Source organism: Hydra viridissima, unplaced genomic scaffold, assembly GCF_058129835.1.
Source record: "Hydra viridissima isolate aposymbiotic clone 2 unplaced genomic scaffold, HvirCarnegie_v1 scaffold_9, whole genome shotgun sequence".
NCBI classification, from domain to species: Eukaryota; Metazoa; Cnidaria; class Hydrozoa; order Anthoathecata; family Hydridae; genus Hydra; species Hydra viridissima.
The window spans coordinates 5,121,850-5,237,675 of NW_028324308.1; the positions used below are offsets into that span (position 1 = coordinate 5,121,850).

General features: G+C 28.7%; 11 protein-coding genes and 1 non-coding gene across 26 annotated transcripts; 8 read left to right on the forward strand and 4 right to left on the reverse strand.

The window, feature by feature from the left end:
* Positions 1–3,728: 3,728 nt before the first annotated feature.
* LOC149883692 (uncharacterized) lies at positions 3,729–6,696 on the forward strand. The gene is made up of 4 exons (XM_090099154.1): positions 3,729–5,018; positions 5,185–5,429; positions 5,604–5,763; positions 6,461–6,696. Exons 1-4 carry the CDS (start codon positions 4,703–4,705, stop codon positions 6,616–6,618), a joined length of 879 nt encoding a protein of 292 aa, XP_089955280.1. The 5' UTR covers positions 3,729–4,702; the 3' UTR covers positions 6,619–6,696.
* A 2,814-nt stretch (positions 6,697–9,510) lies between these two features.
* Positions 9,511–14,321, forward strand: LOC145186333 (uncharacterized). Its single transcript, XM_090098569.1, has 2 exons — positions 9,511–10,133; positions 12,826–14,321. Exons 1-2 carry the CDS (start codon positions 9,877–9,879, stop codon positions 14,306–14,308), a joined length of 1,740 nt encoding a protein of 579 aa, XP_089954695.1. The 5' UTR covers positions 9,511–9,876; the 3' UTR covers positions 14,309–14,321.
* An 8,087-nt stretch (positions 14,322–22,408) lies between these two features.
* On the reverse strand, positions 22,409–48,450 carry LOC145185436 (malignant fibrous histiocytoma-amplified sequence 1 homolog). 3 transcript variants are annotated; one of them, XR_016455903.1, is made up of 12 exons: positions 48,223–48,450; positions 46,741–48,021; positions 46,138–46,329; positions 38,032–38,327; positions 37,885–37,927; positions 37,540–37,613; positions 36,684–37,219; positions 36,177–36,357; positions 35,770–36,027; positions 31,463–31,652; positions 31,284–31,346; positions 22,409–22,977 (listed from the first exon to the last, which is right to left on the reverse strand). XR_016455903.1 is itself a non-coding variant. In XM_090098563.1 (10 exons), exons 2-10 carry the CDS (start codon positions 47,651–47,653, stop codon positions 22,700–22,702), a joined length of 2,907 nt encoding a protein of 968 aa, XP_089954689.1. In that variant the 5' UTR covers positions 47,654–48,021; positions 48,223–48,450; the 3' UTR covers positions 22,409–22,699. The 3 variants fall into 3 exon arrangements, 1 of the variants encoding a protein (XP_089954689.1); XR_016455902.1 differs by lacking the exons at positions 37,540–37,613; positions 37,885–37,927 and having other exon boundaries at positions 35,774–36,027; XM_090098563.1 differs by lacking the exons at positions 37,540–37,613; positions 37,885–37,927.
* A 3,343-nt stretch (positions 48,451–51,793) lies between these two features.
* On the forward strand, positions 51,794–52,922 carry LOC145185812 (E3 ubiquitin-protein ligase NRDP1-like). The gene has a single exon (XM_080061828.2). It carries the CDS (start codon positions 51,928–51,930, stop codon positions 52,882–52,884), a length of 957 nt encoding a protein of 318 aa, XP_079917954.2. The 5' UTR covers positions 51,794–51,927; the 3' UTR covers positions 52,885–52,922.
* A 472-nt stretch (positions 52,923–53,394) lies between these two features.
* Positions 53,395–59,232, forward strand: LOC145185782 (DNA excision repair protein ERCC-8-like). Of its 4 annotated transcripts, XM_090098568.1 has the most exons (13): positions 53,628–53,748; positions 54,161–54,388; positions 54,580–54,675; positions 54,759–54,840; positions 55,102–55,225; positions 55,727–55,805; positions 56,208–56,276; positions 56,629–56,695; positions 56,872–56,948; positions 57,484–57,602; positions 57,834–58,031; positions 58,609–58,659; positions 58,814–59,232. In XM_090098568.1, the coding sequence occupies exons 4-13, from the start codon at positions 54,818–54,820 to the stop codon at positions 58,856–58,858; spliced, it is 852 nt and encodes a 283-aa protein (XP_089954694.1). In that variant the 5' UTR covers positions 53,628–53,748; positions 54,161–54,388; positions 54,580–54,675; positions 54,759–54,817; the 3' UTR covers positions 58,859–59,232. The 4 variants fall into 4 exon arrangements, with proteins under 4 accessions (XP_089954690.1, XP_089954694.1, XP_089954692.1 ...); XM_090098566.1 differs by lacking the exon at positions 54,759–54,840; XM_090098565.1 differs by lacking the exons at positions 53,628–53,748; positions 54,759–54,840 and adding an exon at positions 53,910–54,030.
* An 878-nt stretch (positions 59,233–60,110) lies between these two features.
* On the reverse strand, positions 60,111–64,950 carry LOC145185779 (frizzled-5-like). 3 transcript variants are annotated; one of them, XM_090097928.1, is made up of 2 exons: positions 64,272–64,950; positions 60,111–61,887 (listed from the first exon to the last, which is right to left on the reverse strand). In XM_090097928.1, exon 2 carries the CDS (start codon positions 61,852–61,854, stop codon positions 60,145–60,147), a length of 1,710 nt encoding a protein of 569 aa, XP_089954054.1. In that variant the 5' UTR covers positions 61,855–61,887; positions 64,272–64,950; the 3' UTR covers positions 60,111–60,144. The 3 variants fall into 3 exon arrangements, with proteins under 3 accessions (XP_089954054.1, XP_079917915.2, XP_089954055.1); XM_080061789.2 differs by lacking the exon at positions 64,272–64,950 and adding an exon at positions 63,602–63,700; XM_090097929.1 differs by lacking the exon at positions 64,272–64,950 and adding an exon at positions 63,465–63,659.
* A 2,279-nt stretch (positions 64,951–67,229) lies between these two features.
* Positions 67,230–86,874, forward strand: LOC145185780 (shaker-related potassium channel tsha2-like). Of its 4 annotated transcripts, XM_090097820.1 has the most exons (5): positions 67,230–67,351; positions 71,118–71,236; positions 78,487–79,676; positions 85,336–85,525; positions 86,164–86,874. In XM_090097820.1, the coding sequence occupies exons 2-5, from the start codon at positions 71,221–71,223 to the stop codon at positions 86,526–86,528; spliced, it is 1,761 nt and encodes a 586-aa protein (XP_089953946.1). In that variant the 5' UTR covers positions 67,230–67,351; positions 71,118–71,220; the 3' UTR covers positions 86,529–86,874. The 4 variants fall into 4 exon arrangements, with proteins under 4 accessions (XP_089953946.1, XP_079917917.2, XP_089953948.1 ...); XM_080061791.2 differs by lacking the exons at positions 67,230–67,351; positions 71,118–71,236 and adding an exon at positions 72,251–72,463; XM_090097822.1 differs by lacking the exons at positions 67,230–67,351; positions 71,118–71,236 and adding an exon at positions 73,165–73,197.
* A 2,997-nt stretch (positions 86,875–89,871) lies between these two features.
* LOC145185281 (proteasome subunit beta type-6-like) lies at positions 89,872–94,835 on the forward strand. The gene is made up of 7 exons (XM_090098880.1): positions 89,872–90,048; positions 91,785–91,852; positions 93,191–93,322; positions 93,839–93,968; positions 94,076–94,130; positions 94,285–94,374; positions 94,578–94,835. Exons 1-7 carry the CDS (start codon positions 89,944–89,946, stop codon positions 94,703–94,705), a joined length of 708 nt encoding a protein of 235 aa, XP_089955006.1. The 5' UTR covers positions 89,872–89,943; the 3' UTR covers positions 94,706–94,835.
* A 1,653-nt stretch (positions 94,836–96,488) lies between these two features.
* LOC145185530 (elongator complex protein 5-like) lies at positions 96,489–99,710 on the forward strand. 5 transcript variants are annotated; one of them, XR_016455709.1, is made up of 9 exons: positions 96,508–96,660; positions 96,856–96,913; positions 97,210–97,275; positions 97,359–97,415; positions 97,496–97,659; positions 98,539–98,699; positions 98,791–98,871; positions 99,005–99,164; positions 99,251–99,710. XR_016455709.1 is itself a non-coding variant. In XM_090097994.1 (9 exons), exons 1-8 carry the CDS (start codon positions 96,609–96,611, stop codon positions 99,160–99,162), a joined length of 846 nt encoding a protein of 281 aa, XP_089954120.1. In that variant the 5' UTR covers positions 96,525–96,608; the 3' UTR covers positions 99,163–99,164; positions 99,251–99,710. The 5 variants fall into 5 exon arrangements, 4 of the variants coding, with proteins under 4 accessions (XP_089954122.1, XP_089954120.1, XP_089954121.1 ...); XM_090097994.1 differs by having other exon boundaries at positions 96,525–96,660; positions 98,956–99,164; XM_090097995.1 differs by having other exon boundaries at positions 96,540–96,656; positions 98,956–99,164.
* A 1,723-nt stretch (positions 99,711–101,433) lies between these two features.
* On the reverse strand, positions 101,434–101,515 carry Trnal-uag (transfer RNA leucine (anticodon UAG)). Its single transcript has one exon. It is a non-coding gene; the product is annotated as a tRNA-Leu (tRNA).
* Positions 101,516–105,744: 4,229 nt separating this feature from the next.
* On the forward strand, positions 105,745–111,103 carry LOC145185529 (calmodulin-like). The gene is made up of 5 exons (XM_090099140.1): positions 105,745–105,882; positions 106,887–107,159; positions 107,305–107,571; positions 107,761–107,917; positions 110,975–111,103. Exons 1-5 carry the CDS (start codon positions 105,880–105,882, stop codon positions 111,004–111,006), a joined length of 732 nt encoding a protein of 243 aa, XP_089955266.1. The 5' UTR covers positions 105,745–105,879; the 3' UTR covers positions 111,007–111,103.
* A 2,219-nt stretch (positions 111,104–113,322) lies between these two features.
* On the reverse strand, positions 113,323–115,455 carry LOC145185953 (salivary peroxidase/catechol oxidase-like). The gene is made up of 4 exons (XM_090098619.1): positions 115,206–115,455; positions 114,892–115,117; positions 114,572–114,807; positions 113,323–114,437 (listed from the first exon to the last, which is right to left on the reverse strand). Exons 1-4 carry the CDS (start codon positions 115,453–115,455, stop codon positions 113,323–113,325), a joined length of 1,827 nt encoding a protein of 608 aa, XP_089954745.1.
* Between the last annotated feature and the right edge of the window lie 371 nt (positions 115,456–115,826).

The following is a 115,826-nucleotide window of genomic DNA, read 5'->3' on the forward strand; positions in this document are numbered from 1 at the left end:
ATGCTCATCACTCGTTTTTTGTAAAATCTAGAAAAAGTCAAACGCGAGATAAGAAAATGCAGACTGGAAGGCTGAGGAGGCTTTAGCCTCAGGTCTTCTACAAAAATAGGTTCACTAAGGTTTAGATTTTGTAATTAAAAAATTTGCTAACAAAAAAATCCCGAAAAATTAACGTATTGCATTCTAAAATTTCATAAAATGAACGATATTTCGAATTTAAAAACTACAGCTTTATTTAAAATTATTTGTAACTCATCGCAAAGATTCTTTTGTTTATTCTTTAAATTCTAATCTTATATTTTTGTTTAAAATTTCATCTAAAAATTATTTATTGCAAGAGATATTTAAAAGCAATATTAACTGCATAATGTAAAACTCTTTTTTATCTTTATTGTCACATTAATAATAACAATTGTTTTAGTCTCACTCTAAATTCCCAGCCTCAGGCTAACTTGGCCTTTAATCCGGTCCTGAAAATGTGCTGTTTTGGTTGCTAAATCATCTTAATCTACCTGCAGCTACATTACATCCGGACTCATATTAATACTTAGATTTCCATCGCTTGCTGTTTCAAATTGATGTCCTCGCCCTGACACTGTTGAGTAGCAATTTTTATGAGTTTTTTCAATCCGATATTTATTTTTTCAACTCAATTTTTGTTATTTAGTTTATGTCAGTCGCGTCCAATTATTCTTTCTGACAAACTTGGCCGGTTGTTGACATTTGTTACAAAAATATTGATATTAGCATAACATTATTATTTAACATTATCTCAGTATTAGACAACGAAAGTTAATATTTCAGCAGAAACAAAACAAATTGGTACGTGTTTCTGTTATTATCAATCTCTGGAACCAGTCATATCTATCAAACAATCAAAATGAATGACTTAAAAAAAATGAATGGTTGAATGAATATTTCACTCAGTCTTTTCGGGGGGTACATAATTATGTCTTTTCGGGGGGTACATAGTTATGTTTTAATACATTTAAGAACGCCAAATATTTTGACCTTTTTAACAAAAATTATAATATTTCTAAGCCGTTTGACAACTTCGATAATTCATCAAACTTGATATTCTTTGTAATCTAATTATAATTCAATCAATATGCAACTTTCAAACCTTAAATGACATGAAAAAGGCTTCAGAATGTCTTGCTTGTGATGGGTTATTGTACGTAAAGAATGGAGAAATATTTCCAGATTTATTTTTATTTCACATTTATAATGTACCGTTATATTATGGTACATTACAAATCGTCGCCTTAGAGGGCAGAGGTTCTATCTCCATTTTGGGTAGTTTTGCAGGAGAACAAAAACAAAGTTTGAGCATTAAGCATAAATCAGCAATTTCATTTTTTGTTAGTGTTAATGTTTTTTGATCAATTAGAACTATCAAACATGATAGGAATAATTCAACTTTTTTGAAATCATTAACATTGAAGAGAGTATGGCACAAATTATAAAAGTCATCATGGAGATAGAACCTTTGCCTAAATTAATTGCGAGTTGAATGGATTTTTTGAAATTTATAAAAATAATGAATCCAATTAAAATTCTTTTTTAATTAATACAAAATGCTTTTTATGATTGTGTAAACTATCAGATAATGACAATCATGGTTCAAAATTTTTAAAATTAGTAACATTTTGGGACAAATTTTACAATTACCATGGAGATAGAACCTTTACTCAAATTAACTGTGAACAGAAATGTTTTTGTAATCAATATTATTAAATTCTAAGTGAAATCTTAATCTTAATTAGCAGAAAAATCAGAAAATTGTTATAATAGCAAAATTATATAACAGAATAATTATTATAGTAATACTAAAAAAAATGACTGACAAAAAACAAAGTCTTAGTTCTAGTTATCTTCATAGTCCGAGTTAAGAACAAAAATTGTTTTAACAGCAAAATTATATAACAGAATAATAATAGTAACACTGAAAAAAATGACTGACAGAAAACTAAGTCTTAGTTCTAGTTGTCTTCATAGTCCGATTCATCAATTTCTGACTCATCAGCAGTTGGTTCTGGTAAACTGTCTCTCATGGCTACTGCAGACGGTAGGTTGTTATACCATTGGGCATAATCTGGTGGAATAACACGCGATTTCACCATGCGCATGAGATCTTTTTTTTTCGCATCCGAAATAGGCAGGCGAGTAGGATACAATGGCTGAGGCTCTAATCCTTCGATGTTGGATCGTCGTCCTCTTCCAGACTGTACATTTATTTCCATAAAGGTAGGCGACGTAATGCTATATTTGTACTGCATAATGAACGGTCTTGACTTTTCAAACCTTGCCCACTTAATATTCAACCAGTTGACGGTTTCACCTTTAATATTTTTTGTACGATTTTTCACAATTTTACCGCAAAGTTGTTTTGAGTCAAAAAAATCGGTGTGTTGCAGTGGTTTAACAAGATATGGACACGGATTCTTGTACGCTGCAGCAATCAGAACTTTGTATTCTCGTGTAGTGTAAATTTTTTGATGGCTCTTACTGCGTTCAATAGTACTGTGCATAGAGTCAACTTCTAAATAAGAATGACCCGACTCCATATACTTCATATCGATGCATTCCAGGTGAGTTGTTTGAACAATGTACATCATTGTCGCAACAATAAATTGGTTTCTATTTTGTCCAGAGCACGTATCACTAAAAGAAGTCACCCTCTTCACAGAAACTGGAAGAGACTTCATATAATCTAACAGAGCTGTATTTATTTCATTGGCTCCTCGTTTACCTTCACTTTTGTCCCATAGGTAACAAATTCCTTTTTTGGTTGACGTTTCATAAATAGTAAAATTATAAACGGCAAGTTTCCGCATATAGAAAATTTGTGCATCACCTGCAAATGGAAGTGGTAACACTGCTTCAAGGTCAAAAGTTATAGAACGAATGGACTTGTCAGCAGCAGATGCAATCTTATCAGAATTTTTTTCGTCCATAGCTTCCTTTTCATGAAATTTATGACTGTCATAATTTGGTCGTAGTGTTTCTTTATCATCACCACTGGCATTTCAAAAAGCATTGCAAATCGAGCATTGGTCTTTTTTGGGAATAAAAAATTTTATATTAAAATTAGTAACAAATATTCTTCGATATACACCAATAGAAACTGGATCTGTGATATTTTTCGTTGTGCAATAATCATCTTTGTATAGTCTATAAAGTTCCTCAATACTTAGTTCAGGACTAAGGTATTTTGCCTTTGATGAAGCCCGACAGTACCCTAGTAGCAAGCAATATTGGCGCTATATTGCTCCGATATAGTTTAGATTGGCTAATAATGGCCAAGATTTGCAATATTGTGCCAATATTGGTAATATATTAGTTACATTGGCCAACTTAGGCAATATAAAGCCAATATTGCCTCGTTATTAAAAAACCGATATTGCAAAATGCGAATTCGCACATTTCAATACTTTAAAGTATTGAAATGTGCGAATTCGCATTACCCGACCTAATTAGGTCGGGTAAATAAAAAAAAAGCAATTTAACTCAGTAATTGCTCAATGCTTTTACTCAGTAATTGGTCAGTTTTACGTGAACAAAAACTTTAGCAGTTAAGCACAAATTTTCATTCACGTAAAGTTAAGCAATTGACACAGAAATTGCTCAGCTTAACGTGAATAAAAACTTAACCAAAATTGCTAAAATTATTATTTACGTAAAGCTGACCAATTACTGAGTAAAAGCAATAATTTTTTTTATTCACTTCGCCTTTTGAAGACATCACAATATTTCACATTTTTCTCAATTAGATTTATTTAAAAGAGTTTATTATTTTAATTTAGTGTTACAATTTTCTTAATGGCATGGGTTTATTAGCGACATGTATAAATAAACCTATGACATTGTAAAATTAAAATAATTCCTGCTAACGTTAGACCAACGTTTAGCGACAAGGCCTTGTCTCTAATTAACACTTGTTATTAGTAAAAAAGATTCGTAAGAAAATTCGAAAGAAAATATAAAGTGTTTTCCAAATATTTTTATTACTTTTAAAAAACCTATTATATTGTATATAAAAAACCTATTATATGTTTTAGTTTATTTTAAGTTTTACATCCTTTTGTGGTTTGGATGGTTTTCCATAATGTCATTTAAATGACATTATGGAGAAGTTAAGTCCTGATGTTAATTTGGTATGCAGATCAGGTCTGCGTACTTTCATTGCAATACTACCACTAGGATGAATATCATCTAGGAGATTACTGTGAAATGCAGAGAAACAAATTTGCTCCATTTGTTTGTTTCCATTTTGTTTGTCAAGGTTTGTGCTTGTAGCTATAGAATTTATAGAGGTGTATAAAAACAATAAGGGCTCATAAGAACCCTACTGACTATACTCATGAGGTGAATATATTAAAAATAAATAAAAGCATGACAATGCTTTTAGCATGACATTAGCATGACAATGAAAAATATAAAATATAAGTGGTAGTACTGTATTAGATTAGTAATTTATTTAAGCAATTATTATCTATTTAAGCAGGTATTATTTACATATTTTTATATAACTTTTTTTGTAGATACATTATTAGGAGCAAATGAAAAAGCAGAACAGCTTCTTTATACTTCAAATATAGAAAGTGACGAAAGCAATGAATTTGATATTGCTCCTCTAAAAAAGCGACAAAGAAAATCTTCAAAAAATTTTAATGAGTTTCATGACTGTGAAAACATCAATATGTCGCCTTCATTTAAAGAAGCGATTCCCATGAGTAAAATCTTTCGAAAACCAAAGAATCTAAAATCAGGTAGTTCGAAAAGTTTTCAGACAAGCCAGGAAGAACGCAGCATTTCTTCGATTGCGGCAAGTGAAAACTACAAACCAACATTTATTGCAAGCAGCTCTACTAATGCATGCATTAAGAAGTCAGATTCAATAATTAAAAATACATCTCCTCAATTGAACAATTTCGAAGAGCCTGAAAGTAGTGAAGACTACATCCCTCTCCCATTACCCATAAATACAATAGATGACCTTTGCAAGTCAGTTTTTGGTAATAATTTGTGTATTTTTTTTACTATTTTATTATAGTTTTATTGTATATTGTTTATATATATTTTTATGGCATAATGTTAAAAAAGCAATTAAGAAATCAATCAATATGAAATTAGAATTATAGTTACCATATTATATTCATGATATCAATTTTACATTTGCAGCTTTTCAAGGAAAGTGTCTGCGCTTGATTTCCAGCATGCAATATGAAATCAAGCAGGTTAACCAAAGATTGAACTCTATGGAGCAACGAATGATAACTATTGCGTTATCATCTTCAAGTACTACTAGATCATCAGCAGCTGGTCAAACAATGCCAATTATAAGATGGGAAATTCCTATTGAAACAAATGATGATTTGCTGGCCACAGAGCAGCTATTGTCTGATAAAGACAAAATGAATTCTCTTGTAAGTTATATATTCTCATATATTCACATATAATATACATTAACGTGAACACAGTTTGTAATCATACAACTAGTATTTGCTTTGAGGTCAGCTAAATTTATTGTGGAATATAATTTAGTAAAATTTAGTAAAATGTTTTATATAATAAATCTATTCGTGCATATTGGCTATTAGATTCTCAGATTGGTATTAGTCGGTGGGGAAGATTATAAAAAGATGACTTCGAATGTGATGGCTTCTTTATTGTCAAAAGAGGTTAGCCTGCAATACTCTATGCAAGGCCGAAAGAACAAAAAGTCTTTTATAAGCTTAGTGCTATATAAGTGTGTGATAGGTAAAATGTTGTGTTTATTAAATTAACCACCTATTTTTTTATTATTTTTATGGTACTTAAATTTAAAAAGTTATGATTGCATTTAAAGTTTTAATATCTACTATTTATTGTATAATAATTATTTATTGTATTATTGCATATTGTTTATTTTATATTATTTGTATGGGAAGGGAGGCAATTTTTACACTTTTCCAAAACTTCAGATTTTTGAGATTAATCACAAATCTCTGATTTATTTTGAAAATTTATCTTTACTGATCTAAAACTTGTTTCTAGAAATATAAATTGCAACTTTTAAACCTCTTTTTTAGTTGAAGAGAGAAAAAAAAAAGAGTAGCCTCTTCGACTGAAGCGGCCCCCTCGGCCTTGGGCAAGTGAAGAATAGAAAAATAATCTAATTAGCTAAAATCTAAATTTTGAAAAAGATTTGTAAAAACAATAGTTTGATCTAATTTATAATTTATTGTACTGTAGAATTTTTATCGAATTTTGTAATATTTAATAAATAGATTATAGATATAGTCATTAATCTCAGAGAATATTAAAGCTGAAGATTTGAGACATTATGTTTCTTTAGCTGTAAAGAGTAACTAAAGTTATTGTTTATATTTTAGTTAATTGAGATATTGAATAGCTAAAGAAAAATACTATATATAGTATGTTAAATAATAACCAATAAAATATTTTTGCCTTACAGCTGCTGTACAACAGAAATTTAATAAATGTACAGATAAAGAAATCAGAGATCGGATGAGCTGTTTTCTTGCACAAGCTGGAGATAGGAATGGAGGTCGAAAAAATCGTTTCTCAAAGGTGCCAACGATTAATCCAGATAGACAATGTATCGACAATTAACATATAGACATTGATTTTAATAATTGATTAATTGTGCTTGTGATTCTTGTTTTGTCTAATAATTGATATATATTTAAATGTTTATTTTTCTCGCTTGTCAATAATTAAAAGAACATTGTGAAATTGTAATAATAAAAAAAAGTGTTAATAAAGTGTCAACGTAATAATGCACCAATTGATGCATTATTATTCATGAATGTTTGCGCGAATGTTTTTACTACAAGCAACAACATTAGACCCATATATGGGTCTAATGTGCCAATATTGATCTAAATATACTTAGATCAATATTGGCGCATGTTTGAGAACACTAATAAATTAAGCTATTTAGGCAATATTGTACCAATATTTAGCCAATATTGGTACAATATTATAAATCAATATTGGCGCAATATCGCACAATGTAGCCCTTTTCAATATTGTGCCAATATTGTACTCAATAATGCGCCAATGTTGATGCCAGTAATGGGCCAATATAGCTCCAATATTGCTTGCTACTAGGGTAGTGAGATTCGACCTGAGGAAAGCTTAGGATGTGCTCTTGAACTGCATTGGTTCGCATTTCTGAAGTCTTATTGGCTGGAGTTTTTCCTTTTTTTGAATTTGGTGGTATGAAAAGACCAATCTCATTTTTATTTTTTACAACAAACTGAACAGTTTTCTTGCTTATGTCCAAAGTCGTGCAAAAAAATTTTTAGGCACACTCTAATGACATTGTTTTCATTCGCTTCCACTGGCAGATGATATGCACAGGATATTGTTTTCGGTCTTATTCCTGAATTGTCACGACGATGTGAAACATTGCTACTTTTCACTAAATGGCATATGAAATCTTTTTTTCTATTTTCACCCTCTAGTTGGTAGTAGTGTTTATTTATTTCTAGTCGTTTGGTTTCCTCAAAATGTTCTCCACACTTGAATTTGCACTTTAAACAGTTCACCGTTCTAGGTGTTTTGGGCGGTACTGCTTTACCTTTTCGTGTCTTGTATGCCATTCCTTTCTCTCTTTTGTCTTTTTCAACAAATCGTTTCCAAAGATTTGGTCTTTTACCTTGTTTGCGTCCAATTTTTGGTTTAGTGAAAGTTCGCTTTTTTGAACCATTGTTTAATTCCATGGTGAATTCTTAGAATTACGAAAAAAACTATTTAAAATTACCTCTGTTTTAATAAAAGGTTATTTATTCATTAGGGCAAAGTGACCTAATAATGGCCGGGTCTTATTAAGAGCCAAATTTGGGTCAACTTTTGTTACATTTATTTACTTGGCGGGACATTTACCTAGTTGATTAATATTATTTCGTGTTTCTTTGATATATCTATGTTTTATTTGAGCTTTTGTAAATTTTTCTATTAGTCTTGATTTTGTAGAAATCTTATTTTTGTCAAGGTTAGTAGAAGTAAATATTTTATACCGGCGGTACTCATTTTTGTTTTTTTCAAGCAACTTTGAGACGCATTTAACGAAGTATTCCTTCGTGTACGGCTTTATGATATATTTTGATCTGTTTTGTTAGTTTATTATGTTTATGTAAACTGTTTTATTTGTCAACACACGAAAGGAAGAAGCATAAATGTAGCCCAAGCTCAAAGATCTCAAATAGTCTCATTAATAGCCACTCGTTTGACCAAATAAGAGCCGTGGCGGCGCTACTCCACTTTCTCCCCCCCCCCCTAATTTTATGATTGATTCTGATAGAGAATTTTATGCTGATTAAGAATCGTATAAAAACATGGGTCTCAAAATCAACGGAAAGTGCTCTAATCTGATGTTGAAAGTACAAAAATATACCACAAATCGCTAATATTCGCCATCTTGAATTCACTAACTTTACGGTTGATATTGTTTTTAACCGCAAAACATTGCCAGCCTGGTTTTTACTATAAGGAATTTTTTCTGGTTTAATATAGATAGCGATTCTATATTAAACCTGAAGCACTCCTTTTTATATGACAAACATAATGAAAATGAATTCACGGGGGGTTAACTTGAAGTTTTAAAAGAAAGTCAATAGTTTTAAAGAATTATTTTTATAATTAAAAAATTTTTATCTTGTTTTAAAGTGAATTGTAAAATATAATCAATGAAAGAATTTTTCAACTTATTTGACAAAAGTTTTAAAAGACACTCAAGCTAACAAACTAAGAATCCAGTTGAAGCAAATTGACGCGATAAGAGTAAATGCCATTGAATTTCATTACCTGGTAAGAGAAAAAAAATGCGGTCAATACACCTGATTATGAAACTTAACGCACCGGTTCTTTGTTCTTTTATTCGAAATCTTTTATATAAAAAATAAAAACCAGGCTGTTGATACTTTGAAAGGATAACTTTTAAACAAAAAAAAATCACTTTTCAAGATGGCGAATATTAGCGATTTGTGGTATATTTTTGTACTTTCGACATCAGATTAGAGCACTTTCCGTTGATTTTGAGACCCATGTTTTTATACGATTCTTAATCAGCATAAAATTCTCTATCAGAATCAATCATAAAATTAGGGGGGGGGAGAAAGTGGAGTAGCGCCAGCCGTGGCTCTTGTATGGTACTAACGTGGCTAATATTAGGATCTTAGTGTAATTTATACTGTATAAACACTATAAAGTAAAATTGATTTCCAATTTATTTCAAATGCATCAGCTATTTATATAAACATAAGATATAGGCAAGTGCTGATGTAACATTAATTTAGTATATAGCTAGTAAATATATAAAATAGTAACTTATCTATACAATACATGTATATACTTTATATATATATATATATATATATATATATATATATATATATATATATATATATATATATATATATATATATATATATATATATATATATAATCATTTTTAAGTCTTATACTATATTTTAAAGCTTGTATGTTATTTCTTTAAGTTGATTTTAATCATGGAAAGCACAAAAAGGAACAAGAAAATAAAAAATAAAACTGCCTCAAGTTTTAACTCAAAGTTTACCCAGAAAGTGACAAAGATTAAGAGATTTCAGTGGTCTAGTGTTGATATGAAAAATGCAATTACAGCTGTTGAAAATAGTTTAATGTCACAACGAGAAGCTGCATTACAATTCAAACTTCCCCGGTAAATATTTTAGAGGAGATTCAGTTCTTGGTGTTAGACCTGGACCTAGTCCAATATTATCTAGCAATTTAGAGAACAAGTTAGTTGAATATGCAGCAACAAGGGCTACACTTGGATTTGGATTTGGAAAAAGACAATTTAAAAAATATGCTTCTGATTTAGCCATGAAACACAATTTAAAGTTTAAACATTCAACTCCTTCAGAAAAATGGTGGCGCTCATTCAATAAGCGACATAAAAATTTAGTTTTGCGAAAGCCTGAAGGTACTTCATCAGTTCGCCATCAATGCATGTCTGTTCCAAAAGTAGCAAAATATTTCTATTCACTTCATGAAGTTTTGCAGGAGACTCATGCACTTTTAAAGCCATCTTTGATTTGGAATATGGATGAGTCCGGGTTACAGATGGACTTTAACCCTTTGTGGTCCAAGGTGTGACAATGATTTTTTTTTTTAAATTGTTTTATTTTTTTTTTAATTTGTGATAAATCTACATACAAAAAAAAAAAAAGATTTAATTTTTTTATTTTAGCTGTCTTAAAAATTACTATGGGACAAATAAGTCCCGACAGGCATTATCTAAACCAACAAAAAGTGTATATTATTTACAATGTACAGATAAAGTTGTTCATTCATGAAACTCTTTAAAGCAGTTTCTTTTATCATTTATACATAAGAAAATTTTACAAGTGCTACACTTGAAAAATGGCCTTGCTTCAATCTTCTTTTTTGAACAAACTTCGCACCGTCCTCGTTTTCCATCATGATGTGGCCAATGAATTCCAAGATGTTCTTTACGAATTGATGGCACTACTGAATAATTTGACTTTCTTCTTTTGTTAGTAGTAAGTCTGTTGGAAGGAGATGATGTTATTGGTCTGCCAAGATTTGGTGGCTTCCCTTTCATAACCATGGATTGTGCAACTGATCTTCGAAAGTCAAGAAGATTTATATTTTCATTGGACATTTTTTTATAAACAACATAAGCATTGCAGATTGTTCGCTCAACAAGACCAAAAAAAATGCGATGCCACCACTTTTTGGATTTTCTAGAAGTGCCATATAGCGAACAAAGCATGTCAGCTTTATCAACCCCTCCCATAAAGGCGTTATAATCTTTTACTGCTTTTGGACCGCAAATCATTGATATGGTTCCATCCTTGTTCTTTCTCTTTATTTCTGATGTATCCGTTCCATGATAGTTTGAAATGACATGAACAGGTTTGTTATCCTTCCATTTAAAAACTACAATTCCATCTTTGGATATTCGATAATCAAAGTCGCCTCGCTTTAGGCACCTATCTTTTATAAAGTCTTGTGGCAGGTACTTTCTTTTTGTACGCAAAGTTCCACAACTTAGAACCTGATTAGAGAGTAAGTATTCCATGAGCGGAACAGATGTGAAGTAATTGTCAATAAAAACTTCATGAAACTTTCCTTGCAATGATTTTGTCATTTCATAAATGACTTTTTCTCCTAAACCAAAATATTTAGGCATAGCAGGATCAATTCTACAATTATCTTTTCCTTGATAAACCTCAAATTTGTAAAGGTAGCCATCCATATCTGCTAAGGACCAAAGTTTATAACCTCTTTTTGTTGGTTTCACAGGATTGTATTGCTTTAATGAGCTGCACCCTTTGAAAAGAATCATGCTTTCATCAATACTAACGGAACGTAATACACTGTACAGTTCAGTAAACTTTTTATTCAAGCTGTCAATTAGTGGTCGCATTTTATAAAGTTTATCAGTATTGGTATCTGGAACTGCGTTATTGTCATTGACATGGATATTAGATAGTATCTGCAAAAATCTATTTCTAGATAATGCATTTGAAATAAACGGTACAGACAAATCTTGCTCGCCATTCCAATAATGTTTCCATGATGGTAACTCGTGATACCCCATCACCATGTTAATCCCCATAAATGCGAATAATTCAGCTTTTGACAATGCAGAAACTCTTTTTTGTGTCTGATTGATATACAAATTACTTTGGAACAAGATGGAATCCATTATTTCATTATCAAAATATTTTAAAAAGTAATCAACTGGTTTTTGGCAGTCAGCAAAATGCACTTTGACAGGTCCTAAAATATTAATGTAAAATAAAGTGAAATCATGTGCTTAACTATTACAAAGAATAATAAGAAACAAATTATAAATGTTATTTGATTAGTGAATGTATGTGTACATTCACATTCAGAAAAAACTCATAGAGAATATATGTATATATTCTCAATGAGCTTTTTCTGGATGAAAAATAAGCAAAACAAAAAAGCATTTTGAATTAATAAATAGAAAGGTACCTTCCGGTTGATTGAAGCTTGAAACAAATTCATTCTTTTCAATCTTGCTCCACTTTCTATCTTGCTCTACATTATAGTCATTTTTACCTGAAAAACTATTATAAGTATCACAGATATTGCCATCATATGAATACTCAGATGACTCATATTCAGAAACATCTACTTCAACTTGATTGGATAAGTCATCATTACACTGTTGTTCAGCTTGCAGTTTATCTAGTTCAAAATTCTCATCATCATCTGAATAGTCAGATAAATCACTGCTGTCTCCTAGGGGAATATCTTCTAAGATTATTTTTGTAGCTTCGGCAGCAGTATAATACTTTTTATGTTTCATTATTATTATCTCTTGAAGTAAATAAAATCAAATTAATAATACCAAATTAAATAAAATACATCCAAAACAGAGTTCCATAAAACCTGAAGGGACATATATGTCCCACAACAAAGTAGTGAAAATAAACAACCTAGAACAAACTTTCACCTATAAAATTTAATATATATTGATCATATTACTATTAAAGAACACAACAAAAAAGTTTGGGAATTCTGTAATAATTTGATAATGAATAATAAAGTTTTTTCTTCGTACTAAAATCAAAAACATGCGCATATCAGTTTACCTTTTTAAAAACTAGTATTTATGCCATAAAAGTACTATATATGCCGCAAAAAGTTGGTTTGAGATATAGCCAAACAATTATAGAAATGACATAATCAAAATATTTGACTTTCTTAACTTCAAGTGAATCGCCATAGAGCCTTAAGTAAACTGGGACATTTATGTCCCGTCGGACCACAAAGGGTTAAACCTCCAAAAATAGTTGCAAAAAGAGGTACAAAACACCTTCAATCTCGTACTACAGGAAAACGTGAAACCATAACCATTATTGCTGCTATAAATGCTGCAGGTGATTTAGTGCCTCCACATTTAATAGCAAAAGGTAAAACGATTAGGTCTCTTCAATCTTTTAATACTACAGATGCACCTTCAGGCTCAAATTGGAGTTTTAGTGAGACAGGTTGGACAAAGCAAGGGATTGCTTATCTTTGGTTCACCAATACTTTCTTGCCTAACATAGGCAGAGATAGGCCACAAGTTCTCATAGTTGATGGTCACGATTCTCATAACTCAGTTGAATTATTGTCTGTTGCAATTGAAAATAATATTCATATTGTGGAAATGCCAGCACATTGTTCGCATTGGCTCCAGCCTCTAGATCGAACAGTATTTGGTCCTCTTAAAACATATTACAATCAAATCTGTCATGAATTGATAAATGAATATCCTGGAGTTACTGTTGACAAGCCAAATTTTTGTGGTCTTTTCAAGAAAGCCTGGGATCAAGCCCTCACAGCTGATAACATTATTTCAGGGTTTCAATCGTGTGGCATATATCCATACAATCCATCTGCTATTTCAAGCACAGCTTACTTGCCTAATTCTGTCTATTCCATACAACAACTGCTTGATGAAAATGATCTGCTTGAATCAAGTTTGCAACCTATCAAAACTGACACTAGAATAACAACATCAGAAAGTTTAATAGAAGTGGGAGTTGATTTTGAAATAGAATCAAGCGCAAACAAATCTGAAAATACGTCTGAATATAAAAAAACATATAACACTGATTTGGTAAACCTTTACAATAATACTGCTTCTTTGGTTTGGGATACTTATTTAACACATGAGCAGTTTACAACTTTCAACTTCTGTATCCAGAATTGTTATGACATTCCAGATCCTTTGTATAAAGTATATAAAGAATTCAAACTGAAAAAGAGTTCATGCATAAAGGATGTTTTTGACATAGATATTCCAGTGTCAAATGAAAACACAGATCTTCCTATTCCAATTCTAAACGAAACCATTGTTCAGTCAAATTCTATGCCAAATGAAATCACAGGCCAGCCTTGTTATTTGACCAATGAAACCCCCTCTCATTATAATCAGATGCCAAATGAAGCTATTGTTCAGCCTATTCTGACACCAATTCAGTCTTGTACAAAGGGTTCTGCTAATGATAGTGACAATGATATTTTGCCTTATCCAAAGATATATACTATCAAGTCAAAAGAAAATCGAAGAAAGGTTCAAAAATATTTTGTATTAACTTCACAAGAAGCTATGCAATCGAAATTGAATAATGAGGAAAAGAAAAAAAATAAAGTCAAAGCAACTGAAGAAAAAAGATTAAAAAAGAAAAAAGAAAAAGAACAACAGAAGAAAGAGACACAAAAATTATCTAAAAAAGCTAATTTAGTTCAAGAGATTAATAGCAATTAAAAAATTTCTCAACTGATTTTTTTTATTTCCTATTTGATACACTAGCTAAATTTGAATAACAAATAAACACTTTGTTAAAGTACTGCTATAAACCAAGAAAAAAATATTTTTTAGCAAAACAGAGTATATTTTACTATACTCTTTTTACTAAAAAATTTTTTTCTTAGTATCTAGTAGTTCCTAGTTCATTATTAGGTTATAATCATCTGATAAAATAATACTTTTTGATATATAAGCATTCTTAGATATGTCAGTTATAGGTTATGTAGGTGGCTCATAATAGGTACCATTTCTCAATTTGCTGGCTACTATTTGGTCTACCCGGCCATTAATTGGTACGAAATTGAAATCTCTGTTTAAATACATTTTTCTCTGAATGAAGCATATTTTAGTACTAACTAGGACTTTTTTTAGGTAAAGCCGTTTGTCACCAATGTAACAGTGAAAAAATAAAAGCTCCGTTAGATTAAGGCATTCTTCACGGCTATCAATAAGAAATTTATGGCCATTAATTGGGCACTTTGCCCTATATTTCGTTTGTTATCGTCTGCCTTTTTCAAGAATTACGTCATAGGGCAAAGAAGATATCTCCGGTATAGTCAGATGGCAAAGGAGATAACACCTTTGCCCTTTTGGGATTCCGCACAAATGTAGATAGCTCAAAACTCGCACAAATTTATTGCTCTTCTCCTACTATGTGGAGATAGACCCGCTGCCTAATCTGATTCTAACACTTAAAATAGATGTCCCTAAAGTCATAGTTGAATTTGAGCACAACATGGAGATAGAACCTCTGCCCTCTAAGGCGACGAAATGTGAAAAACTTCGTGACCCCTATAGATGTTCCGGTTATGGTCACCATCAGCAGCATTTTCTTTAACATTATCTCAAATAAAGCGTAGACAAAATTGAAATGCTAAAATCAAAGAAAGCATTTTAAAATGTCAGCAACAGCAACGATACTGTACGAGAACTGCTTGACAGTGCTTGCAACGGTAGTGGCTTTGGACAGCTTCTCGGGAACGAACTGTGAGGAATATATGTCGACGTAGTGAGCCCAGAAATACTAATGAACTTGGAAAAGTTACTATGAAACAGTCATCGGCGAAGTCTTTTTTTAAAAAGTTTTGGAAAAATTAAAAGTCAATTTTTTTAGTCGTATATAAATATATACATTCCTCCAAACATCTATAAGAATAGAAAATGTTCGGAGACACAGGAAAATCTCTCCACTCCAGAATTGGATATAACTTTCTGGTACTAATAGTACTGGTTTAATCAATATCATCCAACATGGTTCTCAAAAATCACAAGCGCCGCACTTTCTAAGTGAAAATGACGAAAACGACGACGAAGAAAACTCAGAATTTGGAAATACAGATTTGGGTTATTATGTATTAAATAACATTAAATTTAAAAGATAAACTCAGTCGGTCTTTAGTGAGCGTATACAATAAAAAATACCCTTAGAACCATTTTCCATAAGCTCCTACGCAGAATAATCGTTGCCTCTGTGTAAAAATTTTCACGTGCGTTTCTAGATATGATTCAGTTCCTTAATCTTGGTCACACAGTTCGAAAATTCTGGCTGCAGATTACTGTAACCCATATTGGTTATTTGCCGTCTGAAAAAATCAATGGTGTAATGATATAGCAAGAAATAGAACTTCATATGTTCAACTAAATATGACTCTGTTTTAAAACAAGTAATTGAAATGCCAAAATGGATCAGTTAGATACTTAAGTCCCAAAATTCAAAAAGAACTAATTTAATGTGCGGGGCAAAATCTTAGAGAAATTTAGTAAGTGAAATTAACAATACCTTATATCAGACGCTTTTATTCCATATTACCCAAGATGTAATGAAAAAGGACCAATTCAGTTTAATGATTAGAAATTAGCATAATCTAAGAAATGATCGATTTAGAATCTCAAGGATTTGGAACTAAAGAAACGTTTTTTGGGATTATTAAACAGATTTTATTGCAGAGGCAATAAAAAATAAAATTATATCGATATTAGACGAAATAAAGACATTAACTGAAAAATGTGTTGGTCAAGGATACGACAGAGCAAGTGTAATTAGCGGTTTTTAAAATGTCCTTCAATAAAGAGTAAAGAACACTCAGTAAAATGCAAAGTAAGTTCATTGTGCCATCTTGTTGTAAAAGATGCGACAGAGAATGTTAAAGACATGAGCGCATTTTTCGTTATACTTCAAAAATTTTATTCATTTTTTAAAAATTCTATTATTAGATGGAATTTGCTTTTTAAATTCACTGGCCAATCAAATGTAATATTAAAAAAACTACATCCGGAGGTTTGACATCTCTACAGGCTGTTAAACTACGTTATTTATAAATTCTTTGACTTGATTTTGACAGAGGGAAATTCTCATTGAAGCTCAAAACGTAAACGATAAAATGTAAAAAGTTGAGTTTATTTTTATGTGCGTCTTTTTGCATAAAATTCTAACAGAAATTAATTTAGCTTCAAAAATTCTACAAAAGAAAAATTGAACCAGACTCAAAATACAGTCAATTATAATTTTTAAATTTATAATTATGAAATTTATATTTATTCAAATAAAAGTTGATGCTTCAGATATTGAAAAAACTTGGAATGTTATCCTTGAGTTTTAACAAAAACAACAACAGCCACCATTTTGATGAATTGGTGAGGAGTATCCACTTTTTATGAAGAGAAAAAAATATGTTTAGAATTGGAATATTCAAGTCTGTCATTGATACTATTTGATATCAAAAGTATGGAAAAATTAAAAAAATTATCTTGGATTTTCTGGATCCACAAATATTATCAACATTAAAAAACAAAGACGTTTTTTAAAAAATGTGAAAAGTTATAAAAGAAGTATTCTACTTTTTTTTTTTTTTAAAGTGAACAGTTTCCAATACAACTTATTTGTGCTCATTTACTTTTAAAAGACGAATTAAAAGAATTGCAAATTGTAAAGGATTTTGCTAACTTAGTATATAATTGCTTAGAATATATTGGATGTAATTTCTGTTTTGATTTTGTTTTTCACGCTCCCTTTGAAATTTGCTTCTGCAGAAAGATCATTTAGCAAGTAATTATTAAGTAATTATTAAGTAATTATTAAGTAATTGTTAAGAAATTATTAAGAAATTATTAAGTTATTATTAAGTAATTATTAAAAAGGATATAAAAAAAAGTAGTTCGGGACAACCGCGGCTGAATGATCTTTGTATATTAGCAATTTGAAAGCACTGAAGCTAAGAAAATGGGTTTAAAAGTTTGTTCATAATAAAATAAAATTTCATTTAATCTAAAGATCTAGATGAAGATAACTCAGAATACTTTAATATTTATATTACTGAGTCTCCCAAGTTTCAAGCATCCAGGAGCTCATCATAATACTAGTTTCAAATGTACAATTCTTCTGATTATGAGACAATAAAAAAAAAAATGTTTTGAAGCAGCTGAATTTTTCGAAAACTAAATTGTATTTTTCCATGCCATTTCTTTCTAAAATTGCTATAGACTACTTTCCAACTAAAAATAGTAGATGAGTTTAGGGAACTGAAAATTGAAATCAAAACCAAAATGTGAAATAGGACCTTCTGCTCTTGAATGAGTAGAGGCTTGGGAAACTGCATGAAGGCTTGTGAAGAAGTGGGAACTTCCTATTTTTTTTACCTACTTCTAAAATGTGTGTCAGCCAGCTAGCAGTTGTTAATGACCGCACTGAGCGTCATATCATGCTTCTCCAAGATTTCATAATTTTTTATTTCAATAGTTTACAAATATCGTTATTTAATAATTTATAAATCAATATTCTGTACGTGATCCAGTGGAGCAGACAAAAAGCCTCAAAGGATGCCATTTTTTAGTTGTTTTAAGTTTGTTAAAAGTAAAATAAAGAGTTGCTTGAACGAACTTTCATTATTATTATCATTATTATCATTATTATTATTATAATTATTATTAGTATTATTATTAGTATTATTATTATTATTATTATTATTTTTATTATTATTATTATTATTATTATTATTATTATTATTATTATTATTATTATTATTATTACTATTATTATTATTACTATTATTATTATTTTTATTATTATTATTATTATTATTATTATTATTATTATTATTATTATTATTATTATTATTATTATTATTACTATTATTATTCTGTTAAAATGAAACATAAGTGTTCAATTACAACAAAAATGAAAACTTATTTCGTCTTTTGTCAACTCCAGTTGCAAAAATCGTGTGCTCATGATTTTATTATTCAACTCTTTTATAATTCAAAGCATTAAATCGCGTTTTCATACTGATCTTCTTCACAAATAAAACAAACCAATCGTTTTTCTTCTTCTCACTTCTCAATCGGAATTCCTTTTTATTGATCACTGCGTTTCTTTAATCGGCCGCATTTTTTATGTTTTCTTTATATGCCTTGACGTTATATCTGCTTTGCACGCTTTTCTTTGATTTATTATTGGAACAGAAGACAAAACATTTAATTGCTATTTTATTTGGTTTATCGGTGCGCCCGCTTCTTCTTCATGGATTTCTTTACTTTCTTGTGTAACCACTACAGGAAGCTCTTCTTGATATTTGTAAAAAACAAAAGTTACAACAAGCTCCTGTATTGACGTTGTCCTGTGTAAATAAAAGAGAGACTTTTCCAAGTATTGAAATCTTTTGATACGTTTGATGATTTTTGCAAATGTTCCGTGATTCAAAATTTATTGTGTTAATCTCGACTTAAATAGGAAGTAGGAACTGATTGGGAGTTAACTTTAGCAATTAGTTACTTTCGTAATGGTATTTTGATTCTACTTCAGATTGTGCATTTAATAGCTCTTTCACAGTTTCCACAATCAAAACCATATTTAATATTTTTGGATAATACCAATAGCAGCATATCTGTGCTATTGGTAATTGAGTGTAAGCAAATACACTCCCGAGATTTGAACCCAGATACTAGGATAGTTTAGTATCAGCTACCAAATTAGCAAGTAGTAAAAAACAATTTATGCTGAAAATGTTTCTTCGAATATTACAATTTTTACATCATTTGAAGTTATCAAAAAGGGAAAGGTGGTTGGGCATTCATCAACTATTTCATCAAATTTTATATTAAATATTTCTTTCATTCACAAGTCTTAATCAACGTCCCAATCGACATCCTATATAAAACAATTATTCGCTGCGACCGTGAAAGCTCTCAGTTTACAAGGATTATTGCTGAGAATAACATTGCTTGTGGTGTTAAGCAAAGAGCGAATATTAGTGTGTTTTTACTTGGATTTTTTTCAAGTTCAAACTGCAGTACTTTGCGTTAATCAAAAAGTTTGGAAACAAAGACCACCTTTAACTTATTGATCAACGCAATCATTTACAATCCATTACAAAATTTTTTTAAAGGATTTACCTTTTACAAATTATATTAATAAATATAGTATAACTATTTAGTAAATAAAGTTATTTAATTTTTTTTAAAACATACTAAAAAAAACCTTGTTTGAGAATTTTAGTCTCCACTATAAAAGCATTTTTAAGACTGTAAGACGAACCTTCCAAATCAATCTACGCTAAATCATTAAAATCCCGTCAAAAATTTGAAATTATTTTAATTTTATTTGTGAGGATGGAAAGAAAATGGATATTGTACTATTTCGACACACTTAAAGCAATAAGATTTAGACAATTTGCAGTAGATTGAAAGTACAAAAAAATAATTTGTTGAGTGATCTTTGTATTTTATTGGAAAGTTTTTCTGCAACTTGCATTTTTCTTAAAAAAAAAAACAATTTATTTTTGGAATCGGGTATTGCAGTAGATCTTCATTAAAAGTCGGTTTAAAGAATTGAATATGAATGGTACGAGTTTACCTTTTTTTGATTCACTAAAATTTCTACATGAAATTAGTGATTCTCATCAGATTCATCTACAATCGCGGTTGTTGATCCGCGTAACATTGCTTGTGGTGTTAAGCAAAGGGCGAATAGTAGAAAAAAGAATATATTTCCGAAAAAAAGAATGATAATTTTACCAATTTTTTTTTTTGAAGCAATAATCCCTAAAAAAATTGTTCGATATTCAGAAGCAGAGATCCTGGAAATAGATTATCATGATTAGCAGTGATCAGCAGTGATCAGCAGTGATAGTTCAGGGATTTCTTTTAAGAATAACTTACATCAGAAAAAAGTCAGAAAAAATAATCTAGAGATTCCACGAGTTATCCAGATGAATTACGAATACTTGAGAGAAATTGCGTTCGAACCTAAAGAATAACTGACTTTTATAAAGCTTTACTGACAATTCAAGCAAAATCATGTGAATTTGGACGATGACTTTTATTTTCAGTAAAAAATTGTACGACATTTAGATGTTTTAGATCTGATTTCCATATTTTTACAAATATTTTTTCCATTAATTTTCAAGGAGAAATGTTATCCTATTATCAAAATTCTTGTGATTTTTTTTATACTGTTATCCTTGTACTTGTGTTTCTCATCCTGAATTTGTATCTTCTCATCCTGAATTTATATCTTCTCATTCTGAATTTATATCTTTAATTTTAATCATAAAGCATCAGTAGATTATCTTGCTGCAAATAAAAATCTGCTTTTTTTTTTTTACATAAATAAACAAATATGTTTTTCTGGTGATCAGTTTTATTTTTCATGAACTCATGATCACAAATAGAACTTTTAATTTTAAGAAATAAATTATCTTTGGGTTAGACTTTTTGCCTTTTTACCAGTTATTTACCGTTTTTACGGCTTTTACCGTTTGAAGGTATCCGTAACATTTGCCGATATGCAGGCTGATCTGCATCATCTACGTCAATTGACCCTGAACCATCTAGAATATTTGGAAATGAAATCGTCGTCAACCGAAGTAACCTCTACAAGTAAGAAGTTTTGCTGGAGTCAAAGATGTTTTATATTTGTCTAAATGCATTTTTTGAAATTATTTTAGATATCAGAGAGTTGGTTTAAGGTGGCTATGGCAATTCTATATTATAAAGCAACTCTAGCTGGAATAATTGATGAGTATTACCGCAATAAATTTGATTTGTACAGAGCATTTTTGTTGTTGGTTCAGTCAAATAGAAGAAAGATATTATTTTATTTGTAATGACATATAGTTGATAATAGATTACAATGATGAATAGATAGGATATAATCCGGAAAGAAACGAAAAAACACTTAGCTTTTGCTCCCAAAAGTAAAAATTGCATACGTCGCATAAAAGATTAATTTTATCTTTTTTTGAAATTAATTCTTCAAATGAATGATAGACCTTAAAGCATTTACTATATTACTGCTTTATGACTCAATCAACATTCCCAGACTTAATTATATTGAGTCTAGGAAAATGTTCGTGGCGTCTTTTTAGTAGAATTAAACTGGTTTTCTTATGTGAAAATGAATTTGTTTAAACCAAATGCATTCTATTATAATCGACAACGTTTCGCATCGCAGATGCATATTCAGTCTTTCATGTTTTTTTACGATCAACTCGTAAAAAACATTGAAATGTCTAGCTTGTTGGACTTTTTCAAGATTTTCAAGTCTTTTATCTGATCGGACGACTTGAGCGTGAATTATCTTTCATATCAAAATTACCAGAACGAGAGCAAGCGAACCATTTCTGCGCAGCAGATTTTCTTTACCGTACACAACACAAACCTTTTTACAAGTCTGCATGGTTCTTCCCTTTCTCGTAATAATATTGCGAAGTGTAGCGAATTTTTTTTTTTTTTTAATTTTCTCCATTTTCAAACGCAAACAGTTTTCTAAACACCTAAAGTAATGCTCGAACGCCTGCGGTCTTTCATGAGTTATTTGCAATTGGCGTTATCTATCAGCAAAAACACCACGAACTTTTCCCCAGAACCAATAAAGGTATAAACTAAGTATTCAAATCTCCTTCCACAGAAGCATTCTACGATTGATGAGAAGATTCCACGAAATGGAGAGGATAAAGAAATACAAGAAAGGGAAGTTTGAAGTATCAATGAAAGTAACAAAAATGCTTGATATAAGATAAACGAAGGTTAAAGAGAGAACCATTAATAAATGTTGACAAAACGTAAGTATTAAAATTTTATTAAAAGTTAGTTAAATCAATAACAGATTTAAAATCTTTATATTTGTAAGAAAAGACGATTTAAAAAAAAAAATTATTCTAGATTACAAATATATACAAAACACACAAATCTCTCTCTCTCTACATACATACAAACATACATACATACATACATACATACATACATACATACATACATACATACATACATACATACATACATACATACATACATACATATATACATACATACATAAAAACACATATAGATGAGTGTGTCAGAGAGAGAGAGATACTAATAACATACTACACAGTTTCTAGATATAACTATGTCAACAGCTTTACCGGGATACGGTCGCATGTTATGCATCGCGTCGACAAAATGTTTTCTTGTGGGATCTTTTCTTCGTTGCCAAATTTCAATAATTCGCCTCGATCGTTCAGAAGAGTTAGAAATGGTTTCTGCATAAACGTCGAGTTCAGATAAACTAACATTAAGTGCACGACGCAGCTCCTCCGGGCGATCGGAAAGACACTCGGCGAGTAAATTCATCTCGTCTTTGGATAAGAATTCTAATATAATAAATAAAAAACTATACAAATAAAATTAAAAATTAGAGATCGAACGATGAACTTTATTAAGTTCCTTTATCTGTAACAAAAATACAATTAAAACCATGTTTGAAAAAAAAAAAAAAAAAAAAAAAAAAAAAAAAAAAAAAAAAACAAAGAATAAAACCCTGTTTTTTTTTCAAACTCATAAGAAATTCTAAACGATGAAACTTCGAGTATTAAAGAATATTTCTTGGTTTCGAAATAACAATCAAAAAATATTATTGTAAAAACATCGTGACCTACTTTAAAAATAGGGTGAAAATTTTAAGACCAGTTTTTTTTACGTTTCTATGTTTTTAGCTTTAAAAACTTTTAATAAAGATCAACGTTTCCTAAAGTTTTCAAATTTAAAGTTTATTAACTAGTTTATATAATACTATATAATAAAGTTTATTAAAGTTTCCTTATTTTTTCATAATTCTTAGGTTAATTTAACTGTGTCTTAAAATTTTTTATCAATTATCATTAAATAAGTAAAACCGATTTCACAGTACATTTCAAATAGATAATTTTTAACAGTTAAAATATAACAGATGTATTTACAAAATATTATTAGGAGTTAGAATAATAACTATATTAAAAATAAAGACAAACTTGTAGTTAATGCAAAATTTAAAAAATACAGGCAAATTTGTAGTTAATGCAAAAATTAATATGAGCTAGATGAAGATGGTTGCGTAGTTACTATTTTTATTGCTAGATACACATATGCAGAAAGTCACTTAAAAAAATAAAATGTGAATGATGTACTTTGTTATTAAAAAGTGATGTCAATGACATAATATAAAATAGATCGACCTACTATCCAGAGGAAGTCTCTGAACAGTTGTCTCTGAACGTTGGACATTCTTAACATTATAAAAGTTAGCGAATATGTTTTATATGTTCATATTTTGAACCAAAACTTTATTTGTGATGATCATTTCAGACAAATCAAGTATATATATATATATATATATATATATATATATATATATATATATATATATATATATATATATATATATATATATATATATATATATATATATATATATATATATATATATATATATATATATACTTGATTTATCTGAAATGATTATCACAGATAAAGTTTTGTTAGACGAGATCTTGGTAAAAAAGTGAAAGATGCCATAGACAGAAAACCGGAGATTTCTGTTTGAACTTAAGCGAATAAATTTAAGACAAGTGCTTCCACTATACAAAAAGTAAAGAGAAATTGTGGCTATAAATCTTATAAAAAGAAAAAAGTTCCTCGTCGCACAGTGACCCAGATAAAAACGGCAAAAAGTCCGAAAAAAAAAGTGAAAGCTTAATCGTTTTTAGACTTAAAATGTAAAAGTAAACTACTTTTTGATCTAAAATAAACTTTAAATAATTCCATAGGTATTATTAATGTTAAAGGGATATATGTGTAAAAAGTTAAATTTATCACCATAAAATTATGAAAATTTAAGGTATGTTTATCTTGTAATAAACCTTATTTTCCACCTCCTTACAAAACTTTTTTATCTTTTTTGTTAAGGTACTGAGTGCTTAGATATTAAAAATTTATTAATTTTTTTTTTTTTAGATTTAAAAAACAATTTTTTTAAAATTTTTCTTTTGAAAGTTAAAATTTTAATGCACAATTTTAAACATAAGTGCCAGCCAAAAAAAAGTTCCACATTGTTCCACATTCAATTTTTGTGAAACAAAACCACTAAACTATAGCCAAATAAACCCTGAAGTATTTGCTGCAACCTCCTGCTCCTTTAGGAGATATTTCAAATAGATTCATGCATAGTTTTGTTTCTCACAATGTAAAAATATATCCTAGTCTTAATAAGCTTGGAGAAGAAATGTTGAAATGTTATCCTGAAGGTGTTCAATTAACTAAAATGTCAGCAAAATGCTCATTACAAAGTATGCTAAATCACACAGTTACTAGGTTATAAATATGATTGATTTAAGTGAAAGTTATAAAATTGAGATGAACGGAATTTTATATGTGAAAATTGGGTTTGATGGAGCTTCAAGTCAAAGTATTTACAAGCAAAAATTTGATAGTCATAAGTTTACTGAAGAGTTGTTGCAAGAAGATAGCCTGTTTAGCACAGCAATTGTACCTCTTCTGTTTAAAATTGAAAACATTGCCTTTTGGAAAAATTCTAAATGTTCTAGTTGCCACTTTTGTAGACCTCTTCACCTGCAATATAAAAAAGAGACGTCAGCATTGTGTAAAGAAGAAGAAACTGATCTTCAAACTCAAATTAGTCAGTTAAAAACCTTCTCAACAGATTTGAATATTGCTGGTACAGTAATATCTATTAAGGTTACTTTTAAAATTGATATGACCATGTTTAATGGGAAAGTAATAAATTCATTAACTAACACAAAGTCAACTCAGTCTTGTAATGTGTGTGGTTCTAAGCCCAAAGAGATGAATGATATAGATTTAGTTAAAAAAAAGCCTGTAAATGAGAAAACCCTTAAACTAGGTATGTCAAACTTGCACTGTTGGATAAAATGATTTGAGTTCATCTTACATTTAGGTTATAAAATGGAAAACCAGAAGTTTCAAGTTAGAACTGAAAAAGAGAAGCTTTCTGTAAGTTTAAGGAAGAATTTAATTAAATCAAAGTTCAGAGAAAAGTTGAGTCTCATTGTTGACCAGCCCAAAGTAGGTTTTGGTAATAGCAACAATGGAAACACTTCAAGAAGGGCATTTGAGAACTCTGAGATTTTCTCTGAAATAACAGGGGTTGATTTAGAAGTTATAAAAAGAATGCACATTATCCTTATTACAATATCATGTGGGTACCATATTGATACTGATCAATTTGAAGTTTACTGTACAGATACAGCTAAAATTATAGTTAACAAATATGGTTGGTATATAATACCACCCAGTGTTCACAAAATTCTGATACATGGTTGCTCCATTTCAAAGCAATTTGATTTGCCAATTGCTCAATACTCTGAGGAAGCTCAGGAAAGCCTAAACAAGCAAATCCGAAATGCAAGGTTGCACCACACAGCAAAAGTATCAAGAATTAACACTATGAAAGATCAGATGCACTACCTTTTGATTAGATCAGATCCAATAATCTCTAGAATTTCATTTGTAAAACACAGGAGTTATGAAGGAAGAAGTTTGCCTCCAGAAGTACTGAACTTGTTAGTAATTTAAATTGTGAAAAGATTTTAATATTCAAATTTGTTTATTTTTGTATCAAAAAATGTTTTTTTTGTGTGTGTGTGTTAAACACTCATAACGCGTTTTGTAACGCATTCACGCGCGTTTAACGCGTACGCGAACACGAGCGTTTGTGTATTGATAAAATAATGTTATATTTTGGGTCAAGGAAGCTAAATTTTTTACTAAAATTAAAATTTACAAATTTTAAAGTCCATTAATGCGCGTTTTAACGCGTACATGTGCGTGATACGGGTAATTGGTGCATATGAAAATAATTTTAGGTTCCTAATTTGAATTCCTTGACTCCAAAAACCCCTATTTGATGTATAGTTTATGTTTAATGTACATGTATTTAATAGGTAATTTTTGCCGCTTTTTAACCTTTTTAACTCACTGTGCGTCGTGAAGAAAAACAAGAAAATGTCGCAAACCGATGTTCAAAGCTGCTCTATAAAAAATTATGTGCTAAAAAATCTTGTTTGATTATTGACATGAAACTTATCATGCTGCATATTTCCGATCTCTTTCAGGGCACCAATATTATTCAGCAATTAATTGCAAGAAACTGAATTCCAACTATAAATGAATTGGAATGCAAAAATTCGCTAAAAAAATTCTTAGTTTGGCAAGCATTTTGTGAATGTGGTGAAAGAAGCTTTTGTTTTGTGACTACGGGAACAATTAACACCAAAATATACGTTTTACACTCGACATCAGCTTTTGCATCTAAAAAACTTCACAAACTTTCTTAAGTGAAATTTAATAATATTAATAAATGTACTTTCAAACTATATATAACATTCAATATTGAAATACAATAGTTAAGTAAATATCCTTTATAATGTCCGCGCAGATTTTTTCTAGCACATGTCTTAATAGAAATTTCTCTTTAATAAGGTCGTGCAAAGAAAACACTAAATAATTTCAAATAAACTTGCAAGATGGCAATTGTTGTTCTAAACCAATTAGAAGTGGAAGTTCCAATGAGAAGTGAAAGTCAACAACTTTTTGCAGTTTTACATGTTTTAAAATTGTTTTACATGCAAACTGTTAACACTTATTGCGATTCGATAGAAATGGAAGAATGGAGTCTACAAAGAACAAATGATTATGTAAAACAAAACTTTCAAACACATCTTTGAAAACTAAATTCATTTGGAGAGTTAGATTCATGAAGCATATCAATGTTTTTTCATCTCATCCATACTTTGAAATAAAAGAATCTCATCTGAGATGGTAGAATCTCGCTTGTTGGTGGTTTATTGAAGTTAAAAATCCGGAAATTTTTTTTTATAGAAGATAGAATGGGTATTGACTTATACGCTTGGCGAAAACCTAAAATGTAATCTATTGGTCCAAATTAAATTAAAAAAATAAAAGAAAGCTGGACGTAATTTAACAATTAACCCTAAAGAATCTGCCTATCAGCGGCGCGTTACATTTATGTTAATGTTAGCTATACAAATAAAGCAAAAGATTTTTTTTAGCTTTTTAAAAAAGTAGTGTATTTCTTTACTCTTATTTCCGGCTGGGAGAACAAAATATTTTAAACAAGTTTTAAATTACAATTGTGAAAATGTAGTAGATACTTTAAGATATTTTTTTAAAATACGTTTATTTTTAAAGTCATACAGCTTGAAATATAAAAGAAACATGATAAAAAAAGACAACATTAAATATGAGAACCACATATAAGAAATATATATAACAATTACATTATAATTTAAAATACACACACACACATGTATATATCACAGTTTAATTCTGACAGTTGCTATAGATTAATTGACTGTGGCTTCAACATATTTTTTATTCACAAGCATAATATTTTAAAATAAAAATAAAAAATTAAATGATAAACATAAAAAATTAACAAGTCATCAAAAATTAAATTTATTCTGTTAGTTTTTAACATTATTTTTTAAAAATACCAAACTAGCAAGGTACAGGAAGCAAGGTTTCTGCTGGAATTATAACCAGATCAAGGAATAAAACAGCAATAAAAGACTTGCAGACTGAAGATAGAAATATTAGATACAATCTGGTATAGAAATATTAGATACAAAAAATAAAGATAGAAATATTACATAAAATCAAAAGTAAAGTTCAGAGATTCTGTTTTTACACCTGAAAACATAGAAAAAAATATGAAACACACAGAAATGAGAGGCTGGAGGCAAACTTAGGAAGTTGAACTAGCTTGTTTGTGCTCTCTATACTTCCCCTGTGATCTCTGATAGCAGATCTTGATAGCAAGAGTAACGACAGGTGGAGTGGGCATTATAGACAATATGCTAGATACAACTACTCTAAGAAATTAATTCATCCTTCAAGAATATTGATATTAGAAAGCTACTTATTACTCTAAAGGGTGAAGTAATAAAAGAACTATCCACTCATCAGTTTTATGGATACAAGTCTGCCACTAGAAAGAAATATACCCAAATTTTTATCTTTTCTTGAACTGGACCTGTAAACCATTTTAAATGATTAACAACTGCTAATGGACTTCAAAAAAGGTCTCAAGACATAAATTGGAAAGCAAACCATTAAGAAGTCTTGAGCTAACTGTGGAATTATTGTTGAGGTATATATACCGAAGTGGTTTAATATTAAGGTGGCACACAGGTTTACTGAAGGTCCTAAACATATTCTTTATCAGCTTAATTTTCTGAAATATCAGCAAGTGAAGCGGTAAATTGCCAACAGTACAACTTTCAGGATAGTATGCTTTCTCCATACAGACCATGTTTACTCAAAAAAATTGACAAAAGATAATACATCATATTATAAATTCTGAAAACCAGAGGCCCTGGCAATAAAAAGTTACAAACTGGTGAAAAGCCTGTGAAAGGAACAAACTCTAACACAAAAATCGTTGATGAATTTACAGATTGGACTTATTCTTATGGACCATTTCTCACCTGTGATATGAACAAAGAAGAAGTAAAGCAGATAATAGTTGAACCTATAAAAGTCTCTGTCAATTTCATAGAACAAAAAATCTCTTCAGCAGTCTTTAGAACAAAGAACTAAATAAGTTACAGAAGCAGCAAGGTTTCTCACATGAAAAAAACTATAGTTTTTTCAAAGACCAGGACTTCTCAAGAAAGTTAATGACAACTTACAAGTCAAAACAAGATTTGATTAAGATAACAAAAATGAAAAATAAACTAAGCTTATGTTATAGAAAAAAAAACTCCTTTCTTTGGCTTTTTACTATTTTTCCAAAATTTGATTATTATTATTATTAAGATTTGGTCATTAAAGCTTTTTCTAGTTACTTTACATAGAGTATTGGAATTTTAAATCAGGAAAAAATGACCGACCCTGTTATATGGCGCAGCAAATTTTTGAAAGTTAATGAAAGTAACCTTGAAGATATTTTCTCTAAAATGTTTGTTCTTTCAAATTCGTATTAACATACCATTGACATCAGCTGAAGCAGAGAGAAATGTTTTAAATCTAGATTTATTTTAAGGAAGTTTCTTAACCCAAGAAATTTCTACTACATTAGCAATATTATCTGTAGGAGAAGATCTTTTCAGAAAGTTGTAAGAGCTTAGTAAATTAGTCATCAAAAAGTACACTGTTCAAAAAGAACGAAAAAGAGACATTCTTTTTAAAAGCTGAAATTAAAGTGCAGGTAATGTGTATACTACTACCTACTATAAAACAGTTACAAATTTTTAAAAACCAAAATTTTTAGCCATACTAAGTTTAATTTATAAACTCTGTTTCAGGTTTATTTATCTAGGACTCTTTAAAATGTAAAATAAAGTGCCAAAGCATGTATATTACAGTACTGAAGATTTTTTTATTTCAATACAATGTCAATACAATGTCAGTAAAATATGTAAATATTAGCGTGTTTGAAAAAAATGAACTTCAATAAATTAGATCTCCATAACCCTTATTGCTGTTTTAAAACGGAATAGAATTATTTTTACTTTTTTTTCTGGTAACACAGAGACACGTAAACAAGCAATAGATTTTCAGTGTGGCAGTACAAAGAGCCTGGCTACCATTTAACATATCGTCTGAAAAAATTTATGAAGTTTGGAAGGATTTTTCATTAGAAAATAAAAACAAATCAATATTCAAATGCAAACATTGTTCAGTTGAACTATAGTTCCATTCATCAACTTCAAATTGCATTATTTAGAGCACAAACATTTGAACCATTTATAATTTTTTAAAATAGTTGTTGGCAAATAACATTTTGCCAACAACTATTTTAAAAAATTATAAATGGTTCAAAGCCTCCAGAAAGAGCAGTTAATAAACAATGTAATGCAATTTTTGTCCTTGAATTCAAAGTGATATAATTTCAACTGCTTATGTCTAAAAACTGTGGAAAAACAACTACATTGAGCAAAAATTTTGATTTTATGATGATACTATGAACAACTCATATTTTTTAAAAAACATATCTGACAAAAAGGGAAATAAAACCTTAATGTATAGAAATCTACTTTTTGTAAATTGTAAAGATTTAATTTTTAAAAACTAATCACACAGTAATCTAAAATTAATTGATTAATCAATTAATTTAGCAAAAGTTAATTGTTAATTTTTATATATATATATATATATATATATATATATATATATATGTATATATATATATATACACATACATATACATATACATATATACATATACATATACATATATACATATATACATATATACATATACATATATACATATACATATATACATATACATATATACATATACATATATACATATACATATATACATATACATATATACATATACATATATACATATACATATATACATATACATATATACATATACATATATACATATACATATATACATATATACATATACATATATACATATACATATATACATATACATATATACATATACATATATACATATACATATATACATATACATATATACATATATACACATATATGTAAGATTCTCCACAAACAAAGTATATAAAAATTACATTATAGAATTGTGACCTAAAATAACTAAAAGTGATTACACAAAAAAGATGATAGGTTAAATAACACAAATAAAATATCAACAGACCATTCATATTTTTGGTACAACATTCATCAAGCTGTTCAGATGGAATAAACACCAATAACAACCCTATTAAGAACAAAAAAAAAACAAAAAAATAACATCATTTTAGGTCAACATCAATAAAATTGTCTTAAAAATAAGTTTCATAATTTTTTGAAAATGATTGGAAAAATAGAGAAAACCTCTTGGTGGGAAGATAAGCCATGTCTCAATGAGATTTCCATCTACATTACAACAAACGGTTTCTTCTAAATTTAAACGCAACTTTGAAATATCTAATGGCCAGGTTGCAGAGGGTTTATGCTGATTTGGGCATAAAGATCTCAAACGATATGAAATTCCTCTCCATTCCTTTACAAAATTTTCTAAAATCTAAATTAACAAAATTTTTACTGATAATTTAATGTAAACTAACACCTTTCCAAATAGTAATTTTTATACAACTATATAAAAATTTTATCCCAGTAACCTGCTTATCTTGTAACCAATTAAGTTTTAGTGGTCACGTAAATTTTATCTATACTTTGACTGATAGATATGAAAAATTGAACAAGTTAACAGCTTCTTCTGAAGGGGAAGCAAAGAAAGAGAAATTTAATGTTTATGAAACAACTCCATTTGAGAGTTTTTAAATCTCAATGTTACACTTAACATCTAATGGAACAAAAATTAGTGACATTCTTTTTCTGCATAATGAACTTAATAATAACTGTTTCATAACTTTTACAAAATCACCCTTGGATTCTAAAAACTGTAGATATGGACACATTAAGCTGAGATACTAATTTTCTAAAAAAATATAGTTTTACAAAAAATAGTCTAAACAATTAAACTTTACATAAGAAAAGTCAGCTCCTTTTTTAACCCAATTTTTACCAATGTACTTAGAGTTCTTTGTTTTATTTAGGAATTTTTTTATTTAGGAATTTTTTCTTTATTTTGGGATTTTATTTAGGAATTCATCTTTTAACTATTTTCATAATCATTAATTTAAATAATAGTCATTTCAAACAAATTTAACAGGAACTTTTTATAAATAAGAAGATTGTTATTATTCTAATACTTCCCAAAGCAAAATAAAATATAAATATAATATATATAAACTGACTTTTGTTCAAAAATAAATTATGTATTTTTGTTATGCATTTTGTGAAAAAATGTTACAGAAAGACATTGATACATTTTCTCTGAAAGTTATTTTTTCACCTTAATAAAATATTACACTATATTAATATCAAAGGTGGGAAAGAGCATTGATTTTATGTTATATTTTCAATCAGGTTTTGTTTGGTTCAGCTCAACTCCTTTTAATTATTTGTTATCAAAACTTTTGAACTTTTGATTGAAAAGAATTAGTGTTTGGTTACTTTATCTAACAAATAAAGCCATAGCCAGCGCAATGTTCTGTGCAAGTTTATTGCAGAGACTTTTTACAGAAATTACCAATCCCTTTGTTCATAGACCAAAAACTGATTAAATTAAAGATAAAGAAATCATTAAAAGTTTCACCATGCAACACTTTTAAAAATGCAAAAGCTTAACTTGTCTACTGCAATGTTCAACATTGAACTCTAAATTCTTAATAAATTTTTGTGGGAACGAATTTAAGTTTTACAAATTTACTTTGAGGTGTAGTTTCTCAAGAATTTAAACTTACAGCTTTAGTATTTCATCTTGGATTGTTCTTGATGGGTTTGGGTTCTTTTCCAACTGTAATTATTAGTTTTTAGAGTTTTAGGCAGGTTTCAGAGATTGAGGTTAGGATATTTTATTTACATAGCTGCATTTAACATTTTTAAAATTTTTTCAGCTGCACATATTAGGCTTAAACTTGAACAGCACATTTGATAAGGATTCACACTTTCCTTGACAATCAATCAGATTTTATACACTTCACATCAGAATTCTAAGACAATTTTATAAAAATTTCTTTATTAAAACAATAATTTAAATTCTTATTTTAAGTATATTATTCTAATAAATAACAGTTTACATATATGAGTATCTAATGATATCCATGATAATAATAATATCTAATATACAATGAATATCTAAAAAATTTGGCTTAGAAAAAAATGTTTTTAAAATTGAAACTACGAATTTTTTTCAAAACAAAAAAATTTTAAAACTACTTTATTTCTTGAAACATTGAAATTGAATTTTCTCTATTTTTTATTTAATTTTTATTTTTATATAAATTAATATAAGGAATTTTTAAAAATACTCTTGTTTTAGATTATATTGCTTAATTTAAAAAATGGGCAAATCAAGACATCACTGATTTGAGTGAGATAAAATTGATGCTATTTATTCAAAGAACCAAAGTGAAAGAGAAATAGCAAAAAAAATAATAATAAAAACAGATAAAAAACTAATGTTCATAATTATCTTAAAGGAAAAATAGTTTTAAATAAATGAAATAGAAAATAGAAATCCCTTTGTTTTTAAGAAAACAAGAGGACGTAAAAAGATAATTAATAAAAGGGCTCAACAAGCAAATTTTAAGTTAGTAAGTAATTCAACAATTTCTGCTGAGAAGATAAAAAGTGATTTACTATTAGTTGCAAGTGTTCAAATCATTTAGTCAGTATTCAAAACAGATTCATTGACTACTTATAAGAAAAATTAAAAAGATAACCAGCAATTACTCAAAGACAAAAAGAAGCTAGATTAGATTGGAGTGATGTTGTATGGTCTGATGAAAATAAGTTCAATCTAGATAGGAATGATGGTTATCAGTATTATTGATATGATATCGTCAGTTGACAAGTAAAACTCATTAAGTACAGTTTTATGGGAAATTGACTTTTATACACTATGATGCCCAAATGTTAACAACATATTGCAAGAAAAAGTCACTAAGTGTGAAATCAATCCGAAATAGTAGTATTTTATCTAGAGATATCACATTGATATCTCGATAAATGGGATTTTAACAAAGTAAACTAAAACTTGATTATCTCAAATTAGCTGCAGTGTCATTTAATGAGTTTTACTTGTCATTAGACGATATAAACAAATTTTTATTAAGACATAATTTTGGAGGTGGTAGTTTAATGGTTTGGGCAGCTTTTGGAAGTAGAGCAAAATCAAGCATTGTATTTGTTAAAGTTACTCTAAATTTAGAAGATTATACAGAACTACTTAAAAAAAATTTGTTACCTTGCTTTAAAAAAATGAATAGAAAAAATCCAATTCTTTAGCAGAATGGACCTAGCATCCATGGCTCAAATCATACAAAAAAATAGTTTCAAAGAAAGAAAATATTTTACAATGGCCTCCAACCAACCCAGATTTAAATCCTATTGAAAACATATGGAGTGATTTGGTTCATTTAGTTTATGCAAATTGAAAGCAATTTTATAATACCAATGTTAAAAGATGAATCAAACAATTTAAAAAATTTTATTCATTCAATACCAAAAAAATGGTGAATCAATTCACTATTTACTTAGACAAAAACTAAAATGGTCTTAAAATTTTCTTGTTTAAAAATAAAAAAATTTCAAACAAAATATTTTATTTTTTTAAATGCTAAAAGCTTTTAGTATTTAATTCATTTTATGTGCATTTTAATTAAGCACATTCTAATTATGTTATTATTTTTATAAGTTGTTGTTGTTAATAGTCGAAACTAATGTGGTCTTAGAATTTTGTTGGGAAGTGTATAATATCATATCAATCCATACTTAAAGTTTAGATTAAACCAATGGCTGAGTCTTCTAAAGTTAATAAACAGAAAGCAGTTTTATTGCTTTGTCATTGCAGTTATCAATTTTGGGGAAATCATTTTCTTTTTTTTTTTACTGGCATTAATAAAGTTCTTTTTGTAAATGAATTGTTAAAATTGTTATCATCCTCATAAATGTTCATGCAAACTGTTTAGGCAAAGCATTTACCAGGTTTTAAGTTCATTATGAGAGAAATATAATTAAAATACATCAATAACTTTTGTCTAATCTGGTAAAAAGTGTCAATGTTACAAATTCTAAGTTCTAGACATTTATATAATAATATTGTGAAAAAAATTAACAACTACAGTTATGGAATGTAATTTTTGTCAGATTTTACTGATGATTATTGTAACTTAGTTTTTCAATTGATACAAAAAATTATTATCTTATTATTATAATGGTATTTAAGATAAACATTAAACATTAAATATAAAGATAACATTAAAGATAAACCCTTGGATTCTAAAAACTGTGGAATTGGACACATTAAGCTGAGATACTAATTTTCTTAAATTACTTGGAAATTAGCTTTTTAAAATTTGCCTGCAGAAATTTTGCTCAGCTCCCCCAAAACAATAACTTGTATCTGCCACTGTAATTGTTTCCTATTTGTTGTGGGGTGTAAACTTTGTAAATTGTTAATTTTTTTTTAACCATTTCATTAAATTTGCTTCTTTTTTTACAGTTTTCAGTAAAAGTTGTATAACATGTTAACACCTTAAGAGTATTAATAAAAAAACTCAATAGTAATATACTTGCAATATAGGTATAAGATATTTCCACAAATGACAAATATCAGGTGCTTTAGCAAAACCAGTAACTTTAATGAAACTTGAATATTGAGTAGTTTTATGTTTACACAAAATTCTGCCATCTTGGTTTATTCCATAAAATCCCTCACTCCATGGATAGTAATTAGAGAAGAAGTTCTTGGAATATACCTTAACAATGAAACGTTTCAAAAAACCATCTGGACAAACTCCCTTTGTTTCTAGCATTGTCACAATTTTTTTCTGTAAAACCAAAAGTTAAGAAAAGACAAAAGGAAAAAAAACAAATAATGAATGAATAGTTAAGAAAATTTAAAGAAATAATAATGAAAAACCGAAATAAACAAATTAAAAAAGGTTCATCTTAGTAAAATGGGTAATGAATAATTTACCTCATCAGGCATTTTTTTTCTTACTTGTGTAGGTTGCTGATCTTTAAAAAAGAAGGGTACAAGCAAAAAATGTTTTTTGTCCTTCTTTTTTTTCATATCATAAACAAAATCGAATTTTTTAAGTATTACTATGACTTGCTTGAAAAGTAATTTATCTTTAATTTCATCGTTCCAAAGGCACCTTTAATGCAGAAAAAGGACAACAGCATATTAAATTATATATATATATATATATATATATATATATATATATATATATATACATACATATATATATATATACAATGATTATGAAATGTGTCTTAAAATGGCAGTGATAAAATATCAAAAGCATTCAAAATTCAGCTAATTTTCTTTTCTTTCAACCAAAGCAAATAAAATTTATAAGTATAATTCATAACTCTATAAGCTAGTTAAAAGTCTCAACTCTACATCCTATACATCTTCTATTTCAAGATTTTTTGTCTTTGTTGTAAATCTTTTTTATTACAAGAAATAACAAGTTACCTCAAAAGTTTTTTTGATAATTTTGCTTTTTCCAGCAGGTAGTTTTTTTCTTGATCAAAATCTTTCTCAAAATATTTTTCATAAAATCTTTCGCAATAGAATAAATTTGATTGGTGATCATCACGAAATACCAACTTCAACAGTTTTAACAGCCATATAGGTTGAAGGAAGACAACTTCACAGTTTTCAACGCCATAAAAGTAAAGCACAGGTCCGACAGAATCTATATACCTTAAAGCTTGAATAGCATCTTCCTTAGATTGAAAATATCCTTTTTTATTCATAAGCTGATCAATTTTATTCATTAGTTCATCAACAGAAATGACAGGAGGTTTCAAAAGGCCTCTTTCTTTAATGCATAGCTCCTCAAGTTTAATCCAACTTTCTGGAACAACATGATTGGTATTAGGGCATAAGTGTTCATGAGTAGCTACTCGTATAATTTCCTCTTTCAATTTAGTGAGACCAGGAAATGCTCCTTTATTGCTGATAGGAACTAAAGTAATGGTGTGCTTCTTTGGAACAATATGATGAATCTAATACATAAAAGCTCAAATTTTAGTTTAGCTAAAAGAATATCTTGCATAGCAAGCATAAATAAATTTATTGATAATAAAAATCAATTATTACTAAATAATAAGGCAGAAATAATCCTAAATAAGAAATGATATAGTAAAATTGTTTGTTTAGAAGTAAAACTCTGTTATATCTAAAGGCTAGACTATAGATAAACTCACTGAAATAAATCTTTTCAACTGGAATGATAAGACCAAAAGTAATTGTTTTCTTTTGATATAAAAAGATTTCATAACTAAACCTCAAGATACAAAGAACTGCTAAAACTTAAATGCTTTACCCTGAGCCTATGTAAACTTATGCAAATTTATGCATATGTTTTCATATATTCTTATTTTATCTTTGAAACAGCATCTGAAATAAAAACATTACACATGAAAACTTTTACATAGACTTTTATATAATGGTGAATTTTATATACAAAATGTCTTCATAATGTGTGATGAAAAAAAAAAGATATTTTTCTGAATCTTAACAAAGAAAGCCTAGACTGGGAGCTGAAACAAAACAGAAATCTGCATGATGAGATGCTAGGTGCTGAATGTGAATCTTGTAAATTGCATGATCAAGCAGTGGAATTTTTTTAACCCTATAAAAACCTTTAGTATTTAAAAAAGTAATGCACCAATCATCTCTTTTGATCTCAAATTGAATTCCTTCTTGCCTGTCTAAATACAAAATGATCTTTTACTTAGATTACGGATTCAACATTAACTAAATGTAATTATTCTAAAAAGTAAACAATTTTAACAAACTCTAAACTTTAACATACTTCAGTATTTACTAAATAAGATGTTGGCAGATACGGTCTTGCAAGAGATTTAAAATCATCTTTTTGATCTTGATTTTTCTCATCAATATAGTTATGAACTCTTTCTATTATATCTCTGCATCTACCAGTTATAAGATCAGGATCCTTAATCAAATCAATGTGTGTTGGTATAATCAATATTTTTGAATTCGGAACACGAGCTATCACAAGGTCCAACCAATACCCAATCTGTTTTTTAAAACATGAAGGATCTGGTTTATATTTTTCTAAGTCAACAATAATCGCAAACAGAGTACCTAATTTAAAAAAAATATCCTCATTTGTTAGAGTAAAACATATAAAAAAAATAGAAAATCAGTCAATCAAAAAATAGGTCATTCCATATCAAATGCACCAAAAATATACAAGACCCCACATTGACCACCTTACATTTTTATGAAATTTGTTGGGATGTCTATATCAATGAGATAAGCTGATCCAGAAAGTTTTAGCTCATTATTTCATTTAGTTCTAGAGAAGTGACTTACTATAAAATGGGCAATTATGTGTGAAGTCTCTCCCCTTCACCAAAAGCTATTTTTTCTCCACTTTTAGAGGTTGATAACTCTAGAAAAAATTGTTTACATAACTTTTCTTTGTTTACATAACTTTTTCAAGCTAGTAAATACTTTTTGGATACCTTCATATGAGCAGAAAATTGAAAATTCAACATTTTCCTATAATGGCAGGTTAGACTTGAAATATTTTGATAGACATTTTGGAAAAGACTAGGTGATTAGAGGTCTTTATTATAAAAGTTATATGTTATCAAAAAGTCCCCCACCCAGATTAATAAAAAACATCTTTGATTTAAAAGATCTATTATCTATGAATCTACTAATTTTTATTTGTTACACTAATTTTTTGTATGATTCATACTGTGCTCCCCTGACCCCAAGGGTAAATTTTGGTTTGATTCAATATTTTTTGGCTGGCTGTTATTATTGGGTTTAAAAAAGAGGTTTTAAACTGTTAAGCTTAAAAAATATTGATTTACTATATTAAAATATCTTTAAAAAGGAATGTTATATACGCAAGGTTTTTGTTAAACATTCAAAAAAAAAAAAAAAAAAAAAAAAAAAGAATTATTTGCACAGTATGATTTACAGACCATTCAATGTATAATTTTTACTAAAATGGTTGAAACAAAATTTTTTAATTTTGTGCTAGAGATTTTTCTAGTTCACATTCGAAATTACATTTAAAACATGACTTGAAGAGAGCATTATACTGAGAAAAACTTTTGTTTTTGTTTTTTTAAAATATTTTTGTTATATGTAATGGTATGCTTTGTATGAAGTGGAAAAATACACAAATAAATGTTTAGTTTAATAAAATATTTATAATGGACAATAATTATTAATAATAATATTTCAATTTAATGGACAAACTCTCAAACTGATCATATGAAAATAATGATATCCAAGAGGCATAAATGAAATTTCAATTATTAAAATGAAATATAATTATTAGCTCAATTGAGGTTGGAGAAAATTAAATACTAATTGGTGTTTGGTCTTAAATGTGGCAATTCTTTATTTGGTCTTAGTAGCTACACACCCCTGAATAATTTTTGGATATTGGACTTTGAGCTGACCTGAGAGCGCCACCTATCTAGGGTGAAAGTAGACATAGTCCCACACCCAGGAATGTCAATTTTGAAATCAAGTAATGACGTCCGCGGAAATAAATTGGATTTGAAGTCAAAAATCATACTAAAAAAGGACTAGCAGGTGTAACATACAAAAATGCCTAAAAATTTTTTTTGGTAGTTTAGATATTACCCAAAATGGGCATGTATACTACCCATATGTGTGCCAAAATGTGTATAAAATTTCAGGCCAAAATATTGCTTACTTTTGAAATTATGGCAATTCCAGTTTTCAAAAACCTCACTTTTTGCCAATGTCACCATGTAAAGTTACCATCCATTGAGCCACTATCTAAGTTATCCAACAGGCAACACTACACTTTAGCCCTACAGGTTGTGACTTTTGTAACAAGTTTTTTCTAAGACTTAGTGGTAGAGAACTATGTCAAGAAAACTTATCAAGTTAAGGGATTTTCCTTTATTAATATAACTCTTAAATCATAATAAAAAAATGAGTATAGCACCATAGTTGTCTATTTTTTCAAAAAAGTGCATAAAATAAAAGTTGTAGGGCTTAAAAAATTAGAGGGGGTCATTTTTATACAGTTTCCATTAATTTTGTGTTCCACTTGGAGAAATTTTGACAACCTGTGATGTATTTCTAGTTTGGTAAACAAATCTTACTGTCTTACAAATATATGATTGATTTTTCTAGTCAGCTTGAAAAAAAAGTTAAATTCGGAACTGCTTAGGAATTTTGGGCAGTTATTTAAGTTCAGTAATCTTATTAAGTAAAATTTCAATCAACTATTGAAATGACTGTTATAAAATTTATCTCCATTGTTTTAAATTGCCAACGGCATTTTCAAGATTTACCTAGCTACGATTTTTAACAGAACTTCATGAAAGTAAAAAAGTATTTAAAATGGCTTTAACATCTATTTTAGTTCTATAAAAAAAATTTTAGGCATTATTGAAAATTTTGCAAAACCATGAAAATTGAAAAATTGACTTGTGTTCTTAACAAGTTGATCTCTGTTTACACTTTTGTTTTCCTTGAAAATTTTCACATTATTCTCAAAGAACTTATTAAGTAATAAGGTAAGAAACATTTAAAATTTAACATTAAAATGAACAGTGATACTTTCATTCTTTTTAGTCAATTTTGTAATGTTGTTTTATATTGAAGGTGACTCCAAGTTGTTGTTCACTAAGACTTGCATTGTTTTGCCGTAAATTCAGTTGTCAAAGTATTTCGCTTAAATCACCGGCAATTTTCAAGATAAAGTTATGAAATTTTGACAGCAGTTTACGGGATAATAAAGAAACATATTTTATTTTATAAATTTTTTTGTAGGACTTAGTTTTGGTCCAGTTTTATTACTTCCAATCTTATTGCTCTGTTAAGCACTTAAGTTTAACCCAAATTTGTACACTTCACAATTACTTTAAGTACATTAGTTATCCATATAAATCAAAGATTAGTATATTTAATTGTTTGCATTGTATACTATAAGTAAGTGAAAAAAAACTTTTTTATCAAATAAAAATCCCTTAGGGGCTAACAGAATGTTTAAAAGTTACACTAAAATATTTATAATTATGCAAAGATTGATAGATTAGGTATTTCCTTGAAACTTTCTTTTATGTAAAATTTAAAAAAATATTTCTCTCAGCCAATCAAAATGCCGAACCACGCCAGAACTCATGAGGAAAATCAGAAAATTGTTTGCCTGATTTGTCTTAAAAAGTGCTCAAGACAACTGACAGCATTTATGTTGGAGCAAATCAGCAAAATCTATGGAGTCATTTTGATAAAGCTGATTCTCACATTCCTCAAGGTAATGTAGGGTTGATTTTAATTGTATGTATATAGGGAAATCAGTTTTATTGTGGTATTGCAATGAAATTAAAAAGCTTGCTTGCTTTTAATTGATTTATTTAAACTGCCTGTTCTCATAAAAACCACAGCTTTACTAGCAAAACCATTGAGGTACAGCAATATTTCTCTGACTTATGAAAATCACTTTTTATGCTTAAAGGTATTTGTGAAGCCTGTAGAACAATGATGAGGCGTAAAGGTGAAGGGCAAGATATCACTCTTCCCCCTCTGTTTGACTTCACAACTATTTCTGTCAGAACAGAAACACAAGGTCATGTCTGTGATTGCCTCTTGTGTAAAATTGGACGATTACAAATGAATGAAAAGCATCCACTCGATGAGACAAAAGCTGAAGAAAAAAACACTCCTTTGAGATGCAATGATTGCCTTAGTCCAATTGGTAAAGGTTTAGCACACACCTGCAACCAGTTTACCTTTAGAGAGAACCTTAAGGCTGCCGAACAGATTGCTGCCACTGTAATCACAAACAAGGAAGCCTCACCCCATGGGACTGTTCGTCTTTCTAAGGCTTCTTAAGGTCATGCATTTCCCATTACGCCAGGTAATTAAAAATTTATTACTATATATAGTACAGAGCTCACAACAAGTTATTATTGTTCAAAATTCACCATAATTGATTGTTTTTTTACTTGCAAATATCATCAGAATTTTAATTTTTGAAGGAACTAAATAGAGGCTATAGTTTTCAGCAACAAAAACTGTATTTAGAAGTAAGTTATCTAAAATATTCTAATCCTTTAAAAAAAAAGAAATTCCATTTTAAGGTCCAAGTGGAGCTTCCTCAAAACCTGCTTCTTCATTTTTGACTCCTCAAGACCTTGTGAATGTTCAACTGAATACTGGATTGTCCAATGTTGGCATCAAGAGATTGGTCAGTACAGTTAACCAAGCATCAGTTGGAAAACTAGTTGAGCCTAACTTTGCATCAAAGTTCCTAGCTGTTGGACAACAGCTCAGTGAGTTCTTCACACACACACAAATCAAGGGGTCAAGCACTAAAGAGGACTCTAGAGATTTTACAGTTGCTCACTGTAAGAGCTTGTCGGATCTTCTCAACAGAGTTCTTACCTCTCGGAATATTTCTTCTGAGCCCCTGGTCAAGCTTGGCATTGATGGAGGCAAGGGGTTTATGAAATTTTGAATCTAGATAAAAGGAATCTAGAAGTTCACCTGCTAAAAGATCCTTGACGCAGCGAGTTGCCAAAGACACTGGAGTGAAATGTCAGATGCTACTAGCTGTTGTTGAAGAGTTTCCAGAAACATATGAAAGTGTTCACCAAGTATGGGCACTTGCTGGTTGCGATGCTGTGAATCTTTTCATCGCATGCGATCTGAAATTGGCCAACATTCTCTGTGGCCTACAGGCTCACTCCAGCTCACACCCCTGTGCCTGGTGTGACATTGATGCAAACAACCTTGAAAATGCAGGAACATTTCGAACTTTGGGCTCCCTCAGGAAAAGTTTCAAATCTTTCAGGCGGTCTGGTGGAGTGCATGCCAAAGCTAAATTGACTGGCAATGTCATCCATTACCCGATCATCAATGGACCAAATGACAAACTCATCTTGGACATCATTCCTCCCCCTGAGTTGCACCTTCTTCTAGGTGTTGTTAACCTCCTTTACAAAATGCTTAAAGGTGTCAGGCCTGAAGCTGAGGCATGGCCATCTTCCCTCAACATTGCTCAGAGTCCTTACCATGGTGGGCAGTTTGAAGGAAATGAGTGCCGAAAATTGCTAAAAAATGTGGACCGTCTTCAACAACTAGCAGAAGCTAACTCAGCATTCCAAGTTCTTGGCTTTGTGGATACACTTCGGAAGTTTGACAGCGTTGTTCAAGCTTGTTTTGGATCAGAACTGAGTTTCGATTATTTTGAAAAGATCCAACAATTCAAGACATCCTTCCTTGCACTTCCAAACTGCAATATAACTCCAAAGTTACATGTTATATTTCACCACATCAGTGACTTTATTGATCGCCAAAACTCCTCCCTTGGTCGCTTCACTGAACAAGCCGTCGAAGCAGCCCATCAAGATTTCGGCCAACATTGGCAGCGCTTCAAGCGATCCACCACCCATCCTGATTACCCGGAAAAACTGACAAACTGCCTTGTTGATTACAACAGTAAACATCTTTAAACAAAATTTTTGAATCAATTAAGAATCATTTTTGGTTTGATGGTCTTAATGAATTGTAGAAATTTTTCATCAATCTTTTTTTTTTTGCAGAAACCATAATTTGTTCTCTTAATATTTTGAAACTTATTTAAACAAATAAACTATTTGGAAAGTTTTCAATATAACTTTATAAGCCCAGAATCTTTTTTTTTTTCAAGCTGACTAGAAAAATCAATCATATATTTGTAAGACAGTAAGATTTGTTTACCAAACTAGAAATACATCACAGGTTGTCAAAATTTCTCCAAGTGGAACACAAAATTAATGGAAACTGTATAAAAATGACCCCCTCTAATTTTTTAAGCCCTACAACTTTTATTTTATGCACTTTTTTGAAAAAATAGACAACTATGGTGCTATACTCATTTTTTTATTATGATTTAAGAGTTATATTAATAAAGGAAAATCCCTTAACTTGATAAGTTTTCTTGACATAGTTCTCTACCACTAAGTCTTAGAAAAAACTTGTTACAAAAGTCACAACCTGTAGGGCTAAAGTGTAGTGTTGCCTGTTGGATAACTTAGATAGTGGCTCAATGGATGGTAACTTTACATGGTGACATTGGCAAAAAGTGAGGTTTTTGAAAACTGGAATTGCCATAATTTCAAAAGTAAGCAATATTTTGGCCTGAAATTTTATACACATTTTGGCACACATATGGGTAGTATACATGCCCATTTTGGGTAATATCTAAACTACCAAAAAAAATTTTTAGGCATTTTTGTATGTTACACCTGCTAGTCCTTTTTTAGTATGATTTTTGACTTCAAATCCAATTTATTTCCGCGGACGTCATTACTTGATTTCAAAATTGACATTCCTGGGTGTGGGACTATGTCTACTTTCACCCTAGATAGGTGGCGCTCTCGGGTCAGCTCAAAGTCCAATATCCAAAAATTATTCAGGGGTGTACAGTGGCAGGTTTGGATGTCTTTTGTGTGAGGGTGAATGCTTACTTAAAAGTAGCAAAAAGAGAAAGTTTGGATCCATAGAATCTAACTATAAGAAATTTGTTGCTGATGGTTCAGAGCACATGAAGGAGCTCAAAAACTGTAATTATCCAAGAGTTTTTACCTTGATAATCTCCAGAAATATTGGTGGAACATCCAACCTCCAGAGCTTCACCTTTTTATTGGGATCATTTTAATGTTTGTAAAAATTTTTTCTCTGTGGGCATAGCTAAAGACTAATAATATCATACTTTGAGGCTACTGTAAGATTGAGTTAGATGGTAATAGTGTACCAAAATTGCTAGACAATTTAGGTAATCTAGAGATTAAACTGAGTACAGCCTCATTAGATCCAAAAACAAGATTTCTTCTTTCAGTTATTAGTTGTTCTAGAAAGTTTTAAAAAAGCAAAAGGACTTGGGTTGACAGAGCTCATCTTAGGAGCTAGCTAAAGCTCCTAAGATGAGCTCTGTCAGAAGAAAGTGTTATGAAGTCAACTTCATAACAAGAAGCCAATAAAAGAAGTTTAACTATATTTGAGAATTTTATTATACTTCAACAGACTTTAGTTTAACATATTTAGTGTTATAGCTAGTATTTAAAATTTATGAAATTTTACATTCTTTGCTAAAATTTATGAATTCCAAAAGTTATTTTCTTTCTTCTTTTTAGGAAAATTTATCTTGATTTCTGTAATCTACTTTAGAGGTTTATTAATGAATTCCTGCTCATTTTTTATTAAGTATTTTCTGATAGAATAAAGTTGATTAGCATATATTAAAAAATTCAAGAGACAAGTTGATTAATATATATTTCAATTTTTTTTTTTTATCCAAAATTTTATTCAATTTTTTTAAATCTATCTAGCATGAGTAGATCAATATCCACTATGATTTGTAACATTTCAAAAACTTATTTATAAAAGCAAGCTTTTTTGAAATCAGAACAAATACAATTTAGTAAAGAGAACTTCGTGTTTAGCCTGTCACCATGGGAAAATCTAAATTTTTTTGCTTGTCTAAAAGTATCAAAAAGTATCACAGATTACTAACTAGTTTGGAAAAATTGAGATAATGAAACAATTTGTTGTTAAGTTATTAACCTCTAAAATTGAAGAAAAAGTAATTTTTACTTGAGGGGAAAAATGTAAAGAATAATGGCCTATTTTTTATTATTAGTTGTTTCTCAAAAATGACATAAGATATTGAGCTTTTAGGGTTTGCTTTTCTCATTGATAAACACCATCCCAACATGTTTCATTAAAATCTAAGATGGTCATATTTGAGAAAATATTAGGAAATTTTTACTTGGCTCAATGCTTTTTAATTTAATTTATTTTGCTAAAAAGTAAATTAAAACAGCATAAAATTTAACAAAAACATAAAAATCAAAAACCAATAAAATAGTCTGAAAACATAATCTTTATTAGAAATATTTATACACACCTTGGGAGACAAAAAGCTGATGTGTAACCATATATTTTTTCTGGCCAGCACAATCTACAAAAAGTATTTCCAAACCATTTTTTGATAGTGGCTGTGCTTTCCATTGGAAAAAATCAATACTAATTGTTGAAGCCTTTTCACAATCTCTTTGCTCTCTTCCATTGACAACAGCATGGACAAATGAAGTTTTACCTTAATTAAATAGAATACTCTATAAATTATAATAAAACTTAAATTCATGTGCCTATTATATATATATATATATATATATATATATATATATATATATATATATATATATATATATATATATATATATATATATAATGTATTATATGTGTTATATGTATGTATGTATGTATGCATGCATGCATGCATGCATGTATGTATGTATGTATGTATGTATGTATGTATGTATGTATGTATGTATATATGTATGTATGTATCTATGTATGTACCTATGTATGTATCTATGTATGTATCTATGTGTGTATTATGTATATGCTATGCATACAACTTTAAGTTTTGGCATAACCTATATTGTTTTATCTATTTTAGGAATATATTATAATTAACATGCATAGTATATGTACATTTACATACCAGATTCACTTTCTCCTAGAATTACGATTTTAGTTCGTTTGTTATGAATTTCAGGTTCTCTTTCTAATGCTGCAAAATAAACCCTTATCATGCTTAATCCTTCTCTTGCAACCTCAATTGGAGGTTTTTGGAGTGGATTACTGCCACAAAAAAAATTTCCGTTTATTAGGTTATCTAATGCTATTAATGATTTTGATAGAGATGTTAACTGATTATAAGAAAGGTTGAGATATTTGAGGCATCTTAGATTTGCAATTTCTTCAGGCAAGTCTTTAAGTTTGTTTTTACTAAAATTCATTACACATAATGACTGCAACTTCCCAATTGATTTTGGCAAAAATTCAACATAATTTTCTCGAACAATTAACTTTTGCAGATCTTGCTTATTTTCAAAGAGATCTTCAGGTAAACTACATATGTTATTTTCACTGACATCTAAGAGAGTCAATTTTTTGAGATTACACAAAGCAGAAAGATCAGAAACAGCATTTCCCACTAGTGAAAGATAACTAACATTATGAGGAATATTCAAAAGAATCGTAATGTTATTGTAATCTAAAATAAGATCTTTTAAAGTGCATAAATTCATAAACTCATCAGGAATGGTATTTATTTTGCAGCTTTCAAGGTTTAGTACAGATAGATTAGGCAAACTACATATTCTCCGGGGTATGCTTTCCAACGGATTTGCACGCATATCTAAAAGCTTTAAAGTGATGACTTGGGATATTGTTGGTGGTAATTCAGAAAAGCCTCTTCCTGGTTTGAAAATATTGCGAACTAGTCGCAATTCAACAACATTTCTCAGTTTGTTGAATTCGTCAGGTAAATCATACATTTCATTTGTATTAATCTTTACAATTTTTGATTCTGCTAACGTTGAAAAGTTCGGCCACTCATTGTAAATGGCCATGTTTCTACACTATAACTTTAGACAAACGAGTAGGTCAACGTTTTTTAGATAAGATATCCTATACGAATTTACAAACTTATACATTACAACTAATAATTTATGCATCATCGGATGACTAGATTATTGCAACCAATCCATCAATTAAGTTAAGACTTAAATGTTCGAGCAGCTCAATTGAATGTTTATAATAATTCTTCGCCCAAGCAGTTCTAAGCGTTGCCTAACAGTCAGGGAAACTGTGATTTATGGACAAGCGAACATAAGCAACTCTCGAATATTGACTACGAGAGCCTTGACGTCATGGAATATTTTAAAGTGGTTTCGATTAAAATTCTGCCTTTACGGAAGACAACCAAATGAGCATTTTTCTATAGAAATTAAAAAGTTATATATCATCTGTAGTTTATTTGATTGCTACAATCGATTCAATCGTGAGAAAAAGAAAAATATTTCTAAAAAATTTTAACAAACGAAATAACAAAGTTTTTTTTATAAAAAATCCTTTTCATAAAAAAGTATCGAGGAGAAAGGATTTATGAAACAATCTGAGTTAATTTAAAATTTTTTACTTTGAACCATGTCTGAGAACTTTGAATATAGTGAAACTTTGCGTTATACATGAACGTACAAACTGATCTAGGCGGACTCACGCTACCAGGTTTTGCTCATAGATTTTTGAAACTGATTTTCGCTTCAATTTTCCGAAAGAGGTGAGTTTTGATAATGACTGAACCCATTACTCAAGGTTAGAGCGCTGAACACGCCACCTCTCCAGTCAACATCTGTTTAGTATGCTTAAAGTGTATGGTATTGATCTAAGAAAATTAAAACGTCAGTTATACAAATTAACAATCATCAATATACAAAACAATGGTCTTATTCTGGAGCAAATCTTTAGGATTCATGGCACTATTTCTAAATATCTCTTAACGCGACCCAAGCTAAAGAAAAATGGCGCCCTAAAAATTTAAATTTTTTCATTTTCTTTAGAAAAATTTCTTTAAACTTAAAATAATTTCTTTAAACTTGTTTCTTTATCTTTTTTATTACCAGCTCTAATAACTTTGAATTGAAAAGTCTCTTTACTATGTTTGATCCCAAGTTGCTCTCCCATTTGAAACTTCCTATTAAATTTTTTTTTTCTGCAATTATATTAGCTCTATCAGTAACTATTACCGTGCCATAGTCAATGAGTATACCTGTAGCTAAATGAGCAGCAGTATTATTACTTAATTCATAACATTTTGCTGCTTTTGAAAAGTTTGCAAAACTTTGTAACTGTATGAAATAGGGATATCAACGTTGTTTTTAACATTGCCACCATCATCACCACAATCATTGTCATCAGAAGATTGATAACCACACTAAACGAATGATAGATTTAAAAATAGATAAGTAAACTCCTGGTTATTTGAACCTCATAAGGGAATAAGAATTTACTTCGAATAACTGAGAAAAATTCGCGGGGAAGGAAAACTGCTTCGATCAAGCGGGATATTCAAATAAGTGCCGGTTCGAAAAACCGGGAGTTTACTGTCTAACAAAAAAAATTACACGTTGTTTAGTTACACGTGTTCTTTTCAATGCATGTTTTAAAATCTCAGTTAACTGCACACTCAATATAAAATAAATACTCCTTTAACATGTGAGCAGCTCGCCCCTGAATCGGATATACAATTGCTATAGCAAAAGAAAGCATTCCTAATTTAACCTAAAACTTTGAGTTAAATGTACCAACCCTGTCAAGAATAAGTAAACATGAAGATTTTTTAACTTTTATTGTAAACTTTTATTATTTTGGATTAAGATGTTTTTAAAGAACGAAGTTTTTCACTTTTTTTTTTTTTTTTTTTTTTTAAAGAACTCGCACGAGCTACTTTAAAAATGTTAGTTAAAAGTTTCACATTTTTGAAGCATAAAGCGCAAACTACAGCTATTTCTTTAAAGGTTTTTTTGAACTACAGCTATTTCTTTAAAGGTTTATTAAATTTTTTTACCAACCTACCAAAAATTTTTAAAAAATGTTAAAATGAAATGAACGTTGCAAAACAAATTTCCCATGAAATCAACAACCCCTTAAATATAAGGGGTTTCTGACTTCTGGAATTAAATAAATAGGCCAAACTCTTTTGAAATTGTTTTAAATCCCCCTCACAGCAAGTTGTAAAGATGTCACAAAACACAGATATTAAAAATTGAATGAAAAATGCTGACAAAAATTCTGTTTTCTTTTCTGCCAATTAAGTTTTTAGTATTTGACCTGTATTAATATTAGAGTTTATTATTGAATTAATTTTATGACAGGAACAAAGCAAATTTTCAAAATATTTTTCAATCATTTTACTTCTTACATTTGCTTTTTTTTTTTTTCTACGACTGATATCTATTATTGAAAGCACCTTTTAAAATAAAAGTAGTGGGTTAACTTGAACTGTATTCTGTTCTTAATTTGCTTGTCATAATCTTAATACAAAAGTATGATAAAGACTATCTTTATTTTATAGGTTGTAGCTCTTAAAATAGCGCATAAATATAAAACATATTTTGGAGTCAGTAATTGGTGGATTTGTATGCTGTGGTATAATTATTGTGAGATATTTTGTGAACTGGTATGTTCTTGCATAATGAAATTAATTTTGATTGATTAAAACTGAAACTTGTAGTTTGTAAATTTGTAGTATGTTGAGGATTGGCGAAATTGGTTAAAAAATATTTGTTTGCTAAGATATGAATGGGAAGAGATTGAGTATGACGTGTTCTGAAATTTTTTGTTGTCCGGAACAATCTTAAACCAAGATTTGTAGACCAAAGAAAAATCTGAGACCAAAGTAATATTTGATTTGAATTAACTCCTTTTTATTTCTTTTTTAGCTATTTCAACAGTGCACCTATAAGAGAAATACCAACAAGAGACGTGATCAGAATATCTGGAGCATCTGAAAATACAGTTTATAAGGTAAAAAAACGTTAGTACTGTGAAAGGGCTCAGATGCCAGCTCCTGTGAGCAAAATAGTTGACAAGAAGTTCATTGCACAACTCAAGAAGTTGAATGTTGTGTGAAGAAGTATGATGTGAAGAAACTTACCGTTCCTATTAGAAAGAAAAAAAGTTTGAAGTTGATGAAAAGACCGTGAGAAGGACTCTAAAGACTTTTGGGAAGGTCAGTCTTGTCAGACTTACAAATCAAATTTTGACAGAAAGACTCAAAGTTCTCAAATTAGAGCAATCAAAAAAAGCTTTTAAATTCTTGAAAAAGCTATAGCCCAATCAATAACCATATTCTTTTTAAATGAGAAGATATTAACCGCAGCCTAATCAATTTATTATTCAGAGTGGTGATAGTACCCCACCTGTGTGCTACAGAAAGCATCTTCATTCAATAAGTTTACTCGGTCTTCAAATAGTGAAAAAATATACACTCATGTTAAAGAGAAAGAAAAAAAAAAGGGAATACAAAGGTTTAAACCAATCATTTGAAAAAACAAAAAAACCTTCCCAGATGGGAACTATGCTTTCCATATGGATGGAGTTCCGAGCCATGGGACCAAAAAGACTCAACAGTTTTAAAAAGACAATATCGCCGTACTTTGGCCCCGCGAATTGGGGAAATAGGTAAAAGAACACAATTTTTTGACACAAGTAGTAGACAAAACTAGTGTATTTTACCGAATCTGTATAACAGAGAAATCATTGAGCATTAAAAAAACAAAATAATTTTCTCGAGCGATAAATCATAAAATGTGTACCTGATACTATCTGCTACTTATTATACTGAAGTATATTAGTAATATTATTCGGGTTTAAATTTTTTCCTGTACATTAAAACAGATAAAAATAAAATGAAATAGAAAGCTTTTAGATTTCTATGTAAAGAAGAGCCTTACAATATTTTTTTATGCAAAACCCATGTCCCTAGACAATAATAACAATGACATGCATCATCATGATGCATGTCATAATAAGTGTTTTAGAAAGCACGATGATCATGCTTTCTAAAACACTTATTATGCCATCTGAAATATTTTATATAATCATGGTTGTATGTATCTGTCAAAGAAGTTTGGAATATGCATTATTTTGTTATTTGGTTTGGTAGAGTTAGGCATGAGTTTTATACTTAACAAGTTGTGAAAATTATCAGATATAATAATTTTTTTAGAATATTTTACATTTGCCCCACACATATAGATTGTCATCAAGGTATTTAGTTATACACTCTTGATAAATTGTATATTATATATTGACATGTTCTTTAAAATTATGTTTATGCAGCATGGGTTATGATGTAAATCGATTCATTGGTTGTGAAGTTGATGAAGAGCTGATATGCCCAATATGTAGTGGAGTTCTTGAAGATCCAGTTCAAGCACCAATTTGTGAGCATGCATTTTGCAGAGGATGTATACAAGAATGGTTGAATCATCAATTAACTTGTCCTGTTGACAGACAAATAATAACTATTGCTCAGTTAAAAGCTGTTCCTCGAATTCTGAAGAACCTTCTTGCAAGGCTCACAATAAGTTGTAATAATTCTAGTTTTGGTTGTACAGCAAATGTAAAATTAGATGCTCTTAATACGCATCTAGCTGATTGTGATCACAATCCAAAGCGGCCTGTTCGCTGTGATCATGGATGCAATCTAATTATTCCTCTTGATGAAATTGGACAACATAATTGTGTAAAAGAGTTACATGCTATCATTAATGCACAAAGTGTGCAAATCAATGAAATGAAAGAGCAAGTGCTTGATTGTCAGTATCAAATTAATGAATTGAAACGTGAAGTTAATGTTGTCACTGATGTGATGAGGGGTTTTCACATGTCAACAATTGCATTACCACCTCTCCAGAGAGGTTTTACAGATTGCACTGATGAAGTTTTACAGTGGCTGCAGTCATTACCTAAAGCAAAAGTTACACGATGGGGAGGAATGATATCAACTCCTGATGCTGTTTTACAAGCAGTAATTCGTAGATCTCTCTTAGATAGTGGATGCCCATCTTATATCCTTGATGACCTTATGGAAAATGCTCATGAGCGTCGCTGGTCACAAGGTTTAAGTACTTTGGAGACTCGACAAATGAACAGACGCCAGTATGAACAATATATAGCAAGGCGTATACCTGGCAGACAAGCTGTAATTGTAATGGCATGTGAAAATCATCATATGGGGGATGTACTTGTACAAGAACCTGGAATTGTTATGATATTTGCTCATGGTATTGAGTAAAGATTTAATTATTTATTTATTTAAACAGATAGCTTTTCTAATGTAATGTTTTTTGTGAATATCAATTTAGTTTTATAAAATATAATTAAAAAGTTATGTTTGTAAGTAATGCATATAAATAGGATAAAAGTTAACTAAGAAATTTACTAAGTTGGTTTTTGGGACTGAAATTATGTAAAAAAAATAAAAATTCAGTTTTATACTTTTAGAAGATTATTTGTTTTTAAATTGTTATCAATGAGGAAAAGCAAAAGTAATATAGAATCAAATTAAGAACAATGACAATCTGCTGTTATGTTTTATATGATATTCAGTGCAGTAGCAAAATTTATTTTTCACTTTATAAGTTATATTTTTAAAAAATTTAACATAATAAATGTGTGTATATGTTAGGATACCACCCAAGATATTTCTGTCTTAATCTACTTCTGTTCATATTTATATTGTTGGCTAATGCAAAAAATTTAAACCTTTGTATTTCTTTACTGATTACACAAACTATTTTAAAATAGTCAAAGTAAAAATCAAAAACAATCAAAAAACTTTGCTTAAATAAATTAAACTGTTCCAGATAACATTTATGATTGTATCAGTATTCTTTAAATAATATTGAATTAACAAATTTATTTTCCATATTTTTAATAAACTACTTTTGTCCTTTTTGGTTGCTCAGAAACACTTTTCAAAAATCTATTTTTTAACCAAGAATATGTTTTTTTAAAACTCATAAAGATTTTTTTTCTAGTAAAATACCGTTCTAAATTCCTGAGTTGTTAGATGTTGTATCGAAGGATATAAGTCATACAGGATTAACAAACTTCCAAACTGCAACTCCATCTATGGATACTTTTGACATCAAAGCAGGCAAAATGTTAATTTTATTGGATTTTTAGTAAGAAAACCTGAGTTAAAAGAAGTTTGAATTTATTTGATCATTATTTTTTGATGTTTTTTTAATTAATCTACTTTTTTCATGCTCTTCTTGAAAATTTCTTACCAAAAAGAATTCTTGAGATACAAATAATATTTAGCTGTTGCTGAAAGATTTTTCATTTAACAATATGCTCACTTCCACTCCTAAATATTATCGTTGAAACTGATATATTCCTCTGTTGATTCAAGATGGTGGCCACATAAAATGTTCTGGTAGCCATGATATTGTGTATTTAAGTTGATATAAAAGTTTTATAATGACCTTCTTAACCCTTTAATATATCATAAAAGTTATACATACTAAGCTAAATGTTATACAGTTATTATTAGGTATTATTTACAGGGTAATGAACTGAGTTGACTTTAAACCAATTAAAATGCACCTGAGAAGGGCAATTGATTCTCAAGATAAAATGTTATTAAAGCAACAGTTACAAGGAAAAGTTCAAAACATTCCTCGCCAATTTTGTTCTTCAATATTGCATGGTGCTGATTTGAGCTTTAATAAATTTGAATCATCTTTCAACAGCAGGGTTAATTGGATTGATCTTGAGAAGATTGAGAATAGATTGTATGTGTAATGTTTTTCTGTTTTACATGTATGACTTTTGCAGTGATATGTTTGAAGTTAATTAAAGTTTAACTTATAATATCTCATAATTATTACAAATGTAAATATTTTTTAAAAATATTGAAAGTAAATTTAAGCTAATACATTTTTTTTTATTGTAAATTTTAAGTATTACATAAACTATATTTTAGCTTGCTTTCAGCATATGGGAATGGGGGAATCTCAATATTTGATCTTTACAAACCATTTAAAGAAGGTCTATATAGAAATGCAGCTGTTATTGATAGGTGAAAAATACTTTTTTTACCAATTTTTATCTATTCATTAAATGTTGTAAAAAGCATACAAAAAGAATTTTAATTTCTTAAAGGAGACTTGATGCATTAAGTGAAGCTTGATGCATTAAGTGGTAAATAGATCAATGAAGATATGCTGTTCTTGTGCTTTAAAATGTAAATATGTTTTAGTTAAATTTCGTACTTATGTGATATTCCACAAATAATAGTTAAATATATATATATATATATATATATATATATATATATATATATATATATATATATATATATATATATATATATATATATATATATATATATATATATATATATATATATATATATATACTTATACATTAGCAACATAATCAAATCCATTATATTTAGATCCATTAGGTGCTGCAAGTGATTTAATTTTTTAGTTTTTTTTTTTAGAACAAATTCTGGAAGACATAAAATGTCTGTTGAATGTGTGCAATGGTATCCTCATGATACTGGAATATTTATGAGTCTCTCAGCAGACCAAACAATGCAAGTCTGGGATGCAAATGAGCTGCAGGTTAAAAAATGTTCAGCAAAAATTAATGGTCTTTTTTTAAATTAATTGATTTTTAAGTTTGTAAAACATCTGTTCATAATATCATTAAAATGAATTGATCATTACAAAAATTTTCCTACAAAAAAAAAAAAGTCTTTCTCAAAATTTAAGTTTACACAGGTGCATTGTGTAAATAACACAGGTGCATCATTATTTACACGGATATACCGCTATTTACACAGGACACCCTCTTTTACACATGTTATTTAGCCCAATGAAATGTAGGTTTTAAAGCTATTGATAATCATATTAAGACAACTAAATCAAAATTAGACAATGAATTGCTCTTCATTGTCATCTTTCCAAACAAATTCTAAAGTTAAATTTTAAGGTTTGTAGGTTTAATTCTGCACCAGGTTGATGTTTACAAAGGTTTACACTGTAAGTAAACTTCTGCTTGAAGTTCTAGTTCCTATTTTACATTCCTATTAATCTAACTTAAATATCCATTTATCTTTAAAGGTTGCTTACAAGTTTGAATTTCAACAAAAAGTATCTAACTTTGATATTTCACCTAGTCAACATCATTCTCTAGTATCTGGTAAGACATCTCAATTTTGAAAAATGTATATTAGTGGTAAAAAAGATCATACAAGAATCTCATTCAAAAGTTTAATTTCTTTACATTGTTAAATTAAAATGGAACAACCTGACATTATTTTAGCAAAATTTTGATATCCTTCAAAATGTCCTTCATTCTTAAATAAAATCCAGGTTTGCACTTTTTTTTATGAGACATTTGATAAATTTGGAATTCTTTTAGAGCAAACAGTTTACTTCCCTATAGTCTTTTTAAATTCATTTATTTCGAGTAAGATATTTATTGGCTTACATTGAAATGTTTTAAATGCGCGTATAATTTTTTTGAAGAATTTATTTTTTAAAATGTTTCTTTAGAGAATTAGTTTTTAAAAAGATAATTTTAAAGAATTTTTTTTTTAAGTTACTTCGAATGACTGCAACCTGTATTTGTGTGATCTCAAAAGTGGATCTAAGAACCACACAGTCAAAGGTTAAATTTTTCTTTTTATAGCTTTTAATCTAATTTAAAGTTTTAAAAACCTAAATATTGGATTAATATTGAGATAAGTTCAATAGTTAACATCAGTTGGTGCTATGCTAGTTAAAGTAGGTCATCTTTGTTCCCAGAGAAAAAGTTTCATAGAAAAAGAGTTCTTCTAAAGAGAAATTCATAAAAAAAAAAAAAAGAACTTTGAAATAAAATTTTAAAAATGCGTTCCTTAAAAAGCAAGTACAAAAGATATTAATTAAAAAGCAAAAATTTATTGGGAAAGAAGAGATCTGGCAAGCAATCAAATTATGTAACACTCTACTAGATAGTTACCACTAGCACTTTTATTTAGGTCATCAAAGCAGTTCTTTATTAACCAAATGGTCGCCTCGAAATCAAAACCTCTTAGTATCAACTAGGTTTTTTTTAAATTTAGTTGTTTATTTTGTTCAGATGTAAAAATTTTGTTTACGTTGTTACCAATTGTAAAATAGCTAATTTTGTTTTAAATATTATTTACAATAGATGTTGCACAAGCAAATTTAAATCAATTAATTTATAATGTTTTTCTATTATTAAACTTGCATTAAATTAGTGTGTCAGGTGAAGTTTATATATGGGATGTACGCAAATCAAATTCTTTACTAATGAAATTGTCAAATGGTGCTAAAGGTACAGTTTTTACATACACCTACAAATGCTAAAAAAATGTTAAATTGAATAAAGTATTTTCTGTTGGAAATTTTGACGCTCAAAAAAAGTTTGTTTTTTTTTTAGTTATTGGATAACTTAACAAATTTATATATTTTTAAATATTTATATTTATAAAAAGTTTTAAATTTATATATTTTTAAATATTTATATTAATAAAAAGTTTTAAATTTATATATTTTTAAATATTTATATTAATAAAATGTTTTAAATTTATATATTTTTAAATATTTATATTAAGATTTATATATTTTTAAATATTTATACTAAGATTTATATATTTTTAAATATTTATATTAAGATTTATATATTTTTAAATATTTATATTAAGAATGTTTTTCTTATGACAAGTGCAAAATAAAAATTTGTCCGAGTCATTTCCTCTCTCTTACATCCTTGTTTCTCTTTCTGTTCTTCTGTTCTGTGTTGGTCTGGAGCAAATAAGATTTTAGGTTCAAAAAAGTTAGTTTAGCTGAAGAATTTACATGTTGAATAGGTGCTCATGATGGAGCTGTTAATGGAATATGCTTCACTCAAGATGGTCTTTATCTCATAACTTATTCTACAGATAAAACAGTTGGTTTATGGGATTTATCAACTGGAACTCAAGTGAAGGTAAGATTCATGTTTGTATGTTGGTATAATGGAATAAATGAATCAACCAATAAAAAATGATTAACCAATCAAAAGTATTATAAGATTTAACTTAATTTAAATTGTTATCTCTATTAAGTTTTTGGGCAATTTAAATTATATTTAAAGTTCCAAATATAGATCAGTTTGTTATGACCATTTAATTTTACTTTTTGTTTTTGGTATTTGACTAATGAAATTAATTGTGTATAGACGAGCTACGGATATGTTGCTAATGAGTTTCGCCGGCCAGTGCGACTTTCTGTGACAAGCAGCTTGGTTGATGATGTTATGTTCATTCCATCTCAAGAGAAAGTAAAAGTATTTGAGATACATACTGGTAAATGTACAAAAATCTTTTCTGCTCATTTAATGGAAGCTACCTCTTGTGAGTTTAATAACGATGCAATGGTATGTTTCAAACATATTTCTAATATCTTTTTATAGTAGAGGTTAAAGATATCATTCATGTAATGACTAATTTTTCAATACATTTCTTTAGCTATAATGACATCTGTATCTTATAATTGCAAAAAACTAAATTTCATTTCACACCAAAATTCACTTTATACTTACATGCTTCACTTTTGTTCAAGTTGATTCTACTAGGTTAGCTTTTATGAATAGGAATTTTTGTTACTTTCTATTAAATAACTATAAGAACAGAAAACACTTTTTTAACAGGATGAATATTTAAGTCCAATATCGCAACAATATAATATTTTATGGAAGGTTAGTTAAAATTTTTTTAGACATGATTGGGATGAAAAATACAAAACTAATTTAATAGTTCATATACAAAATATTGGTCACATCTGTGACATGATTTTTTCTTTACATATAACTTTATTATTGCTTCCATTTTATTAATATGTATTATCTATGATATATTTTTACTTTATAGTACTTCTTTCTGTTTATTAAATATAAGTTTTTGATTTTAATTTCAATGCTTGTTTTTTTTTTGTTTTTTTTTTTTGAAATATAGGTACTCTATAGTGGTTCTGCAGATACAAAAATTCTAGAATGGTCATGCCAGGTAAAAAAAGCTGGACAAGTTTACTACATAGAAAAATCCTGAACATAATTAGTTTTACATAAAATTCTCCTCGTTTATTCGAAGTATGATTTGCATCCGTGTTGCCATGTGATAAAAAGTCTCTTACGGCTTAAGACTTTTGTCTTTTTTTTAGGACAGACAACAAGTTTTGCAAAGCAATTTCGACGATTTTAATTAAAATGAAACTGAAGCTCAAGAAAATGAAATTTCACCTCACGTTTGCTATTTTTATGAATTGTCCCACGTTAAGATACATCGGCGATGATAAAATCGCGGTATATTGGCGATGATAAAATCAAAGTGCAATTAGCTATTCCTGCCGAATAAAACAAGTAAACGATTCAATTTATAAAAAACTCTTTTTGGAATTTGTGTTTTTGAACTACATATGTTTTAAGAACTAATCAAAGAAATCGATCTTTAAAAGTAACAAACTTTCATTAATCGCAGACCAAATCAATTTTGCTTATATTTTAAAACGTCTGAAAATACGTTAACTGTAAAACATCTGTAAATAAATAAATCTTCAACATAGATTGTTGTTAAAGCTAACTCATGTCTTCTTTTTCCTCCGGTCATTTTGCTTGCTACAAGTATGTTATTTTGTAAATATTTTTTAATGGCGAAATAAATATACAAACAAATTGCTGAATTAATAAACCCTAAATTGCCAATTTCAATCCATGTCATAACACCCCTAACACTTGAAATTTTGCCAATCCACAACTTCTTCTTTGACTTTCATTTAAATTTTTTCTTTGATAGGAAGCTTACTATATATTAAACTATACATACATACATACATACATACATACATACATACATACATACATACATACATACATACATACATACATACATACATACATACATACATACATACATACATACATACATAGGGGAGAGTGGGGTTGGTTGTCACACTTTTTACATTTTGACTGCTCAGCTTTTACTTTTCATCAAATGTGTGTATATATATATATATATATATATATATATATATATATATATATATATATTAGTTTAATATTTCCGTGAATGAGATTGCATAACATTGCTTCTTATTTCAGTTAATAACATTTCTTTATCAATTAAAATCTCGAAAAAAACTAAAATATTAAATTGTGTACCATTTGTTTTTGTAGATTTTTTAATAATGACGTGTCCAAATATCAATTTCAATTCATCAAGCACTTAAATCGAAACTAAAAATTAAGTTGTGGGTCTGTATTAAATCGAAAAAAATCATAAATTGGTTGAATGCAGCCATAGAATAATGATTCTCACAAAAAAACCGTAAACTCGTTTTTAATCAAAAGATCGTAACACGGTTTTTTTTTTTTTTTAAAGCTCAATAAAAATTTTTTTTTCATTCTTAAATTACTGAAGGTATTTAACAATTTATTTTAATGAAAAAATATTTACATACATTTTTTTTTTTTTTGTACAGAAGCGTTTAATATACTATAATGCAACGCCGGTTTTTTTGCCATTGTTTGAAGTCAAGGAGCTAATCTTTTCTTTTACCAATCTATTTTTACTAGTACAGGGTTTTTTAAAGAAATTACCCCATGCTTTTAAAGTAGTTGTGTTTAATATCCATAGACCTATTATCACTCCTACCACAAGTGACATCAGGTACTTTAACAAAAATGCATAAAATATAGGACGCTTTTTATTATGTATACATTCACAATTTGCTGATTTTTCCCATATTTCTTTGTTACTGTGCTCATAAAAGAAGCAACCAAGCAGCGAAACTGCAGGTACAAATAATATGAATGTAAATAATCCTACTCGTGACAAAAACCGTCGTGGTTTAAGAGAGTTTCTAGCATCGTTCTGTGCACCATGATCTACTTTGAGTTTAGCCACGACGCCAGCTATAAAAAATGACAGCGATAGCATTGTATATATTAACAGAGGACCAATTACAAAAATCGTAAGAGTGTTACTGTCATGGTTACCCACAGAACATAAACCGGAAACAGGATCACCGTCAATGGCAGACATAGCCAATATGGCCATGGTTTGGATTGTAGGAATGAGCCAGGCTACAAAATGGAAGTATTGAGAGTAACTAGATATAGTATCGTTAGTCCATTTGAGACCTGATGAGAGAAACCAATTAATGGAAAGTACAACCCACCAGATCCAAGAAACGTTAGTAAAAAAATAAGTTAAAATAAAGACTGCTGTACAGCTTACTGGTCCGGTAGCAGCATAATGCATGAAACCAGTATGATCATTACATGCGATTGCTTTGTAACCGTATATAAGGCGCATAATGTATCCAAAGGATACTACAAAGTAACAAAAAGAAATTAGAATTATAGGCCGCTCTACAAAGGCGAATCTTGTGCGGTCTATTACAAAAGTGAGTAACGTAATAGCTGTAGTAATAAATGTGAGTATGGACCATAAACCTAACCAGAACTTCATAAAGGTATTTTGAGTGTTACTGAAGAAATACTGCCCGCATGGCAGTACACAAGGAGGTAGCAAATCTGTAGTAGAGCTGGAATTAGCGCCAACAAAAGGATATTTGCATAAGCATCCACATTCTGTAGTACTAAAAGCTGTACCTTGGAAAACCTCTTTTGATTGAACTACTGGTATTGATTTTTCTTTTAGTATCATGTGCTTGTTTTCGGTCTTTGGATATGTATTTTTATTTGTTTTAACGGAAGGTTTGGGAGGATCCGAATCTGGTTTCATACATATACTGTTTTCTTCACTTGTCGGAAACTTAGAGCATTTCAAATGATCCGGCCAGAAATAATTATTTCGTATCATGATCGGTTCACAAGAATCACGAACATCTTCACAAAATGACCGGCAAGGCACAACCTCTTTGTCAAATAATGGATCACACATCGGAACATAGATGGCGCACACAAAATTCTTTAGGTAATTAGAACAATTAACTAGGACCAAGGGCCAGAACTCACTAATAATTCGTCCTGCCTCAGCTTGATTTTTTTGTCCGTATTCATTTGGCATGAAAGTTAAGTTATATCCAACTTCTTGACACTGTGAAATTAAAATCTTTTCACACTTACGGGTTTCGTGCCTAGCTCTGAATCCTCGCGGTTCGCAAATAATAACATTTAAACATAGAAGATGAATCACGCAGCGTGTCAATGAAAAACCGGTTGCGTACTTTTTCTTCATTTTTCATACTTTGTTTGCAAAAATTTTGCTTCGCTGAAAAAAGAATAGAGGTCAAACAAAAGTTTTTTTAAAATTATTTAAATAATCGATAAAACTCAAACTTAAATAATATGAAATGATAACAAATAAAGATCCAATCAAATAAAGATCCAATCAAATAAAGATCCAATCAAATAAAAATCATCGTTTCTTAAAAGAAAAACTGCGTTTCTAAAACCAAATATGTTTTCATAAAAAAAAAGTAAACGAGACATGAAAACCAGAAGAAAATTTCTTGTTTAAATTATCTTGTAGCGATACGCGACTCCTCAATATAAAAACAATATAAACTGAAATCTTGTCGCAAAATAAACTCTAAACAAATTTTAAGACAACCCGCAGTTAACAAGAATTCTTGTATTTAATTTTTCCCTTGAGAAAAAAAAAACTATTCTTTTACAATAAAATATTTTTATTTCATTAATCTTATTAAGCCAATGGCTTATGGTAAATCATTGTCTCCTAATATTTATAGATTATTTAAAAGAAAACTTTTTATTAAATGAATAAATAAATGAAACGTTTGTGAGTTTGTTTTATGAAAATACACGTTTAAAAAAATTGTCATTTACTAAAAATATTTATTACTTTTAACTTTTGCATTTTGCAAAAAAAAAAAATCAAAAAAAGTGAAGTATATTTATTGGACTTTATTTTAAATTTTTTAACAAGTTAAAAATAGTCGTGGATCAAATTAAGTGAGAAGTTGGCTTTCGTTGAATATCATTCAGTATAGAACATAATTTAATAATAAGAGCATGGGGTTTTGCGTTCAGATTAACAGACGGAGCCACGAACTCTTGTTCATATTAATCCTTAGAATGTTGCATGCTAGCTATGTTATACCTAACATTTATTAATAATTTTTCAATGAACTAATTCATAAAAACAAAAAAACAAAAAACTCAGTAACAAAAATAATACTGGGATTCGTAAAATCATCTTTTAATTTATAAATTAAGATTTGACGAATCACTTAGATTATATATATAAATTTTTTTTTTTTTTTTTTAAATAAATGAATTTTGTCTAGGAATCAGTGGAATTGGTGCCTTAAATTCTTATCGATATTAGTTACTTGCCAATGTAATACGATTTGCACATAATAAAACACAACACCATTAGTTTAAGCCGTTAACACGTTTTTTTTATTTTTTTTAAGCAAACATTTTTTTGTATTTGATTTTATTTACATCAGGTCCTCCCATTTCTTTGAAATACTTCACAAGACTCAACACTTAATACAAAAGGGGCTTATTTGAATGGAGCTATACAAGTATTAGTAAACTAGTCTCCAGTTTTTTAGTCAACTTTTTTTTTTATTTGCGAATGATTGCTTGTTTAAGTTGTTGAAAGGATGTAAAGATGTAATTAAAGATAATTAAATAAGAGAAAAGCTTACATTTTTGATATAGCTTTGCATTTAATGGACGGAAAAAAATTTTAAACAAAATTTGTTTGTTTTTTAATTAAAAAAAAAAAAAAAACGCAACAACTTTATATTATGCAAAAATTCTATGCGCCATATTTGTTCATTTGGCGTTGAGAAAACATTAAACAAAAACATTTACCATTTTAATGCATCTGGTTGAACTTGAATTATATTGAGTTCCTTATAAAAACTTATTCTTAGTATAACTGGATGTTTTATTGTTCGGAAACTGACGCTCTTTTATAAGTTGGATTATTTCCAAATTAAATTGCTTACCTAAACCTCATTTACATCACAAAAAAACAGTTACTTTAACATTCTCTCGTGATCGTCTGCTCCTCTAGTAAGTTTTTTGAAAGAATAAAAAAAGAAATCTTTTTTGTAGTGGGAGGAAACCCTTTGAAAGAAACTATAAATTATTCAGCAAACTGATAAAATAATGTAAAAACGCGCGCTAGAAAGCGATTAAGAAACTCAAGAGTGTTTAGATTATATAAACGCGATGAAAATATAAATAAATATTTTTAAAATATACTCTAAAAAAATATAGCTGTATGTAAAATTTAAATATATATAATGTATATTTACACATAAGTTTTAATTTTATATCCATATGGTGATAATCAATAAATAATGGAATGAAAGGTTTTCTGTTTCGTAATCATGAATATTAAACGCAGTTTTAAACATTAAATTTAGAAATTTTAAAGAAGTTTCCGTCATCTAACTTTTAAGTGAATTCCAAAAAAAAAACATATATACATACATATATGTTGTTTTATACTATATATATATATATATATATATATATATATATATATATACATATATATATATATATATATATATATATATATATATATATATATATATATATATATATATATATATATATATATATATATATATATATATATATATATATATATAAAGAAAAACGACTGACCTTTAATGTTTTTTCCAATAGATGTTGCTTGCAGCTTGCTTTTGTTTCAAGTTAAATTTGGAGAACCATATATAATCTTTTTAATATTCTTGTAATTGGATTTCTAATAGTTTAAATAGGTCTAACTGAGCGAATTTTTAATTCAGAACTTTTTACCTTTCATTAAATAATACTTTTAGTTTTATTTGACTATAAACTCGATAGGAGGAGGTCCTAAATATCGCTCGCATTAGCACTCGCATTAACACTCGCATTAACACTTCTATGGTAAATAGATTACGCAAAGTTCAAGTAGCTAACAACAGACAATATAAAGCTTTTTCATTTACGTTAACCCCCTAACGGCTACATTCCAACTAGCATTTTAATAACCCATCATTTCCACACAAAAAATGTAAACGCTTTACAAAGGCTAAATCAACAAAACACGTGTGCAGTTAAACCATGGCATAGGATTCGAAAACCCGACTATCACTTTTTTTTTTAAGTTATTTTTTTTTACTGTAAGTACTATTTACTAAACAAATATTATCAGTGGGTGGAACTTCTATATCAAAGGTTAATTTTTTTTTCAGCATAATATATTCAGAACAATAAAAAAATCTCGTCAGTTTCTGTTTTAACATGGCATTCGACATGTGAACATCATTTACTAAAGATGAAAGTCTTTTTATTTCTCGTTGCTATTAAAACTATAATTTGGATTTGCCACGGGCTTACTGAATAAAAGAAGTCGTAAAATAGGGTTTTATTTTTATTAACATAGAGCTTTAAGAATTTACGAACATAATAGAGGAAATTTTTTTTTTTTTTATTGAAATGTATACAATGAAATATTAAATTATTAGTTATATAAATAAAATATTTGAATGCGCGTTTATCATTTATCTCCAACATACGCTCATAGCGATGACTATTATAATGCTTTATTTCGAAGGCGGATCAATTTTTGTTCAGGCATTCAAAAAAATTTCAAACACATTTTATAATGAAGAAAAAAAACAACCTTTTTTAAGTTGTAAAGAAAAAGTAATAAATAAAAAAGAATTCTCATTTGGTTTCTTTTTTTATTTTACTTTCTTGTTTTCTATTAACTTTAAGATCTTTAAAACCTTCACTACTAAATAAAAAGATTCCACGCAAAATTTTTTATATTCAAATAAAATTCATTTCCTTCCACGAAAATTACCCCTATACGATATTATAAAACTACATTTTAAATACTAATTTAATATTATATGATTTTATAATTTGTAAAACTTCATGGTATTATAAGATTATATTACATTACAATATTATAAAATCAAAAGTATTAAAACTTAAAATAACTTAAAATTAACAGTTATTATGAGCATAACTTCCTTTACTATCAAATTCAATTTTGAAATTTTGAAAAAAGACCTTTTCTGTGTCAAAGTACTAATATTAATACTGCATCATTCGATAACTCGTACTACACTATTAGTACTATACGATAAATAGCACTACATCATACGATCATTTTTAATGTGTCTCACTTTTTACTTACTCTCCACGTTACTTAAAGTTAAAAAGATTTAAGACAAGGTTTAATTTAAAGAAATCTAATACGATAAAGTCTGTTTATTCTCTCTAACAACCTACGTTCAATAAAATTTTGTTAATCGTGTAAAACAAAATTTTTTGAAAAAATTTCAGGCGATTTCCCAATTATGTTTACGCATTCGCTTTACTTTGATAGCACGTTTTTTAGGAACTGTGTGAAGTTTAATAATAACTTTAAACTACTTTGAGAAGTATTGCTAATTATTGGTTAGTGAGATGCGCGCTTGATACAGATTTTATGATTGACAGCGTTTCATATCAGGTTGATGAAAAAATTAAAATTGAAAATTGACCTCTTAAATCAATAAAAAGTACAATTTTGTTTATGTGGTTCTTGCAGATAGAATAACCTTTTATAATGACTTAAATATAATGACGAAGAAGAGGTTCGCCTTCTCATAAATCTGACTCATAAATAAATAAACAAACCATATTATAATCGAGTTAAAATTAAAATCGTTTTGTTAATTAGTCAAATATAATTAAAAGATTTTATATTGTTATCTTTAAGCATTTTAAAACCAATTTAAGCTCACTTACCTTATATATATATATATATATATATATATATATATATATATATATATATATATATATATATATATATATATATATATATATATATATATATATATATATATATATATATATATATATATATATATATATATATATGTGTGTGTGTGTGTGTGTGTGTATGTATGTATGTACACCCACACACACACACACACACACACGCACACGCACACACACACACATATATATGCCTAGTCACAAACCAAATAATGAAACAAACTTATTTAGCACATTTATAATGTTGGTTTAACAACTGTTAATCACTGATAAAGCGTGTCACTAAATAGTGAATAATTAAAATGATAATAATAAAAAGACAGTTACGTAAAATAACTTCATAATATTTGTAATTACCATTACAAAAACAAAACAAAGCAAAATCTTGTGAACATGTTTCAAATCCAATAAATGGCCATTTTGCTTCTTCAACTACAAATGACTTCATTTCTCAGCTTTTATCGTTCATTTGTTCTACTTTCATTTAACGTTAAAAATTTAAGCGCTTTTTTAGACCACACGCTGTAATGCTTTCAATCGTATTTATGTCTACGAAATAAGTATGTGATTTTTTTGAAGCATTAAATGCAAATTTTTTTCCTTCGTTGGTTTGTTTCTTTGGTATAGAATTCGGGAAAGGGTATCTTGTGGAAGGATATCCTGAAATTTTTATGACGAATATATATGTATATATGTTTCCGATTATTAGAGGATTTAAGGCCGATCTTTTAAGATAATAAACCTTTTTTATGTGATTTATATTTTAATGACATTCATTTGAACAAAATATGCCACAACCAAAAATCTTTTGGCTGAAACACAAAAATCTTTCGGCTGAAACACACTTGCTGAAGTTTAAATAAAGATTTAAATTGTTTTAGTTTATCGATTTGCAGTGGATGACATTTGTTCAACTTTATTCGGTGAGTTTTGCTGCAGAATCGTTTTTAAATCACTATCACAGTTTTTATTTTACTTAAGACCTTTACTTAAAAATATCCCCTTTTTAAAATAAAAAAAAAGTTAATCCATACGGCTTTCCACTAACCCAACCCAACCTCATAACTTATGCACGAGCCTAATCCCAACTCCAAGCCTTAACTTTAACACTGTGTGAAATTTATAACTTCTCTTTGCTCGTAAAAAAAGTGTTTTCTATCCTCATATTTGATGAAGTAATTCGCCTTTACGTATTCTATTTATGCATATTCTATTTATATACATTCTTTTTTTGCACATTCTTTTTGGCGACTAATAGCCTCGGGTTTGAATAAAGATAGTGAAGGGCTTAGTGGAAAAAGTACCAAAGTGTAATTTGACAGTTTTGAGGAAAAAGAGATCAAAGTTTTTAATATGAGGCTGAAATACCTTATATTTGTTTAGATGAACTGAAACATAATGTTTTAGCTATGTTTCAGCTTAAAAGATTAAGGAGATAATCAGTTATTGAAAAAAAAAAAAAAAAAGGGGGGGGGGGGTTGTAAGATAAGATTAAAAGAAGGTTTACCATAAATAAACAATATGTATCCAAAATATTTAAAAAAGCATGAAATAGTTAATTCAAAAGATGAACGGTCTTTGGTGCCAGCTGCACAGAAAAAAAATTTTCGAAGATGTAATCCCATTTTAATTTAAAGAATACATCTTTTGCTAGGAATGACCTATTCTATTAGGAAGATATCCTGAGAACGCTGAGTGAGAAAAGGAGAAAATTTTAAAGCAAAGTATGATCCAAATTACTGGTTTAAATAGCAATTTCGTCTTGAGGAATCAAAGCTTTATTTATCAAAACTAGTTTTATTTCCTTCAAAATTATATACATGGCTGCTGCATATTTTGGCCAGACTTGGTAAGCGCTCATTATATCGATTCCATCTTCAGCTATCTTCGAACATCAAATGTACCTAAAAATATGTACCCAGTTTCTCTTCTAAAAGTTTTGAGACCTTTTGAAGCAAAAAGTCTAAGAAAGCGACTGGCGCACAAATGTTCTTAGTAAATAAAGATCACATTGACCTTGAAAATTATAGATAAAAAGGTTGTACAATATATAACGTCACTTTCAACGGTAATTATTCAACAATCATTTGGAATCGGATGCTCAAATTTTGGATGTATTAATGGTAGTACAAAAACCTGAAATTCCTATTTTATAGGCTTCATTTTATAACTTTGAAATTGAATAATCCGAAGGCTTAATGTATTCTTGAGCTATTTTTTATTTGTTAGAACTTTTGCCTTCTTCAAAAAAAAAATAATAACCCTAAAATTTTCATTTTTTCCAAAAAACCTTTTAAAATTACATCCCTTTCCTTATCTAGTTAAGACCGTTTAAGAAACTTTTCATCCAGTTGTCCGTTTATAGCGTGACTTAAGGCAGCATGTGATCTTATTTATCCCTACCTATTTTAAGTCAATTTCTCTATAACCTGATTATATTTAGTTTACAACAAAAATTAACCGTTCAAATTTTTTAAGATTTGGTTCAGAAAGACACCCCATCAATATTGTTCGATGTCTTTGCTCGATTGTTTCTCAAAAGTAGTAGAGCTTCGGGTGATGAAATTTTCACACAATTAAATTTAACAATTTAAGAACGATTTTTTCCCGCAGTTCAAAGTGAAAATTTTAACCAAAATGGGTTTTTTCCTCCTTACTTCTTGCTGGTTTACTAAATATCGGTTAGAAATTCAGCTGCTAAAACTTCTTCATAACCATAAATGACTTTCGGAGCGTTTCATTTGGATTTTATTTTGTTAAATAAGCAACAATCTTTTTTTAAAATTTAGTTTTCAACATACTAAAATAGATGGCGCAGTAAACAAGCGGTTTCTTTCCCTCTCCCCTCCTTCAAGCTTTTTTTCTTTAATTCTCTCGCGTCGTTGATCTGTTTGCCTACTTTGTCTATTAATTTCTTACAAATTATTGTATTAATTGCAATAAATAAAGTTTTGGTTTTCGAAGAAATGTTTAAATCTATTGGAAATGTACATTTCAAAACATGTTTAGCTATCTTAATATTCAGTTGTCTGATTATATTATTATTTTTATATTATGTACTAATATATTATATTAGTTATCAAATATTATTTTTATATCAGTTATTACATTATTATTTCATTAGTTAGTAATTATTATATACATGTTGAACAAAAAAAAAAAGTAATCTGCGGTAGGAATTTTAAAGTACTAGTTTACATCTTTGTAGCAAGTGGTACGGATTTCTAACTTCGTAGTAAGTTTTACGGATTTGTAATTTCATATCAGTTAAACGAATTTAGATTTGCTGCAAATTAACACAAAAAAAATTATCTTTAAAGTCAACTGAGAGATCTAAAGCAAACCAGTGCATCTTCGAAGTTATGTAATATTTTTATTTTTCGGGGTTTTTTTTTTCTCAACTCCAGAAAAAAGTTCTAGAACTTTTCTCTTGAGTCTAGATTTTCGTATTGATTTTTTAAGATTTTCTCATGCAATTCGTTTGATAGCTAACACATCTATGATTAACAGTTAAATACCGCAACTAACATTTTTAGGGAAAATTCGAAAACTACCGTTGCTTTTTATGTATCGACAAACAACTTATCCAACATAAGAAATGAGCGTTTTTATAGTCATTTTAACTATGAATTATAAAAAAAAAACAATAACAGTTTTAATTCTTTAATAAAATGTTTTATAATGTTTATAATGCTCTCCTTAAATCTCCCAAAATGTTGGTTATGATCTCCCAAAATTTGGGCTATGTTGCTAATCTTTGATATATCGTAAATGTCAGAAAAAAGAGAACTCTGATAAAAATAATCAACGATTTCAATTACAAAAAAAAGATCTTCTTAAATGAAACAAAAACAAAATTATCAATTAAACTTTAATTTCTGGCAGTTGATGATAGTACATTTTCATAAATCTGTTCAGCCTCCGTAAGATCTATTCAGCATTTATTAGCGTTATTTTAAGGATCAATTACATGACCTGCCCAATGGAAAACTAAAATGTAAGGCACTTTAAAAAGATCTTTTAATCAAAAAGAATTCCATGCTTTGTAATAGTTTTATTTTGAATTTTTGTGGTTTTAATTTTAAAATCTTCTAAATATTATTTTTACATCGGTTTTCCGAAGACCTTTTTAAGAGTTTATATATTTTTATCCCATGATCTTTTTTTTTTTTTACTTTAGGGGTAAAAAAGCTATCATTAAATCTTTTATGCTATTAGTATGCCATGCTGGTTTAAACCCAGCCTCATCTAAAATAACGAGGAGTTCTCCGCATGATTCAGCAGATGTCTAAAACTGTTATAGTAGTTTAACTTTGTTTTGAAAATAAACTATCTAGCGTTAATTTGAAGTAAAACTTCATTTTCCTATTAGTTTTGTTTCATCTTGTATGAGTTGTTTCAACAAAATACTGCTCTTCATTTTTTTATTCAGAAATTTCAAATTTCATTAAAAAGGGGGTAAAAATATACAAAATTTACTTTCAATATGTGTGTTTTTCATTATAACTATATATATATATATATATATATATATATATATATATATATATATATATATATATATATATATATATATATATATATATATATATATATACACACACACATTATATATATATATCTACACACATTATATATATATATATATATATTCTTTTTTTTTTAATCATTAAAACGAATGATATTTAGTTGCAAGTCTAATCAAATTAACAGTTAAAGAAAATATCAAAAAATCATCTATGAAGTATTTACTCAGTGCTATCCTTTGCTGTTTTTTCGGTGCTTTTGAGAGATGATTCATGAGAGCGGTATGTTTACGTTTTTATATTTCGCGAACTTTTATAAAATTGAAAATAATGGTTTAACAAGATAATTGCTATAATTGATAGTTAATAGTGAATATTACAACTGTTCGAGTTTACAAAGAATGTTAACTGACTTTAACATTCTTAATCAGTAAATGTTTATGCTAATGAAGAATGTCTTGATATACATAGCTATACTAGCAATTAGTTATATCAGTTTTTGAAACAAAAGTGAAAATTTCAATAACAACTTTAAGCTGCTACAATTAAAAAAAATCCATTGCGCTTTGAAAAAAACTCCCAATTTGTTTCCATAGTCTGCATATTCTGTAACCTACATAGACACGAGAAGAGCGGTAACCACCGCAGAAAAAAAATATTTTTAATATTGTTCATCGACATTATAAATAAGTTATAGATAAATAAATTTGTAAACAATATTATGGGTTTTTTTCCTTTTTTAATTCCTCAACTCAAAAGCAATTCAAATAAATACACCAGACGAGGTTCTAGTTACAATTAGATAAAGTATTTGTGATATGCGAATCACACTGATGCTGATTTATTGTTCAATATTAGCCACGTTTTTTGAGTAGATCGAGCTGATAAAATTTGGTTGAAAATTACATTTTTTACTGGCCGTTAAAAACTTCTAATTGATCGCACAATATTTTGCGTCATGCTACATTATCACTTGTATTCACTTGATCTTAATCTAACTTAGCTGTGTACAAGCAAATCTCCTTATAAACGACTGCTTACAGAGTATCCTATTGTTAAAAATTATTCTTATATCGTTAATCAAGTATTTTTAAATATTTTGTTAAGCTTACTGATAACGCCTGGTAGCGCTTCTTCATTAGGGCGTTAAGCTATAAATTAACTTTGCTTGATCTCTGCCTTCAGAGAAGATTGATGCCTAGTTGTCGTAGACCACATGCAAATGAATGATTACTAAGATAAATGTATTATTGTGTGGAGCCATGGATTAGCTAAATTATCTTATTTAATTCGTTTGTTGAAATATTTTTGCATATACAGTTGTTTTGAACAGTTTAAAATTTGGAAAAAAATTTTTGTTTCCGTATGAGCGTTTTTAAAATGTTGGGTATCAACCTTTACTAATTGTTTTGGCAAAAATATTTTATTATTTGTTATGTGCATGATTAGAAGTATTCTTGAATGCGTACTTACTGCTTGAAATAATATAAAATTATTAAGCTTTACGAGGTAAGTGGTGCTAAATGAAAATAAGTCTAAGGTTTTTTTATTCTTATATTGGTTACATAAATTTAAGTTGTGTCTTTTGTTAAAACCTTGGTGGCATAAGTTGTCTTTTAAAAACTTGTTTCTGAAATGAATATTCACTAAAGTTTAATTTCAAATAGTTAGGAAATTAAAACTAATAAATAAGGAAAATAACATTATAAAATGTGAACTACTATTTACAGAATTCCTGCAATACGAACATTTCTGCTTTCAAGCCGGGAATATAATTCAAGGCTGAAATCATTTTTTTTGCAATGACCTCGACATGAAGAAAGAAACAACTAGTTACATAAAGATGTCTTACTAAACATTAACACAATTGAGCATCTCTGTTGATTATCAATTGCATTTAAAAGAATGCCTCTAGATTAATATTTAAGATTGAAGATGAACCTAAAACATTTTTCTTTTATATCGTTTTTCTTTCCTTATATCGCAGTCATGTTTGCGATCAAACAGCCATGAATAAAATACGTTAGAACGAAAATCAGTTAGTTGCAATTAGTTATATCCTGAAGTAACTTGGGAAAATGCCTATTATTAAATAAAAACATTAAGAGTTATCCTGCAAAAAAAAAGAAAAACATTTTTTAAATAACTGTCTTGTTTACCAAAACAACGAAAGAAATATTGTAAGAAAGTTAAGAATAAAAGTTTAAGAACGTTTGAGGAAGAGCGTATAACAACAAAAGAAGGTTCGTTTGATTGACTTTTGACCAAAATGTCATTATTATCCTCTTACTTTTATTAAATCTTTTATAGAATTATTTGAGTCTTTTAACACACGAACTGTCGTGTTTTCTAGAAGAATTTATATATTTTTGTTAATCGTCTGTTTTGAAATCCAGCGGCGTTAATGTAAATCGTTCCATGCTAAAACATTTCCTTATGTTTTGAAGAATTTTGACAATAGCCTTCTTTCTACACAGCAATAAATCTTCGATTTAATAGTTGTTTTTTAGTTAAAATTTTTAAATTTTTTTATTTTCCTATTGTTTCTGAGTAAGCGTGATAAAAATAAGCTTTTAACTACAAAACCTTTCCTTTAATTATGCAATTAATTAAACATAATTATTACAATTATGCATATAAAATGCAAAAGAAAGTCAGATTTCATTTATTCCTCGCATCTTATTTTCTAGCGGCTTTACTTAAGGTTGTTTGAGTTCGTTTAAAGTCACGAAGATTTTTTAAACATTCTTCTTTTTAAAAGTCAATCTTTTGAAGAAACATCATTGACTGTATTAAATGAAAATATTTCCAAAGGAATTTTCATTCTCAAAAATATTGGTATTAAGAATTTAATAGAATTTTTATTGATTCTACAGTTAAAAAATGTTACAACTAATGCTTTACTGTTATCATTACTATTATTATTGTTATTATTATTATTATTATTATTATTATTTTTATTATTATTATTATTATTATTATTATTATTGTTATTATTATTATTGTTATTATTATTATTATTATTATTATTATCATTATTATTATTATTATTATTACTATTATTATTATTACTATTATTATTATTATTATTATTATTATTACTATTATTATTGTTATTATTATTATTATTATTACTATTATTATTATTATTATTATTATTATTATTATTATTATTATTATTATTATTATTATTATTATTATTATTATTATTATTATTACTATTATTATTATTATTATTATTATTATTATTATTATTATTATTATTATTATTATTATTATTATTATTATTATTATTATTATTATTATTATTATTAATAATTTATGATATTCATAAGTTAATTTCAAAATTATTTTCCTGTTTTCTCAGAATTACTTCCACTAAAATTAGGCCAATATGGCTCTCAATCCCTAAATTGCTCATTGTATTTAAGCATTCAGTTGCGTTATTATAGGTCTTTAAATTATTTTTATTCTTCATCACATTCTCTCCAGTCATTTTCCATTATATCTTCTAATTGTAAACTAACTCTCTAAACCATGCAAACTAGAAATTTAAAAAAAAAAAAATTGATTTTTACAATATCTTGGAGATGGGAACATTACACATCTCTTCATCAGAATTAAAAACACCAACAAAAAAACATTGAATTAAAATAGAACTTAACTTTATATTACAATGTTATCACTTTTTAGACGGAAAAATAAAAATGGCCTATTTCTTTATCCGAAATTAAAATTTCTGCAATCATCCTGGATAACCTATTTAATAGATTTCATAAAAATAGAGAGAAAATCAAGTAACTTCTGATTATGACAGAGACCTTTCGTAGTCAGAAATTATTTGAATTTCGCAGATTCCAAGAGAATTCCATGAGATTATATACAAAATAAAATTTCTTTAAGTTTAAAATAATTGGATCTTTAATATAAAAGTTGCAATAGCTAATCCTGCTATTAACTTCACAATTTTTTAGTCTTTTTTAATAAGGAAAAGGTCTTTTATTTAAACTTACTTTTTCTACTTTGAAATTGGGGTGTTTTATTGGTTTGAGAAACATTAATAAGTTTGACTATTCTTAGGTTGACAACAAATAAGTTTTTTTTTTAATGAATCCCCATAATTTGCTGTTGATTAAACTCTATAACTTGTTATTTGTAATCTTTAATAAATAAACAGGAGTTTAAGATTAAAAAAGGTTTTAATTGCAATTAACAACAATTAGCATTCAGAGCAATAAATATGTTAATAATTTATAAATATTTTTCAGCCAATATAATTTTTTGTGTGCGTATTTTCGTTCAACATTTGACTAAGTAAAATGTTTACAAATCTATTACGCTTTTTTCTGGTCTTTGGACTTTTAGAGAAACGTCATTTTCTTTAATTAAATATCTTACGCCAGTAAAAGTTGCCTTACAAACCTGTTTTGTAACGATCATTTTAAAAAAGATATTAAATACGAAAACTATTGATTTTTAACCATTTTTTCATGAAAAACGACAGGCTATGTAAAATCACTGTGATTAAAGCAAATTGTAATTTTTATCTTTCAGATTAAGATTTTGAAAAACGGATCGATTTTAATAAATTGTTTTTAACGCCTGGAATAATTAACGAATAATTAACGCCTGGTACTGCAAAAAAATTTATACATAGTAAAAAAAAAAGAAAAATAAAGAAACGCTTTTTGCACACACAGGCACGCTTCCTTGTTTTGAAAATATGATTTAGCTCGAGATTTATTATTTCTGTAAACAAAACAATTAAGCACCTTGTTTTTTCCATAAAAAATAAAATAAAAATTTCCATAAAAATATTGTTCGAGCTGCTTTTAAACCCTTCATGATGTGAACCTGAGAGTCAGCTTTAAAAAATTCATCGTGTTGCAACCTTTATAAGAGGATTTTTCTTCTTAGGTACCTTCTATGCCGTTCCCTTTTTTATAATATTGCTATAAATTATTCTCGTTCGTTTCCCTTTATGTGTTAATATCAGTATAAGTTAGAGTACACTTCAATACAAACTAATAAATTGTTGCATCAACACTTTTAAATTTAAACTTGCAACGAACTTAACAACTAAAACCATTTTACTGCTAAGATGCGAATTTTCATTTTTCACCATTGCGCAATATTGGAGTTGAACTTCTGTATTTTTTGGAAAATAGAATATTGGATTTAAATAAGTTAAGGTGAGAATTGAAATGGTAATAAAAACCAGGTCATTGAACTCGTTTTAAACTATTTTAATGTACTTGAGAAAGGAAATCTCGTACGGTTATTTTAAAAAACGATCGCACTATTTAAAGTTCATATTGTTGGGTACACACATATTGGCCTTTATCTGTTATCTCCAAATCGAATAGTCAATATTACTTTTGAATCTCGTTCCATAAGCTATTTCCGCAATCAACTGTTCTCTGCAATTGCAATCAGTTCCTAATAAAACGTTGTTGTTGTACCTATCGCTGTCGCTGTTAATTTACTTCTGGCGTCGTGTTTTTAAATTGTGCTGTTTTTCAAAGTTTTGTTAACTGCTGTTTGCATCTTTTTGATTATTGTTCCTTTGGCTGCAACACTTGGTAAACTTGAATACGACTTGCTGTTTTTTTAATAGTAATCAGCCTTTATTGCTGCTGAAGACGCTAGAGATACAGCCGCGGTGTTAGTTCTCATTTGTTAGTTTGTCTCCGTTTTTTGTCTCCGTAATGGCTTGCGGGTAAAGTTTTTATTTTTTAAAAAGTGTTTTCTTACTTTCAAATCCGGCCTTCAATTAAATAGCTGGACTTTTTAAAACATTTTAAAGATGTTGGCTTTTTAAAAATACTCTTAAGCTGAAATAAAAAGTTTTTAAAAAAATAGTGAAATCCGGTTTATTTGACTAAATTAAAATTGCAGATGAGCAGGAAAAAAAAAGACAACAGTTTAATTATAAAAAATAGATTTAAAAAAAAAAAAAAAAAAAAAGATTAAGAAAAAGGATTTACTTAATCATTTCTGTAAGATAGAAAAGCAAACAAAACCATGAAACGACGCTTATACTTTTCTAATAAAAACAAGTTCAGTTTACATTTAAAAAATTACATTTGGAGAATTTAATTTGTATATATTTGTAATGATTGCCTGGTATACACTTGATTTCTGCTATTTACCTATCCAAAACGATTAAGTTTGATGTACAGATTTGTTATGAACTCAGTAAATATTATTTACTTTGTTAAAATGATCATCAAAATATTGAGTACTTCCGATTCTAAAACATGAAGAATTTCTCTTTATTCTGAAAAGCACATTTTAAATTTAGTGGAAGCCTTTAAATGAAAGAAATCGTTGGAATCACTTTAGTAGCCCTGTAACATTTTCTTTCCTAATGGTCACGCGCTAAATTCCTGGGAACCGTTAATTCCTGTAAAACAACGATCTTAAAGCAGCATGATAAAGGTTGTTCATGACTGCAAACAGTTTAAGTCAAAAGTACTTTAATAAGTCACTCAAATTTTTTTCTAATTCAATAGCCGAGGCCTGTTTAAAGATTGAACAGGTAACCTTAAATTAATTTCATTCATTTATCTTTTTGAACTTTTTCTATGCAACATTTTTTTTGGTAAAACCTTAGGTATATTTTCCTTTGGGAACTTATGCTCCGAACGTCTGCAACAAATTTTTACGTTTTTTTAACTTTCTGACTTTTTTTGCTTTTGCATAATACATCTTTAACTAATTTTGTTTAATATGTATACACACACACACACACACGCACACACACGCACACACGCGCGCGCACACACACAGAGTTTTAAAGAAGTTAAAGTAGTATTGGCTTTATTTATTTATAAGTAAAAATTATTGTCATTATATTTATGAAGTCAAAGTTTTTCCTACTAAGGTTTTGAATAAGAGGAGAGTAAATAAGTTGATAGATTTCACTTTATTAAAGTAGATGTAAATGTTTTGATGTTGTATTATTGTGACCAGAACTTCTCGTTTTAAACAATCTTTTGACAAAGTACTTTGTCAAAACAAAATTTTAATAATATGCAAAAGTTATAAATTGCTCCCTTAAAAAAATACTTCAAAGAATAATTGTTGTGTATAGTTTTCTTTGATTTTCTGTTGTTGCTACTTCATTATGCGTATAACTTCATTCTGCATTGCAATTCATTCGGCGAAGTAAAGTATTCTTAGTCAAATTGCATTTAAAAAATTGAGAAAACTTTGCAAAGCAGCGCTTAAAGCCCTGATTAACAGGCTTTAACAATTTACTGTAAAACCATTGAAAATTTTTTTTTAAAAAAGGATTCCAACAGAAAAAAGGAGCTAAGCAGAAAATATTTTCTACTCCGTAAGACAGCGGACTAATTGCAGCATTGTTGTAATTATTTAGCCGGTTCTTTTTTAACAAGATTTGCAACGTTAATATTAAAATTCTTAGCAAACTTTTTTCTGTTTGACACTTTATGACATAAACCATCTTATAAATGTGAATAGATGAATTGCATGCAGTTTTATTTAACAGATATGTCTTTTTTTAGTTGAATCAATAACGGATAAAAGAACAAAAGCGTTTCGTATTATAGTTGAATTCGGTATGATTACAGTTGATGCTTGCGTGAGCAGTAGCCAAAATAACGAGCATTCAACAACACCGCTTATAGCAAATAATACTCGTATCAGCAGACTTTTAAAAGAGTCTGAACACAGAAATCTAAACAGTTCGTCAAAAAACGTTGCTTCGAGCCGTAATAAAAGTGTCCCGCATGTTTCAAATTGTTGCACGCCATTGTTACAAAAGTCTAAATATCTAAATTGTTGTAGTAAACTGTGGGATGGACTCGTTAATAAAATGCCACCATCTGACTCTCCTAAATTAGATCCTATTGTTACGGATGGTCAAATTGACAGACGTCGTGTTTGTGTAAATATATCAGGAAAAAGGTATGAGACCTTTGAGAGTACATTGGCGAAATATCCTGAAACGTTACTTGCCCTTCCTCAACGAGAACTTTTTTTCGACAGTTTAAACGGTGAGTATTTTTTTGATAGAAATAGAAAAGCATTTGGTGCCATTTTGACCTATTGTCAAACAGGAGTGCTTGTAAAACCCGCTAACTTAGATGATAGAATTTTTGCGGCAGAACTTCGGTTTTTTGGTTTTGAAGCTGAAAGTGAAGCTCACGTACCACCAGCACAAAATCAATTGGATGATAGTCTATTACCATCTAATAAGTATTTAAAACAAATTTGGCTGTTATTTGAAGCACCAGATACGTCATTAACCGCCCGTTTGGTTTCTTTATTTTCTATGTCTGTTATCCTGCTGTCAATTGTAATGTTTTGTATAGAAACACTTCCTGAATTTAAGGATCCAGTCTTTACAATCAACCAACAAACAGGGAAACCTTCGCTTTCAAGTTTTCGGACAAAGGTCGCTTATGAATCGGCTTTTTTTGCAATAGAGTGTGCGTGTATTATGTGGTTTACGACAGAGTATTTATTACGATTTATATCTTCTCCTAAAAAATGGTTATTCTTACATCAGCCTTTAAACCTTATCGATATTATTGCAATTGTACCATTTTATGTTACAATTTTTCTACATTCTACAAACTCTAGTGTCTCAAGTTTTTCTATTCTTCGAGTTTTGCGCCTCATACGAGTGTTTCGAATTTTCAAGTTATCACGATACAGTAAAGGTTTGAAGATACTGGGTTACACATTCAGGGTAGGTTCTGTACACTTTTATTTTCTTATTATCTGTTTCGACTGCGTATGAACTTATTTGTTAGTTTAATCTGACTTGTTTATGTGAGTAAAGTGATTACTGTCAGACTGCCTGACAGCAAACACTCTGTTTACATCATTCCAATAATATCATTCCAATAACAACAAAACAAAGCAACAAATCAGATATAGAGCTGTGGTAGCATTTTATATGTAAACACTGCATAGTTCATTCATACATCATAAGTTCTTTCTGCACAGCATGCATATAACTATAGTGAAAATATAAGCCTGTATTCAATTTATTGGCAGCAGAATATAGAATGTAACAGTTACATGTGTTGCTGACGCTGATGCTGACGCTGAAAACTAAGTTGAAAACACGAGAACCTGTTTAATTGTGCTGAAGTGTGAAATAAAATCAACGTGTAATAAATCAAGACATGGTTTTACAGAAATAATTTTAGATATTTAATTTCTTAAGGAGGTTTCCTTAAGAAGATAAACATCTAAAATCATTTTTTGTCCAGCAAAATTGAGTTATTTCATTCATTAGTTTTATTTTTGATATGTGTATAAAAGTTTTGCAAAATTGTTTATAAAGATAATACACTCAAAAGATGTAAGGTAAGAGGGAATATAAAATAGAAAATAATTTTTTCTGCAAAAAAAATTCCACTAAGGAACTATTTCTTTCGGAAAAACTCTTTACCAGGTGGATCTTTATACAATATAATAATGATGATAGAATGACAATGATTGAAATTTTAAATGTTTTTATTCTAATAGTAGTAAAGCCCTTTGATGCTCCCCTTTTTAATTTGTCTAAATAAAGATCTTCCCACCACTTTTTTTTACATTTATTTTGTTGATTGTTTTTTTTTCCAGAAGGATTATTTACTAGGGTTTATTTTTCTGGAGAGCTTTTTATCGTAAGGGATTATTTCCTGAAAACAATCAAGACATTTTATGTCATCCGTTGGAACAACAGTTTAAAGACGTCAGATTTTTAATACGAAATTGTGCACTTAAGAATGTTTTTGTTAAGAAAATTTTTGTCGGTAGGATATTTTGAGCTCGGGGAATATTTTTTTCGAATAATATATTTTAAAATATAAACCAGTTTTACCAAATTTAAAATATAAATTATATAAAAGATTTTTTTACTATCCAGACATCAACTGCCTAGTTCATACTGTTACTAAAAATTTTAGGAGTAGTATGAACTTGGTAAGTCATTTTATTTCATTGGTAATTTTAATTTGCCCAATTAATGTATAAGAAAGCCATAAACCAATGTATCGGCATCATATTTTCGGTCTGTAAATATGGGCCGTATAGTTAAGTATTAAGGCCGTATAATTATGTAATATATCGGGCCGTAAAATTAAGTATTAAGTTCTGTGATTGAAGCTTCTTATAGAAAATAAATCAAATAAATGTTGAACTGTGCACTTTAGCTGCACGCAAAATATTTGTATACTAATATGAAAAATAAATATATAGAACTTGAATATAAAAGCATGAATTTATGAAAAAGCCATAATTTCCCATGAACAATACATGTAAGTGAAGGTTAAAAAAATATTTATGAATGCATGCTCTTTATTTTGTTGTCATATTATGAAAGAAATAGTGAGATGTTAGGTCTTTATTACAAATCTTTTGTATACGGATTTATTAATTGCAACTTTTTACAACTTTCTTTTTTCATTTAAAATTTTTATACCTTTTATACCTAAATAAAATTGTTTTAATAAATTTTAAACACCTAAAACTTAAATAAATTTGTTGTAATAAGTTGGAATTAAGCATAATAAAAATGTAATAAATAAAAATTAACGAATATTGTGTATATTGTACTATTTGTAATTTAAACTGCAAAAAATCTTTATTCTTGTGATTTTTTTCCCTTCACACTTCAGTTCTCTTCTTAAATTTTTCTTTTTGCCTAACTTCAAATGTGACATTTTTCTGTTCTGTTAACTTTTTAGACATTTTTCCATTCTGATTATTTTTTCAATTTACTGAGTAATTTATAAATAGTTAGATTGTTGAACAAAATTTTCCGTTCTGAAATGAGCATGCTACAATCTTATTTTTTTGAATTAAATATATATTTTCTTCAATCTTTTTAAACATTTTTTTGTAAACAGTTTTTCCAGTTTAATTGCAAAAATTTTAATGCAAAAGTGTAATTGCAAAAATTAGGCCAATTGTTGGCCCTTAATAAATATGAAATTTTTTAGCCTTTCAAAAGATTTAAATGGTTCAAGCATTTGTTTTAAAATATTAAGAAAAATGCAAGGGAATTAATATTCTTTAAAAAATCTATTAAAGTTTAACAATTAATTATTCTATTAAAAAAGTCCTATCCTAGTTTTTTTAAAAACGATTCTTATGCCATGGGAAAGGATTATGAAACAAAACTGTGGTCTATGATGTCACTTTTTCAAAAACCGGTTTTTTAAGATTTTTGCAAAACAATTCTATTTTTATAGTAGCTTGTCGTTTGTCTAACCCATTTCCCAAATAAAATGGCATCGCGTGATTGGTATTCGTATTACACATTGCAAGTAATTTTGCATAAAAGTGCATAGATTCACTTTGCATATTCCTATCCCACTTTGGAACGGGCATAGATTCACTTTGCATATTCCTATCCCACTTTGGAACGGGCATAGATTCACTTTGCATATTCCTATCCCACTTTGGAACGGGCACAAGGAGTAAGCACAAGTACCTAAGAATAAACAATTTTAATATCTTTAATCCATATAATCAGATCTTCCTATCAAATTGCATTAGGATTAATGACTGATGCTCTTCTTGTTCTGACTAAGATTCTCCGAATTACTTATCATCTGCCTCTTATCATTCATAAACCTGTTTACTCCAAACTTTCTCTTTTCATTATTATCAACAAAAAAAAAAAACCTTGAAAGACTGGTTCTGAAAATACCTTATGCCTCACAATAAACGGTCATAGCGGGATATAATTTTAAATTTTCTGATTAATTTTCTAATCGCAAATATCATATTAAATTATAAAACTTAGTAAAGAAATTAATAATGTAAATAGTTTAGTAATGTAACTTTATAGTTTTGACTGTCATGAGCTAGAAACTTTAATAGAAAGAGATGAAATAATTCGAACATAATTTAAAAACATAATTCAAAAACAAAATTTTAAAACGTAATGTAAAAGCAAGCATCTTAAATTTAGAGTTTTTACACGCTGAATATTTATTTTAAAATTACGCGCAGTAATCGAGAATTTTTCTGTTTTCACAATTAGCCGTTTTTTACTAATAGTTTTTTATTTAAACAATACCCCCGAAACTATTGTCTTCTTGTTCTGTTTGAGTTGACTTTATGGTCGTCTTGTTCTGTTTGAGTGCATGAATAGTATAAACCTGCGTAAATACCTACGGCGTTATTTTGAACGAACTGACCGAAAACAAGGACTAACAACAAACCATCTCTTCAACATTAGCTGCAGTGCTGAACACCAACATCTTGTCGCTTCCCTGATCAGAATCATTCAGTAGAAATCATGTCCTGTCTGCAAATAAATAAAACTGCTACTATTAACTTTCGATAACGTCCCAACACAGACACTAACAACTGGCCGATTTAGTGACAATTAAGATACGTCTGTTCTATTCCGACGCGCTCTATTATGCTTACTCTTTTGTGACGCATATCTATTCTGACATGCATTATTCTAAACGGTTATAACTCCTTATACAAAATGATTTAAGACCCATGAGATTCGTTATCATTTGTTAAAAGACCTGGAAAAGTCTATGGATCCTATTTCGAGTATCACAAGTTTAAGAGCCAACACTGAAAAGTTTAGGTTTGATTTAAGATTAGTTGCACTCTTAAACAATTTTCTGATTAGTGAACCTATAATTTATAAATTATATATATATACAATAAAAATTTATATATATAAATTTATATTGTATATATATATAATTTATAAATTCTGTAAATAAAAATTTATAGAATTTATAAATTATATATATATATATATATATATATATATATATATATATATATATATATATATATATATATATATATATATATATATATATACATTATAAATTTATCTATAAATTTATTCTCAAAAACCAAGAAATGGGCAAGTTATTTAACATTCCGTGAGTTTAAACCTATTTCCGATTTTGGAGTGGTTTTCCCTCACTTTGGAACGCGCTTTTAAGACGGTTAGGAATTCTTTATTCAAAAGTTTGTATATTCCAACCCACCTTTGTAACCTACTCTTGTGTACTTGAAAGCCAGATTTTGTAGCGCCATTCCAGCGTTCAAATCATTTTAGCGCCTTTAATTTCTCAAAATTACAAAAGACTGTAATTTTGCCATCAGTAACAAGTTGAAAAAATCGTCCCCGATTGATTTTATGATCAATATTGAATGGCAAATCACAATCTAATTGCTGGCTTAACTTTTACACTAACACCATCTAAACAGAAGAGGGGCCAGCAGAAGCAATCTCCTCCAATCATGACACGAAAACGACTAATGCCAAATTTCTTCAGAACACTAGCAGGATTAGTAATCAAGGCAACTCATTATCAAATGTTAAAACCTAAAAAAAAATTATGACTAATTATAAAAGAAAAGAAAAGAAAAGCTTTAGGAGTCATGATTGTCCCAACTATTTTAATCATCCCAATGAACTTCAATCTGTTAGCAAAAGCTAATGTTCAGATAGTATAAATTCCGACCACATGTTCAGCAAAAGTTGTTGAAAACATTTATACCTTCGTTACTCTGTAACAATTTTTCAAAACTGATCTACAAATTGTAAGATGACTATTGTGGAGTAGTATAGCCTAAACCATTAATGGCTTTTTCATTAATTAACTTTAAGCTATTTGGTTAAATCTGAGGTTATTAATCTTTCTGGTTGTTGCTAAGTATGATTTAGTTTCAATTTTGTTCCTACTTTTTAAATATGTTTTCAATCGAATGGTGCAAGATCCTTCGCCAATTTTAGTACAATCCAAATGGGTTTTTATAAGAATTCCTCAAAAGTCAACTAAAAAAAAAGTTGCTCTAATAAAAGCAACTGTTGAAATCAACCATCAACATGCTCTGTAAATACAAAAACAAATTTTTCAATTAAACATTTTTTTTTTACCTGAAAAAGATCTCCTTAAACCTGAAGTTCGTCCAAAAAATAAAACTAGTGTAAAATGAAAAAAAAAATTAAGCGAGGAAAGAGTAATGAAGAATTTTGATAGTGAAATGAGATTTCTTAATTTTTATATCATTTTTTAAATTAAACAATTTTTAAACTGTCCCTATGGTATTTACAGAGTGCTTTCAACAATATTTTTTTTTTTTTTTTAGAGTAACTTTTTTCGGATTATACTTTTGGGGAATGAAGATTTGATTTCGAAAAAAACCACATTTTTATGTCCTTGAATGCTTAAGGATACAAAAATGTGGCTTTTTCAGGGAATTTTTTGTACAGTGTTCCATACTTACCCTGATCTATGTTAACATACTTTCAGTAAAATACCTAGGGGTTGTGTAAATTTTTTACTATTATCCAGGGATGATCGGAAGAGCTAATGCGTATTTACTCTTTTTTTAAAATTTCTGGACTAATTTTCTTTTAGGCTAGTGTGCGAGAACTAGGGTTGTTAGCATTTTTCCTCATCATTGGTATTGTTTTGTTTGCATCAGCAGCTTATTTTTGTGAGGAAAGAGAACCAGACACTAAGTTTCAAAGCATTATTCATGGCTTTTGGTGGGCCATTGTTACCATGACAACAGTTGGTTATGGAGATATTACACCAACGACTCTTGGTATGAAATATTGCGTTTTTATTTTCTTACCTCTACTTGAAAAAAAGATATTATGTTTTTATAGTTTTATCCAGCTTTTTTTTTTTTTTTTTAAAAAAAATGTATATAAGTGATAAAAGTGCCGTCTCAGCATACATGTTGCTTGCCTTCAGTTTAAAGGTTGTCCTCAAAAGGATATTTTCAGACCCCTCCCCTCGTGAATAAATATGTAAAGTTTCCCCCTTTCCCAGCAGTAATTTACTTTAAGCCTCGCTATATTTTACGTGATCCTTCTTCTACGAACAAGAAAGGAAGACCTCAAGAAATATTTTTTTATCGAGGACCTTCTTTCACATTGGAGACCAGATTGTTTGGGGGCTCTAGGCACGGCACTTGGCCATCAAAACAATCTTAATTATAATACTACAATAATTGCTTAATCGCAGATCTTATGAAAGTACTAATGTTTTAGAAAAAAGTTCTGTTGAGAATAAATGAATGTGGTTATTTATTCATTAAAACTTGATAATAATTATGTTTAACTATTCTTTCGGCGATTCTTTTAGACTTTTATTAGTTTTTAAAAATCTTTTTTTAAAAAGAAAATAATTTACTAACACTATGGTAGATTTTACATTTAATTTCTTTATTTTTACTAGGAGGTAAAATTGTTGGTTCGTTCTGCGTACTTGTCGGTGTTCTAGCAATAGCTTTTCCTGTTCCCGTCATAGTGAACAACTTTACGTATTATTATACCCTTGAACAAGAATCACCTGAACCATTAGACGAAGATTATTTAGAAACGCCGTTAGGGAACAATAGAAATATTTACTCTAGTCTTGCATCAATAATAACAGAAGCTGATGCTAATGTCACTAGCTCTGAAGATGATGCAAAGGTGAAAGAAAAGTCTTTTAGACTGATTCGTAAGGTAGAGAAAACAAAAAGTAACGGATCTGCTCGATTGCTATTGAGCAATAACTCACGTGACGAAATAGAATACCAGGTGGAATCACCTGTGTAATAAGACATCTTTCTGTCTCTTCATAAATTAAAAAGAAAATTGTCAAAATCAATCGTTTTATGGCCAAATTTTTGAAATACAAATTTTTAATTTAACAGCTTTCTAAAGCTTCTTCATTCTATTGATAAACTTTCGTTCTATCGATAAGGTTTCATTCTATCGATAGCAATGCTAATTTATACAGTGCTTTAAATTGCTAATTTATACAGTGCTTTTATACAGTGCTTTAAGGGCATGCATTTAATGTTAGCATTTTGTTAATTATTCATAGTGTAACATGGTAGCTTTTTTAGTTATGCGTATTGTATATATTTTATGTAAATTTGCAAAATAATTAAGGTTTATATGTTCATGAATTTCTATGAGTAATACCGGATTATGTGAATATGTGCATGAGATCTAAGTATTGGAGAAGGGTATGGGGAGGGATGATGGAAAGTAATACAAATTTTAACCTTCTTTTTTTTCGATTTTCAATTAGCGTTAGTTTTTTGTGAGATATCTTTATCCGCTAATTCATTGGATAAAAATGACACAATCTTAAATGGGATGTGTTACAAGGGGAATAGTAATTAAGATATATTTTATTGCTTGCATATTAAGTTACTTTCTAGTAATTTTTTTAAGAATTAATTTTTTAAATTTTTTAAATTTTTTTCAACTTTTTTTTTAATTTTTTTTTCAACTAAATTTGAGTCACTTTCTAAAATGATATCAAATGAAAGAAGAATGGAAGCTAGTCCTTCTGGCTTTCAAGCTTGATTTAAGATCATTTTAATACTCCCATTACGACTACGGATTTTAAAAACCAGTTTATAACAATTCCTTAGATGATTATTTTAGAGTATTAAAATACACATAAGGCTAGAGTAACTGCGAAATTTCAAAATTCTTAAAAATTTCTTTCAAGAACGATATTTCTTTTTAAGATTTTGATGAAAAACCCCGCTAAATCTTTGTGTTCATTTAGTTCGAATGTTCATAATTCATAAATCATCTGAGATTAACATCCACTTGCAGATTAACAATTGTCTCTAACTATTAAGAATTTGCCTAAAACAAAAGATGCATTTTTACATGATTACAATATAAAATTTAAAAGAACTCCCCCTCCCCTGCCATTCTTATCAATTCTGTAACTTTAAAATTTAATTATCCAGTTTCTTTTTAAATCTGTTTACAAATGTGTTGCAAACAATCAGCTTTCATTTTATACTACTTTTGTACACATTACAACATTCAAAAATTATGAAAATTGTTGCAAAACTGTTTTTTTGTGTTTGCAAAAAAATATTAACGGAAACTTATAACATTTATGATCAAAAGAGCAACACATAAAAAAGTAACACATACGAAGATTGTGAAGAAGAAATTGAATTTCAATAATGCAAAGATTCCAAGAGGAATTTTTTCAACAAGATTGTGAAGAAGAAATTGAATTTCAATAATGCAAAGGTTCCAAGAGGAATTTTTGACAACTTGTTAAAATTTGACCAGGATAACTAAAATGTTTTATTGCCAGCATAGTTCAATTTAGACTATCCAGATAATGCCAAATTCGAAATTCTAAGTGAGTGTGTGGGTAGTAAGATAGGAAAGCTAAAGCTAAATGAAAACTATTCATTTAAAGATATAACAGAAAGAATTAAAGGGTACTTGTTCATCATCATTTAAAGTGTCCCATTCCCATAACGAACTAAAAAAAGATGTACAAGTGTCTTACAACCATTGAGTTACTTCTTTACAGCTGAGACATTTTATCAAATTATTGGTTTCAAATGGTTCAGTTGAAAAAAACAGCATCATCATCATCATATTTCTAGTAAATCCAGATACCCATTTTTCATTTAAAAGCCTTAGAGCTTAATTTTAATAAATAGGTTTTATTATTAAAAATTGAACGCACGTCTTTGCCCAACACTCTCAAAACCCACAATATGGTCAAATGTTCAGCTCATTTCAGAACTTTCTAACTTCAACGTAAGGCAACTTGGATCTACTTTAAAAAAGTCATCAGCTATTAGAATGTTTGAACCATACTTTGGTCAGAGTTTGCTGCTGTAGGAAAGCAACCCTCTAAATTCTTAAAAGTTTCAAAGGTTAGCATTTCTAAAGAACAAGGTACAACTCTTCACTTTAAGAGTTTAGTGAATTACAAATTATATGCTGCTTGAAATGGAGTACTAAGCAAATCACTTTATCAAGCTTCGAATCAATTTTAAAAACGAACCTTAGTGTCATTAACACATCCCAAGAAACTGATAAAACATCCTGTTCTAAACAACCCAAAAATTTAAAATTACTGACAATTTTGACAGCATAGGACACAGAAGTCTGGTACCAATCAATTATTGCAATTGCAGAAGACTTTCCAGAGTCCTAAAAAAATGTTAGAGAATTTTAAACTTAATTATCGCAATGAATCTGAGGTTCATCATTTCATGTGATCTCAAAGTTCCCATTCTTTTGCGTGGAATTCAATCACATTCAAGCAAGCACCCTGCTGTTGGTAAAAAATTGACTCTTCATTTGATAGCTTTAAGCAATCATACTTCCACTTGCTTTCTACTGCGGCTCTTAAACCACATTCTTTTTCTTTTCATGTAATAGAACTAATTGAATACCATTGCATTTCACTTTGATTATTTGGCGAACAGGCAACAGAAGCAATACATTCAAAATTCAAAGATCACTGGAAAAGATTCAAAGAAACAAATCGCATCCATAGCGTGAGTTAAAGCTTTTGCAGTGCATTGTCAACTACAGCAGCGAACACTCGGCTTTGTGGGTCCATATCATAAATATACCTTTCAGCCATTTTAGTATTAAAACTCAACTTTATTTTAAAATTTTTTATAAATTTTTTATTTAGTCAACAGCTCTGTATTATTTGTCTTACCTTCTGTCGCCAAAATAATTGTCTGAAACATTTTTGATTTTCTCACACAAATTTTTTTCTGAAGTGACCTAAAACGTCTAAAAACGTCAGATATGACTTATTTTCTTTTTTTCCCTTCTAATTTTATTAATCAGGCTCATCTTTTAGCATCAAAGGAACTAAACAAATGTATATTATTTTATTAATTTGAAAAATTTAGCAATAATTTTGAAAAGAATATCCTATCTGCCCAAAGTTTGAAAAGAATATCCTATACGCGTGAATTCAAAATCATGAGTTAAAATTGTTATGAATTATTGTAAGGATTGACTCAGCCAAATGAATTCTTGTAACCCTAAATGTATTTTGATGTTTTTTTGAATCCATCCATGTTGGGTTTTGTTTTAAATATTTACCATTACACGTTCATTTTAGTGTTTTTTGTTACACGATAACATCTTTAGTAAGCATTAAAAAAAAAAAAAGTACAGAAATTGCGGTGCTCCGTAAACAGCAAAATTTAGAATCCAATTAAAAATGGTGGTAAAAGCATCACACTGTTTTGAGCAATCTACAAAGATGAGTTCAAATATTGATTCGGATTTATATCCAGATTGGTTAAACAGTGAGACAACTACAGGGGTATATCACCATTTCTTTTACTTTTATTTTTCTATTGGCATTAATACAATCACCAACTAGCAATAACTAAAGTTACTATTCACTGAGATAAATCAGATAAGCAAAAAAAAAAGTTTTTTTTTCATACTACATCTCTAAGATCTCTTAAGTTAAAAATATGCCTTTGTCTGTATAAAATATATTTGCTAAAAATATCGTTTAATTGTAAATGCAATTGTAGGTTAGTGGCCAATTGATTAAAAGATTTAGCCATTAGGATCAATAGTATATCATATTATGCTTTTTTTTTTGTTAATACAAATACTTAACATCTCTTCCTTTACAGGTTTAAGTAATAAAACATAGTTTTGTATTGAATTAATAAGTGCCTGGCACATATTCTGGACTTTAACATTGTGAAACCATATGTTAATAATTCAATCAGCTTTGCTTTTCATGTACAATCAGGGTTTCTTAACCGAGTTTTAATAATAGAACACAGATTTTTAATTTGGTTCAAGTCTGGCAAGTATCCTGGCCACCCAAAAGTTTTAATATTATTATCTGACATGTTTAGTAACTTTCTTTGAGGAGTGACAGGTGGATAAGTCTTGTTGGAAGACCCTGTCATTGTCTAGAAAAATCTTCATTATCTCTTGTACCAGCTTGTGTTGTAGAATGTTAATATCAGATTTCATTATACCACAGTTTAGTGTCCCAGGTCCCTAAATGCTTAAGTATCTTCGGAAAATTTTCTCATTGGGATATTTTACATTTTATTAAAGTGTAACTCATCAGAAAAATTACCTATGTCTAGAAACAGACATTCGAACATTAGTATTTTTGCCAACAATATCGATCATGTTAACAAAATTATAACTGCTTTAAGTATTTAACTATAGATAGCAGTCATAACCTCAAATAATTAAATGATCTGTGTGCAATTATGATTAGAATATAGGCGTAATATTTCTTAGTAGTATCTTCTCTGGGGGAAAGCATGACAGTTTATTTGTACAGCTCGCTGAATTTGCTAATGGTAGACTGTGTACCACCACATGCTCTAGCAAATTCTCTTTGACTTTTACCAGCATGATCTAATAAAGTTATGATTTTAGAATGTCTACATGGAGTAATATCTATCTTTGTATGCCATAGAGTTTTAAATGCACTTAGAGTGATGAATATAAACATAGAATTATAAAGCATCAAATTGTTTTAGTAATTCCTTTATTATGGCCAAAGCTGCAGAACTAACCTTCCTTAAACAAATTACTCACATTATTGAGTCCTGATATAAAAAAGCAGAAAATGAAATATGTTATGTTATGTAGCAAATTTTTGAAAAAAACAAATTTGCACAACCCTGAAGTTTATAGTAATCTGACAATATCATGTTTTAAAGAAACTAGCTATAGTAAGGAATGTTTTTTTAAAATATGTTTTAAAATAAAGATATTTTGATGTTCTCCACATTGTTTTGCATAGTTAAAACTAACTAATTTCAACCCTTTCATTCTGCAAACAAATTTTCAAAGCAGATTTTCTGATTAGTAAGCTCAGTTACATTAATATTTTTGTAAAAATTCATGCAATGAAATTGCATTAATCCAAAGTTTTTTTTATTGAATAACTTTTTTACTTCAGTTTCTTTTTTATCATGTTTTCACACCGATTTCTTTTAATAGGTAAAGATGAGAAAAATTAAGAGTAAATTTAGAAATCAATTGCAATAAATATTTTTTTAAATTTTGTAGACAACAATTATGGCTGTTGAATATGATGGTGGTGTTGTAATTGGTGCTGATTCTAGAACAACAACAGGGTATGTTAATTTTATGTTATTTTTAAAATTTAAAGAAATGAGTTGTGTTGCACTGTATTAACCAAACTTTTGGTTTGTTAAAAAAAAGTAAATGGAGCTCCAGCTCCCAGTTGGCACAGCAAGCCCGACATGTTGTGTTAGATGTGATACTTGTGTGCTTCTTTTATAAAATGTTTTAAAAGTTTTTATACAATTAGAAATCAAAGCTAAAACATTTCTAGGTTGCGATGTTTACAAAAATTTATCTTTTTTAATGTAAAATTATAAGTCAAATTGGTGTGAAAGTAGTTAAGGTAAAAATTTACACTCTCTCTGGAGTGTTCAATCTGTGGAGAATCTTGCTTGATGCTCCAACAATAATTAGCCATCATATTTATCACCACTGATACCATTCTTTCAATGATTTTTAATTATTGGTAGAATTGTTTATCTTGCTTGTCACTGATGTGACCAAGGTTTTCCAGGAATTTAGCAATATGGCTGTGCAGAAAATATTCTTTGTTTACATAAAGTTCATGTTGCAACCAAGGATTTTTTTAGCTCTCCAATAGTTCTTTAAGACTTTTTTGAAAAATGTAGTCTTTTGCTTGTGTATTTTTAAAAAAGCACTTAGAAACAACTTTGAATGATAAACGAGCATTGTTTTCAAATTCTTTCAAATTCTTTCAATGAAATATTCATCTTTGATGAGCATATTCTCTATTGCTTTTTTTGTTCAGTTTAAAAAATAAGAAGTTAGGTAAAATCCTTACCAAACCACCTCTAAACAGAAAACTATGGAGAACTATGGAAAAGTCTAAGAAGAACTAGGAATTTCATAATGAGCATGAACTGAAACAGGAGATTGACAGGTTTCTCACCTCCCAAAATATATGGTATTGGGAAAGAGACATTGATTTTTTTGATTTTCATGGATAGATGGCGAAAAGTCATTTATTATGGGGGTCAAAGCAATTTGTAACCAGAAATTTGACACACATTTATGAGCCATTTTCTTTTGAATTCTTTTTGACAGAATTAATAGATAAGATAAAAATGCAATCAGCTAAGCAGTTCTATTTCTTATGAACAAACAAAACAGTTTTGCTTACTTAAGAGGTGAGCTGTAATAGAAAAACTTTATGTGTAACCCAATTTAGTCTAAACCAAGTGAAAAATTCAATTCAAGAGAAATAAGTTTAAAATTGTTCCTCTATTCAAATATAATCCTTTTATTGAATAAGAAAATAATTTAAAAAAAGAGTTAAATCTGAATAGATTAATTTGTGACTTTAAATGTGGTGATATTTTTAAAAGTTCATATAAGCTTATATTATCTTATTTTATTTTCACATTCAGGGCATATATTGCTAATCGAGTGACTGACAAGCTTACACCTGTTACAGAAAGGATTTTTTGTTGTCGATCCGGCTCTGCAGCTGATACTCAAGCTATAGCTGATCAAGTGAGATATGAGTTAGATTTGCATATGTAAGTCATAAAAGCGTTTGTTAAACTAATTTTGTTGTAAAACCAATCAAAAACTTTATTGAAAAAAAGCATTAAAGGTTTTTTTTTAATTTTATTTGCCACTCTTAACTCAGGATAAACATCAAGAAAACCGTTTTTTTGTAATAATAGTTTGTCAAGTTTTTTAACAATTAACTTCATCTGGACTTATTGATTTAAATAGGTTTAAACTTAATATCTTTTTGTATTCGAAAGATAATGCTTTTTAAATGCAGAACACTGCAGAGCTAAACTTCTTACATTTGCTTATTTTACAAATATTTGTTTTGTTATTCTGTTCACCATAAAATATTTCATGTTTTGATAACTTCAGTGTATCTATTGCAGGACTGTTTTGAATAATTTTTATTTTTGAACTCATTTTTGTGCTAGTAAAGGCAAAAGTTTAAACAGAAGTTTTTAAATTTTACTTTTAACTTGCAAAAGTTACAGATTTGTAGTTTGATTTGTGAAGTGTTTGATTTTAATGATTTTTAGAGCAGAAACTGGGCGTCAAGCTTTAGTAAAAACTGCTGCAAATTTATTTCGAAATATCTGTTATGAGCGTCGAGATAGTGCTTCTGCTGGAATTATTGTAGCTGGGTGGGATGAGCGAGAAGGTGGTCAGGTTAATTTTCTTATGGGTTCCTTTTCTTATTGGGTATTTCTAATTTTTCTTTTTTTTTCTTTCTTTTTTTTTAAGGTCTAAATAAATTAAGTTTGATTTTTTGTTAGGTTTATACAATTCCTCTAGGAGGAATGTGCATAAGGCAGCCATTCAGCATCGGAGGTGATATATTTTCTAAATAAAATTCTTTTTGTCTTTTAATTAACTTTATTCTGTCTTTGATGAGTATTTGAAGCTGTTTTAGATTTTCTACAAAATAAGGCTTATATTTTTTAACTCCAAATAGTTTTAGATGAATTTTTAATGGTTACTTAAGGTTCTGGAAGTACATACATATATGGACATTGTGATGCAACTTTTAAGAAAAGAATGAGTAAAGAAGAGTGCATGAAGTTTGTGTCAAATGGTAAGGCATAACCTTTAGACAAAAATGTTACCCATGCTGCATAGTTTGTTGTTTTTTTCTCAAAATAAATCAAGAAAAAAAAAAGTTTAAATAATTTTTAAAAGAAAATAAAAAGAAATGATTAAATTGCTGATATGTTGGGATTTTTCTTAGAGATTCTACAAAAAAATAATATTAAAGTTAGTTTTTTTTGCTTCATTTAGCTGTTGCTTTGGCAATCTTTCGTGATGGTTCCTCTGGGGGATGTATTCGATTAGCTGCAATTAATAAGGACAGTGTAGAGCGTAGAGTTATTTTAGGAAATGAACTTCCAACATTCTGGCAAGGCTAATATTTTGAATTAGCAGTATTTATTAGTAACCTCGTTTTAATGCAGAAACTGTTTGATAGGAAGAAAAAAAAAGCATGTTACATAATTTTTAACTTTCAAAGTTATATCTGAAATAAATTTTTTATGTTGATTGCATATTTATTTTTGTTTTCAGAAACTCCCTTATTAACACATGAATGTTGATTGGGCTCAAAACATTCCTGAGGATATAATTAGCAATAACACGAGAAATACTTAATGAATTGTTTCCAAATTTTTTTTATAATGGCATTCTATATACATATATTTAATTGTGTTGGTGTTTTACTAATACTATCAGTTTATTGTCCAAAATGAGTAAACAATTGAATAATCTGAAAAAAGTTTTGAAAATTTTTCTTCAAAATACAACCTCACATTTAAAAATTGTCAAAAATCGCTAAATCTTCAGTTGGAGACATTGAGGAGATACAAGGAGAATCAAACTATTAAAGGAAAAAGAAGCGGTGGAAAGAAGAAAGGTTTTGCTGGCAAAAAACAAAGTGGATTCGATCATCTGGTCAATTACAAAAAATCCATTCCAATTCCAAAGAGATCTTACTAAAAACCTCAAATGCAGTTGTTTCGTTGTCAGAAAAGCACTCAAGAGCAAGGGTTTGAAATCTTACGCCAAGAAAAAATTCCAAAGTGATCAATTGGTCTAAAAGTAATTTGCTGCGCAAGGAAGCTTGTCAAATTTTTCAACCAAAAAAATTGCATTATTGAGGATGAGATAATGTACTACAAGAAGGATTTCTCATTGTTGTCCAGCCATCAATATTATTATCAGTCAAAAGTTGTCTATGTCAGTAACAAATTTAGTGTATTCAGGCAGAAAAGTTTGCTCCAAAGATCCTTGTGTGGCAAGTGATTTACTCTTGTGGCCTTAAGAGTGCTCCATTTGTCACTTGTAAGACTTTGACTTCCAATTTGTACATCACTGAATGTCTTTAGAAACATCTTTTGAGCCATGATGGCTCCTACTCTCAAAATAATTCAATTACATTCTAAGCCTCCTTTGAAATCTGTACAAACTGATTAAAAACTTTAAATAATACAATAAACTTCAATATAAAAAAAATGTTGGAGTTAATTTGTTAAGTGTTTCTTGTGTTATCGCTAATTACATCTGACCAGAAAGTTTTGAGCCCAATCAATATATACATATATTATAAAAGTATGTGCACTTAAATGCGTTTAAGGTTTCTTAAATTTTATATATATATGTATATGTATATATATATATATATATATATATATATATATATATATATATATATATATATATATACATACATACATATATATATATATATATAAATTATGCCTTTTTTAATCTAACAGTTCATGGCACCCATATGCATTATGTTGTATGTAGCTCTCTACATATCCCTATTTACTTTACATAATAAGTAAAAATAACTACCCTTTAGCATCAATGCAAAATAATTTTAATACTAAAAGTATGAAAATTATTTTGCATTGATGCTTAAGGGATGCTTTAGGTAAAGTAATAAACTCAAAAGCCTATTTTCATAAATTTAAGAAAAAAACCATAACCCCAAACAATTTATATATATTTACTTTTATTTTGTTATATTGTATTTGTAAATTTAAGAAAAAGTACAAAAAGTCTTTAACCTTTGATGAATACTTACAGCTAAATCAAATTTAAAATAGCTGACAATAAGAATCTTTATTAGGGTTATTTCTGATAACAATATTCACTGATGTATTTTATGAATTCATGTATATAGAGTTTTGGTTTTGACTGTTTATGTCTAATAAAAAGGTTCTTGTTTTTATATTAATAAAAATATTTTATAAAAATATTAGGCTTTTTCATACTCACATTTTGTAAACACACAATTTAGTAAAAAAAGTCATGATATCTTTACTTCATGGCAAAGAAGTGGCATCAATTAGTGTATTTGTAGGTATACTTTTTCAAAGCTTAAAGTAAATGTTAATTTTCTTTTAAAAACTTCTTATGATGAATTTTTAATGTACTAAAATTATTTTAAATTATATAAATTTTACAGATATATTTTACATAAGCTCCTGTAAAGTTATTATTAACTATGAAAAATGAAATCTTTATCAATTGGGTTTTAAAGTGCTTTTATGTTTAGATGGCAGTTGCAATGAAAACTTAAGAGTGTCCCTTATTCAAGAGCTTGACAAAAGGAGGTATTTTTGTTTGAATTGTTTATATAATGTAATTCCTATTAATTTGGTTTTTGATTTTGTTCTGCATGAATGATTGCTTTCTTTTACAGGAATTATAATCTTATAAATGTTTTTGTTTTATGTAAAAGTATTTTTAAATTTCTTTTTTGAAACAAAAAAGAAATAAAAAAATACTTTTTAAGTTGAATAATTATTAAAATTACTGGCTTCATTTTCTTCAGTAAATTTCACCTTATTTTACTAGCCCATGATGCCTCAATATTAGATTAAAAACACAAAACCAACTTTGTTTTTAGAGAAAGTGTGTTTCTGGTTTTATGCTACAATTCTTTACCTGCTCATTACAGTGCTTTTTCAGACAGGTATATTGTCTAAAAAATGATTTTTCATTTTCTATGTTAACATTTAGTTTTGTTTTCTCAGCTTTTAGAATCTCTTTCTTTAGATACAAATTTTATGATGGCTTCTCTGACCCTCTGAATTGGGAAGCTGATTCAAAAAGGCTAGAGGAATTTTTATTAGTTTTTTTTTTAGTCATTTAGCGGAAAGTTTTTTATTTTTTTGTTCTTCTTTCTATTGTAGTTCAAACAAGTTTGAAGAAATTCAAAATTTTATCAGACAGAATACATCTCAAAACACTTTACTCGTTATTGATGATTTGTTAATGTTTGGCAGATCAGTTGATGGGATTGATGAAAGAGGTGTTTGGAAAGGTCTACTATTAATGCTCAATGATCTTTCAAGCAGTAATTTTTTTTTTCTTGTGAAATTTTTTATGAACTTTTTTGTTAAGTTCTAATTGGTGTATGCATTTCTAAAAAAGAATTTTCTTTTTTCAAACAGGTTTCTATTGCATGCATGAAAAATTCAAAACCACAGTTTTTTGCCCACAGAAAATTGAGCAAGCATACAATTAAGTTAAAAATGTATGACCCATTTAATCATTTAAAATGTTATCTTATTCACTGGCTTTAAGAAAAAGAAATAAATAGAGACTTAACTTTTTTCCTTTTTTTTTAAAAAAATAAAAGGTCAATTCTGCCAAGTTTTTTAATATTTTAGGAAGATTTGAAAGTTAATAATGTTAAGGTGACAAAAATGTTTAAAAGAAATAAGAACAATTAGTTCAGAAAATATAATTAAAGAAAATATAATTAAGGAAAATATAATTAAAGAAAATATAATTAAAGAAAATATAATTAAAGAAGATATAGTTAAGAATGGTTCCAGCTTTAGAAATTCTGCCCTGGCCAGCTCCTTAACCAGATTTGAATTCAATTAAATCTAATTGGGCTTAGACATAAAATTAGTCACGATCTATGAAAGTTCAATATGTAGCCTAAAACAAGAAAAAGAAACCACTTGAAAATGTGTTTCCACTGAAGTTTGAAACAATTCAAAAAAGCTATAACTATTTTAAATACAAGTTTTAATTTTTTAATTTTAATGTTTTTTTTGTTGATGATGCCTCTTTTGTTTCATTGCAATTTTTTTAAATTTTTTTTTCTTGAAAGTTTTTTTAAAAAATAATGTTATGTTGTTATGACATTTTCATGATTTATCTAAGAAAGTTATTTTTTTTAAAAAAAAGTTATTATCTTTGGTTTTCTTTTTTTTTTTTAAAGGAATTCCATTAATGGTTTTTATTGATCCTGCGTTAACAGATGAATGCAACATTAGGATGCTAAAGCATATATCTCCCTTTAGCATGGACATAATGGAAAAAGCAAGCCATTATATTTGTACTTCTAGATTGAAAAAGAAATCTGGAAAAGTATTGGAAGAGGTACAAGTGAAGAAATTTAAAAAATATATGATTACAAAACGATTGGATGTAGTCTTGCAAGTTAAAAAAGATTGTTTTTTTTTATATATAGATAGCCTTACTGAAAGTCATTGGTAATCAACTAGTTGTATCTAAAGACATTCCTCATTTGAGCATTAAGAAGATAGATGAGGTGGTGATTTGATTGCTGATTTTTAAGATTACATATAAGTTCTTGTTAACCTTACTAATATTTTTGTTGTTATTGCTTTTATAGATCGATCCTTCTTCAAGTCTCACATTTAACTTGCGTTTATCTTCTTCAGAAAAAGAAGCGCGTACAAACACCAAACTTCCCTATCTCTTTGATCAAGAAACCAAAGAGTCATTCTTGAATAAGACTAGTGATTGTCCAGTTATTTATCAACCCGATGAAGCTGATGATTTTGATGAAGAAGATCCTGATGATGATCTAGACATTTGAAGGTAAGTACTTGTAAATTCATAGAGTTCGTTTAGTTAGTTCATTTTTTAGCTTTATTAAATAAGAAAATACATTCAACCTTGTTTAGGATTTATTCTCGATTAACCTTTCTTGTTATGCGCAAGTCGTTGAAAGATTGAAAGGGTTATAAGCAAAATGTAATCACGTTTTCTAATGAAACAAATTTAACGAAGCCTTGTTAAATGATGAGTTGCTTTTCTCCAAATGATTTGTTGGAACTAAAACTGAATGTTGTTCGAAATGTTAATTATAAAAGTCGATATTATGGAAGAATGTTAAGAAATGAAACTTATTGAGGTAAAGTAAAACAAAGTTCATCAACTAAATAAAGAATTTTATTTGAAACATGTTGCAGTTTTTTTTTTGGTTTTTTTTTCTTTCAGGGTGGTAAGGGGGGTAAATGACCAAGCAAAATGATTATTTTTTAATTTATAGGTTGAAAATATCAGATTTCTTGATAGCAATACAATAGTATCTATTAAATCATTTAAAAGCTCAAAGCTCTAAATTTTTCTTCTAATTTTTCTTCTAATTTTTCTAGAAAAAAATTAAAAAATAAAAATTAATAAAACTCCTAATTTTTATTTCTTTAAACTTTTTTTGTTTTAGATGAATTTTATCTGAGTCCTCGAATATAGGTTTTGCTTTGAATGCAACATGCAGAAAAAGCCGTTATATTTTGTACTTCTAGATTGAAAAAAAAAATCTGGAAAAGTATTGGTGGGGGTGGGTGCAAGTGAAGAAATATTTTTTTTTTAAAAAAATGGTACTGTCATAATAAAAGTTTTTTCGCTTTTATTCCTTAATTTTAATGTTTTACCTTTTTTCCTTTGGCCGATGAATAAAAATGCTTCTTTTTTTTTGATGAATAATTTTGGGTTGTTACAACAGACAGAATAAAAGAAATTTGCAGCACCTTTATTATTTAGCTTAATATTAGTAAAATTGGCTGCTCGACTTTCTTCTCCAGTCTTTCCCCAATCTTTTTTTTTTTTCAAATGTGAACTATTTTATAAACAACTGTTGTGAAGTTTTGGGACGATCTTTTTTGAGTCTCAGAAAAAATCGGCTTTAATATCTTTTGGAAGTGAACTGGCTAAAGCAGATCAATTCAAACGTTTTTACATATTTTTGTTATAAACAAGTTATATTCATACAAAAACTGACATAAGATTGCTGGCAATTATTAGTAACTAAAAATACTTTACCCCAGTGTGTCCAGAAAGTTTATACAAAGGTAAATTTTTTATGATACCGATCTAGTTTTTTGATGATAAAATTGTCAAAGCGAAAAATTTTTAAAAAGTTTACTCAGACCATTTTTGTGTACGTGTGACATTTCCCTCTATTCTATTGATCAATTAATTGTCGATTTTTTACCTGGGAACAAATGACCATTAAGTTTAAACGAATTGTGTTATTTTATCTATCCAACTTCCGTTTCCTCTGAAAATGACTATCTATTTATTAACAATATAATACCCTACCAAGAATATTTCATGAAGAATTAAATATTTTTTGAAATAATGCTAAGTCTGATCTGGTAAAAGTTTGACCAAATGGGGAAGAAAAGTACCCCTGAGAGTGTTAAATGGCAAATTGTTGGCTTAAATAAACAAGGAAACCAATCTAATGTTAGTATAGCAAAATTAGTCAGTGTTTCAGAGGGCTGCGTTCAGAATACATCTAAAAGTTTACGAAACTGAGACTGCCAAAGATTCTCCAAGGTCTGGTAGGCCTTCAAAGTTAACTGAAAGAGACCATCACTTTTTATAGGGCTCAGTGAAATCCTAGTATAAGTATTTGTAATTTAACCAGAGAATTCGATGCTTCCCAAAAGAATTTTACAATTGGCAAAGAAACAGCGAGAAAGGTGACACTCAACAAAGGCATAAGATCATATGTCGCCATTACACAACCACTTAGGACTGAAAAATGGTCCCGGATAATTTTTAGTGATGAGGCTCATTTTGAAGTACTAAATCGCAACGGAAAGGTGTACATTAAAAGGTACAAACATAAAGAGGCTCGGCTGGAATATGGGGATGTATTTCTCACAAGGGTTCAGGTCTCAGCAATATATATACCGGAAGAATCAATCAATATACTACAAAGATACTCTAGAAACGTGTTTGAGCCTAGATCCAGTCCCCCTTATTTAAAAGGATACAATTAAAAAAGTTCTGCGAAAAAATTTTTTCCTTTTATCCTAACTGGCACAGATTCCAAACTTTCAGAATGTAAAAAGAATGACAGGAACGGGATTCGAACCCGCGCCACCGAAGTGACTGGTGCCTAAAACCAGCGCCTTAGACCACTCGGCCATCCTGCCGATACAAGTACTGAAATTAGTTATAATATTATTTAATAATATTAAATTTAAAAATAGGTTTGAATAAGTAAAAATTAAGCTTGAAATTTTCAAGTCATGTATCAAATTTTAAGGTCTTAATCAACCTTTCTCAAAACTAAACTTGAGATATCTAGTCTAACTTGATTTATTAACATAAGCCTTAATCTTTTGTGAAGTTTTTGATTATGATTTTGACGTAAAATAAATAAATAAATAGATGTCTAACTCCCGGGTTTTTTATAATCTGCAAGAGACCGATTTTTTTGTTTACTATTTTAAACGACCATTATTATATCGGGCAGAAACAGTCAATATCATATAATATAGAGAGTAAATTCCCGATATTATTTTTTTTAATTTGCTGAAGTTTTTTTTAAATTAACTATTTTGTTTAGTAGTTTCACCATAAAATGGTTGATTCTTGTGCTGCATATGGTGTTCTAATAGATTTGTAAAAAGCGGCACAAAATCCTTCCATAAATTTCCTCTCAAGAATTCCGAATTGAGTAAAAGATGGATTGTTGCTTTAAAATGTGAATTTTTTTTTCCCTTCGAACATACTTGTATGTTTTAGCGATCATTTTTTAAAATCAGAATAAAATCACTGTTGTAAGTGTTGATAATCATCATAATTCCATTTTAAAATTGGACACCTGCTATAAATAAACCCAGTAAAGAAAATAATTTCACACGTAATTATCAGCCGGAAATCACTAATGATAATACTTACCAAACCTTCTTCAGAACCTCACCAAACCTTCTTCAGAACTTTAAATGTCGAACTACAAAGAAGCAATATTGCGATATATCTCTGGTTTTATAGTCAGAAAGTTTATAAATACAATTTCTTGTTATGCTTGTGCCCAATCATTAAGCGATATTTTATTATACGAACATCTCTATCTAAAATATCATTCTTCGTTAAATAATGTGAAAGTAAGAGTCTGCGTATCGTTTCATTTCCATATCGTTATCATACTGATATCGGAAAAGTTTTATCGGAATAATTACGACTTAATATCGTTTTAAAAATTTAAACCGGTATTGTAGTTTGTTTAAAACTCTGTATACCGGAACTCTCGTCATTCCAATGATTTTTTTCCCCGATATCATATCGGAATGATAACGATATGGAAATGAAACGATACGCAGACCCTTATGTGAAAGATCGTGGTGGTTTGTTATTGCCATCAAGTGATGTTGTTTCTATTATTGAGCCATGTGAGCCACTTCTTTATGAGTGGTAAAGATTTTAAAAATTTAAAAATCATCTCTGGTCGAAATATAAAGCAGAAGATGATCGAGTTAAAAAATTGATTATTAAAAAAAAGCATTTAAAAAAGTTGATAGCCACGACATTGAATTTTGGACTTTTAATGAAGATATATATTTTAGCCAGCTTGTCAGAAAGATATGTGAATATTACTTCAAAATTCGAATGTTTAATATGCCCAAGAAGTCATTAAAGTGCTAAGAAAGTCGTCTATTGGTTTAAGACAACTATTGAATAAGTTAATAATATTGAAAGGGTTTGTAGAGATTTAATTTTATCATAAAAAAAAAAATATATATAAAACGATATTTTAATTTGAAGTCCTTAATGTAAATATGTTTTTAAATGTATGTTCTTTTATTTTGTGGCTGTAAAAATAGCCGTTTGTTTTAATTTATCTACAATCCTCTTTGACCAACACAAATTTATATTGGTGAACTTAACGTTCACCAAATTTATCATCTCTGAACTAATCATCTTTAATTCCAAAAATCAAAACTTTTAAATTGCAAATCTCCTTTTTTGACTGTGATCGCTAAAAGCTTCTAGCCCTGTATAACAATGGCCTCTAGCATTACGTTATATTAAATTGACTAAAAACGACGAAGTCCGATTTCTTGGTATAATCTTTATATCATTGGATTACGGTTGCCTAGTACCGTCAATTTTGGTTGACTTTTTGAAATTGTGTAACCGTTATTAATTGGTGCCAAAAAAGGATTTGGTAACAATAAATATCTGGAAACTTTTATCAAATTGTAGGTACGTGCGTATCTGTGATTTACGGCACCGATTTTAAAGATAAAATGTATGACCATTTTTTCACCGTGTGCTCGAGGTAGGTGTCGTAAGGATGGATTTTTCTCGTCTTTTTTTTAGAATTTTATATTGACTTAGATAATATTTTAAAAGTAGAGTGCTGTAAGTTTATTGCAATTTGTTTTTTTTTTTTGCAGTTACTAACGTTTTTAGTGATTTCATTTCTATTGAAAACTTCATTCATGTTCTGGAAGTGAATTGACATTGAAGGGATGATAGGTTTTTTTTCTAACTTTTGAATCACTTTTATATATCTATTTTCTATGTATCTGCCAAATTTCATTAAAAAATAATGACACGCTCATATTCTAGTTTTGCACGCAGTAAAGGTACCAAATATTCTTCTGTTGGAGAGGTTGGGGGGGGGGGGGATTCACGGTTATGAGCATTTTGTATATTTGACTCATTAAAAAATTGTTTTTTTTAGAATATTGGTGATTTTTTTAAAGTATTCAAAACATGATTTACACACAAACACACACACACACACACACACACACACACACACACACACACACACACACACACACACACACACACAAAACACCATATTCTGTTATTAGTTGAATAAAAATATAACCGAGGCAAAGTAATGCGCTAAAAACTAAACAATCAAGTTCTATTATAAAACCACTGTAAGCCGAACGCTAATTTTTTAAGTTGCTTGCAGTTTTCTTAAGCATTCCTTATAATGAATTTTTGTCACTTAAATAGGCATAACTATTAGTAGAATAATTAATTTTTTATGAAACTTTCACCATTGTTATACTGATTTAAAGCTCTTTACAATGATGTATAATAATTAAATATTTGAATAGTTTAAAAATTTTGCACACGTACCTACAAAGTGGCAAAAGTAATAAGTATAATTTGTTCTTGCTGTTGTCAAATTTTTGAAAAACGTTCAGATAAAATTATTGGAAGTAACTGTTTGCTTTGAAATTTGTGCTTTTAGTGCTTGGATGGAAACAGGAAGTATGATTACGTGACAATAAAATACTGTGGTTTTTAAGGCTGTTGTTCACTTGCTATTGAAAAGAAAGGTTTTGGTGTCTTACTTAGCCAACTTTGATCAAAAGGCATTCTTGATAATGTTGCAATGTTATCAGGCGATAATTTAAAGTTTTGAAAAAGTATATTATTTCTTATTTTCGTATAATTCTTTTTTAATGAAATCAGATAAGTTTTTGTTTTTAAACTTCTACGAACTATTGTTACAAGCTCCACATTTTTGGACTAGGATTTATAAAGGGATCTCCATGAGAAGTTTTAAACAAAAACTTGACTAAGAAACACTTTTTTTTTTTTTTTTAATTCTTGTTGTCTTTTTATTGAGAATTAGAATGCTTAAAGCACATAAAGTAAAGTTATTTGGAAGGGGAGGGGCAAATAACCATTTTGGCTCTCCTCCCTATTGCTCGGCCTTGACATAGAAGGTATGAATAAGAATAATAATACTGTTTTTCTCAGTATTCAAGTGATTACTGAAGTAATAAGTAATATTTAAGAAATATTTATTAGCAATATTTAAGTGATCTTAGAGGATGTACAATTTTTAAGGAGAGCGCAATTACATTTTTACACATATTAGATTATCTGTAACAGATGATCTTAACCAAATTATAATATTGTTTACTTGGTTCTTTTTGGGCATCAAACTTTTGACGTAACTTCTTAAGTCTTAAAAAGATGCTCCTAAATGCGCAAGCGTGGCCTTTTTTATTGTAGTAATAACTACTGGACAAAATATTTTTTTGTAAGAATTTGTCAACTTATAGTAATTATTAGTAATTAATGTAAAGGTGACAATTTCAAAAATACCTCATAAAATACCAGTGTTACGGTTTGATACTTTTTTGAAAGTTTTTGTAAATTTTTGAAAACGTTCGTAAATTTTGGTATAAGTTTTACTATTTTTTCGTAAAAGTTTTTTTTTTTTTTATGAAGAAATTAGTTGCGGTTTTATTAAACCTTTTTTCTAATTTTTTACGTTCGCTTTTCAAATGTAAAGTTTCCAAAGTTTTTGTTTTCTGTGATTTTGGTAAAAAGGCGGATAATCCCATCTCACATACAAGGATAAAAAGCTATTGTTACTTTAAAAGAAAAAGCTTTCAGCAATTATTTTAAGCGGAAATTTCGTTCTGTGTTAAAGATAGAAGCTGTGCAGTGATCATGTACTTGTGATTCACACAGTAATTTAAACTGGCAAGCCAGATACATCTTATTTCTTTTAATATTGACTGAGGAAATAATGGTGAGTCAATTTTAATTCCAACATATCTGCAACTCGCTAATAGTAAGACCAATGATAATTAGTCAATAGATATCTTGGTTTATTTTTCTCTTTTTCCTTAACTAAAAGTTTGGTGCTTTATACTTACACTAAAACATACATACTCACACTTAAACTCCACTTATATCACTTATATCATATATAATATCATATATAATAATATCATATATGATAATACCAAAATTAATGGTATCACATAATAAAATACTACTTATAATAAAAAAGCAATTTAAATTTATTAGTAAATTTATGCCATTAAAATATTTTTTGAAATAGTATCAGACGGAAAAAAAATCTTGCTAAGTATGAAAATGAATAATAAACAAAATTAAAAAAATAAATAATTTTTTTTCCCAGTTTCGACAATATTTTGATTCTCTTTTTAACTTCGTAAAGTTTTTTTTATTTTCTAATGAAACATATTTTTAAAAATACTTTTCGTATAGTTCAGTTTGTTCCTTTAAGTAAATCATCCCGTATGCATCCCGACTCGTCTTTTCAAATGATAAACAGCCTTTATCACTAGATTTTTTTTGTACTTAAAATCCTCTGTTCTCCTGTGATTTTTTTTTTTTTTTTTTTTTAATTATATTTTACAAAAATGAAATAAAGCAAGGATACTTTTAATCTACTAATCTATTTATTTCATCATTAAAAAATATTTTTTGTCCCCACTTCCACTTGAGGTTTTCTCTTGCAATTACTATGAAGTACCATCGCAAAAAACGTAGGTGGCGGAGGGGAGGAGAGATAAAACCAATGCTTTGGTTTTAAACCCACATAAAAATTTAAAACACGATTATTGCGTCACTACGATAATCTTAAAGTGAATGAAGGTTCGGGGAGAGGGGAAAGGAGCGAAAGCCCGCTAGCTTCTTTTGTAGTGTCGTCCATGTACATGTTATGTATAAATAACATTATTATAGCTATTTATATAAACATTATGTAAATTGATAAATTTTTAGAATGGAATGAAGTTCAATAAAGAAGATTTGGCGCAGCTGAAAGATGTTTTTCGTTACTTTGATCCCAAAAATACGGGTTTTATTACTTCGAAGCAACTTGCTACCAGTACAAGGTGCCTTAAACCAAAACCCCTTGAACGAGACGTAGAAGAAATGTTGATGTCTATCAATCAAGAAAGAAGAGGAAAGCTAAGTTTTGATGATTATTTGGGGATGACAAGTACTGTTATTGAAAAAATAAAAAAAAGACATCGTAGCATTAAACGACAAGGAGTAAGTGAAATGGTTAATTTAGATATTTAATTTGTAAAAGTATTAACTAACTTTGAAATGAAAATACTTAAAAGAGATTATCCAAATGAAAAACTTAAATATTTTGAAATTTATAATTAACTTTTTTGAGTAAATTGTGTTGTAGAGTTGCGAAAAGAACCTCACCGAAGCGCAACTTCAAGATTTGAAAGATTCTTTTGGCTTATTTGATCAAAACGGCGATGGGAAAATTTCCATGGAAGAACTTAATGTAGTTATGAAAAATTTAGGTCACGAAGCATCAAAAGAGGAAATAAAATCATGTTTAAAAGACATTGATTCTGATGACGACGGCGAACTAAGTTTTCCAGAATTCATTACCCTAATGACTAGAAAACTAAGCAACACGGCAGTAACTCAAGAACTCAAAGAGGTATTCTTTTTCTCCATTTATCTTACAACATTCAGAGCAATTAAAAAGCACATGACCATTCCCAGAGGATTCTTTTTTCTTTTGAGTTTTTATCAATTGCAAAACAAAAAAGTTTGACTAAAAAAATTTAAAGAAGACATTTCTAAAAAATGGAAATTGTAAACGTTTTACGAAAGGATTGTGTTTTAGGCGTTTGACTTTTTTGACGAAGACAGAAATGGATCGATAAGCTCAGACGAACTTCGTGCCATCATGCTTAAGTTTGGAGAAGATCTGTCTGAAGAAGAAATTGCTGAGATGATTAGAGAAGCAGATTTGAATGGAGATGGGAATATTGATTATCCAGGTAAAAGAAAGTAAATCTCTCCAGAAAATTATTTTTTCAATTTCACTACGAATCTGTTAAGATTTTTTTTTATTATTTCTTTTATAGAAGAATTTCTTTTTTTTTTTTCATAAATAGTTTTAACAAACCATTTTAACCAATTTTAGAATTAGTTTTTATTGAAAAATTAGTTAATTTAGCAAAATACCGAAAACGACATAGAGATGAATATACAGGTGTCGAAATATGTAATATAAATTGGGATATTAAAACATTCAGGTTATTTTGAAGTTAAGGAACTGCGTTTGGACCGATCTTTTCCAAATTATCTGAAAATTCAGATTTGTTCATTTCTACAAATTTTCTCAAAAAACTCTGAGCATGATGAGAGTTTTGCAAACTTTTAGAGTAATTTGGTTAAAAACATTTAAATGATTTTTTTTTTCCGGTAGCCAATTCTTACAAATTTGTCAACTGAAATTATCCGGACAAATCTGAACTTGTATGGAGTTATCCGGAAATTTAAAAGTATATTTATTTATCACTAAATTTCCTGATACTTCATGCAATTCGAAAATGCTTAAAATTATTTAAACTGTTTTTTTTTGGCCCCCTATTGAACTTTTTATGTGTCAAACCAATAAACTAACATATTTGATTTATCCGGATAAATCGAGTTTAGATGTCCGGGAGCAGCTTCTTCAAATTTTTGTTCTAAAATTATTTTGCTAAAATATAAGTATTAATATGTCAGTGATTAAATCATATTTTTCACAATAATTATTTTTGTTTGTTTGTTTGTGATTTATTTCATCCCAAATTATTTTTATTTGTTTAGTTTAAACATCCTTTTTTTGTAAATGACGTCAGTTACCCAGCTTGCTTTGCTCTGATTTAACCAGAATAATTAGCGTTTCTATATTTATAAGTAATAATATTTATAGTAATACTATAAATGATAATATTAGAGCGACAATTTAACACCAAAAGTATATAGTTCATGTTTTTTTTTCTTTTTTTTTTTTTGCCAAATTTTCTTTGTTACGGACAAATTTTTTTGTGTTGGAAACGGTTAACGTTGAAATAAAACAAATTATTTCTTTGTTCTGAAACAATACACAGTACATGTGTCCCTATCTAATCCGGTTAGTTCAAACAATTCCACTTTTTTAATTGCATTCTTAATGAGGGCAGTTTTGTGATTAATAGTGAGCTTCTGAATCACAAAGTATTAATTTGGGAACTTTTAAAAACTTTACTTCACTAGAGAATTGTTGCTTTTATTACGAACTGCGGTTAATTGAATCAATCAAATTTAATGACGTTTGAAGAATGGCATTTAATGACGATAAAGACAAATGGCATTTAATTTGCAACATTTTATACGCTGCATGATCTGAAACTTGTGCGTTTTACAAATAAATTTTATTTCCACAAGTGACTTTGGAGTCAAAATTTTGAATCAAAATTTTAATCAAAATTTTAAAAAAATTTAGATTCCAAAGTCACTTGTAAAAATCTATTATATTTATTTCATACTTGTTTAAATATATCCAACTACTTATATTTTGGTTTATATTTGAACAAAGTCATTGAAATCTCAAAAAATAAAATTTTGTTCAAAATAATTAAAATTATCCAACTTTTTGGTTTAAATTCATTATATATATATATATATATATATATATATATATATATATATATATATATATATATATATATATATATATATATATATATATATATATATATATATATATATAATACAAAACGCAAGCGAAACATTATATGGTTTAACCCTCCATTCAGTCAAAACGTGGAAACAAAAATAGGAAACCGTTTACTTGCATTGGTTGACCTTCACTTCCCGGTAAATCATAGATTGCACAAAATTTTTAATAGAAATTCGATCAAGGTAAGTTATAGCTGTATGCGAAACGTAAAATCCATCATTAATTCGCATAACCACAAAATTTTACAAGACCAAAAAAGCATACCAAAAAACACTTGCAACTGTACTAACAAAACTACTTGCCCTTTAAACAATCAATGTTTATTAAGCAACATCGTTTATAAAGCTATCGTGAGTTCCGAAAATCTTGAACTCAAAGAAAAAGTTTATTTTGGCATTAGCGAGACACCATTTAAACTAAGATATGCTAACCATGTAAAATCTTTTAATACGGTCAGGTATAAGAATGATACAGAACTTTCAAAGGAAATTTGGAAATTAAAAGAAAAAGCCATCACACCTATAATAAAGTGGAGAATTGTAAAGCGATGCAAACCTTCCAACCCTGAAACCAAGACCTGTAACCTTTGCCTTCACGAGAAGTTTGAAATTTTATCGCATAAAGAAAACAACCTACCCAACAAAAGAAGCGAAATATTATCTAAATGTCGACATGCTAACAAGTTCCTTTTATCCTCTTTTGATACTGAAGACTAAATGATTGCGTCTTTTTGCTCATTACGTCAGAATTCGTTCTACCGTAAATTTGATTCGTTTTTAAACGGTTTTTTACGTTTTTAATTTGTAATTAATAGCTGATGATTGCCGTAAGGCACGAAACTTTAAGTACTATTAAAATGTTGTTTTTCTCCATTTAAATAACAGATATATATATATTGCTCTATTATTATAATATTGAGCACTCTTTTACGCACAAGAGCTTTGTATTATTTTGATATAATACATAACCAATCAATATATATATATATATATATATATATATATATATATATATATATATATATATATATATATATATATATATATATATATATATATATATACATATATATATATATATATAATGGAAAAGATGTCAGAAGTATCCGATCCGAAACGGCAAGTTCGGATAAAAAAACTGATATTTTTTTAAGTGTTGAATAAAATATCTCAGGTTTATGTTCACAGAAGTCGAACAAAGTATTAAACAAGGTGGTTACATTTTTGCAAACTTGACTTGGCAATTAAGTTGAATAAGCGAGTTAGCAAAAGAAGATTAAATTTATAAATCATAAACTATTAATTTAGGGCTACTTTAGATTGATAAAAACTTTTTTTTCTTTTAGAATTTGTAAAGATGACAAGTTTCTTCACATGAAAAGTACGTTTGGTTAAATACCTCGATGAGCTTTTTTACTACTTCAGCAAATTCTTTGTATATTTTTTAATTTTGTATATAAAATTGTCTATTTTCACTCTTTAGTATATTACTTTCTTCATCTGTAAAAAACTTGTGCAAAGTTAACTTTAATTTGGATAATAAACAATGGTAGATAAGAACAAAATAATGGAATATTTATTTACGAAATAATTTGAAGAATGGTATTTTCAATACCCAGACAATTACCCATTTACCTTTGTGCAAACTCTTTTATACCATTATCATTATCATCTTTTATACCGATGAATTTAACAAAAGAATAAAAGCTCAATTCTCAATATTTTGAGAGCTGACATTTTTCGACCTTTTTTATATTAAAAAAAATTAATGGGAATTTTTTATTAGAAAGGTTTTAATTGTATTTCTTAACATATGAAGACGTTCATTATCTAATCGTACTTGGAGTTAATTGGACTTAAAAAACGTAACGTACTAAAAATGTGTTTAAGAATAAATGGTCAATGTGAAGCTAAAGGAGGTACTACAACTATCTACTAAAGGTACTATCTCAAACCTAAACCTATCAGAACAATTATAATATCCTTATCTGTTAAGTGAATTTTCCTTTCAGCCAATCAAAATAATTTCGCTGTTTATTTTGTTAGATATTTAAGCGTTGATTTAGATTAAATATTTTTTTACCTGTTAAAATAGTAAAAGAATAAAGTTTATAAACGTATATAAAAGAATGGTATATGTAAAACCTTTATCCGCGTTAAAATGTAAATTTTCGAAAATATGCGACACAACACCTTTATCCTCTTACGTCGTTGATTTATGAAATATGGGCCCAATCAAATAAAGCTGAAAAATGCGTAATTAACGGAAAAAAAAAAAAGATATAAATAAAAAAAAAGGGTTTTGCTCACACAAAAAAAATTTCCGCAAACTGCATTCTTAAAAACAAAATTACGCAAGGATTTTTGAGAAAATTTCCTATGCAAATATGCAAAATTTCTCACGCAAAAAAAATTTTTGCAGCAAGTTCTAAATTTTTGCGTGATTACGCAAAATTTTTAACCAAAGAATGATTGTGCAAAGTAGTGCAAAGGTACATGATTTTTTTTCGAATCACAGGTGTCTATTTTTGTAAACAAAAAGATTTGTACTCGAAAAACGTAGAGCTACGTAATTTTTAAAAATTTCAGTGAATATTAAGTGTTTCAATAACATTTTTGACATTTTTCTAAAAGTGAGCATTTTTCTAAAAGTAAGCATTTTTCTAAAAGTAAGCATTGGGTGAGAAGCATTGTTGAACTTTATTTAAAATATTTTAAAATCCATCAATTTGAAAATGAAACTTTTATTAAAATGGAAAGTTTAACAAGATCAAACTCACGGTTGATTGCACTATGAAGACATGAAAGACCTAACAAAAGGCGTCCGTCACTGCGCAAAACAGGAGGTTGAAAGCTGTAGTATTTATAAAAATGAACGAAAAATTTTTTATTACAAAACATTTTAGCATTCATCCCCTTTGTTTTGTAGAGTGACGGACCCCTATTCAAACACGTTGATTATGTGATTTTTATCTGTGTAAACTTATATAAAAAGAGCAAATGAGCTAAAGGAAAGTATTATGATATTTTCAACATCAGTGGAGAGAGAGGTTAACCATCCATTAAAAAAAGCTGATGAGCAAACTTAGTCATCGACCGAAATTTGTTTGTCATCATAAATGAAGTTTAGTTTTAGCTAATAAAAATTAAACTTTATATATCGTTGAGTACGCGAATTTTTCTACCTCTAAATTCAAAAAATGCAGACCCTCTTTTAGGCACAATAGGTAAACAAGGAATGTAACATATATATGATAAAAATATAAAACTTTTATTTTCGTACACAAATCTCTGAAACGATTAAGCAAAATTTATTTCCAAAACATTGATAAAAAAAATAATTTTCTCCAAGGAATATTCCTTGTTCACTTTGTGTGCCAAAAAAAACTCAAATTTCTCTTTTTACGTAAAAATTACCAATTTTACGACAGATTGGAAAAATCCGTAAGTAGGCATTTTTATAGGATTGCAGTTTTGAAAATTGCTTAATTACGCAAAAAATTTTCCATTTTTAATTACCGATTATTTTTTTTTGCGTTTTGCGTAACAAGCTGTATAGGATTGGGCCATGGACTGTTGCCTCATTTTTTATTTTTAAAAATGAAGAAGAAAAATTACAAGTTGAGCGAGTTTCTACGTTTTAAAATTACAACAAGAAAAAAGAGAAAGAAACTCTAATGGGGCTGATCAAATCTTAAGTTTTCGCTCTTATTTTCCATTCCATTAAGTTCATTTGAGGAATGGAGGAACAAGTTATGCGTTTATCAAGACCTTGCCTAAAACTATGGAAAGCATTTCTCTGTACTGATATGATACCTTTTAAATTGTTGCACAGGAGGTTAGAGATCGAAACTTTACGGATTTCTTTCAGCTGTCGTTTTGTGAATACTCCTGTTCGTTGATAAAAGAATCGATCTCCTTCTCGCGCATCTTCAAAATGCTTTTTAATAAGACATTTGAATGTCGGACCTACCTGTAAACCAGAAACTTTTTTTTCTAACATACCGGCAACAAATAAATCAATATGGTTGCGAACTGAGCCATATAGTCTCTTAAGGACCTTCCTATCACGTGCACTTGTAATTTCTTTTTTGAACTCGTTAAAGCTGTTACTGGCTTGCTTTGAACCACACCAGCGTCTCCATTTATTGTAACTTGGGATACCATGATCACGTCCTCGTTGAATATTGATAGCAGCAAGGTTCGAAAAGGCGGGTGATCCAACTGGAATAAGTAGCTTCTTAAAGACACTTTCTGCGAAAAACGAATCAATTTCACTAGAGGCGTTTCCAATAAGTCCGAATATTGTTGATTCAATGCCGTATTTTGAAATGAGTGAGTTATTAAAAAATGACAATTGAAAAGTAACAGGTTGAGCGATAGAGTCAAAGTTAGCATTAAGCAGGCTGATAAAGTTCGGAATTTCGCTATGTGCGAATCTAAACGCTGCAGTGGAAAAGTCAGCACTTGTTTGTGGGTTTACGTTGCTGTCATATCCATTGTAAGGTTTTATCGGAGTTATTGTTGGTACCCACTCAGTGTATAGAATGTGTTGGTAAACAGCAATCAAAATTTTCCTTGCAACTTGAAACAGGTTTTCATTGTTCCATTCTGGATTAATTTTTCCTAGTTTTTTAGCAATACGGTTATGTTCTCTAACAAAAAGCGTATAAACAGCTACAATAGGAATGTTTTGATTCACTCTACGATCGCCGGATAAAAAGCATCCACCAGGTCTGGTTGAGCAAGCAGCTTTTGAACATATGCAACGAGGAAGCAAATTGCCGCTTGATGTCCTTAACAAACCTCCTATAGATTAAAATAAGTATTAAGAAAAAATAAAGCAAAAAAAAAAACAAACGGAAAACTAAAAAAATACATCTTCACACAATCAAGAGTTAACATCGGTTTAAAAGCAAAAACTTTGAAGTTCACTAAAACACGAATTTTAGTACTTTTTCTCGTTCTCAAATGTCTTGAGAAGCTTTTACTATTTCCATAAATTTGTGAAAGATCTGCGAAGGCGGAAACCGAGTTTAATTGTTCACGGACCATTCTTTTACGACCTTGACAAACCGGAAAAGACCTGGAAAATGGTGTGCATCCACTTTTACCGTCCTTTGATCGTAGCAATGGAAAGCACGGGTATTTAAAATCTACCAAGTTCCCCAGGTGACACCTAAAAGTCAGAGAAAGCGAAAGAAATTTAAGAAGGAGTGTTAGCTCTCACTCGTATAGTTTCAAGCTAACTAATTCTGTTTACTTATCACTAATGCATTGTCGGGGATTGTCGGTGAACGTAATATCGGTGACGTAAAACTGTCCAAAAACCATATGAAGCACCGATAACGAGCTTTTTCTCTCTGATTTTTTATCAGAAAGACTAAAAGCAGCTTCTGCTGCTTCGTAAGCAGTCGGCCTGTTTCTGCCATCCAAAGTTGGAAATCCAAAAGGTGTGTCCAAACCAAAAGTATCATAATAGCGTGCCTCTAAATAAAAAACAACCAGTGAAGTAACTCCTAAAAAGGAATAGCGTATTAAAGCTATTAACAGAAGCATGAAATTTAACATCAATACTTAAGTGTCTTTTAAAAGGTGTATTAGTAGCCCCCATAGTTGGGCGAAGTAGATTATTACAAGTTCCATCAAACGTGCGAAAAGACAGCTTCGATTTGCTGCTTTTACAATTAGCTTTAGTCAGCGGAATTTTGCAGTTAGACAGTGTGTTATCTATATATAAAAAACCAACCAGTGTAATAAAACTATGATGAAAAATCTCGTTCTTAGGGTTTTTAGTTGATAGATTTAACCGCAAATTGAGAAACATTAGTAACGAGTTTGATCACAATATCTAAGCTTTTTCTCTTTTTTTTTTTTTAAACGGATAATCACCTACCGTCTAGAAAGCAGTGGATCGATATTGCACCACGATCTCTTTTTCTCGAAGGGCACATCACTGCATTTTTGTCATAAAGAAAGTAAACACAAGAAGGATAACTGTTATTTTTAAACAATCGAGTTCTTGCTGGGTACCAATTGGCTACGAAGCATTTTTTGTTTTTACTGCAGACATTTAAACACACCTTCGGAGTGACTAAAAGTCCTGAAAAAACGTGACTGTTGCCACAGTATCGTTGAAATCTTTCACTAAATGAGCATCGAGGTGCTAAAAATCCTATGTTAAAACGTTCTGTTACA

What these genes read in the sequence shown, in the direction of transcription:
- LOC149883692 (XM_090099154.1), top strand. Translation starts at nt 4,703, where the DNA reads ATGTCGCCTTCATTTAAAGAAGCGATTCCCATGAGTAAAATCTTTCGA. An exon ending in CCTTTGCAAGTCAGTTTTTG is followed by an intron (nt 5,019 to 5,184) that starts GTAATAATTTGT and finishes TTACATTTGCAG; the next exon opens with CTTTTCAAGGAAAGTGTCTG. An exon ending in AAGACAAAATGAATTCTCTT is followed by an intron (nt 5,430 to 5,603) that starts GTAAGTTATATA and finishes ATTGGCTATTAG; the next exon opens with ATTCTCAGATTGGTATTAGT.
- LOC145186333 (XM_090098569.1), top strand. Translation starts at nt 9,877, where the DNA reads ATGAAACACAATTTAAAGTTTAAACATTCAACTCCTTCAGAAAAATGG. An exon ending in CAGATGGACTTTAACCCTTT is followed by an intron (nt 10,134 to 12,825) that starts GTGGTCCAAGGT and finishes CGGACCACAAAG; the next exon opens with GGTTAAACCTCCAAAAATAG.
- LOC145185436 (XM_090098563.1), bottom strand. Translation starts at nt 47,653, where the DNA reads ATGGCCATTTACAATGAGTGGCCGAACTTTTCAACGTTAGCAGAATCA. An exon ending in ATCTTATACCTATATTGCAA is followed by an intron (nt 31,653 to 35,769) that starts GTATATTACTAT and finishes TTGTTAATTTAG; the next exon opens with ATTTTAGAAAATTTTGTAAA. An exon ending in GCTTATCTTCCCACCAAGAG is followed by an intron (nt 31,347 to 31,462) that starts GTTTTCTCTATT and finishes TGTTCTTAATAG; the next exon opens with GGTTGTTATTGGTGTTTATT.
- LOC145185812 (XM_080061828.2), top strand. Translation starts at nt 51,928, where the DNA reads ATGGGTTATGATGTAAATCGATTCATTGGTTGTGAAGTTGATGAAGAG.
- LOC145185782 (XM_090098564.1), top strand. Translation starts at nt 54,195, where the DNA reads ATGCACCTGAGAAGGGCAATTGATTCTCAAGATAAAATGTTATTAAAG. An exon ending in GGGATGCAAATGAGCTGCAG is followed by an intron (nt 55,226 to 55,726) that starts GTTAAAAAATGT and finishes TTATCTTTAAAG; the next exon opens with GTTGCTTACAAGTTTGAATT. An exon ending in ATTGTCAAATGGTGCTAAAG is followed by an intron (nt 56,949 to 57,483) that starts GTACAGTTTTTA and finishes CATGTTGAATAG; the next exon opens with GTGCTCATGATGGAGCTGTT.
- LOC145185779 (XM_090097928.1), bottom strand. Translation starts at nt 61,854, where the DNA reads ATGAAGAAAAAGTACGCAACCGGTTTTTCATTGACACGCTGCGTGATT.
- LOC145185780 (XM_090097820.1), top strand. An exon ending in TACTGGGTTACACATTCAGG is followed by an intron (nt 79,677 to 85,335) that starts GTAGGTTCTGTA and finishes ATTTTCTTTTAG; the next exon opens with GCTAGTGTGCGAGAACTAGG. An exon ending in TATTACACCAACGACTCTTG is followed by an intron (nt 85,526 to 86,163) that starts GTATGAAATATT and finishes TATTTTTACTAG; the next exon opens with GAGGTAAAATTGTTGGTTCG.
- LOC145185281 (XM_090098880.1), top strand. Translation starts at nt 89,944, where the DNA reads ATGGTGGTAAAAGCATCACACTGTTTTGAGCAATCTACAAAGATGAGT. An exon ending in ACAGTGAGACAACTACAGGG is followed by an intron (nt 90,049 to 91,784) that starts GTATATCACCAT and finishes TAAATTTTGTAG; the next exon opens with ACAACAATTATGGCTGTTGA. An exon ending in TATGAGTTAGATTTGCATAT is followed by an intron (nt 93,323 to 93,838) that starts GTAAGTCATAAA and finishes AATGATTTTTAG; the next exon opens with AGCAGAAACTGGGCGTCAAG.
- LOC145185530 (XM_090097994.1), top strand. Translation starts at nt 96,609, where the DNA reads ATGATATCTTTACTTCATGGCAAAGAAGTGGCATCAATTAGTGTATTT. An exon ending in TACAGTGCTTTTTCAGACAG is followed by an intron (nt 97,276 to 97,358) that starts GTATATTGTCTA and finishes CTCTTTCTTTAG; the next exon opens with ATACAAATTTTATGATGGCT. An exon ending in GCTCAATGATCTTTCAAGCA is followed by an intron (nt 97,660 to 98,538) that starts GTAATTTTTTTT and finishes TTTTTTTTAAAG; the next exon opens with GAATTCCATTAATGGTTTTT.
- LOC145185529 (XM_090099140.1), top strand. An exon ending in GTAGCATTAAACGACAAGGA is followed by an intron (nt 107,160 to 107,304) that starts GTAAGTGAAATG and finishes ATTGTGTTGTAG; the next exon opens with AGTTGCGAAAAGAACCTCAC. An exon ending in TGGGAATATTGATTATCCAG is followed by an intron (nt 107,918 to 110,974) that starts GTAAAAGAAAGT and finishes TTTTTCTTTTAG; the next exon opens with AATTTGTAAAGATGACAAGT.
- LOC145185953 (XM_090098619.1), bottom strand. Translation starts at nt 115,455, where the DNA reads ATGTTTCTCAATTTGCGGTTAAATCTATCAACTAAAAACCCTAAGAAC. An exon ending in ACCTTTTAAAAGACACTTAA is followed by an intron (nt 115,118 to 115,205) that starts GTATTGATGTTA and finishes TTTTTTATTTAG; the next exon opens with AGGCACGCTATTATGATACT. An exon ending in CGACAATGCATTAGTGATAA is followed by an intron (nt 114,808 to 114,891) that starts GTAAACAGAATT and finishes TCTGACTTTTAG; the next exon opens with GTGTCACCTGGGGAACTTGG.